The 124,998-nt window shown below is 49.4% G+C and overlaps 4 protein-coding genes across 8 annotated transcripts; 2 read left to right on the top strand and 2 right to left on the bottom strand.

Moving 5' to 3' along the window:
- Positions 1–31,492: 31,492 nt before the first annotated feature.
- ING1 (inhibitor of growth family member 1) lies at positions 31,493–36,919 on the bottom strand. 3 transcript variants are annotated; one of them, XM_081214514.1, is made up of 3 exons: positions 34,954–35,098; positions 34,505–34,664; positions 31,493–32,426 (listed from the first exon to the last, which is right to left on the bottom strand). In XM_081214514.1, exon 3 carries the CDS (start codon positions 32,278–32,280, stop codon positions 31,726–31,728), a length of 555 nt encoding a protein of 184 aa, XP_081070640.1. In that variant the 5' UTR covers positions 32,281–32,426; positions 34,505–34,664; positions 34,954–35,098; the 3' UTR covers positions 31,493–31,725. The 3 variants fall into 3 exon arrangements, with proteins under 3 accessions (XP_081070640.1, XP_081070641.1, XP_081070639.1); XM_081214515.1 differs by lacking the exons at positions 34,505–34,664; positions 34,954–35,098 and adding an exon at positions 36,580–36,919; XM_081214513.1 differs by lacking the exon at positions 34,505–34,664 and having other exon boundaries at positions 34,954–35,184.
- Positions 36,920–38,204: 1,285 nt separating this feature from the next.
- Positions 38,205–74,637, top strand: CARS2 (cysteinyl-tRNA synthetase 2, mitochondrial). Of its 2 annotated transcripts, none has more exons than XM_081214432.1 (15): positions 38,205–38,573; positions 42,134–42,184; positions 45,398–45,515; positions 54,432–54,503; positions 54,602–54,707; positions 58,077–58,160; positions 60,448–60,577; positions 64,135–64,268; positions 66,561–66,628; positions 68,986–69,052; positions 69,810–69,948; positions 71,385–71,508; positions 72,009–72,107; positions 74,207–74,413; positions 74,492–74,637. In XM_081214432.1, exons 3-15 carry the CDS (start codon positions 45,462–45,464, stop codon positions 74,630–74,632), a joined length of 1,425 nt encoding a protein of 474 aa, XP_081070558.1. In that variant the 5' UTR covers positions 38,205–38,573; positions 42,134–42,184; positions 45,398–45,461; the 3' UTR covers positions 74,633–74,637. The 2 variants fall into 2 exon arrangements, with proteins under 2 accessions (XP_081070558.1, XP_081070557.1); XM_081214431.1 differs by lacking the exon at positions 38,205–38,573 and adding an exon at positions 41,528–41,797.
- Positions 74,638–76,018: 1,381 nt separating this feature from the next.
- Positions 76,019–95,628, bottom strand: NAXD (NAD(P)HX dehydratase). 2 transcript variants are annotated; one of them, XM_081214434.1, is made up of 10 exons: positions 95,537–95,628; positions 91,788–91,938; positions 88,679–88,724; positions 87,953–88,041; positions 85,926–86,034; positions 80,474–80,524; positions 80,291–80,395; positions 79,338–79,458; positions 78,205–78,325; positions 76,019–77,476 (listed from the first exon to the last, which is right to left on the bottom strand). In XM_081214434.1, the coding sequence occupies exons 1-10, from the start codon at positions 95,580–95,582 to the stop codon at positions 77,278–77,280; spliced, it is 1,038 nt and encodes a 345-aa protein (XP_081070560.1). In that variant the 5' UTR covers positions 95,583–95,628; the 3' UTR covers positions 76,019–77,277. The 2 variants fall into 2 exon arrangements, with proteins under 2 accessions (XP_081070560.1, XP_081070559.1); XM_081214433.1 differs by having other exon boundaries at positions 95,410–95,571.
- LOC308604867 (V-type proton ATPase subunit G 1-like) lies at positions 90,051–90,614 on the top strand. Its single transcript, XM_081214436.1, has one exon. The coding sequence runs from the start codon at positions 90,133–90,135 to the stop codon at positions 90,487–90,489; it is 357 nt and encodes a 118-aa protein (XP_081070562.1). The 5' UTR covers positions 90,051–90,132; the 3' UTR covers positions 90,490–90,614.
- Positions 95,629–124,998: the final 29,370 nt, after the last annotated feature.

The raw sequence follows: 124,998 nt of genomic DNA, 5'->3' as shown, positions 1-124,998 counted from the left end.
AGTGTCCAGGAAAAGCAAAATTTCACCAAAAATATTTAATACCTGGTGAGCGGTAGGAAAAAAATAAATTCTGCTTGAGACTAGCTTAACTCTAGTAGCAATGCCACCATTGCTTTGGAGTTGTGTACCCAGGTGGTTTTCACTTCAGTGTTACAGGAAAATCCCAGATTCTGCATCAAATGAGCTGTGTGGCTTGTGGGAAAAAGATAACCCTGGGATGGGAAACTCTGGTTGCCTTTGCTTTGATGGTTGACAATGTCCATCTCCACCAGCAGGGGGCAGCGGCACCCTCCATATCACCTTCCTGGCCACCGGGTGATGTCCACTGAACTCCCATCCCCAAGAAGGCAAGGGGAGTTCAGGGTGCGTCTTTGATAACACACATGGTACTTAAAACACAACACCAAACCTCAGTCTGGGCGTGATAATTAGGGGGAGTCACTGATAACTCATGTCAGAGTCAAAACAGAAGCACAGCTGATTCCCAGTTGTGGGAGGGAGGACGGGGTTTCCAGCTGTCCACCTGCTGTGAGCCAGGCGACTGGGCAGATGGATCACGCCCCCCAGGAACTGACCCTAGTGCTAATGCCGGTGGATTGCACCAGCCCATCCACAGTCTACATGGTACATCCCATCATTCTATGGCCAGTTAAGAAGGAAAAAAGTGTTCACAATTCAATGAAAAAGCATGCTGTATCAACATTTAGAAGTTTCATTTTGTACTTGTCAAAAGAGCTATTTTTGTCTTATTTAGACATGGGTTTTGATCAAATATCACTTCTTTGGATACCTAAGTAGGGAAATAAGGCAAAGCCAAGTGGTTAAGATTCCTTTGCCTTTTGTCAAGTTCAGAGTCTGTCTTCCAAACCACATCCCACCCCGGGGTGCACACGTCAGGCTCCTCAGGACACTCCCGCCAGGGCACCAGCGCAGGGAAGCAGCGTCTGTGGAATGACGGGCATTCCAGCCCTGCCTCTGCACTGCTTCTGCCTGCAAGGTCCTGTGCAGGAGAGGCCACGACACAGGGCCAAGGCAGAGCGTCCCGAGTCCAGAGAAGAGAAAAAAGTGGGCATGTGGGGTTGATAGCATGTGGTCTGCTGCATATATAAATATTCTGCATATATAGATATGTGTTATATTTATATATGTTCTGTATATGTATACATGTATTCAATAGGTATTTTGTATATAATAGACTATATATAAAAAGATGATAAAATGACATATTAAAATGGTAGCAGTGCTGGGCTTCCCTGGTGGCGCAGTGGTTGAGAGTCCACCTGCCGATGCAGGGGACACGGGTTCGTGCCCCGGTCCAGGAAGGTCCCACATGCCGCGGAGCGGCTGGGCCCGTGAGCCATGGCCGCTGAGCCTGCGCGTCCGGAGCCTGTGCTCCGCAACGGGAGAGGCCACAACAGTGAGAGGCCCACGTACCGCAAAAAAAAAAAAAAAAACAGTAAAAACAGACTTGTAGATTCAATAGAATTTCACTTAAATCACAACGAGCTTTATTTCTTAGGGAACTTGAAAAGCTGATTCTCAAATTTATATGGAAAAATGAAGGACCCAGTGTAGCTGAGACTGTGTGGAAGAAAAGCAAGGTTGGGGCAGGTACCCTCCCAGGAGGAGGACAACTCAGAGAGCTGACTGGCTAGTACAGCATGGGGTGGGCAAGAGGACACACAGACAGACAGCAGGACAGCACAGGGAGTCAAGAACCAAGCCCCTTTATACCTGAAACAGATCTGTGTTGGAGCAGGCGCGCCCTGTTTGATAAATAGTAAGTACCATTTAATGAGTAGTACCCTGGCAATACATTAAACACAGAGGAAAATGATGTTATATCCCTATTTCACACCATATTAAAAAATCAATTCCACGTGGATTAAAGACTTAAATTCGAAAAAGAACTGTAAAACTTTTACAAGATAATAAAAAGGCTCTCTGTATAACCATGGGGTGCATTTGGATCTGAAGACACACACACACACACACACGCACACACACACACAATCATGAACAAAACTGATAAGTCGGACTATGTTAAAATTAAAAACTTCTACTCATCAAAAGATACCATCAAGAGATTAAAAAACAAGATGATTAAGCGCTAGACATCTGCTCTACAAAATTATGCCCATAGTTGCCAATACTGTATTGCACACTTTAAATTTGTTAAGAGGGTAGTTCTTACCACAATAAAAAAATTTTTTTGTTTGAACAAAAAAAAAAAAAGATAAAAAAACAAGCCAGGATTAGGAAAAGATGCTGGTGACACATGTAACTCACAAACAGTTAATATTCAGAATATGCATAGAATTCACATACACACACAAGAAACACACAAATAACCTCATAGGAAAATATTCAAAAAACACTATCAGACAGTTTGCAGAGATGGGATCACAAATGGCCCATAAACGTATGGGAAGGTCTCAACCTCGTTAGCATCGAGAGAATCTAAACCCAGATGAGCTACCACTTCATACTTAGAAGCCAGGCAATGCCAACTGTGGGTGGGAGGGAAGAGCTGGGCATCGATCCACCAGGAGTAAATGGATCAGTAAGTTGTGGTGCGTTACATACAAAAATACTATGCAGGGCTTCCCTGGTGGCGCAGTGGTTGGGAGTCCGCCTGCCGATGCAGGGGACGCGGGTTCGTGCCCCGGTCCAGGAGGATCCCACATGCCGCGGAGCGGCTGGGCCCGTGAGCCATGGCCGCTGGGCCTGCGTGTCCGGAGCCTGTGCTCCGCAACGGGAGAGGCCACAGCAGTGAGAGGCCCGCGTACCGCAAAAAAAAAAAAAAAAAAAGTTCATTTTAAGAACAGGTTAAAGAGGATCCCTTTGTATATAATTGGCCATTTCCTTTGGGTTTAACTTGAGATGTTTTCTTCTCTCTCCCTCTTTGCCAACATCATGGGTCACGTACTAAATGGGATTTCATGGAAATGCATTCGTCATCTCACATTTGGGCACCATCATGAATATGTGCCTTGCAGAAGGGATGTTCCACACGTCTGCGTAAAGATTCATCTCCTCCTCGCTCACACTGGTGAGCTCTGAATTCCCAGCTTGGGGGAAGGGGGCAGAAACACTTATACAAGATCACGGAGCATTGGGGCATTAGAGGAAGGGTTTCTAAAATTGAAAAAGGCTAAAAAAAACTGGTGAATGATACAAAGTTCAAATTAAGGACGTGGATTAAGAGAGACTTATACCCAGTTGAGGCTTAATTATAATATCAATTCTTTCCCCAAGTGAGAATATGAGAGAGGGAGCCTCGTCTGTCCGAATCTCCTTTTATAAAACCCAGGCGAGGAATTCAGGTATTTTTTTTCACATAGACCGTCTTCTACACATGATCAAATCTTTGCAGCTCCAGGAACTTTAGTCCCTCAGGGGCCCATTTGCGTTTTCAGTCAAGAAAAATATGAATGAGGCTTTCCATAGAGTCAATTTCCTTTACTGCTTGATAATTTCCCACCATGTCAATAGGCATAGGAACTTGGTCATGGTGCTTGAGAACTCGGTGAAGACGGACCTGTCATTAGTGTAGGGGACACTCTCATGCTCACTGTCCAGCCTAGGGTCCTAGACTCCTCCTGTCTTGTCCAGTTCTCACTGTTGGGGTTTAGCTGTCAGGTCCAGTCGCTGGGCCTGAGCCGCCTTCAGAAAAGGAAGAAAACTGGAGCACGATTTTCAGGACCAGCCAGACACAAGAAAATGCAGCTAAGAAGCTCAGAATAGGGAATTCCCTCGCAGTCCAGTGGTTAGGACTTGGCTCTTTCACTGCTGTGTCCCAGGTTCAATCCCTGGTTGGGGAACTAAGATCCCACAAGCCGTGCAGTGCAGCCAAAAAAGAAGAAAAAGGAAGAAGCAGTTCAGAATATTGTTTTCACTCTTACTTGGCCTTCTTCACCCAAAAGGAAGGCCTGGACGATGAACTCATATCATGTGCGCTCATACAAAGGAAGGTGTGAAGAATTTTGATTGACCTCTGTTGCCACTGAGAAGTGTTTTCAACAAATGTACAAATTTTTTACAGTCACAGAATATCGGACAAGGAGACTTCCTGGGGCCGATTTCACGCCTGTACATTTCCTAAATCAGTGGCTGCAAATTTGAAACTGAGCTTATGCCAGTGGTTCCCAGACCGTGTGCCAAGGAACCCTGGGGGGCACCACACTCCCCACTGTGCCACGGGATGCTTTATACTTCCAAGGATACTCAATAATATTCCAGGGAACGACGAGCTTGAAGGAGTCCCCAACTTCACATCAGATAGCAGCTCCATGCCTTTGTGGAGCTGGGTTTCCTTCAGCTGCTGTGCTAAGAAGCAGGATCCAGGCAAAAATCAACGTGGACCAGGAAATGGGGGTGGCAGTGCCCCACGATAATGAGGGTGGTGGTTCCCCAAGTGCCAAGGACAGAGAAGCTGAGGGGTAACAACTAGGTGTGCTCGCCCATTAGCTGGAAATTGTTCTTATGTAAGGATGACTGAAATATTGTTTTTCATTTTGATGCATGTGTATTATTTTTTCAAACAATTACCTGCTTGTGAGGATACAAGGACTTGTTTGGACGCTACCACTTAACAAACAGGATTGCCAGGTATTTCTATGGGCCAAGGGGCACCTTGAAGTGTCACCACTTGACACTGACAGGTGCCCTGAGCTGAGGAATCTGGGAGCAGAAGGCAGACACTGTCCTCAGAGTCTAACAAAGGAGGCGGAAACAAACCCAGAACATGCATGACGGCTGGTTTCTTTCTGAAATTCTCCCCGTTATTTTGCCGGAGCCGAACGGCTCATTAAGCTTTAGCCCTCTGCTGTCCCCAGAGCAAATATGCACTTTAAAGTGTTATTAAAGAAAAACACCTTTTTAAGATAGAGCTCACTCCTCAGTGAATAAAGCATGACACTCAGAATCAGATCCCAGACGTCTATTCCTCAGCCTCTGCTAGGAACTGGCGGCCTTGGGCCAGTCAGTTAACAGAAGATCCCTTTTGCTGCAAACCAGTACATCTTTTTTGTAAAATTAGAGCTGGCGGCAGAAAACGAACACTTCGGAGCAAGGTTTTAAATGAAAAGCAAACAAAAACAAAAGAACATCCCCATTCGGTGACAACTGAATTAACGAATCCCCTAGGGAAAATCTTCAGTGTATAAATGTTGTCTCTGATTCAACCACGAGGACCAGAAAGCACTTCATGGACCACGTCTGACAGGGAGTCAGCATTTCATTACAGGCCAAGGACACACGGCTGGGCCGGCCACAGCTTCTGCTCACGTGCCCACCCGCCAGGCGCTGGCGCACAGCCAGGAGGAAGTGACCCCCCCCCCCACCGCGGTCCCACCCACAGACACGCGACACTGGAGCCTCAGAAGTTTCCCACTTTCACGCTCCGTCATGTCCGGGCACCCTGACCAATTGCTTCGTTCCAGTGCCCCGCTGCTCTGGGCTTCCGTTTCCTCACCAGGAAATGGGGTTAATAAAGATTTCTACCTCATGGTGTTTCTTTTCAATTAAATTAACAAATACACGTAAAGCAGTCACAACAGCGCTCACAGGCCTCCATAAACATTGGCTGTTATTATTATTGAGGTAAATGTCTGATACGGAGCTGCTGAGTCAAGTGATGAGGGTAGTTTTTGGCTTTTGAAATGTATACCTAAGTTTTCCTAGGGAAAATTTTAAACCAACTTACCTTTTTTGGAAAGGGCCTCTTTATCTGAGTGCTGGATATTCTAATCTTTAAAAACTTGCCGGGCTTCCCTGGTGGCACAGTGGTTGGGAGTCCGCCCGCCGATGCAGGGGATACGGGTTCGTGCCCCGGTCTGGGAAGATCCCACGTGCCGCGGAGCGGCTGGGCCCGTGAGCCATGGCTGCTGAGCCTGTGCTCCGCAAGGGGAGAGGCCACAACAGTGAGAGGCCCATGTACCACAAAAACAAACAAAAAAGAAAAGCGAAGAATTTAACAATCAATTCAGAAAGATCCTCAGGGCATATTCTCCTGGGCTCCATGATCTATATCACCGTGTCCATCCTCTGGTGGGCCCTGGAGACCGCACTCTGTGGTTTGAAAGTGCCCAGTGGGCCAGTGTTCATGAGGACCTTCAGGAAAGCAGAACACCCCCGAGGCCTGCGGGCTAAAACCACAGGGGAGGGGCTTGCAGTGCATCCCCACTGTCCTTCCTCAAGCCCCGATTGGTCAAAGATGCAAGATTGCAGGCCTTTAACTACAGACACAGGTTCGAATGTTTGGAAGGACTTCTCTGGCCTCACTCTGGACATCCAGGGTCCACTAGCTGCACTCACTGCTCACCCTGGTGATTAGAGGTGTATCCAAAAGCACAGTGTAAATTGGCAAAGCGCTCTTGTCTGTGAAGTGCGTTCTCGAGGTCAAGGCCGAGAGGCCCATCGCAGGAAGCCCAAGGAGGCACAGTGCACACGCAGAACAAGCCAGGGCCTCACAGGCAGGTGCGTTTGCGGAAACTGGAAAGAAAAAGGACACCAGACGGACTCAGGATTGCCTGGCCTTAAAATGCAAAAGGGAACGAGAGTCTAAAGCCCCTCTCGGGGCTTCCCTGGTGGCGCAATGGTTGAGAATCCGCCTGCCAATGCAGGGGACACGGGTTCGATCCCTGGTCCTGGAAGATCCCACATGCCGCGGAGCAACTAAGCCCGTGCACCACAACTACTGAGCCCGCGAGCCACAACTACTGAAGCCCGCGCACCTAGAGCCTGTGCACTGCAACAAGAGAAACCACCACAATGAGAAGCCTGCGCACTGTAATGAAGAGTAGCCCCTGCTCGCTGCAAGTAGAGAAAATGCAGCAACGAAGACCCAGCACAGCCAAAAATAAATAAAAATAAATTTTTTAAAAAAGTTAAAAAGAGAAAAAAAGTCCCACTCCCCCTGAATCCCCTCCGTGGCTCCTCCCCAAGTGTCTGCAACTAACCCAGTGCCCGGGGCAAAGGACCCACCCCCAGCAGTGGCTGCATGTCCAGGGGCAACGTAGCACCGTCCACACCTCTCGTTTCCCCGCCACACTGGTGTGGGCAGGCCAGGCTCAGGCGGCTTCCACGAGCCGCCTCTCCCCGAGCCTCTCTGTCTCACCAGCACCTCACTTCCTGTGCACCCCGGGGAGTTACCGTCCAAGCAGACGTCAGTGTTCTGTGCTCTGCCGAGGCCCCAGCACCGAAGGCCCCGGCTGGGCCCCCGTACCTTTGTCCTTAGGGCCTCTCACCTTTCCTTGCTCCTGCTCTAAGCCCCTGAACCCCTCTGAGCCCTCAGGTCGACCAAGACTCCTGGTTCCCTCCAGGCAGCTTGCTTCCCTGACACAGGCCAAGCCCGGGAGGCGGACCCGCCCAGAGCAGACGTGGACCCTCCCGTGCGGCCGCCAGCATCACCGCCTGGTTCTCGAAAGCGACAAGCCCCCAAGTTCTGCAGCCTGTAATTCAGGACTCGTCAGCAAGGTGTGGGGGAGAGGGCCCACGCAGGGGAGGGTGAGACCAGATGCTGAGGCGGGGTGAGATGCGCAGGGGGGCGCGGGCCCGTCGGGTGAGGGCACGGCGTGTGGATGGCACAGCAGAGGCAGCTGTGGCTGACGGTGCTGACTCAGGCGGGGTGAGAGCCCTCCTTTCTCCCAGTACATCCTACAGGGAGGCAACTGCAAAGTGGCCGGGGGATGCTGAAACTGGGGTCAGGCAAAAAAAGAGTCAGCCGTGTGTTCCTCTCCAGCAATGGGAGGCCCACCCGGGGTTGGCAGAGCCCCGGCTCAGCGGGCGGGCGCGTGGGGCGGACGAGGCCCCAGCGGTCGGAGGAGGCTGTGCTGTCCCCACGGGGCTCTGGGCTGCTGTCCAGGCGCCCAGGCAGGGAGATGTGAGCAGAAAAGAGCACTTCGGGAAGGAAGGACATTGATGCGGAGGCGTGGAGCCCGGCGGGGCTGAGATGCTGAGTCCAGCGTTTGGCACGTTCTCCTATGGAGCCGACCTTTGGGAAGTCCCCGGATGTGACCGTGTACGAAGTGTCCTCTGGTTTCCAGGGCACACAGCCCTTAATCCCCTGCCCCCCGCCCCTCCCGACCCCGTCGTGCTCAGTATGTTTGCCGGCATCCAGGGACCAACCTGGTGCCCCTGGGGCGCTTTCCCACGTGACAGTTTGGACAGCAACTGACCTGAGACTCCACAGTCTTACGGGAAAAGGCTTTGTTTCAAACTTCAAAGCCACTGAGTTCCAATCCCGTCAAAGTCCAATTTTTCGTTAAAATTTCTATTAACCTTTTCCCATAAGAGTAACTCTCAATTGATTCTTAACCCATTTTGAAAGCCTGGGACAGACCCTATTCGATCACAGAGCTGAGGCCTCCCGCCGGCTCCCAGACTCACCCGACAGCATCCCTCCCGGAGGAGAGCAAGCAACACGTCCTCAGGAACCACGAGGACCACGGCTGCGGGGGAGTCTGGCCTCCAAGGGTCGAAAACACGGCTCCTCCCTCTACCATCGACAAAGAAAACCCTCTCACGCACTGAACTTACTGTTCAAATCATCCCAAGCCCCATCCCCCAAGGTTCCTGCAGACTCACCTTGTAACGGACGAACTTACAGAAGGTTAAGAAAATGACTTAAAAATATAATTATTGTTTCTCATGATAAAAGTAACATATATATTAATCAGTAATATTTTGTAGGCAACTAAAAATAGAAAATGACAAAGTAGACGTTTACCTTTTATAAAAATATTATAAACACCGTACTTTTTAAATGTTAAGAAGAAAGAATCAGCAAATACACTTATAAAACACTCATGACATTCACAAAAGAAACACCAGCACACAAATGAAGATGAAAACTAATGACCCTTCACTTGGCCAGCACAAGGGCATAGAATGTAATGAGGCATTTTCTGCCAGCAATCTGACACTGTGCACCCCTGGACCTCTGAACATCACTTGAAATAAAGTGGCTTTGGGATAAACACAGGGCTGCCCATCTCTGCATTATTTCAGAGACAAAATACTGTAAAGCTAAAAAATGCTTGTAGCCCACCAGCTTAAGGGGCCCAAATTGGTTGATAGAACTGCTATTAAAGCCCATTTACTCAAAACTGCATCTGCTCACAGAAATAAACCATCATCAACTATACTTATTCTACTGGGGTTTTCTTTGTGGACTAATATATAACACAAGCAAATGCTGTGACTCTTCGGTAGACACTAAACAGGAAGGTGTGTTCTGTTTCAAGATGCAAAGTTTGATATACAGCAATTAGACCTACTGCACTAATGCTGCTCTTCAGGATTGCCTGTCCCAATTTGTCTCATTGCTAGTGAAATTAACTTTCCTCCCTTGGTTAAGAGGTTGCCAGGCTGCTCCACTGTGAAGGTAACAGCTTGGCGGTAGATACTCTGAAATGATGCATCGTCTTCCACGTCAGTGATGAATCTTCCTGAAGTATCACCACGATGAAGCCAAATGTTGATTTTCTAATTCCACCACTCATTCTACTTCTACTGGTTGACAGTTATTTATATATTTATTCATTTATTTATTTATGTCAGAAGAGATCCATGGATTCTTACTATTCAACGGGTCATAATCTCTTATGATCCTTATTTATTTTGATGCTCGGACTTGGCCCACAGAAGCTCCTTCAAGATGGCTCCTGTGTTGTTCTGACACGTTCCCAACATCTTTGGTACTTTCTTACTTTCTGACCCACGGCATTCCAGGCTCAACTGTATTTTCCCTGTGCAGGCTGGAATCGGCCATTTTTCTGGAAGCCCCAGTTCCTTTCAGTGGACAATGGTATTAGAAACCAAGATCTGGGTGCTGTGTGTGCTCATTGCCACTGGACTGCCATTGCTTCTAAGCCCTTTAGTGTGCAGAACTAGGAAGCATATATGCATGCACACGCACATCTGTATCGATTTCCCTGTCTATACATATTAAAGGCCATGAGTTCCTATGGACATGACTAACTCTAATTCAATACAACAGAGATCATTTAAGCTTCCCCCTTTCCATATTTGTAATCTTCCAAGTGTTTGGAACATGGCTCTGCTTATCCACATGCATTTACTTATTTCCTCAGTTGCCTATAAGGCAAACCTCCTGGCCATTCAGACCACCTATTTGGCATCAAGACTGCTGGGCCAACCACACAGACGCCCTCCCCAGCCCAGCCCTGACAAACTTGCTGGTTGAGCCACTGAATTCTCAGCCCCCGGTCCCACCAAATGCACTAGTCACACCAGGCGATCCTTGCCACTGACCCAGGAGAAGGGGAAGGGAGATGCTATGTTTTTGCTTTATTGGCAACTGTTATATCTTCATCAGATACTGCTCCCATTATAATTATAAAGCACCACACTTTAACTTGTGTAATTCTTTTTATTCTGAATTCAATGTTTGGGAATGCCCCGGTGGTCCAGAAGTTAGGACTCAGCACTTTCACTGCAGGCGACCCAGGTTCGATCCGTGGTTGGGGAACTAAGATCCCACAAGCTGCGGCTTGGCCAAAAAAAATTAAAAAACAATAAATAAATAAATAAAATGAATTCAATGTTGTCTTAAATTAAGATTTACATTTTTAAGCAATTTATTATTTTGGAATAATTTATTTTTAATTAATTAATTAATTAATTAATTTTGGGGGCTGCATTGGGTCTTCACTGCTGCATGCAGGCTTTCTCTAGTTGTGGAGAGCAGGGGCTACTCTTCATTGTGGTGCGTGGGCTTCTCATTGCGATGGCTTCCTTGTTGTGGAGCACAGGCTCTAGATGCACGGGCTTCAGTAGTTGCAGCACATGGGCTCAGTGGTTGTGGCTCGCAGGCTCTAGAGCGCAGGCTCAGTAGCTGTGGCACACGAGCTTAGTTGCTCCGCGGCATGTGGGATCTTCCCGGACCAGGGCTCGAACCCATGACCCCTGCGTTGGCAGACGGATTCTTAACCACTGCACCACCAGGGGACTCCTGGAATAATTTTAGATTCACAGAAAGAGTTGCAAAGATAGGCGAGTCCTATATACCCCTCCCCCAGTTTCTCTAACGTAACTATGGTACATTTGTCAAAATTAGGAGCTTAACGTTGGTACCTTACTGTTAACTAAGTTCTAGGTTTTATTTGGATCTCACCAGTTTTTCTGTGAACATCCTTTTTCTGTGTCAGGATCCGGTCCAGGACCCCACACTGCGTCTGGTCACCATAGCCCCTCGGTGTCCTCTGGTCTGTGCAGGTCTGCAGTCTTCCTTTGTCCCTTGTGATCTTGACAGTTTGGTGAGCGATGCTCAGGAATTTGTAGAGTGTCCCTTAGCGTGGGTTTCTCTGTTTTCATTGTGTTTAGACAAGGGTTATGGGTTTTCTGGAAGAATATGGAAGGTGCCTTCTTTCTCCCCACGTCATACTGGGGTACAGGACGTCTTCACTGTGAAGTTACCTTTGTCCCGTTTCCAGACTCTGTTGTGTGGAAGCAAGTGGCTAAGTCCTGTCCACCCTCGAGGTGGGAGGGGGGAGGTTAAGCCCTGACACGTTTTTTGCTTTAGGGTCACTTGTACGTACGATAGTTAAAATTTTATTTTCATGTTTCTTTGGTCATTTAAACTGGTCTTCAGGAGAAGGGAGAGATAGACACACACACAGAAAGTTTCATCTTGGAACAAAAATGTTTATATAATGTTTTGTCATTTTTTAAAGTCCCGGAGTACATAGACTTCTTCATCCTTTAAGTGTTCTCCAAACAGAAATTCTCAGTGGCTGCACTGTATTCCCACTATCCAGCCAAGCATACATATTTACTTCATTTTCCTATTACTAAATAATTCGGTTCTTTATAACTTTTCTCTAAAATAATTATAAATAGTAACATAAATTATAAAACTGCCATGTATATCTTCCTATGTCAATTTTTCCAGACATGTCTGATTATTTCCTTGAGACTGTGCTTGGAAGTGATGCTGTGGGACAGTCAGGAAGCACACCCCACAGGTCTCACAAGGCACTTGCCCTGTCTGCCGATTACACCCCCTTACCACCTCCCACCCCCCTCAGAGGAGGGTGCCTTCAGAGAAGTACCTGGGAAGTTTCTCTGAGCTTGTTAAAATAGAATTCTAGCAAAGGATTTAGCTAACTAGGATTTAGCAAACTAAATCCTAAATAGGATTCTGGCTACATAGGATTTTGCTAACTATGGATCCAGGGGACACTGAGCGCTTGAAATCCAAGGGCTAATGCAGCTGATGCCGGGTCATCTGGAGGTCAGTGAACGGTCAGATCCTTTCCCCCAAGTTCAAAGGTGTCTCCTCACTGATCTAGAAATCCATTGCATCTAAATGAGCTCTTTGGATGAAAAATCTGAAAGTAAGACCATAAGGAAAGGATATTGAGAATGATGAGTTTTTTCATGGGGGAGAAAGGGGAGGGCTGGGAGGGTCGAGGGAGCACACTGGTGGGAGGTGTGGGTGGAAGCCACCATGGTGACCAGAAACCTGAAGGTCCCTGCTCGGGGCTCCGGGAAGAGCTAGGAGAGAGTAAGGAGGTGGGAGCCCTGGGTAGGTCGGCTTCATAAACACCCAAGATGAGGCGCCACCCAAGCCAGCCAGCATTGGGTTGACAGAGAAGGGCTGGGAGAGGAGTCCTCCTAGACTCGAGCAATAACTTGAGTGGATAAGCTTTGTAACTTACAAAGTGCAGGTATTCGTCCCCATTTTTGTATTTGGTTTTCACAATAACCCCATTAGATTAAGCGTGGCAGGTGATATTATCCACTGTCCCCACTTCCAGATGAAAACACCAAGTCTTTGGTGAGGAAGCCTGCCGGGCTGTTTCAGACACCATGCTGCGATTCTTTGCAGAAAGGCGACTGCCCGGAAGCCCACGACCTGGTGGATCTGCCGGAGGACTCACAGTCTGGCCAGTTATGCTGCTGCTGAGCCAGCTTTTCCGTGGCTGGAGCCCCACTGTCAGAGAACTCACTCCTACCCAAGGGTTGGGCCCCTATGTCTGGGTCTGATGAGCACCTGTTGGTTGACTGAAAACTGCACCAACTTCACTGAAGAAGGAGCCAGCAAGACGGTAGGAGGAGAGATTCCCAGAGGCGTGCTGGTCCCCCTGGATGTCTGCAAGGCGTTGGGTGGGGACCAGGAGAGGCGGGGCAAGGAGGCAGGGGCCCCGAGGGGTCACACGTGCCTTAGGGTCTACGCCTAGTGCCTTCAGGGCCACACTTGCTTACTTGTCAGATAAAACCTGGCAACATTCAAGCTATGTTTGAAAGACCAAAAAACTTACTTAGGAATGACTTGTGTTAGAAAGGCACCTGGACTAAGGAGCTACATTTTCTTCATTTGATACAAATTTTTTTTTTTTTTTTTTTTTTTTTTTTTTTTTTTTTTTCTTTTTGCGGTATGTGGGCCTCTCACTGCTGTGGCCTCTCCCGTTGCGGAGCACAGGCTCTAGACGCGCAGGCCCAGCGGCCATGGCTCACGGGCCCAGCCGCTCCGCGGCATGTGGGATCCTCCCAGACCGGGGCACGAACCCGTATCCCCTGCATCGGCAGGCGGACTCTCAACCACTGCGCCACCAGGGAGGCCCAGATACAAATTTTAAACCATAAATTATCAAAGGGTCTAGATTCCAAAATGTCTTTCCCATGGAACAGCAGGGAGACGGCCTTAAGCAGACATCTCAGTTTTAAGTACCTTTTAAAATGATGAGGAGAGTTTCATTAACCCTTTCCGGAACTTGAGAAGATACTTTATCGCACCCAGTCACATTACTCTTTAAATAGAATGAAAAACCTAGATTACCAAGCCTAGACTATAATAGCAGGGGCCATGATATTAATTTTGAAGAATGACGCAAGTATGCAAAATAAAGAAATCAAGCTTAAAAGACACAAAACAAAGTTTTTAAACAAGAAAACAATTAATTTAAATTTTAACAAAACAACAAAAGAAGAAATCAAGCTTGAAATCAAACTTGTAAAATGTGGTAGTGTATTTCTCACTGAGCTGGCAAAGAAGAACAGAATTTCTTTTTTCTTTTTTTTTTTTAAGTAGAGGTGGGATTTTAAAACCTCCGAGTCTATGAACCAATAGTATAGGCATTTAAGAGGTTTTCAAATGAGGCAGAACCAAGCAGCAAAACAGAGACTCTTCAGCCCTAAGGTCTGGGAGGCAGGAAGGCCCCTTGGAGCCCACCGCAGTCTGAGCTTCTCTGATGTGATTTCAGGGAGGAGCTGCCAATTCATACTTTTCTTGGGGTACCTCCCTCGCCACCTGCCAGGAACCTCCATCTTTACAAAGCAGCTCAGAAGTTCTTGGCGATGGAAAACAAATTCAGAAAGACAGCAAGACTCTTATCACTGAACAAAACATGAGCAAGATAAGACTGTGTTTATGATTTAGATGTTCCACTCTTTAAACCTTATGTTAGCAGAACTGGCAGTAGATTAGGAAGCCTGGTAGGATATGCTTTAAAACCAGAAGCATTTTGCTTGAGAAAAGCATTAAACGAACCACTGTTCTCCAAACTGTCTTCATTGTTCACCCCATCAACAAATGATGCTGGAGCATGCACCCCAGTCTACGCATATCTATAAGTTACGGGAAACATGCTAATATATATTATAAAACGTAAAAAGAGAATTTTTTTTGTGGTATTTGGGCCTCTCACTGTTGTGGCCTCTCCCGTGGCGGAGCACAGGCTCCGGACGCGCAGGCTCAGCGGCCGTGGCTCACGGGCCCAGTGGCTCTGCGGCATGTGGGATCTTCCCGGACTGGGGCACGAACCCGTGTCCCCTGCATCGGCAAGCGGACTCTCAACCACTGTGCCACCAGGGAAGCCCCAAAAAATAGAATTTTTTTTTTTTTTTTTTTGTGGCTGAGCCATGTAGCTCGCGGGATCTTAGTTCCCCAACCAGGGATTGAATCCAGGCCCTCGGCAGTGAAAGTGCAGAGTCCTGACCACTGGACTGCCAGGGAATTCCCTAAAACTAGAAAATCTTAAAGGATAACATAAAATAAATTGTAAGTATGCTACAATTTTGGGCAGCTCCTGGGGGTCACAATGCACTTTGGAGTTGACTGAACTACTAAAGGAATTAATAAAAAAATATATTCAGCCTGTATTTCAATTCAGAATACAAGAAATGCCAGTTGAAGAAAGAGGATGGATAAATAACCACATGAGAAGCGTGCTCGTGAGGGACAGGGGATATGTTCTAGCTATTTTGTTTGTGTTTTCCCTTGGTTTGTATTAAATGTTACCACTCACGTTTCTAAATAGAGACCATGGCACTTCAAGTTTGCATTTAGTTAAAATGTTAAATTTCAGGGACTTCCCTGGCGGTCCAGTGGTTAGGACTCCATGCTTCCGCTGCAGGGGGCACAGGTTCTATCCCAGGTCAGGGCACTAAGATCCTGCAAGCTACGCAGCACGGCAAAAAAGAAAGTTAAATTTCAATTTAGTTCCTATAGGAAGAGAGCTATAGCAAAGAACAAATGAAAACCCTGCAGAATATTAAGAAAGAAAGAGAGGGAGGGAGGGAGAGGTGAGGCAAGGGCATTGGGGGGCCACAGCACTTGCACACGTGTAAGTCACCTCGGAAGAGTGGGGACAGGGTGCAAGGCCATCTTGTCAGGGGTCACCTTGGAAGGGTCAGTGAGCACAGTGCCGGGAGCAATAAACCTTGAGAGTCTTGGGTGAGGTGGGCGGAGGCATTAAAATCTGAGCCCGCAGGGGCTTTATGAAGCTTTGCCCATAACAGGAGGGCAGCCTGGGACTCGGACCCCGGGCGACAGGGCCACATACTGCTTCCTGCCCCTGACCCACACCCCTTACCTTCTCCTCCATCCTGTTCTCCACCCAGCAGCCTCCTCTCCAGGAAAACCGTCCCAGCTGCTCCAAAACAGTGCCTCACTCTCTGTGCTACTGCCTGCCCGATGCTGCTTCTGTTGTGGTTTATCTCTTACTCCACTGCAGTGATTAGCGTGAGTCTCTGACTGCGAGGACACAGAGGCAGGAACACGCCTTCTTTGCAGCCTGTGTTCACCACCGTGCATGGACCACGCACCCCAAGAAGCTGACTGAGGAGATGCATCCTGAGTGAGGAAGGAGGGGGCAGTGAGATAATCCAGGGATCTTGGCAAACGTCAATCCCAGTGAGGGAATGTGAAACGTCATCGGAAAGCGGCAGAAGCTGCAACAATTTTATGCTGAAAATATTTTCCTAAACCTTTGCAACTTGATCCCTATAATTGTGCAATTTGTCTGCAACACAGACACCTCTGCTGGCCTATTGTATCGAATTCATGTGACTCAAATTAAAATACAATTGGGCAACTTCCCAGTTAATTTGATGAAAAGAGAACATTCATGTGGACAGCCAACTTCCCAAGGAATTCTCTAATCCATATTGTGGTGTTTAGTTACAGCCTTAAGAGTTTTCAGGGGGAGTTCCCTGGCGGCCCAGTGGTTAGGACTCGGCGCTTTCACTGCTAGGGGACCCAGGTTTGATCCCTGGTCGGGGAACTAAGATCCCAAAAGCCACGAGGCATGGCCGAAAAAAAAAAAAAGTTTTCAGGAGAAAAACTGCCTTGATGGTACTTAGAATTTCAAGCCAGTTACTTGAACTTGAAATGACTGGCTTTGGCATCAGTCAAGGTTCCTGGTCTCCTGTAACTCACTGTTTACTGGGCAGAAGGGATTTGATAAAAGACTTCTATCACCAGCAATACGGCAGGCTAGATATCCCGAACACCCTCAGATTGAAGTGATTCATATGTTTTAAAAATATTTTTTAAATGCATTGCTGAGATGGCATGAGATTGAAAAAAAACAAATCCACAGAGGCCAAAACCTAAAGGAAAGCAGAAATCCTTGTGAGTGACAAAAATGTCTTTCTCCTTAGGCCAAACCCTGGAGTCCTGGTTTCTTCCCAGAGGACTGTGTGGGACCCAAGGTGCAGAGTCCAGGGCTGTGTGGGAATCAAGGTGCAGGGGGAACACATTCTGGGGCAGAACTCCCTGACCTTTCTTAGGTCTCGCTCTGGCCCAGAACCCAGCCCAGTGGGAAAGCCAGCGTAGTCCGTTCTCAAAAAGCTAGAATGAGAAATCAATTTGCCCTGCAGAACAGGACAACAGGGAAAGTTGTCTTTCTCCACCTTGGTGCTGTGTGAAGGGGGGAGATTTGAAAACACAAGCCAGCTGTCATGTGTGTTTGTGGTGTGAATTTCTCCTAGTTGTATGGTTTGAAAACCCACAAGCTGGGATTTTAATTTTACTTGGTTTCCGGGTTGTTAATCTGTTGGCAGAAGAAAAAGCAACTCCTCAATTGAGGAACTCACCTTCCACTGAGGCCTCAAGAATTTCTACAGGTAAAATTCCAAAGAGATTAGCTCTTCCACAGTAAAAAGAAGTGAGTAAGGAAGTAAATAAAGAAAGAAAGAAAATGACAAGGAAACAAGGTACCAGAACTGAGAATTACAGACAGCAAAATAAAACCCTCAAAGACTTCAGAAATTAGAAATATCACACAAACATTATAAAATAATCGTTTAAAATAATTTGAAAATAAAAGAATCTCAATAATAGGATCAAAGAACAAGGAAAAAATTTAAATAACCAAGTAGAAGTTTTAGAAATGAAAAATATTATTGAAATTAGAAATTAATGTACAGAATAAATAGATTAGATATTACTGTAGAGAGAATTCATTACTTGGAAGATAGAGCCAAAGAATGTAACGTGTAGAGACAAAGAGGGAAAATATACTTAACAGTGAGATTAAGAGAATGAAGAATAGAATGAGAATTATGATGTGTATATAATTGGAGTTCCAGATGGCTATAACAAGGAGAACGGGGGTGAGATAAATTAGAAAAGATAATGGATATTAACTATTTTAAATTCTGTTCAAAGCTGCCAATCTTCAGATCAATGAAGCTAGGTGGATCCTAAGAAAAATTAGAAAACAAAACTGGACAGACAAAAGTAAAATTGCAGAATTCAAAAGAAAAGAAGACTTAAAAGCTGCCAGAAGGAAAAGCTAGATCACCACAAGGGAAGGGCAGTTAGACGCAGGGTTGATGTCTGTGTAGCAGCAAGAGAAGTCAAAAGTCAGGAAGCCTCTCTCCAAGAGTCGAGAGCAAAACCTGCCACTTGAGAACTCTTTGCCCTGAGTAACTGCCTTATAAAATTGAGAGTCAAATGTACTTTCAGTATTCTTAGACTCAATTGGAAAGAGCAGACCACTTACATATTTTCATTAAAGGAAACCCCTAAAGTCAGAATTTAAGGAAGAAAAAAAAATCCCAAAGAGGACATCTGAGATGCAGGAGTGTGGTAAGCAAAGACAGTAAACAAATACTGGCTCTATAAAACAATAATGGTAATGTCTGACTTGTGAGGAAAAATAATACTGAAATACTGGACAACAATGTATATAAATTGGTCTTTATATTGTTGGGGAGGAGGGCAAAAAAGTTAATTAATTTCAGGACTTGCTACCTACGTAGGTGAAAAGTCTAGAGTAACTACTAAAAGAACACAGAGAGTGTATAACTCCTTGACATTGGTCTTGGTAATAATTTTTTAGATATGACACCAAAATCACAGGAAACAAAAGTAGAAATAAACAAATGGGACTACACCAAACTAAAAAGTTCTTGCACAGCAAAGGAAATAAACAACAAAATGAAAAGGCAATCTAAAGAATGGGAGAAAATATTTGCAAACCATATATATGATAAGGAAATATGTAAGGAAATCCTACAACTCAATAACAAAAGACAAATAACCTAATTTTAAAATGGGCAAAGGACCTCAACTGGGCATTTTCCCAATGAAGACACAGAAATGTCCAACAGGTACATTGACATCATTAATCATCTGGGAAGTCATCCGGGAAAAGGTGCTCGACATCACTAATCATCCAGGAAGTGCAAATTAAAACCACAATGAGATACAACCTCACACCCGTTAGGATGGCTATTCTCAAAAATACAAATGATAAATGGTAGCCTGGGTGTGGAGTAAAGGGAATCCTTGTGTACTGTTGGTGGGAATGTAAATTGGTACAGCCCTTATGGAAAACAATATGGAGTTTCCTCAGAAAATTAAAAAATAGAACTACCACATGATCCAGCAATTCCACTCCTGGGCATATATGTGAAGGAAATGAAGCCAGTATCTCAAAAAGATATCTGCACCTCCATGTTCGTTGCAGCTTTATTCACAGTAGTCAAGATATGGAAACAACCTAAGTGCCTGTCATCATATGAATGGATAAAGAAGATGTCAGATGTAATGTAATGAAATATTATTCAGCCATGACAAAAAAGCAGATCCTGACATTAGCAACAACAGGGATGACCCTCGAGAACATTGTGCTGAGTGAAAGAAGACAGACAGAGAAAGACAAATACTGTATGATCTTACTTACACATGGAATCTAAAACTGAAAAGAAAAGTTGAACTCATAGAAACAGAGAGTAGAATGATGGGTACCAGGGGTTGGGAGTTGGGGAGGTGGGCAGATGCTGGTCAAAGGGCACAAGCCTTCAGTTATAAGATGAATAAGTTCTGGGGGTCTAATGACAACACAGTGATTACAGTTCATACTGTATTGTATCCTTGAAATTGCTTAGCAGATTTTTTAATATTTTATTTTATTTTCTTATTTTAAAATTTTTATTTTATGTTGGAGTATAGTTGATTAACAGTGTTGTGTTAGTTTGCTTAGACAGTAGGTATTAAGCATTCTTACCACACACAAGGGAAACAATGTGAGGTGATGGAGGTGTTAGTTAGCCTGATTGTGGTATGAATATGCCAAACCGTCAGGTTGTACACTTTAAAACACATACAATTTTATTTGTCATTTATAAGCCTCCATAAGGCAGGAGGGAAAATAAATAAATAAATAAATAATGTGAAAAAACCAACACAATGAACTCAAAGAAAGAAGAAAGTTATACTGATAATGGAAGAAATCAATAAAATGAAAATAATAACAGATTTGATCAATAAAACCAGACACATGCATTTTGAAAAGACCAATTAAATAGACTAGTATTTGACAACCCAATTTAAGAAACAAGAGACAATATACAATAAATAACACTAGAAAGGAGAGGGTTCCATACCATAGTCATCAAGGAGATTACAAGTAATATCTTCAACCGTATGTCATAAACTTGAAAACCTAGATGAAATAATTATTTTAATGAAAAATGCAATATAAAATATAGAAAATGTGAAATGGTAAAATGGAGTCAAGAAGAAGCAGAGATCCTGATTAGAAGGGACTGGAAAGGATCGTTAAGATGATGCCCAGTTATTGCCCAGTTATTCCTAGCAAACCTTCAAGGAACAAATAGTTCCTGTGATATAGAAATGCTTCCAGAGCATAAAAAAAGAGGTAAACCTTCTAAACTCATTCTGTAAGGCTAATGCAATCCTAACATCAAAACAAAATGGGACAGCTTAAATAAAAAGCTTCATCTCAGAGACATAAAAATACTAAAATATTATCAAATCAAACACAGAAGTGCATTAAAAGGATCAATCTATCATGTCTATGAAGAGTTTATTCCAACAATGCCAAGATTTTTCAAAATTAGACAATTTACTAAATTTTTTAAAAAGGAGAAGACCCACATGTAGCTGCTCCCACCCCCAACCTCACTGAAAAAAAAAAATCTAACAAAATTCAACACTAATTTCTGGAAATAGAAATCATGGGAGTAACTTGTCAGAATATCTGACAAACGGTGTTCACTAGGAATCTCTGTCAACATCAGAATAATGGTGGAACGCTCTAAGCATTTCCGCGAGAACCAGATCAGGACTCTGGTGAAGGAAAGAAAGGCAGGCTCTGAGCAGGAATGCAGCCACCAGCACGGAGGTGCTCCAGGCACAGCTAGAAAATCTCAGCCAACTGACACCTGAGAAACGAATTTCTCTTTCACTGAAAGAGAAATGTCAGCAGGCGAGGTGGCCAGATGAAGGATCGACATACAAAAACTAACCACAAATAATGGCCAATACAGCAAAGTCATGAAAAATTGGTCCATGTAAGGTAGAAACTAAAATACAAAATACCAATAAGAACTATGAAGAAAATGGGAAAACTTCACAGAAGGCTATGATAGATCTCATGAGTAAATGGAAATATACCATATACCTGCACAAGAAGATTCAAATAGCAAATACATAGGTATTCTCCAAATTAATCTATAACAGTTAATGGAAACAAATAGAACGTTTGTCCTATTAAGTATAAAAAAAAATACCAAAAAGTGAAGTTTTTGTTTGCCTGTTTTTGCAGGAATAAATAAATGAATCAGTGGAAAGTAATGGAGACATCCATGTATATATAAAAAATGAGTATATAATAGAGTTGACATTCCATATGAGTGAGAAGGTAACGGATTATCCAATATTGGGTTGGGACAATTGACCATCCATTTGGGGAAATATTTGGTGAGAGTTAACATACACATTAAGTTTAAGTTCTAGGCACTTTTATATGTCATCTCATTTGAACTTCATATTATCACTTTGAGGGATGCGTATTATTACTCATTTTACAAATGAAAGAAATTGAGCCTCAGAGAGATGAAGAAAGCGCCCGCAGGTCACACAGCTCCTAAGTACCAGAGGCCAAGGTCAGGTCCTTCTGCCTCAGGGCCTGTATTCTCCCACACCATATGGAATTTCAATTAACTCCCTACCCTAAACACCACAATAAATTCCAGATGGATAAAGCAGACATTGTTTTAAATGTAAAGAATATAGGAGAACATTTTATAATCTTAGGGTGGAAAAGACTTTCTTAAGGAAAATGTAACCCTATAAAGACGAAAGTTCAGAGGTGATCTCGAAATGTAAAGGTTCCTACGACAGAAGACGACATAAACAAAGATAAAACAACAATAACAGAATGGGAGAAAATATCTGTACATAACGAAGCAATAGGAAAATGAATAATCTTCAAATAAGTACAAATGGCCAATATACACCTGAAGAGTTGCAGAAAATAACTAGAAACCAAGAAGGTGCAAATTATATTTAAATACATGTATATAAAATGTATGTATTATATAATAGGTATAAAATAAGTAATATTTTAAGTATTTCAGATATAACCATGTATAACTATATTTTTTTTCTCAAAATGGGAAAACCTTTATTTGGTTACTGTCCAACGGCACTAAAGGCAAAAGGAAGTAAGTATTCTCTTACACTGCTGGCGGAGATATAAAAGGGCACAGCTTTTTTTTTTTTTTTTTTTTTTACAATTCAGTAGAAAGATAAAGTGTAAAATCTTCTCTGCTAAAAATCTCATTTCTATGTATCTCTCATAGAGAAATACACATGTACGTGCATGACAAGATCAACACATTCATCTTAGCATGATTTTCAAAAAAAAGAGTTGAAACAATCTAAATGCTGATCTTTAGAGGAATGTTTAAATTATGGCATATCCATAGGACATCATTATTTGCAATAGTTAATTATACTGAATTAATCTCCATGTGTTGACCGGGAAAGATCTCCAGGGCAAAGTGTTACATAGGAAGAAAATTAGCTATTTGAAGATCAATACATACGATATGATCCCATTTATGTAAAAAACAAAGCAAAGCAAAACTGTACCTTTGCCTAGGCGTTGTTCTGCCTACCTACCGTTATGTAACAATCCACCCCTAAATGTATTTGCTCAGGAATCTGTGTCTTGGGCAGGGTTGGTGGGGACAGCTCATCTCTGCTCACTTGGCATGGGGTGGGGGGCTGGGCTGGAATTGTCTGCAGGTTCTCGCTCACACGCCTGGTGGTTGCACTGGCTGCCAGCTGGGGCTCAGCTGAAGATACAGCTGGAACACCTGTCTCAAGGCGAAGCATCCGTGGAGAGGAGGGATTCGTCAGAAGCTGGTCTGCTGGTCCATCCCAGCCTTGAAATTCTCACGGCACCATGTCTGCTTCACTCTCTTCATGAGGGCAGACGGCAAGGCTCATCCCGAGACCAGGGAAGGGAAACCAGACCGCATCTTTGATGGGAGGAGTGTGAAATCTGTGGTGTTAAAACCACTGTGGAGGAGTGTGTATAATTTCTAAGAAAAAGATCTGTAAAGATAGATACACCAACAGTTGACAGCTGTTACCCTGGGGAGGTCAGTAGATTGGGAAGTGGAGGTCGTAGTAGATTTGGTTAGTATAAAACCCATCTTGAACCGGCTTAAGAAGAAAAGGATTTTATTGACTCACGTAACTGGCCGTCCCAGGGGTTTGTGTGGCTTCAGAGGTTGAAATGCTGCCATCAGGGCACTATATTTCTCTCATTTTCCAGGCAGACGTTCTCCATGTGATGGGCAAGGCCACCTTGGAAGCCCCAGACCTAAATCCTCACAGGTTAGCTGCTCCAATGGAAGGAGAACAAGTACTTGTGCTGCTAGCTCCAGAAGAAAGTTCCAGGAAAGATGCGGAGTGATAGGCTCGGGGTACCTGCCCTTTCTTACCTCCATCACTACGGCCAGCAGGTAGGGCATTTCAACTGGCCAGGCCTCTGTCACCTGCCCACCTATTCAGCAGCTGCTTACTGTTCTGACTCTGACTTCCTTTGCTTTGGCACGTGGGGAATTTCCTTTCTTGTGTTTGCTCTTAAGGATGTAATAACCCTTTTTCCCTCCTGCACATTTCCTGCAGTTTTTTTAGTGTTTCATCATATTGACCAGAAGCTCTTCGTGGCTCCCATAGATATCTGATTTTTATCGTCCACATTTTAATTTCTCGGGCTGACCTTCTGCTTTTTCTGCACTTAAGGAATGTTGGCCTGACGCCTTCAATTGTCAAAAATTCCAAGTCGCCCCACCAACGAGGGGAACGTCTGCCCTTGGTGATGCAACAGTCTGCTATCCCATGCACGCTTCAGTGCTGTGACTTTACCAGTAAGGCCAGAAGTATCCTTCACTAGCTTCTTTCCTGTGCCGGATATTAGAAAATATAAATAAAATTGACATTAAGAGTCAGACTACCAAGGAACCTCACAGGAATAAAAGAGGAAATAAGGTGAGTAAATCTGTCTGTATGTTTTGCTTCCTCAAGGCAGTAGCCCCAGGAACTACAACAACGCTGTCACTTTAGGTTTTTGCTAGTATTATCAAGTTTGTTCTTCTGTGGTCTATTCAGTTGTCATATTTTCCAAAAATTAGGTTGCACTGCAAGCTCAGAGGCAGGAATGATAACGTCACCGAAGATTTGCGTCACAGCCATACGTCCTGTCAGGGCTTAAAAAAAGGACAATAGTGTCCTTTCTTTACATTGACCTTAAAGATTTTTTTTTTTTTTTTTTTTTTTTTTTGCGGTACACGGGCCTCTCACTGTTGTGGCCTCTCCCGTGGCGGAGCACAGGCTCCAGACGCGCAGGCTCAGCGGCCATGGCTCACGGGCCCAGCCGCTCCGCGGCATGTGGGATCTTCCCGGACCGGGGCACGAACCCGTGTCCCCTGCATCGGCAGGCGGACTCTCAACCACTGCGCCACCAGGGAAGCCCCAAAGATCGTTTTTGAACGATAGTGTAATATGGAATAACCCCCCAACTATTTCACAGTTGTCCTCACACATTCTTTTCTTATCCTTCCCTTGTGCAGCTCAATCTAGTTTTCACTTTTCTTAATGTTCTTGAGTCTAGAAATAAGGCCTCAAAATTTGCAAAGTGAAATGCTCATTACTAGCCTTTCTCATTGAATGAGGAGCGTTGAAGTTCATCCTGGCGTATCCCTACCTTCAACAGACCGATATTTTAGGGCAGATCTTTGTGCCCTGAAAGTATTTCACTGTTAGTGAGCTTTGGATTTTTCATGTTTATGGAGTAGATCTATGATTCAAGGAACCAAAAATATTTTGAAAATCGTGTATATTGACCATGGAATAATTATAACCCTCACCACCACCTAATTTTTACTTACCTTAAGAATACAAATGATAATTTCCATTCGCTGAGCACGTCCCAACTATCGGGGAAAGAATGAAGCCAGATCCACTCTGGTTGCCATGGTGGCAGTATAATTATCCATTTTAAACATGGCATCCACCAGGGCAAGAAGAATTTTAAAAAGGGAAGGTTTACTCTAAACATAGTACCTGAATGTCAGAGCCAGACTTGCAGTAGCTCCCAGTCTAGCACACCATCTGCCCCGTTGGCCATAGTTGATGCCAAGTGGATCTGTCTCTACCTGGGCCAAACTGTTTCTCAAGTCACATGTGTGTTGCAGAGAGAAAGCCATGCTGCCTGCCCTCATTGCTGCTCTGGCTCCTGGATTTTCTGAGCCGTCCCTCCTCTCGTCCGTCTTTGCTTAAGGCATAGTCACTTACTGCTACTGGCAACCAAAAGATGCTTAAATACAATCACAGAGGAAATTTAAGTATTTATCAAGCAATTTGTTGCTTGATAAATAAAATAAAATTTGGGAGACAGCAAACCATTTCTAAGCATCTTTGTAAATGGATAAATTGCTAATAAACCCTGTGAACAATTATTGACATTTGTTTTTATGAAATTTTATAATAGAAAGTATTCAGTGCATTAAGTTATCAAAATCTAACCAAATTCAATTTCTCAAACATCAATCATTTAGAAACATTGCATTTCTAGTGGCTTATACATTTGTCCTAAAAATCCTTCCTTCACACAAACCACTTGAAATTCCATTTTAGGTGTGATTATAGAACATTTAGAACTTAGAGAAGAAAATGTCTTGTTTTTCTATGTCAGTTCTTAGATTCGTTATTTACTCAACACGTGTTCATTGAAGGCTGATGGCTTCCCTTGAAGAGTGTCTGAGACCAGGCCACACGTGGAACAGCGTGGTTCAGTGGGAGGGGCCGCCCTGGAGTCACAACACTCAGATCTGGTCCAAGAGCCCCACCGCTGACTTGCTGAGTGACTTTATCATTCTGGGCCTCAGTTTCCTCACCTACACACAGAAAGGACTGAACTACTCTTCTCTCTACACTCAAATTCAACCAAGAGGTGAGTCAGCAAGAAGTTTACTGGGCTTTGATAGCTGCTGAAAATACAAACTCTATTTCTCTACTTACTTCTGTGTTCTACAAAGAGAAACAATCATTTATAGAAAAGCAGCTGCAGACTTACTCAGGCAGGAGGAAAGAGGACGTGGACTCCTTATTCTAAGGCTGGACTTGACTGTTTCTCTCCAGCTGTAAGGAATCTCAATTTCATTTTTCAGACAGAATACATCTGTTAACTAGAATAATCAACAATTGACCAGAAGTATTACTCCAGTCATTATTGGCATGGTGTTTAGCATTTGTAAGTTACTTGCACACCTTAGCCTAGGCAGATCCTCCTGCCGTGGGATAGATACGCATTGTCGCTGGCCTTATTTTGTCTATGAGGACACTGGGCTGAGAAAGCAACTTCTCCGAGGTCCGACTGTATGAGGTCAACTAGTCCCGATTCAAACCGTACGACCTCACATCTCATGCTGAGACCTGGGTAGCACTCTGCCTCTGGTAAATTGCTTGAAATGTACTATGGGGCCAGATAGGAAATGCGCTAGGACAGCGCACTGCTTCACGGGAGGAAAGGCAGGTGCAGATGCTACGCTTGGTAACACAGGTCCTTCATTCAGGTAAAAGCCCAGCAGTGCAGACCCCAGGCTGACTACCCTGCACCCTGGGCTCCCATTCCAGCTCTAATACTGGGCCCGGCAAGTTTCTCCTACCTTCTTCAGTTTTCTCAGTCATAAGTGGAAAGTAATTCTCTATAGCCCAGGGCAGCAAAGACAAAAGCAAGGTCACTGCGGCACCAGGTAATATGGGCCAACGGTGCCAGGTCCTGACTGCAGGCGGGCGTCCTGGTGCAGGATGGTGGTAAGAGGACACAGGCTTTGCGGCCCAGTGAGGGCCGAGAGGCCGGTGAGAATCAGGTCCCCTCACCCGAGTCTTAGCATCCTTACCAGAAGCACTAACACCTTCGAGGCAGGGTGTTATAAAGGTTTAACGTAAGTATACACATACCTACCACACTGCTAGCATGTGGCAGGTGGTGACTGGTGGCTGTTAACTTGTCAGCAGTGCTGACTCACTTTATTCAAAGTGGACCTGCTCAAACAAAAGCATTTTCTTGGGTAACAGGAACACTCAGGTTTAATGAAGTATTTTTTTTTTTTTTTTTTTTTTTTTTTTTTTTTTTTTGCTGTACGCGGGCCTCTCACTGCTGCGGCCTCTCCCGCTGCGGAGCACAGGCTCCGGACACACAGGCTCCGCGGCCATGGCTCGCGGGCCCAGCCGCTCCGCGGCATGTGGGATCTTCCGGGATAGGGGCACGAACCCGTGTCCCCTGCATCGGCAGGCGGACTCTCAACCACTGCGCCACCAGGGAAGCCCTAATGAAGTATTAAATGGTTCAAATCAAGATTTAACCTGTTACTCAGTTTGCAGTGACTTCTTCTCAAGTAAGGGTTTTAAATTGAGAAAGTATCAACCCCATTTTCTGGAACAAAATCAGATAATACAAAGAATTTGAGGCAGGGAAAGACAAGTGACCTCATGCTTTGTTTCATTTCAGTCAAAACACGTTGTCATCCTTTTTCGGGGGCCAGGGGACACAGCACGCTCCTGTTTGGTTTGTGAGGAAAACAACTGTATGTTAAATATTCTGAAACAAAACCCCTCATAAAAACCTCCCGAGGCTATTTTGAGTCGCGACACACCATTTACCACTGTTATCTTCCGGAGCCTCCACACTCGTGCAGAATGAGGGTGATGAGGACACAAGTGCGTCAAGAAAAGCTGCAGTTGACCAGCAATTTCTCCTGATTAAACGAATCCAGAAGTCTACCTCCCAGACTGCCTAAAACAACCGGAACGAAGATGAAAGAGGACTGGGTCACAGGCTACAACAGGGAGGGAGACAATTTCCATGAAATCTTGTTCTATACATGCCAGCGATTGCTAAGAGTCATAAATTACTTTAGACAGAATGATGGGGAAGGGCCAGACCTTCCTGCAGAAGCACATTAAGTCTTTAAAAGTGCACAGACAGGAAGTTCATAATTTGCTTAGTGAAAGGTTTAATACCTTAATACACGTGACCTGGAACACTATATGAACATGAGGTACAAAAGGATATTTCAAGTAAATACCTATTCTTTCTAAACAAGTAAAAAGTAAAAAAAAAGAAAAAAAGAAAAGAAGTATATAGTAATAATACAATGGATTTTGCTTTGGTAAATGCTTTATTACTTTAGCAACTGCACCCACAGATGGTCCCAGGTACCGAGACCACACCACAACGTCCAAGTCGCTGGAGGGCACGTCTCTGTGGGCGGCCCGTGGGTCCTGTCACTGTGGTATTCCTTCTCAGGACCCTGAAGGTACCCTCCTCTGAGCACCTTGTGCCCCAGGTACACCATGCCATGGCTGCCCGATATGCAGTGGTTGAGTGAACTGAGTTGCCTTGTCCCAGTTTAAAATAAACTATGCTCTAATGGAAACATTTTAGACCCTTTATCTGGACTGTAATAATTTGGTTATTAAACATAAGCAACTGGTGGTTAGCAGAGGTGGTGGGTGCATGAAATGGGTGAAGAGGGTCAAAAAGTACAAACTTCCAGTTATAAATAACTCATGGGATCTAATGCACAGCATGGTGACTATAGTTAATAACACTGTATTGCATATTTGAAAGTTAAGAAAGTAAATCTTAAAAAGTCCTTATCACAAGATTAAAAAAATTGTAACTGTGTGGTGACAGATGTCAACTAGACTTAGTGGTGATCATTTTGCAATATATACAAATATCCAATCATTATGTGGTATACCTGACACATAATTAACATTTAATGTTATGTCGATTATACCTCCATAAAAATGTTTAAATCAAAAAAACCAAAAAGCAAATAAGCAAAAGCAACTGTTCTACATTAGATAGCTTTTCACTAACCTAAATAAATACAAAAAGAATTCAATCCCATTTTCGGCACTCCCCGAGGGTTACCTGGATCTTTCTGTTTTATCTTATCCCTTACCTGGTGATAAGGTTCTAAGCACTTATCTGTGACTTTTTATCCAGTGTCCACTGGAATTAATCCAAGTGATTTAACAGACAGCTAAATCGAACAAACTCTGCCTCTGTAACACTCCACATTTTAAAAAGAAAACATGGCTAACCATTGTCCTTACTGGAAACCTCATCGAAGGTAGGGAAAAAAGACCCAGCAGTAGATTAACTCTATGCCAGTGTCTTACTTCACCTCATTTAGTTCTCGGAACCACCCTAAGTGAAACATATAGTTGATTCTTGAACACCACGGAGGTGAGGGGCGCTGACCCCAGGGCAGTGGAAAATCCAAGTATAACTTAGAGTCAGCCCTCCGTCCCTGCAGTTCCTCTGTATCTGGGGTTCAGAGTCCACAGATTCAACCAAGTGCAGATCGTGCAGTTCTGTAGTGTTTACTTTTGAAAAGAACCCGCGTGAAAGTGGGCCCATGCACTTCAAACCTATGTTGCTCAAGGGTGAACTGTATTTTACAAGTGAAGAACCACGATCACGAGACAAAGATGGAGTTCGGACATAGCAAGGTTTGGCCCCTGTGCCTGTCTCTCTCCAGTAGAGCTGTCTACACCGAAACTGAATAAACATGAAGAAATCCAGTATTAGCAAATATGTTCTCTTCAATTTTCACTTCCATAACTTAACTTTCATCATTAGCTCTAATTAAAATAGAAGTGGAAAACTAGCAGATAGAGTTGTTTTCAATATAGTCAATTTATACAAGCAAAGATTCGTTTAAACTGCTCTTCTCGGCATTGGACTGTCATTGACTATTTTAGTTAACTTATTTTCATCTAGTAAACTTCCTAATTTTTATTTGTCTAGGTAAAGCTTATCAAATTTAAACACTTAAGATTCTTAAACGTTTGGGAGTTTTGCTGGAAAGCAAACGCCCATTTGTAGGTATTGATTTGCAAACAGTTCACGTTTTCACGTGTGATCAACTACAATGTGCATTTCTCTATCAAACAGCCCTCTGTACTGGAAATTCAATGTAAAAGTTAGGGAGTTATGTTTGGCACAAAACAAGTTCTCATTAATTGCTTACCAAATGAAGTCAACAATCAGAAAACAACTTACGGTTTTACATGTAATAAACACATGCCATACACGTGCTCAGATGCTACAGTGGTTCCTCGATTCTTCCTTGTGGTAGCTTCAGGGACTCAGGAGACTACGGAGAGAAACTGTTCTCTCCAATACAGGGTTAAAGTGAACCATATATCGCTTAGAAAGTAAAATTCCATTGACCCTTTCAATATGTGGGCAGTGGAGGACACCGATTACCATGCAAGAGGTCAGTCTAAATCAGAGGTCAGCACAGTTCTTCGATTGGGCCAGAAAGTAAATAATTTCAGCTTTGTGGGTCGTATGGTCTGTGTCCCAACCACTCAACTCTGACGCTGTACCAAAGCGGCCACACACAATGCGCTAGTGAATGAGCCTGGCTGTGTCAATAAACTTTATTTACGGACACTAAAACTTGAATTTCATATAATTTTCATATGTCACGAAATTGGATTCTCATGTTGATTTTTTTTTAAACATTTAACAATGTTAAGATCATTCTTGGCTCACACACCATACAAAAGCGGGTGGTGGGCTGTATTTGGTCTGTGGGCAGTAGTTTCCCCACCCCTGGTCTAAACATACACTCTGTTTTAACACTTATTTTTTGCTGGCAATTAGATAACTTCTACTTCATTATTAAGTGAAAACAATAATACAAAATTTGCTTAAGGCTTTGTCAAAGCTGCTGGTGTACACACGTTTAAGACAAAAATTTAACACTTACTTATGTCAAGATTAAATATACTGGTAGACGAACAAACTGGCCAAGTTGCATTTATTTCTTGATGTCAAGTCTGTACGGCTCTCATGCACACCATGGCATCTGGCTGCACTTCTGACTATAAATACAGCGAGTGCAAGTTCACTTGAAAATGCACATTTGTACACCTTATGTAAGTTAAAGACAGCTACACTAGTATTTGTTGATAGCAAAAGCGTGATCTGAAGCTCCAGGACTGGACCACTCCTGTTTGGTTTAATAAAAAAAATGTACGCAATCATTAAAAATGGCCATTTGGGGAACGGGCCAGTATATAAAACGTTTGTCAGGTAAAATGTAACCATTTAGCTTTTTTAAAAAATGATTTTCAAACTTTAAACCTTTCTATTGAATTGTTACATGGATATACACTATTATAGCAAGAAACAAATTTGCTATGGGCTATATTTTCAGCAACTTGGCTAACTTTTTAAAAACCTGTGAAGTAATAACATTTTTTAAAAAATAAAATGGTAGCTAAATGAAATCTCTTCTTTCCACGTTTAATGTGTTCGGTTGCTTCCAAGTCATATCCCCGACTGCCAACAAGAACAACAGAAACCAGAGACCCACTCGAGTGTTTAATTCAAACCTATATTTGCAGTTTCTAAAATGCTGATCCACAGACCACTCTCTCGTTACACATGTGCACCAACGGAAAAGCAAAGAGAACCCCGGTCATCCCTACGAGAGGAACAGCTCCTCTTCCAACAGTCTTCAGAAGGCTACACGTGCAGTCCCTGCGCCCATCCAGGTGGCGATGCAATAAATACACGGCTCGCCCTGCTCGCCTCGGTCCAGCCAGGCCCGCCACTACCTGTTGTAGGCCCGCTCCTTTTTGGACTTCTCCAGGGCCTTGTCCATGGTCTTCTCGTTCTCTCCTCGACATTTGGGGCAGTACCACTTGCCCTTGGGTTTATGGTTCAGCCCCACGCAGGAGAAGTGGAACCACTCGATGGGACACTCGTCATTGTCACAGCCGATCATCTCTCCATAGGAGACCTGATTGCACAGACAGTACGTGGGCTCGTTCGGGTCAATGGGAAGGTCTGCAGGGGACGCTTCCCTCTCGGCTTTGGCCTTGGAGCGTTTCTTCTTCTTGGAGGCCTTTGCCTTCTTCTCCTTAGGCGTTCCGGAGGTGATGTCATCATGGTCGTGATTACTGGCTGCGTTTTCCCGATTCTCGTTGTTGCGCTGTCGCCGGGACCGCTTGCTGTTAGGCTTTTCTGCCTGCGTGACTGTCTCAGGTTTTGACTTATCCTGGCCTGCTTTGCTGTGCCCAGTGGTGTCACTGACCTCTTGATGTGCCTCAAAGAGTTCCACGTGACTGTCCACCTGCCTGGCCCGGTTCTCCACCAGCTCCACCATCTGACTCACGATCTGGATCTTCTCGTCGCCCAGCTCCTGGCTCCGAATCAGGGCCCTCTGAATGCAGTGCAGCACTCTCCTCCTCTGGGTGCCGTCCGTCTCCCGCTTGAACTTCTCGTAATACTCATCCAGTTCCTTCAGGATTTCTGCAAAGGAAAAAATAAGCGTTACACCCTCGCTGTAAACCCTACCAAGGCTTTCGGTTCTCTCATCTACAAAAAAAGTAACTGTTAAGGAACAAAAAGGATCAATGCAAGGCTTCCTAGCATGAAACCTTGTAACCTGTAGGCCTCTCTGGCAGGCTTTTTTTTTTTTTTCCTGGTGAAACAATCTCTAGAACTAAATACAAACATCAACACGGTTCCTATTTATCCAAGTGCCCCTCGAAGCTCCCCAAGGGACTCCGTGCATTCAGAGACTGGGTAATGAAAACTCCTTGGACAGGCAGCTACGGGGCAAGTTCAAGTGTAGGTGAAGTGCTGAGGTCCAAACCTTTATTTTCTGTAAAATTAATGATTATGTCCTATATTTCCATTGTTTTTATTTAAATATTTTTGTAATAATTTAAAGGCTGTTATTTTAGCTATTTTAATGCACCGACGTCTAGAATACCGGATTAATTTAGAGAACGTACATAAATACTACATAGTGACCCAGGGCCTCAGTTTATTGGTCACATCATTCCATCTCAGCAGGTACAGGAATACCTCTGTATTACCCTGTATTACTGAAAACAAGAATGGTTTGTCACAATAAGCCAGGCAACCCAGCCTTGCTTTAAAACAAACGTTGCAGATTTTACGTTTCCATTTACGGCTTAAAACAGTAACATCTATATCTATAAAAGGCAACAGATTTTAGATAATCTGATTGAAATAAGGAAAGTAAATATTCTTCCCAAGAATTTACTTAAATACAGATAGAAATTACCAGTTATTTTCCCTAAACAGTAACCATTAAATTAAACAGTATCAGATTTTTCTCCTGAAAACCTTTTATAGTCTCTTAAAATAAGGCAATTCAACTCTCCAACTCAGAAGCTGTGGGAGGATACGGGTGGGGCGAGTATAAAATGTGACATAACCCCTTCCAGATCTTATATCCAATTAGTTATAGGGCATAAACCTCACACTAGAGTAAACATATGAACTTAGGCGAACACTACTTAAGCACATATTATTTTCCAGGCTACATTCTTCAACTGAAGATAGAGCTGAAGACATTTCTTAGAGGAACAATGCAGACTGTCTGCCACCAGAAAGGAGGAATGCCATAGTCTCACGGGCTCTTGGAGTAATTATTCCTTAAAATAAATAGCTCTATTCAACTTATCCAAGTTCTATTTCACAGGTGCTAAAATATGAGTTTCTGCCATTTATTTTTTAAGTGGATTACACATTACAAAACTGTATCACTTGGTTTAATTAGTAACCAAATTTCTAAAGACAATGTAATCATTTCATAGAAAAGAGAACAATTCCATCATATTGCTAGTTTAAAATTTAATAGCATACAGCTTCTTTTACATCACAAGCAAGCTTACAGCCACGTGAAGCCCCGCTGTGGGAAAGAAACAAACACCCCATTACAAAATTACCAAGAAATTCTTTTACCTACACAACAGCATACATTTCTTCGATGCCCCAAGAGAAGTACTCTTATCAACAAAGCCCCTGAAGTACAAACATCTGCAAACAGGAACCCCTGTGCTAACTAGGGTGGCATCCTGTCAGCACACCTGGCTTCTTCAGCTTCATCAGCTCCAACCGCTGCTGACCCTTTTTTCTAAAAAGGCTCCATACCGACACTACAGGAAAGCAATGGTACCATGGAAAGAATCTAAGGATTAAGTGAGACTGCAGCCGGATTTAAACTGATCTGTCCAATTATTAGAAACGTCTTTTTTGTTTTACGCAGGGATTGCGCTGAAGTGCTTTAGGAAGCCTTCTTCCTTGGTGCGTGGGCATTTAAAAAATAATACTTTAAAAATAGCTGGAAAATATTTTAAATTCAAAATAACCTCAAATATCACTGGTAAACTAATTATGATCCATCCTTATGAATTAATGTCCAGTTGATGTTTACTATGCAAACACTGTTAACCAAAGTTTGACTTGCAACCTAGGAGTTCTTTTAAAAATAAAGCCTTAATTCTTAGATTAGACTGTGCTGCGTATCTCAACACTCAGTACTAAGTCCCAACCAAATGAGTTACGACTATTACCATGACGGATGTTAAGGCTCTGCAGCTCACTCAGGGCACTGGCTTCCACGTGAGCCGGGTAGGGTGCGGGTGGGACTGATTTTCTCCGAAGGAGCCAAGTACGCACTGAGCGTGTATTAACTCGACGGAAGACACTCCGGCTCTGAAGCAGTAAAACAGGCTGTCAGACAGTAAGGAAAGCTGTAAGAAAGCAACCTCAACGGTATACTGACGTGGACGCTCGAAAATTTTCAGGATGAACTTCTTGGTCTCCTTGAGATTTCCTAAAAATGCTAAGGAACAGTGCCGGTGACGACGAATTCCTCAAAGACTGGGAAACCCGTTAACTTTCCGCTTTAGTCATTCCACCACCCGAGCCGCCTCCGAGCTCAGAGCACACGGGAACCCCTCGGGGGCCGCCCGGCTCTCCCTGTCCTGGGCCACCGACCCACCAGGCCCGGGTCACTCACGCTTCCCCCGCTCCACGCGGCCGCATCCGCGGGTCCTCGGGGCCCGGGCGGGAGGCCCGACTGCGCCCTCGACAGCCCCGGCAGCAAGAATTGCCGGCCTCGCCCTGTCCCCCGGGCGCCGCCATTGCTCCGCGACTGAATTGACCAGGCTCACGTCCATGGGGGCGGGGCCAAGCCGGTCCCCGCCAATGGGGAGGTGACCAGCCGGCGGCGCGCCCCGCCCCTGGAACCACTGCCTATGGGGGTCGCCGGGCCGGAGGGCGGAGGCCAGGTGGGGCACCAATCACAATGCAGGACCAGAGAACACAGCCCGCCCTAGCTACACCAGTGGCCAATGCGACGGCGGAGGTCGAGAGACCCGAAGACATTCAAATCAACTCGACCTCCTCCCTCCTCCCCGCCCCTCTACCAAAGAGAAAAAAGAAAGCAGCGGAAACAGAGACCCTTGCCAGTCACTGCGCAAGGCCCGCCCTCATCCGGCCCAGCAACCAATGGTTCAGCAGCGGACTGATAAGGACATTCCATGGGAGATGCCACGGCCAATTACAGGAGGCCGAGGCGGAACATTCGCAATATGCTAATAAGGCTCCTATAAAAGTCGCTGCGAAGCCGAGCCTCCGGTAGAGCGCGCAGGGGCGCCTTCCCCTCAGGAGTAGTCGGTTCTCTGTGGGGTGCTTCCTGGCTTTCCACCTCCCCCCACTCTTCCGTTTGCCTGCTGCGCAGTCCTGTAAACATGGGTAAACTCCGAGTGACTATCCACGTTCCAAATACAGACCCCAATGCCGTGCCTGACCAGGCAGGAAAGTTTCCCCAGCAGCCAGCAATTCCCAGCGGACCCGAACCCTCCGTCTCTCTCCGGCAGTCTGGGCAGCCGGGGCTGCAGAGAACGACCCACAGGTCCTCTCCCCTGCCATGTTCCTCTCCAAGCCGACGATACTTGCCTGCGCCCCCCGAGCGCAGCACAGATGGGCGACTTCTTCGCCACATCCTCCCTTCCCTGCCCTCCCCTTCCCCACTGCAAACACGGAATAAAGCCCTGGCCCTCCGTAAACTACACCCGGCCGCGTCGCCTCTCGCAAGTCGGCCCTCACTCCGTGTCCAGGGCCGTGGGCTGGGCGGGGGCGACTGGGGCTACACCACGCGGAGTACGGACCCCGGACTTTATGTAACACTCAGATTCGGGACTGGGTGAAGGTGGTTCCGGGGACAGCGAGCAGGGCCGGGGGACCCCTCGTCCGCAGCGCCCTCCCAGCAGCCCTGCGCGCAGCCCCGTCCCTGCGCCCCTCAGCCTAGCGACCGCGGCACATCCCTCCCTCGGCGCTGTAGCCTGCGCCCCCTGCGCCCCCTCCCCCGCAGCACCCCGCCTCGTCACTTCACTACAAAGAGCGCTTTGCTCGCGCAGCCTGGCGTTGAGACCTCTCGTTCCTCCTTCCTCCTCCGTGTCCGGGCTTCGCGCACAAGGACCTTGGCAAATCAAAGACGCTCCAGACCTTTTGTTTCTGCCGGCAAGGGCCCCGCCGCGGGCTCGCGGCTCTCCAGGAGGGGAGCAGGACGGCCCGCAGCCCCGCGGCGCGCCGCGACCGGTGGGGATGGAGCAGCCGCCCCCGCCCATCCATCCCGCCGTACCTTGGTATTTCGCGTCGATCTCCCGCATCAGAGAGACGTTTCTCTGCAGATCGAAAGGCAGAGACTCGATGGAGTCCAGGTAGTCCTCCACATAGTTCACCAGGTGGATCTGCTCCCCGTTGGCAGGGCTCAACATGGTTCACCGAGGTCCCCGGCGACTCCGCGCGGCTTTCCGCTTCCTCCGGCCCCCGCCCCCTCGGAGCCCAGCGCTGCAAAATGCAAGGCTCCCGCCCGCCGTCGCCCCCCCTCCGGCCGGCCCCGCGCCGCTACATCTGCGAGCCGCGCTGCCTGGGCCCGGGGACCGGCGCCTGGCGGGCCGGACCGGCGCTCGGCGGCCTCAGGCGCGGGGCGGGCGCAGGCGGGCGTGCGGGCGCGCACCCCGGCGCAGGGGCCGGGGCCGGGGCCGAGCGAGCGCGGGAAGGGGCGCGCGCCGCCCGCCGCGCCGCACTTGTCCAACGTGGAAAACCCAAATACCAGTTTCAAACACTTGGGAAACATTCGGCCCCCAGCACCGCGCATGCGCCCCGGCCCCTCCGCCCCCCCCCTTCTCCCGTGGGCCCCGCCCCCACCGCGTTCATGCCCCTCACCAGCCCCGCCGCCCGGGGGTGTGGGTTTGTCTGTCACTTTTGCCCGGGCGGGGGCCGCGGGGGCAAGGGGCGGCGGGTGAGGCGCAAACTTTACTAGGAGTTTCGCACTTGCAGGCGGAGCGCGTCGGGCGGCACTGCACGCCCACAGTGGGACGCGGGGCAGCAGATAGCCCCGCCCAAGACCTGGCCAGAACCGACCCGGCAGTGGCACCATTGCGAACCCAGGTCGCCACCTCCCTCCCCATGCTCAGCCCCTCACTCTCCGAAGCCCGCCTTGCAGTGGGAAATAAGTACGGCTCGGAACAGACTGGCAACCTCAACAGCCAATCGAGTTGCCGCTCTCACATCAGTAGTCCAATCAGGACGAAGAGAAGGCGGGGTGAGCACGGACACCTCCTCCCGGGCTCTTACTACTAGAAACCCGCGTCCTCCAGGGGGCGGAGGGACAGGGCTGGCCGAGCAGGCCGGAAGCGATGGCGCATGCGCACTGGTGCGGCCCTGGCAGCAGCCTGCCCGCGCGGGAGACCTACCATTCGGCAGTCGGACCACCACTCCCAGCAGCCTTGGCGGCTCTCGCGCTTGCGCAGTCCTCACCGCCCTCCCTTTGTGTTGTCGGCCGGAGCCCAGTGTTGAGCGGCTTGGGAACAAAGGGGTTCGAGAGGGGAGCAGTTCCCCACGCCGGGCCCCCGCAGAGGGCGGGCCACCCCGACTCCTTCCCGCCTGTGTCCTGGAATCCGCTCTTTAAGTCCGCGACCCCATTTCGAAAGACCACCCAAAGCGGGGCGGGGCAGGCTTCCACTTGCCGGGGTCCTGGGGGTCTCTCCCTGTGCTGTCTCGGCCCCTCCCCTCCCCCATGGCTCCTCTCCCCGCCCTAAACTCCTTGATTAGGACTTTCGGAAGAGCCCCGTTGCCTAGACGACGGGCCAGCGCTCAGGCCCGCCCCTTCCGTCCGAGGACCCGCCCATGGGCGTGGCCACGCTCTGGCTTTTGTCTTCTGGGCCCAGGCCTGCGCCACGGCTGGTGTTCACGGCTTGGCGCGCTCGGCCGCTTCGGCTGTGCTCTGCTGTTTGGCCGTCTCGTCTTCCGAGGGGTGGGTGTCCTGTCGTGGTCTCTAACCCTGTCAGGTAGCTCGGCCGCAGCCTCCGGACGTCCCTACCAGCTCCGCGCCTGGGCGGCGCCGCGTCCTTCGGCTCGTGGATGGGGCGTTTCGGCCTCGCTCTCGGGTGTCCTGCTGCCCCGCGGACGCTCCACTTGGTCGGGGAAGGATTCTCTGAGGTTCGGCACGTTCTCGTTGGAGCTCCGAGTCTCCGGAGAAGCAGTGTTGTGACAACCACGACCGCCGGGAAGTTTTAAGTTACTCTTTGTAACCCAATAGCATTGCAGACCAATCCAGTGTTTATAAAATAGGTAATTATCTGCAGCGGTGCTCATTCCAGCGATCTGCGGGGCGCAGACGACACTAAATGGAGCTGTTTGTCTTTCGAAATGAGTTGTTCACATTGGATCGTTGATGCGGTGATAAATGACGAATAATACTTACACTTTCAAGTAAACGGGTTTGATCTTTACTCTCAGCCCCCTTAACCCACCCTCACATCAGGAGAACGTTCACTTCGATATTCAGGATAATGGTGGTTATTTTACTTAGCGATTCGCATTTTTCCAGTTTTGGCCCAGCTTAAAGCAAATGATGAGTTAAGTTTCATTTACTGGCCACTAGCCTGCACAAAAGAGTTTAATACTATGACGTTATGTGGAAACGGAGACATTATATGGGATAGAGAGTAAACGTTGAATAAGAAAAAAGCAGATAAGTAATTTTAAAGTACAGTTGCAAGAAAGAGATAGGTTCTTTTAATCCTTGCCTTCATCGGCTCTAAAATGAGTAGTGTTTATCTTGATTTAAGAATAAAGGTGAGAAACAATTTACCCCTTCCAATGATAAGCAAGCTGGAGGTTTTTTTGTTTGTTTGTTTTTTAATCACGATGTCATCCCAATAATGATTATTCATGTTTTCATGGACTTCACAGACACGTGAAACAAAAAAAACTTACTCATTCAACAAGAAATATTTAATGAACACCTAGCATGTGCTAGCTGCTGTTCTATGCAGTAGGGATGCAGTGGTGAAAAATGTCTGTATGACATTTAATTTACCCCTTGGGCTAAAAAGTCAGAAAATATTTGATTAGCTTTACAAAGTTCTTAAAGTGTATGCCAAAGATTTTACCGTTTTCTGGACAAGGTTAGAAGACCAATAGCTAAGGCATAACTGTGACCACGCATTTTAGATATGCCACTAAAGAAAAGTGTTTAATTTTGAGGATAGATTGAAGAATTTTGGTTGTTTCAATTTTGTTCTTTGGAGTGTGTTTCAAAAATAGTTATTAAATTCTCTTTTCTAAGGTTATATTTCTAGTTTAACTGGAGATGCTGAAACCTATGGGAGTAAAAGAGATGAACATACAATTCTTTATGTTTTGAGGTGCTTAAAATATAAATCCTAACACATTCATCGCAAACTTGAATTGCCCTAAACAATATGTGCTACCTTATCTACTCTAGTTTCGATGTACAAATTTTGCTTTGAAAGAAAATGTAATGCTGAGAACTACATTTTTTTTGCTGTTGTCATGAAGGACTAAGAAATGGCATTCGTGATATTTTGGAATCGTTCATTTTAATATACTTTGTTCTGACCTAGACTGGGAGGGGTCACCTCAACGCTCACGCACTCTTTTGGTGTATGTGCTAATACATCTTCCCAGTCACTTTTACTTTAATATTGAACCTGCAAGAGGAGTCATGCTTTTAAGCATCATTAAATAATGGGTATGTTTATCACTGTTTGAAGATTCCCAGAAGACTTAAGGTAGCATTGCTGCCTGCCAAGGGCTAAGCACCTTATGGGACCAATTTTCAGAGGACAAGATACCACTGTTAGTTTAAAAATCATGATGTCCTATGGCCAATTAAAACCTGCCAGCTATCCAGATTCATGTGCGGGGTTTGGTGTTGTCTTACTAAATCTGTTTTCAAAACTTCTAGCTTTTTCCTTGAATTCCGCATATTCTCACAGATTGCAGTCAAGCCTTTTGTTCATTTTCTTATTTTACTGGCATATCTAATATCTGGGTCAGAGCTTTCTCTATCAGATGTTTTACTGCTCAAATGTTCTCCCACCTGCACAACAGGTGGATTTCATCAGAGATTGATTCTGCAGTCCTTTTCTGAATTTGTTTGTGGGTACAGTGAGAGTGTTCAAAAGAACTTGCAATCTAAAGTACTCAGGGATCGGGTAATGCACCAGCAGAACTCTGAGTATTTGGGGAGTGTGTGCTTAGCACTGATGTGGAGGTCTCCTAATTCTGAACGACAGATTCTAACATTTTAGCGTCATGCCTTAGAACACAATTCACGTTAGACTACCGTTTAGCTGCAGAGCTGGACTCCAGGGATCTTGGGGAAAAGTTTAAGTGCTCTAGGAAGATAATTGTTTGTCTCTAGCTAAGCACTTGCCTTTCTATAGAACACCCAAAACAAGCCCAAGAAAGAACTGGGGAACTTATGTGCTGTTCTGAGGACTGCAAAAGCAAAGGGGATTTTTTTTCTTTTTTCCTTTCCTTTCTTTTCCTCTCTTTTTCTTTTTCTTTCCTTTCCTTCTTTTTCTTTCTTCCTTTCTCATTCTTTCATCCTTTCGTTCTTTCTCTTTCTTTTTTTGACACGGTTTTGAAAGATATCAGTAGGGACACATTTGTCGAGATAATTTGAAAGTAACTTCGAGAGAATCCACCTTTAAAAAGTCCCGTTGAAACCGCAATTCAGAATGTTTTTGTTCTCAAGAGACGAGATGACATAACTTTTAATATTAAAATGAATCCCAGGCAGACATTTCCTACTACGCGTACTTGATGAATGGGTGGTGTCCTAGCTTCGTTCTTTCATGCGCAGAGTGTGTGCGCTGGGGTGCAGACGTGCTCTGTGTGCTGCGCTGGGGTGCAGACGTGCTCTGTGTGTGCTGAGTTGGGGTGCAGACGTGCTTCGCCAGTAGGCGAGGAGCCGGCAGCTGGTGCCCGCCCTGTGAACCGGACCCGGCCGCGCGTGGGCCCGTCCCCAGGCCCGGGTCGCATCGGTTCTGCTCAGTCCCGCGCCTAGAAGGGCGGAGCGCCTCGGCCCGCGCGCGGCCCGGGGCTGGGACACTACCCGAGCCTGCCGCTCCCCTCCCCCACGCCGAGGCACTGCCCCTCCCGCCGCAGCGGGCTCCGGACAGCCCGAGGGAGGCGGGGCGGCCTCTTCCCGACCGCCTCTTCCGGGGTAGGCGGGGCGTGACAGGGCCTCTTCCGTGTGGGCGGGGCCTGGTGGCCCTTCCCGGAGTGGGTATGGCTGGCGAGTCTCTGCGCGCGGCTCGCGGAGCGGCCATGCTGCGGACGCGCAGGGTCTCCGTGGGTTCCTCACTTTTCCGGGCCGCGCTGGGCCTGGGGCCGGGGCCGCGGCCGGGGCGGGCGGCGTCGGGGGCGCGCGGGCAGGGCTGGCTGCAGCCTGCGGGCTACGACACGGGCGTCAGGGTGTACAACAGCCTCACTGGGAGGAAAGACCCCTTGATCGTGAGCGGCGCGGACACCGCCTCCTGGTAGCCCCCGGGGATTGGGGGGGCGGGGTGCTGCGGGAGATGGGGCGGGAAGGGCTGTGGACCCAGCGTATTCGGAGGCGGGGCCTCTGCATGGAAAGCGGGATTGGGATCTCAGGTGGAAGCATTTAATAAGTGATAAAAGCATGTTTAAAGTCATAGTGATTCACAGGTTCGGCTGTGCATTTAGCGATTCAAGTGTAATACAGCCCCAGCTATGCATTCCCCCAAAGTGGTTACTTTTCAAAAAAGGCATGATTATATGATGATCATAACTGAGAGTGGGGTGCCGTTTCTTGCAAATATGTTTCACCTGGTGGATTTTAACTCTGTTCCTAGGTATAGCTGTGGACCAACTGTCTACGATCATGCACACCTGGGTCATGCTTGGTGAGTGTCCTGAGGTTGAATTTTCACACTTTAAGGGACCATTTATTTTGGAAAGAAAAAGCCTTTGCATGTTTTTGCCATCCCTCAAGTGGCAACTTGAGAATGCTGAATAATTACTGTATTGCAGGCATCGTGGGAAGCATACATGTCATAGTCTCGCTTGGTCCCATTTCACAGGTGAGGAAGGTCAGGGAGGCAGTGAGGAGCAGTGAAGAAGGAGGACCTGTTTTGGAATCGTTGGGTAGTGAGACGAAGCCTTTCCAAGGGGCCTTGAATCAGCTGGTCAGGAGTTATTTCTGGCCCCCATCGCTTATTTCCCAGCTGTGGACAGGCCACTTTATTACTTTTTTTTTTAATAGTTATTTATTTATTATTTATTTATTTTAGCTGTGGCAGATCTTAGTTGTGGCATGTGAGATCTTTTTTAGTTGCAACATGCTGACTTCTTCGTTGCGGCATGCATGTGGGATCCAGTTCCTGGACCAGGGATTGAACCTGGGCCCCCTGCATTGAGAGTGCAGAGTCTTACCCACTGGACCACCAGGGAAGTCCCCCACTTTATTACTTTGAGTCCTGGTTTCTTCATCTTTGAGGTGGGGATAATAGTATCCATCTTTCTGAATCTTCACAGTTTTATGAAATAACTCCCATAAAGTGCTGCTTAACCCAGTCCCTGAGGTGGGAAGTGTGGTGAAGGCTCACCAGTTCTTTTTTTTTTTTTTTTTTGCGGTACGCGGCCTCTCACTGCTGTGGCCTCTCCTGTTGCAGAGCACAGGCTCCTGACGCGCAGGCTCAGCAGCCATGGCTCACGGGCCCAGCCGCTCCGCGGCATGTGGGATCTTCCCGGACCGGGGCACGAACCCGTGTCCCCTGCATCGGCAGGCGGACTCAACCACTGCGCCACCAGGGAAACCCTGATCTCTTTATTGGAGTATTAAATATGTTGGGGGAAATATTGAAAACAGTAGAGGTTATTGTATCTCCCACCCTGGAAAACCTCTCCACAAAGGCAAAAGAGAAAGAAAACAGTTTTACTATCGAATAAGAATTAAACCTTCGAATGGGACGCACAGGCAGCTCGCTGAAAGGATTGCAGAGACGAAGGGACTTGCAGTCTTGTGTAAGCTGAGTGGGCCCAGCTCTCTGGTTCAGGCAGGTCTGCAGTGTGGATTCGGGCACCGGTTAGGCCCCTCCCATGGGGTGGCGAACATTCTTGGTAACTTCATTTCAAAGTGAAGGCTCCCAGGTCCTTGAAACTCTCCTGAGTTATGAGACTGACGGAGGCTTGTTTAGCCATTAGAAGCATTTAGGTACATTTTAAAAGGGCTGAGGAAGAAATTCTGAAAGCAAGGGGGAGTAGGGCAGAGCCTCTCCCTTATCTCCAACTACAGCAGAATCAGGCCTTTCAGTTGTAATTTGGGTCTGTCCTTACAAATACGGAAAAGAGTACGGATCTTCAGTGTACGGCCAAGACAGTGTTCGTGGTTCTTAGGCTGAGAAACAGAACGTCATCAACACCCCAGAAGCCTCCTGTCCGACTCCCTCGCCCAGGCCCCCCTTGAGGATAACCACTCTGGGCATCTCGGCGGTGCGTCATCAGGGAGAGTCCTCATTTAGGGGTGTCCCTGCGAGGTAGAACCCTAAGTGCTACGAGATTTCTGAAGAGGTTGTTATCTTGGGGGCAGGGATGGTCAGGCACGGTCAGGCACGGTCAGGCACGGTCCACTGCTCTTAAGTAAAGTTTAAAATCCCAAAGCCCAGGACCGTGTCCTTCCGCGGGTCTGTCCCTACTCACTCTCCAGGTTCCTGTCTCCACACTGTCCTCCCGGCTCGCCCCGCCAGCCTCTGTGCTAAAGAGACAGACACTTAACAGACACAGCTCTTGCTACGTGCCATTCTAAATGCTGCGCAAACCCCAGCCAGTGATATCCTCTGACCACACCAGGTGGTGGTGCTCTCATCCCCAGAGTGTAAATGGGGACAGGTCCCCTGGCCGGGAAGTGCTGAGCTGAGGGGGAGGCGGGTGTCTGCCGAGTCCAGGTTCCCCGCTAGGGGTGTGGCCTCAGCCAGGAGAGCTGGTCCTGCACCTGGGCTTTCAAGGTACCCACGGTGCTTGTGGAGGCCCCGGGGAGCAGCCCCATGCAGGTATCAGGGACCCGCAGCCCCCGAGCTCCTCTGGGCTGCGCATGTGATTTGACTCTTCACTCTGTTTTAGGTTCCTGTTAGCTTTTTCTCTTAAATCTCATTTCTTGTAGAGTTTTCCTGACTTGACAAAGAGGGGTACACTGATGATAATTATAGTAAGAATTAGTTGGAATTCCTCCTGCACAGGCACCAAGATTATGTACAGCAACCCTATGACATAGTGGAATTTTGCCCAGTTCATAAATAAGCAGTCTGAGGCTTCAAAAGGATATTTAACCTTTTAGCTCCTTGAGAAGGAGTTTTGGAGATGCTTGTCCCTAGAATTTGGCCTCAACTCTGTTCGGGGCGGGTGGGTGTTGGGAGTTCAAGGGGTACAATAATAAGGCTCATTTTCAAGGGAAAATGATTTTATGAGCTCAAATTTAGGCCGTGTGGATAGCAGAGATGAGCATGAGATTAGCTGACCCTGAGTTTTAAGGTGGTTTTTATGGGAAACTGGTTTCTTGAGATTTTAAATGGATCTTAGATTTTAAACCCTTTTGCTTTCACAAGTCTGAATTACCCCTGTGCAGTCTGTCCATAAGCTGGTTTTTCTATCTTCCACAGTTGTGTGCATGTTTCTTAGGAATGATCTTATCCAGCTTTGATGGGATTGTCCCTGTCTTGATTTGTCATTATTTGCTTCTGTCTCTTGTCACGGTGAAACATTAGTTATTCTAGAACACGAACAAGGATGGTAAAAGCTCTCAGTATCTTGACCACCTCCTGAACTTGCATCACGAGTGAATTTTTTGTACAGTTGAATAGATGTAAGCTCAACGTCTGTAACGTTAAACATGCTGCTGCGGTGTCCTGAAATTGAGGCAGCCCCTTTGTCAGTGTCTCATGCAGACCCACGTGGGCCAGTCAGTAAGAGGCTTTTCCTTTTCTCAGCTGTCCTTGGAGCTGTCCTTGGTATCACACGCTCACAGTCAACGTGCGGCATCACGTTAAATGTACGGCACAGCTTTTGAAGATCGCAGTGATGACTTTAGGTTTTAAAGATGCCCTAACGTTTTTTTCTTTCAGCTCATATGTTAGATTTGATATAATTCGAAGGATCCTTACCAGGGTTTTTGGGTGCAACATCATCATGGTGATGGGAATTACAGACGTGGATGATAAAATAATCAAAAGAGCCAATGAGGTAAGTGTGGATTATATTGATTAGTGCTTTGATTGATTAGTATTCTAACCCCTATTCGACAGTTCTTATTTGCACTTCACAAGACTTTTCAGGCCTTACTGTCCACACGTGGCCCCCACGAGGATACTCTGACAGGTTATCTTCCTGAATCGTCTCATTCCTTGGAGGCCTCCTGGCCTGAATGCAGGCCCTTCCCTGCCCCCTCAGCCTCCAGGGTAAATACCTTACTCCCTGTTTACAGAGGAAAGTCAAAAGGCCATTTTGGGGCTCGGGAAATTTAGCTCATAGGAGGTTTAATTTGCTCATTTGTTAAGTGAACAGGGTGCTTCTCTTATATCTCATTCAGCATTTAGAGGAAGTCTTGGGGGGAAATCCTAACATAGGGATTAACTAAAATAGTTATATTTTTATTTTTTATTTTTAAAAATTTTATTTATTTTTTTGGCCGTGGCACATGGCTTCTGGGATCTTAGTTCCCCGACCAGGGATTGAGCCTGGCCCCTTGGCGGTGAGAACAAAGAGTCCTAACCACTGGACCACCGGGGAAGTCCCTGTAGTTCTATTGTTATTTATTATTTATTTATTTATTTTGGCTGCACTGGGTCTCAGTTGCGGCATGCAGACTCTTAGTTGTGGCATGCATGCGGGATCTAGTTCCCTGACCAGGGATCGAACCTGGGCCCCCGGCATTGGGAGCGCGGAGTCCTAACCATGGGACTGCCAGGGAATTCCCTATAGTTTTATATATATGTGTGTGTATATATATATATATATATATATATATATATATATTTTTTTTTTTTAAATAAATTTATTTCTTGTTTTCTCTTTTTTTTTTTTTGCGGTACGCGGGCCTCTCACTGTTGTGGCCTCTCCCGTTGCGGAGCACAGGCTCCGGACGCGCAGGCTCAGCGGCCATGGCTCACGGGCCCAGCCGCTCCGCGGCATGTGGGATCTTCCCGGACCGGGGCACGAACCCGTGTCCCCTGCATCGGCAGGCGGACTCTCAACCACTGTGCCACCAGGGAAGCCCTATTTTTTTATTTTATTTTATTTATTCTTGGCTGTGTTGGGTCTTCGTTGCTGCACGCGAGCTTTCTTTAGTTGCGACGAGTGGGGGCTACTCTTCGTTGCGGTGCGTGGGTTTCCCATCGCGGTGGATTCTCTTGTTGCGGAGCACGGGGTCTAGACATGCGGGCTCAGTAGTTGTGGCTCACGGGCTTAGTTGCTCTGTGGCATGTGGGATCTTCCTGGACCAGGGCTTGAACCCATGTCCCCTGCATTGGCAGGTGGATTCTTAACCACTGTGCCACCAGGGAAACCCCCTATAGTTATATTTTTAAAAGTCTACTTTCAAAGGTTCACCTCTTCTGCTTTTTATGATTAGCAACTCTCTATAACAATTATGTATATCTATAACAGTTATCTCTAACGATCTGTAAAAAATTGTTAAATTATCTAATTTACAGAAAAACCTACATGGAGTGCCTTACATCCTGTAATTTTAAAAATGTATGAATATATGTATATATATAGTGTTTTTTTTTTAGAAAACGAGTTTATACTTTATATTGTTTCGTAACCTGCTTTTTCCACTTATTGCATTTTGAGTGTTTTTTCATGTTAAGTATTCTTAAACATTTTAAAATCGTCTTACAACCTTCCGTCACACAGACATTGTACTTACTACCATCCTTATATTTGGACTCTTGCATTCCTCCCATATTCTGTTATTTTCTCTCAGATTTATTTCCTAGAAACCCCATCTCCCTATTTCCTACCGATTTGCCTTTTTAATAACTAGACAGCATTCCGCCGTTGGGGGCTACTCAAGAGATTCCTCTGGACCTCCCCATCTTTGACTGTTTTTATTGTTTCTAGATGTTAAAAATAGTGCTGCAGTGAATTTCTTTTTCTCCCCCGCTGTTTTGTTTGCTTAAATATTTTTCCCAAGGTGGAATTACTAGGTCAAATGATGAGCAGTTTATCTGATACGATTTGTCACCCTTCTTGGAGCTGGATCATTTCAGAGAGAGGTTACCAGCAGTGCCGAAAATGGGTTCCAACTTTAAACGTATTGCCTCACGTCCTCAGCACGGCAGGGTTTCCCATTTTTACTTAGTCTGGATAGTTCAGTCAGTGTGTCGTGTCCCCTGACAGTGGACTCGACTTCCCTTTCCAGGACTGTCCCTGAACTTCATTGACCATCCGGGTCCTGGCTCAGGCCTGGGACAGAGGCTTTATGTGGACAGAGGTGAGACCGACAGTTCCTGGCCTCCGGACCTTGTGTCCGGCGAGGCACACGGACCCTCAGACGGATGCTCTGTGTGTGACTTAGTTTATTTTGTAAGCCCAGATTGGGGGTGGGGTGCAAAGAGGGTCACTGCGCCTTTTTGGAATTCAGAGATGACTTACTGGAGGAGTTTCGCCCACGCGGGATGTTAGGAAGGGACTGGCACGTGAAGAGCGAGACATTCTGGGTGGAGGGGAGAGCGTGTCCCGCGTGGAAGCCAATCCTGCAGTATCCTTGGCACATGGGGCGGGCGGTGCCAGCTGGCGAAGCTGGAGAGGGAGGGGCATCCCGGCCTGGACGATGACCTGGGAGTTGGGCTTTGTTCCGTAGACCGTGGGACCTTCCAGCACGGGACCAGCTCAGTGCAGTGGGAATGGCCCGCTCTGGGGCGGAGGGATGCGACCAGGGACAAGGGCCTCAGGGAAGGCTCGGTGGGCACCCTGCACTGAGGGAGGGTGCGCGCTTCGTGAGTGGAGAGAGAGGGAGTTTGAGGTATCGGAGGAAACCCAAACCAGTAGGAAGCTCAGCTCAGGGCTGTGTTGAAATAAAAATACGCATGTGGTCTTTGTCGTGGTTCCTGGTCCACAGCTGGAGTGATAGTGTCTTCTCTGAGCTAATGGGATGACCAGTGGCTGGGCCCTTAGATGGTGTTGGGATGGGGGCTGGTGCCAGAAAGACCAGCCACGAGTCGAGCTGGAACTTTCACTCCCACCTGCATCCCTCCTGGGCAGTGGGGGAGAGGGGCTGGAGGTTGAGCTGATCGCCGATGGCCAGGGATTTAATCAGCCTTCCCAAGGATGGAGCCTCCATAAGACCCCCCGACGACGGGGCTCTGGAGCTTCCCGGTTGCTGGACGTGGAGGTGCTGGGAGGTGGTGCCCGCCGGCCCTCCGAGGGCATGCACGCCCCCCCTCCCCAACCTCGTCCCGCGTGTCTTGTCCATGGGGCGGCTGCTGAGTTGTGTCCTTTATATAAACTGGTAATGGGAAGTGGAGTGCTCTCCTGAGTTCTGTGACTCATTTCATCAAACCCCCAAATTTCTAGTTGGTGGACAAAAGTGCTGGTGGCCTGGGGACCCCACTGCTGCAGGTGTCTGAAGTGGGGCAGTCCTGTGGGACTGAGCCCTTAACTTGCGGGGTCTATGCTGACCCCGGGAGCTGGTGTCAGAATAGAATTGACGGGGCTTCCCTGGTGGCGCGGTGGTTAAGAATCCGCCTGCCAATGCAGGGCACAGGGGTTCAAGCCCTGGTCCAGGAAGATCCCACATGCCACGGAGCAGCTAAGCCCGTGTGCCACAACTACTGAGTCTGCGCTCTAGAGCCCGTGAGCCACAACTACTGAAGCCCACGTGCCACAACTACTGAAGCCCGTGCGCCAGAGCCTGTGCTCCGCAACAAGAGAAGCCACTGTGATGAGAAGCCCGCGCACCGCAACGAAGAGTAGCCTCCGCTCCCCGCAACTAGAGAAAGCCTGTGCGCAGCAAAAAAGACCCAATGCAGCCAAAAATCAATAACAATAAAATAAATAAATTTATTAAAAAAAACAAATAGGATTGACTTCCAGCTGGAGTCAGAGGGTCGGAGAAGTGGTTGGCATTGGAAAAGAGACACCACGTTTGGTACCAGAAAGGAGCCACTGCAGGGCTGGAGGTGAAGATCAGGCGGTGCCAGCGCTGGCGGTTCCTCATCCCATCCCTGGTTCTCTCTGACGGTTTAGTTCGAGCCCTGGCCTGATTCTGTCTCTGCCTGGTCTCCAAATCCCCCGCCTGTGTCCGGTGTCCCTGCGGTCAGGTGTCCACCCTGGTCCACCACCGGAGCCTAGAGGCGAGGTCACGAGGAGCTGCCCCGTCGTGGGGACCTGTGAGGGAGGGGGAGACGGGGGCGGGAAGGGGGCGGGCGGCTTGGGGCCGCAGGGGCGGGGCCTCTGCCCCCGACTGCCAGGGCCCGTGCGCTGCTGTCGCTGTCCCTCTGCCCTGGCGCCGGAGCCGTTTGCCCAGGGCCGTCTGACTTCAGTTTGTGCTCAGCCACTTGCTGGGGTGGTTTTGAGCAAACACGATGCAGGAAGGAGTGTCCTGTCGTCCACGGTGAGGACAGACCAAGGGGAAGGCGGGGGGCAGGCATGCGACGTCCCTCTGGAATCTGCTGGGATGCAGGCGGGAGCGAACAGGGTCCGGGACGCGTGGTGGGAAGGTCCGTCCCGCGGCGCGGAGCAGGGTGGACGCTGGAGCCCCGCCTCGCTGGCCGGGGGTAGGACGGAAAGGACAGAAGCCTGTGACCTGGCGTGGCAGCTGGGCGAGTAGCCCGCAGGAAGCCCGCGGCAGGGCCGGCGTCTGGAAGTGCAGGCTGCTCAGGAAGGAAGGCGCCCCGGTCGGCGTTTCACCTGTCCTCACGCCCAGCTGGGACGAGAGGCCGCGCAGCCGTGTCCCCGCTCTGGGCGCTTTGGGGTTGGCTGTGAGTCTTCGGCGTCGGAGGTGGAGCTGCCCAGCCGTGGCGGGGGCTTGGCGGGGTGGGCGCCGGAGGGGAAAGACGGGGTGCGCGGGGTGGGGGGTTAGGGGAGTGTCAGCCGCGGGGTGAAGGCCGGGAGCCTGGGGAGGGAGGGGCTGGGCGTCCGCAAGCGCAGGAGGAGTGGGGCTTCAGAGGGGCCCCGCGGGAGGCGTCGCTTGCTACTTTATAAAGGACTGGCATGACTTAGGACGTGAGAGTCGGTAGGATTGGTTAAAGATCCTCAGCGTAGAGAGTGTTTTAATTTTTGACACCTGAGCGTTCCAGTACTTATTACAGAGCAGGATGCTAACCTGGCATCAAAGGGTCTCTTCTGTCCTCAAAATAGAGTCTTACTTCAAGATGATAAACCATTCATCTGAAACACAGAGTTACGAAGATACCTGTTTGTTTCTTGGGATCCAGCAGAGAGGCTGTTCTTGTGACTGAAGGCAACGTCTTTGACGGTGGCCTCACCCTTCATGTCATCGCTCCAGCACTTGCTCTTAAAATATTTTAACTTATAATATTTCACTTTTCTGAATCACTTCCTTGACTTTAATTTTTGGCACAGTTTTATAGTTCATCAGGGATAAAAACCGCAGGAGGATTTCTGGGGTAAGGATGAAAAGAAACGAGGTATATTCGCATGGTCGCATTTTGTGTTAAGAAAAACGATGACAGGGCTTCCCTGGTGGCGCAGTGGTTGAGAGTCCGCCTGCCGATGCAGGGGACACGGGTTCGTGCCCCGGTCCGGGAAGATCCCACATGCCGCGGAGCGGCTGGGCCCGTGAGCCATGGCTGCTGAGCCTGCGCGTCCGGAGCCTGTGCTCCGCAACGGGAGAGGCCACAACAGTGAGAGGCCCGCGTACCGCAAAAAACAAAACAAAACAAAACAAAACAAAAAAAAAACGATGATAAATGTCTCAGCGACTCCAGCCGAGTTACCCTCTCTGTGCTTTGGAACCCTGGCCCGCGGGCCCTTCCCTCCGGGAGGAAGGCTGGACGCGCAGCTGAGGGCGAGGGCTCGACCGGCCGCGGGGTCCCCTGCCCGGGAGAGCTCAGCTGAGGTGAGCCGCCCGGGGTCTGAGATAACAGGGACCAGGACCCGGTGTCAGCAGCGCCTCCTGTAGGTTGTTCTGTGGAGAGAGCAGCGCGAGCCCCTTGTGGGTGGGTCCAGCTGCCTAGAGCGAAAATGTTAGTTCTGGAATATGATTCCCTCTCCCCCAGGCCAGCAACGGCTCGTGCCCACTTCCAGTTCACTGTCACCTGTGAGCGCTCGCAGCCGTCCTCACCACATGTGGAGCAGGACGTGCCTGTTTGCGCAGAGGTGTCCCCGACGCGCCGTGTGTCCGTATTATCGGAGCTGGACACGCTGATCCTAGAGCTCCCACGAAAGGGCAGGAAGCAAGAGTAGCCAGGACGAGGGAGGGAGGAGCCCTACAAGATGCTAAAAGTTAAAAACCTATATAGAAAGTGGTTGTTGTGTTTGTTTTTAATATAGTCTTTCCCCTTTTTTAGCACAGCTTTACTGAGGTGGAACAGACCTGGGGGAAGCTGCATGTAGTGCACACAGCGTGTGCAGCCCGATAAACGCCCCACACCTGTGACCATCACCGGTGTCGAGATGGTGACCGTCACCACCCTTCCCCCCAGAAACCCCGTCCTCCAGCCTCCCTGCGCCCTACCCCGAAGCACCCCCGTCCACATTCTGCGTCTCTGGAGGCTGTAGAGATTAAACATTAATTTACAGTTGCACGAAGAGACAGACGATGGAACACACTAGAAAGTCCAGAAATAGACACAGTAAATCATGGAAATTTATTTTATGATAAAGATGGCATTTCAGATCATTGGGGAACAGATGAATTACTCAGTAAAAAGTGTTGACAGTTGGGTAACCATCTGGAGAAGAAAATAAACCAAAGTTGGATATATGCCTCACAACCAAATCTGAAGCAGATCGGATTTCACATAAGAGAAGTGGAACCACAAATTACTGGAATAAACCTTGGGACACTTTTTATAGCCTCGTGTTGGGGAAGGCTTTCCTAAGTTTGTTTCCAAACCCAGAAAAGATGGAGAAATGTAAAAGATTGCTAAATATAAAAATGAAATTTTCTACCTGCCATAAAATAGCCATAAGGTTGAAAGACTGTGAAAAAAGTGGAAATTCACACTGGGGATAAGAGGGTGATTTCTTTAAAAAATACTTCCTACATATCAATAAGAAAAGACCTAAAAGATCTACAACTCTGTAGAAAAAAGGTTACTTTCAGATGGTTTAGTGCAGATGGTCCCTAGCCACGTGAGATGTTCAAGCTCCCTCAAAATATGAGAAATGCAGCTTAAAGATGCAACGAGATCGTGCTTTTCAGTATCGCGTGGACGCGGTCTAGCCGTCCGCCCCCCAGCACTGTGCCCGAGCCTGCCGGGTCACGTTCAAGCTCCTCCGGAGGCGCTGCCAGCAGCCTGCCAAGGGTGCGCGTGTGTCCTCGGCCAGGGCGTCACGTGCGGGTCTGTAGCTTAGGCTGCGCACTCGCGTGGGTGTCACAGCCGGAGACGGCGAGAATGCGGACCGGGTGGTGCGAGGTTCACGCCCGGCTGGGAGACGGACGCGGACGCAGGCCTGCGTGGGAAGGTGGTGCTCGGCGCACCGCGTGCCGGGGTCCCGGATACCGTGGGGCGTCGGCCGAGGAGACCAGGCGCAGGCACGTGTGGGGCTCTTGAGAGGAGGTACACGCATGCAGCTGACCACGCTGTGCTCCGGGGATGACTCTGACGGCGTTTGCCTTGTGGGAGGGGGGCCGGGCTTGGGCACATTGACCTTGCTCGCGTTCTCCGAGAGAGAATTGCCGCGCAGGAGACTGAAACCAGGTAAATACTGATCAGATAGATGCTGATCTTTGGGTCCCACATTGCGTTTTATTTGAAACTTATGAAACGGCACAATGACACCGAGTCTTTAGGCGCTATTGTTCGGTTGGCCTTTTGTCCTCTGGAGAGATGTGCGGTAGCAGATGGCTTGTTTAGGAGGTCTGCGCTGCCACAAGGCCACGCTCAGGAGAAGGCCCAGTGGGTCTGGGTGCCCTGTCTGCGCGGGAGTGATGTGAACAAGGGTCCTTTGTCCTCAGAGCTGTCTCACCCGCGTGCACGGGAATCCCCGGAGCCGTCCACGGGGTGACTCAGTGGGGCTCTCCACCTTGCAAAGAAAGCGGAGGCAGAGAGGTCTGTTGTCTTGCCCCAGACCACGCAGCGAAAAAGACACGTTGTGCACCAGGTTTATTTCTTCAGTAAACGTTCCTGGCCTCGGTTTCCAGGACGATTCCCTTTTCGGGCCCTGGGCTGGGACGAAGGTGGCCTCAGGGTGACGGGGCTCGGGGTGGCCTTCCACTTGAGGAAGTTTCCTTGTCCTCCGGTGTGGGAGTGTCTTCCCCCTGACGCAGTTTCACGGGGTGGGGTGAGGGGAGCGGACGCAGGTGCCCGCGGAGTTGAGAGCTCACGGTCGCGGACCCACGTAGGCTTTCAGGACGTCAGGGTAGTGCCCTGTGCTGGGAGTGTTCCGCTGCTGAAAAGCAAGAAGCGCTCTAGGAAGGACTGTCGTGTGTGCCGGGCCCCCCTCCCCACCGAATCCAGAGCCCCTGCGTTCAGAACTCAGCGTCCTTCTCTGGGGGTCCTGCTTGCCCCCAGACGTCCAGCCCTGGCCCCTCCAGACTGAACGCCCGTCACAGTCCCCATTGACCGGGGCTGTTTCTGAGACATTTCCTCACACATGTACTTGTGACTTGTTTTCTCTTGCCCCCTGAGAGAGAAAGGGATAAAAGTCGGGAACTCAAGTGGTTGTGTGTCGGACGGGGTGGCCTGGCCTTGCCCTGGTCCTAGAAGAGCAGGGGCTACTTTGTAGGTCTTTGGGTTTTGTTTTGAATTATATCACGGAAATCATGGCACTGTTTATTCCCTTTTCTCTGACCAGAAAACAGGTCAGTAAACCTTTTTGACCAGCTAAGGGGCTAGGATGATCAAATGCCCCTTTGTGAGCAGGACCGCGTGGAGGCCGTGCCGTGCGGCCCGGGAGGGGTGGCCGTGCCTCTGGGGTTCCGTCGTGAGCCCCCCAGACTCGCATGCTCTCTTCATCTTCTTACAGATGAACGTGTCGCCCGCTTCCCTGGCCAATCTTTATGAAGAAGACTTTAAACAAGACATGGCAGCCTTGAAGGTAGGTGGGTGATGAGTAGCTTGGACGGTGGAGTCAGTGGGGCCGCCCCCCTCCGCGTGGAGCTGGGGAAACCGCGTCTCTCCTCTGCTTTCTTACAGGTTCTCCCACCCACCGTGTACCTGAGGGTAACTGAAAACATTCCTCAGATAATTGCTTTTATCGAGAGAATAATTGCTAACGGGCACGCTTACTCCACCCCGAAAGGTAGCGGTTATGTTACTAACCTGCTCGCTGGGTGAGACCCCGTGGGATTCTGACGGGCGGGCTGCATGTTTGGGTGGCTCGGATGGGCTGAACGTCTTACTGTCTTTCTTGGTAGGATTCTTACAGCAAAAATGTGAGATTTTCTATGTTTGTGTCTCTTTGTGAAACTGCTGAATCAGTTCTCTTTCAAAATACCTCGCACCGTCAGAGGCGAGATGAGCATCGTAGAGTCCATCTCGACGAGGCAGACGTGGCCGGGTGCTAACGGCCCCGGGGTCCGGGTGGGAGTACAGTCTTCACTGGAACCTTTTTTCAACTTGGTTTATAACTTTTCATAACACAGCGGGGGACAGTGGCGGTCGCTCTGAAGACCCACTCCCTTGTTAAGGGCTCTCCTCCCTCTCTGCGTAGGGGAGGGTTGTTTTCGCTGGGCCAATGGCAGAAACGGCACATCTCCCGACACTGCCACTCGCATCTGTGAATAAAGGGCCTCGTCCTACGTAACCCCAGCGTCATCACCAGCCCCAGGCGCTGGACCGAGCCCTCCCACATCCCGTGGCCTCTGCACGGGACTGTGTCCCCTCTTCCATCTAAGACACACCCACAGTGTTCCCTCCACGAAGCTGAAGACACTGGCTGGGTCCCTTGTACAGAACACCCCGTCTTCGGGTGCTTTGCCTGATCCTCTTGGAGACAAAACCTGAATATAGCAAATACGTGAAGGAAAAACCGCAAGTCCTCATGTGCACAGGCTGCACGCGGTTCCAGGCAGGGTCCCCGCGCCTCTCAAGCTCTCGGGCAGGACCACGAAGGAAAGGTACTCCCTGTCCGGTCATCCCCTTAAACCGCATCTAGGGTCACACTTCTTTATTTGTCTTTTACTTGCTATGAGCATGGCAGCACCTGCAGAGCCCCAACCCGGGCTGGGCACTCTGGGCATTATTCACAGGGTCAGAGGCTTTTCTGGTCCAAGAACCGACAAGTTGTGCAAATAAGGCAGCATGGGATGGGCTGCCCAGTGGGACGCTGCAGATGTCAGAGCTGAGGAAGTTCACCATCAGCCCCGGGGGTGGAGGAAGCTTGCTGGGAGGGAGGAGGCTTTGGCCAGGGCTTTGGGGATGGGCAGGATTTGGAAGGCACGGCTGGGGAGAAGCTGGTGCAGCTGCAGAAAGGCAGGATCCCAGAGGCAGCAAAACGCCAGGGTGCAGCCTTGTCCTGGGGCCCCAGACAAGAGCAGCAGCTCCTAAACCACAAAGCACCCCAAGACGGGCATTCTGTACGACAGGGGACCCGGTCAGTGTCTTTAGCTGTGGAGGGAACACAGTGGGTGTGTCTTAGAAGAGGGGACACAGCCCCGTGCAGAGACCACGGGATGCGGGAGGGCTCGGTGCAGCGCCTGGGGCCGGTGATGACGCTGGGGTTGCGTAGGGTGAGGCTCTTTATGCACAGTTGCACGTCTGCTCCAGAAGATACAGGAGGCGTCTCCCCGCGGTCCTGGAACCAGAGGGGGAGGAGTGACCAGACCTGAGACCTGTGTCCTGAGGCACCAGGGTTTCACCCAGGCGCGGCACAGGATAAATGCTGCGTGTCGTCCTGTTTTGTTTTGGTTTTTTTATTTATTTATTTTTATTTTTGGCCGCGTTGGGTCTTCGTTGCAGTGCATGGGCTTCTCATCGCGGTGGCTTCTCTTGTTGCAGAGCACGGGCTCTAGGTGCACGGGCTTCAGTAGTTGTGGCTCACGGGCTCAGTAGTTGTGGCACACGGGTTCAGTAGTTGTGGCCTGAGGGCTGTAGAGCGCAGGCTCAGTAGTTGTGGTGCATGGGCTTAGTTGCTCCGCGGCATGTGAGATCTTCCTGGACCAGGGCTCGAACCCGTGTTCCCTGCGTTGGCAGGCGGACTCTTAACCACTGCGCCACCAGGGAAGCCCTGGTTGTACATTTTTAATAATGGTGACACAAACATAATTCATGTAAAATAAATGTATTAATTTGAACTCCAGTAATTTGGACTTTGTGGCAGTTCCACAAAAGCTTGACTCTAATTTGAGCTTTGAACTATTTGTGAAGAAAAAATTTGTTCAGCAAATGGGTGAAGTAAGCCCAGGTTCGGGAAAACATATCCTCTATCAAGGGAGCAGTTTCTCCCTCTGTCAAAGCATTTTCAAAGTGCTGTCCGCATTCTGACTTAGTAGAAAGCAGTTCCACAGTATTTGTTTCGCTGCTGTACCCCGGCGCGTAGGTCGGGCTCAGTAATAAACTGCGTGTGGAGGAGGGACCCCGTGGGGGACTGGCAGAGCCCAGTCACCGGGGGCCGTTTCCCCACTGTTCTGCCGATTGCCCCCCTGCGGCGCTGGCGCCTGCCCTGTCCCCGCCAGCTGGGCTGGAGAGTGACCGGGGACATGGGTCTCTGACAGTCAAAGCTCCCTGGATCTTGTGTTTGTTTTGGCCGCTCCGTGAGGCAGGCGGGATCTTAGTTCCCCGACCAGGGATCGAACCTGGGCCCCCTGCAGTGCAAGCGCAGAGTCTTAACCACTGGACCGCCAGGGAAGTCCCATAAAAGCTTCCTGGATCTTAAAGCAACCTGTCTTCAAGGCCACTGTCCTTAAGAAGGATAGTGCAGATACAGATTAGTAACTGTGTCAGTACAAAGAATGTGAAGATTAAAAACCAGAAGTTTGCAAAGGTTAAAAATCGCACCCGACCTTGGGCCCTTGCGCTGATCGCGGTGCGCAGGTGGCCGGTCAGGAGTGCGACCCAGTGGCCGTGGCGTCGGCCTTCCTGAGCGCCGGCTCCTTCGGGGCAGGACTCTCCCCGCCAGGGCTGCGGCCCGGCCCCCGCCCTCCCTGCTCCACCTCTTCCTGAGTGGGGGCGAGCCGGGCTCCCGGGCTCTGCAGGGTCCCCGTGGGAGGGTCGCCTGGCACCCCCAGCACGTGTGCACCTCGGTGAAAGGACCCCACGGCGGGGGGGATGCTTTCGTGTGAGGTGCCTGTTCTGAGTGGCAGGCTGGTCTTAGGGTATCCGGGTTAAAAACGGCTTGCTTTATTGATGGGTCTGTAACCCAGGGTCCAGAGCTGAAGGCAGGCCAGTGATACTTCCCTTTTTTCTTGTTAAAAAGAACTGGCTCAACATTTTACAGAGAACTTACATTTGTGTTTTCCCTTCCACAACCGGATGTTCGTGATGTGTGCAAACATATGTTTTTACAATACAGTGTTGTTGTTAATTCTGGTTTAAACATACGGTGAAAGGTGCCACCTGAAGGCTGATGCCGTATCCTGGGTTCAGGTTCTGATTGTCATTAGCTGTGGGGCGTGTGTAGATGCGGGTGCTGACGACAGAAACGAGCTTCACGGTCACCTTTATGCAACAGGCAATGTCTACTTCGACCTGCAGTCAAGAGGAGACAGATACGGCAAGCTGGTCGGCGTGGCCCCTGCCCCTGTGGGAGAGACAGGTGGGTCCAGCCTCTCCCTCCCGTGGGGTTCTGGGGACAAAGCCCAGACCCTCCCCTGCTCTCTCAGACGTGATGTTGCCGGACATTGATCACGCCCGAGTTTTCAATTTAGTTGGGTTTTTTTGGAACAGAGAGACCACGCGGAGTAGGAAGTTCCCGCAGCACGTGACACGCGGCCTGCACGTGCACATGCCGTCTGTGGTGTCACGTCTTAACGCTCGTGTCCAACTGGCTGCTGTCACGTGTTAAATCCCTGTAGGTATTTCATCGTACATAAATTCCCACGTAAACTTCCCCGTGTAGTTAAGTTCCCATACGTATTTTTTTTTTTTTTTTTTTTTTTCGCGGTACGCGGGCCTCTCACTGTTGTGGCCTCTCCCGTTGCGGAGCACAGGCTCCGGATGCGCAGGCCCAGCGGCCATGGCTCACGGGCCCAGCCGCTCCGCGGCATATGGGATCCTCCCAGACCGGGGCACGAACCCGTATCCCCTGCATCGGCAGGCGGACTCTCAACCACTGCGCCACCAGGGAGGCCCCCCATACGTATTTTAGCGTGTATGACGTTCCCGCTGTATTTGAATCTATTCTGTACCCTCTTCTGCAAAGTCATTTTTGTGGAGAAGAAATAATAAGTATATAGAACTACATGAAAAGTAATTGGGAGATTGGGATTGATGTAAACATAATTTTAAAGAATACTATTGAGGTTTAACAAAACCAAACAAAAAATGAGCAAAAACCCAGAAGACAAGTTGTCTGAGTCGTCTCTGTTTTTAGGCGTAATCCTCCTGCCCTATGAACCGTGTCGTTTCAGTCTAATTACAACAGGTGTGTTGAGTTGACTCCCCAGAACAGTTCTTACTTGTGCTCAGTCGCTGTTGTCCTGCTCCTGTCCTGGACCATCCACGTCTGCGAGGTGTGGCCCCGGCCTTAGGGAAGCTGAGGAGGAACTTCTGATACCTACACATTCTAGCATCAGCAACACTTTAAAAAAAAACTGACTTTACTTTTTCGAGCAGTTTTAGGTTCACAGCAGAATTGCGTGGCAGGTCCAGAGAGTTCCGTACGCCCGCTGCCCCGCTGTACACGGCCCCTTCGTATCAGCATCCCCACCAGAGGGGGACGTGTTAGAACTGGTGGACCTGCACTGACACGCCAGCCTCACCCCGAGTCCATAGTCTACATCAGGGTTACTCTCGGTGTCTCTCTGGGTTTAGACGGATGCGTAATGCCAGGTATCCGTCATTACAGTACCACGCAGAGAGTTTCTCAGCCCTGAAGATCCTCCGTGCTCTGCCTGTTCATCCCCTCCTGCCCCAGCCTCTGTCAACCACTGATCTCTTTACTGTCCCCATTGTTTTGCCTTTTCCAGAATGTCATAGAGTGGGAATCATACAGTCTAGCCTTTTCAGACTGGCTTCTTTCACTTAGTAATACGCATGTAAGATTCCTCCTTTTTTTTTGTTTTTTTTAAAGATTTTTTTTTTTGATGTGGACCACTTTTAAAGTCTTTAATGAATTTCTTACAATATTGCTTCTGTTTTATGTTTTGGTTTTTTGGCTGCGAGGCAGGTGGGATCTTAGCTCCCCAACCAGGGATCGAACCTGCACCCCCTGCACTGGAAGGCGAAGTCTTAACCACTGGACCGCCAGGGAAGTCCCCCTCCATGTTTTCTCATGGCTCGAAAGCTCACTTCTTATCAGCATTGAATAACACTCCATTGTCTGGATGGACCACAGTTTGTTTATCTATCACCCACTGCAGGGCATCTTGGTGGCCTCCCAGTTCTGGAACATAAAGAGCGCCGCGTACCGGCTTGTCCTGTGACCCTGAGCCCTCCTCTTCTGAGTTTTCTTGCTTTCTGAATGTGATTGATACAATACTCCGGTATTTTCCTTTTTGCTCTGTGTGATTATCATCTGTCTTTGAAAACAGTTACTCTGAAACTCAGCCACTGACAGAGACGGAATGAGGGAGAACGAGAGCCCGTGTGGAGCAGGCCCCTCAGAGCAGCTTCACTGCACGTACTTGAAACCCCGCACGCAGTGCTCACATTACTGAAACGGGCCGCACCGCTGGGGGACCGCGTGCTTCTGTCACGTTCTAGATAAAAGTATCTGGTAGCTGTCTAGCTTTCACGTGGCAAAGAGAAAAACACACGCATGAGAAATGTGAGGTTACTCCTCAGAGGAACGGAATCGGGGACGTGCGTCCTGCCTGTGTGGCGGTGACTGTGTTGGTTCGTTGTGGATCCCCTCCCGCTGATTAACCGTCTGTCACTGGCAGGTCACTCTGACAAGCGGCATGCCAGCGACTTTGCACTGTGGAAGGCAGCGAAGCCCCAGGAGCCGTCCTGGGCCTCGCCCTGGGGAGACGGGAGGCCTGGCTGGCATATCGAGTGTTCCACCATCGCCAGGTAAGGTTTTCCCGGAGTCGTCTGCGCTGTGATGTGCACGCTCGGCCAGCAGAGGGTGCAGGTGGGGCGGGCTTGGTCCTAATGCCGGCATCGCAGGCGGTTTGGAAAGGAAGCTTAGCACCCGGGTGGGACCGGCCGTGGGAAGGGAATGAGCAAAGCCAGAGCACGTTTATCTCCCCAGCATCAGCGCTTGTTCTCTTTCGTAGAAGAGCCCGCTTTGCAGTTAGTTCTTGATTGCCCGTCACACACAGGCCAGCTCCGGGGGTGCCTGCATCTCTTCCGCGGTAGGTTCAGGAAGGCGGCCGGGGACCTGGGCGAGGGGCTCCTCGGCCCCAGAGCTGGTCCTGGACCAGGCGCCTCGAGCGTGACCCCCCAGCGTCCCCTTCCGTCTGCCCTTTCTGCTGGCTCAGTCTTGGGCGGCACCATGCCCAGGACGTTTCTGTCTTGGGAACCCCTGTAAACACAGCGCTTCTCTGGTCCCCATTCTCCTCCAGGGACCCTCTTAAAATTTTGTCTCTTCTCTCACTGTCCACGCATCCCTGCTGTTGTCCGACGGGCGTCCCCACCCACTCTGGTCTCTGGAGGTCACGGTGACCATCAGCCCGGTCTGTGACGGGCCACTGACACCCCTGCTCGCTCCCTGGCTTCTGTGGAACAACGTTCTTCTGGTTTTGGCGTCTCTGCTGGGGCCTCATCCACCTTCTTTTTGTGGACCTGCCCTGTGGACCGTCCCTCCGGCATCTGTGCTCCCTTGGCTCTGCCCGTGTGTGTGTGTGTGTGCAGGTGTGTGTGCGTGTGTGCTCGCGGGTACTGAAGGCCGCATCCCGGCTGGGCTCTCCACTTGCGGCCTGTCCCGGGGGTTCCCACCATGGTTCCCTGAGCCCTGCACGTTAACTCATGGATTTTGATACATTTGATGTGTTGCAGATATTTATTATAATCAGTTTTTTTAAATTAATTAATTTATTTTTGGCTGCATTGGGCCTTTCTTGCTGCATGTGGGCTTTCTCTAGTTGCAGCGAGCGGGGGCTACTCAATGCGGTGGCTTCTCTTGTTGCGGAGCACAGGGTCTAGACGTGCGGGCTCAGTAGTTGTGGCTCACGGGCTTAGTTGCTCCGCGGCATGTGGGATCCTCCTGACCAGGGCTCGAACCCGTGTCCCCTGCATTGGCAGGAGGACTCTTAACCACTGCGCCACCAGGGAAGCCCCTGTAATCAGGTTTTAAAATTAGAAACAAAGTATGATTAAGGTGAACATTTCAAGCTACTAGCCACATCCCAGATTTTAAGACCAGCAAACCCAGTCGTCCTCCTCCCGGCTGCTGTATGTGGCAGCTTTCTGGCTGGGCATGAACGCCATCTAAGAGCAGGCTGCCCTGGGCCTCGACCTCACGCTGGTTTCGTCTCTGGTGAAGGCTCAGCTCACCCTACGGGGGGAAGCCTCACCCTCCGCCACCTGCCTGTGCCAGCACGTTTATCGCAGCGAAGACCTAGAAGGGGTCCTACCTCCCCCGCCCCTCGCCGCGTGCTCCTCCCCTGCTGCCCTCGCCCGTGGTGGTGTCTGTATGCCTTACCGGGAAGCACATCTGAAACTCCTGAGATGTCACATCCTGTTGTTAGTATGAAACAGGGTCCAACTTTTCGTTAAAAAACAATCAACTAGGGACTTCCCTGGTGGCACAGTGGTTGAGAGTCCGCCTGCCGATGCAGGGGACACGGGTTCGTGCCCCGGTCTGGGAAGATGCCACAGGCCACGGAGCGGCTGGGCCCGTGAGCCATGGCCGCTGAGCCTGCGCGTCCGGAGCCTGTGCTCCACAACGGGAGAGGCCACAGCAGTGAGAGGCCCGCGTACGGCAAAAAAACCAAAAAACCCCCAAAAGACCCCCCAGTCAACTAGGGACTTCCCTAGTGGTCCAGTGGGTAAGACTTTGCGCTCCCAATGCAGGGGGCACGGGTTCCATCCCTGGTTGGGGAGCTAGATCCCGCATGCATGCCGCAACTAAGAAGTCGGCATGCCACAACGAAGAGTTCATGTGCTGCGACTAAGAGTTCACATGTCACAACTAAGAGTCAGAATGCTGTAACTGAGAAGTCGGTACGCCGCAACGAAGACCCCGCATGCTGCAACTAAGATCCAGCATAACCAAAGTAAATAAATAAATATTAAAAACAAACAGACATGTCCAGCTCTCAGCCCTACTGTAAACACTTAAAAGTATTTACAAATACTAGTTGATTTAACAGTGGTGTGGGATATACGTTGTGTTGTAAAAAGATCTTTATCTTTTAGATTCAAATAATTTCTGTAAAGCAGGAAACATTTAGTAAACTTCAAATGTAAAGTTACCATTATATGTTTTATTTTTGTTGAAATCTAAATAATGAAAATGGACTTCTGTTCCTTTTCAGCTTTCTCTTTACAATAGGTGTGACGTACAGACAAGACTAGAGACTAATATAACGAACACTGCAGACCCTCAGTTTAGCTGTGAAGTCTTAACTTCGTCATATTTGCTTCAGATCTTTGTAAAAACGGGTCACTCGTTACAGACCCAAGTGTGGCCCCTCCCCAGCCCTGGTCCCTCCCATCTCACGCTCGCCCTCATAGTGTTTGAATTTCGAGGACTCTTATTAGAGATTCTCTAGAAACCACTACCAAGGATGTACGGTCCTGGACGACCTGCTCGCCCACTCAGCTCAGGTGTGACCAGTGCATGCGTGGTTTTTCCAGAGCTGGGCCAGTGGGAGGAGAGTCAGCCTTCAGCAGGAAGGACCTCAGTGAGGCTGTGGCATCTTTGAAAACATCTATTTTTAACTATTTTTAGAAAAACTCACTGGTGTCTGCACCCCCGGGGGGCCGACGGCCTCCAGAGCTCCACAGCCGCCCCGCCTTGCGGCCACTTTCCGTTGTGCGAGCTTTTGCATTTTTCATTGATCTCTGCATTTTTTACGTCCTCTGAAGCAGCTGCTGGTCAGCCTGGACCACTGGTGCTGGTACCGGTTGTTTTGCAGGTGCTCTGGTGAGAGAGCTGCACACACTGAGTGTCCCTGGCAGGCCTGAGAGGTGCAGCATGCAGTTCTGTGGACTGAGGTTTTTCGGGACCGAGCGGCCTTATAGCTGAAATGCCGCCAGCTGAAATGTGTCACTTTGAATTCTGTTACTTTGTTATTCATGTATGGCTGCTGAATGGCTCATTTTGCAAAAGCCAAATTAAAAATCTCTTGATTTTATAGTTCTTATAGTTCTTATAGAACTGCCACTAAGGTCTGCCTACTGAAAGTAAGAAAAAGTAATTTTGAAGTTTTTAAAAACCACATATTGTATCCAGAGCAAAGAAAATGAAGTCTCTTTCCCAGGAGGAAAAGCTACGAATTAGAGATTTTATGAAGTAAAAACAAATGTCAGGTTCCGTTTGCATCAGCTGAATTATCATGCATTTGGAATTGGGCTCCATTCGGTGTGTGCGTGGCCCAGGGCTGGAAGGAGAAAATGCGGGATGTGGTTTGGAGACTGTCATTGGATTGAGTTAACTCCCTGCTCTGCCCTTTGTCTTGCAGTTTGGTGTTTGGAAGTCGGCTGGACATCCACTCGGGTGGCATAGATTTAGCGTTTCCTCACCACGAGAACGAAATCGCACAGTGCGAGGTCTTTCACCAGTGCCAGCAGTGGGGGAATTATTTCCTACATTCTGGTGAGCGATGACTTCAGATTAATTTGTTCCATTTCAATTCTCTCGACTCTGTCCGTGAAATAGCTACATTTGGAAACACCTGAATCAGCTAATAGGTCAAGAAACAGAGTTGTCCCTTAAATTGTCTTTGACTTGTTGTTGGTTGGACGTGAACTTCCTTGGACTGGAATACTGAATATGCCTTTTGGAACTGAAATGCGAGCTGAGAGAGTTCGGAAAATGTTATGCAGTGCTGGTCTGTAGAAGTCTGTTTGAAGGAAACTATGGAGAGGGAAGTTCAAATAGTATGATGTCGTGATGATTAGGAATACGCCATTCTTGAGCTGTGACACTGTCACCGTCAATAGCTGTCATTCTTTGAAAGCACTGCCTTCCGTTTCACTGTTCAAAACACCTCATGATTCACACCAGCCGTCTGCTCGCAGAAGTGGATACGAAGTTGTGAGACCAGCGGTGTCTTGAGCGAAGCAATTTTGGAATTTCCTGTGATGCATGGGGAGATTCACGTGTCCAAGATTGTCACAAAGGTCGTGGAGCCACCGTGAGCTGGTTTTGTTACCTTTCTGGAGTGGGCAGTGAAGGTATTTGAGGGGAAGAAAGAGAATAAGGCTTTGGTAGTGATGGGGTTGGGAGATGCAAACGGTCAACATCTAAAGCTCAGGAAACCAACAAGAACCAATTCTTTAAGTCCTCAGATTAAGGAAACCAGGTTTTGCCAGCGAGGTGGTATTAAACGCAGACACACTCCAGTTTTGTAATATGCAGTAGCTGCTTCAAGTCTGCGGCGAGGGTCCACGTGGGTGACAGCGACCAGCGGGGCAGCCTTCCGCGCAGGCCCGCCCTGCAGCGCCTCTGCCACCCCGTGTGCCCCGCCCGGAGCCCGGGGGCCGGCCTCGCGGCTCTCTGTGTGACCCCGCATCTCGGTGCTGCCCTGAGGTCGTCTGAAAGGGACGGGCTGGATCGCCGTTCCCAGCGCGCAGGCCGAGGTCCGGTTTCCACCTCGTGTCCCTGCTCGGAGCCCGACAGGAGCCGGAACCCGCCTCCTTGGTTCCGGACCAGGAGCCCGATGGCCCCGGCTCCGTTCCTCCGGCGCTTCGGCAGGGACCCCTGGACCCGTTTCCGGTCGGGGCTCACTCCTTCTCAGACACCGCGTGGAGCCAGGTCTCCCCCTTCAGCGGGAGGGCTTGTGAGAGCAGAGTGCTCCGAGCCCGTCAGGGGAGGGAATCACAGGCCCCAGGGGTGGAGGTGTTCCCGTGCCCGGTCGCAGGCTCGGGGACAGGTGATCCCGTGTTAGCCATCGGGACGCGAGGGCTGGTCCCCACAGGCCCTTCATCGGTGGCACTCATGAGGAGTTGGGGTTTGCCGTCAGCACCGGCGCCCCTCGGTGACTGCGTCTGCCATCAGACGGGACCCGTGGCAGTGCCAGTGCTCACGGGGCTCTGTGTCCGCACACGGCAGGTCCTGCTGCTTTGGATGCAGCGTGGGGAAGGGTTTTGCTGTTAAGACCCACGATCTGTTAGGACGTTGGAATCTTCTTTGTCCCACTTACACCCAGTCCTGGAGGAACAGCTGTGTCTCCTGACACCCTGGAGAATCGATGCCTTTTCCTGAAGTAAATGGATGGAAGTAGAGTTAGCGTCAGATGTTTTGTTTTCCACATGTTGTCAGTTTTTTAAAACTTCACTTGTACTTGGTGTACATGGCAGGCTGCATAGGTTGACATATTCAAGGTTATGTAGCTTTTTGGAAGCCACATTGTAACCAGTTCTTGGAAAAGTTGGCTTGAAAAAAGGTGGTGCTTGAAGTTGTGTCAGAAAAAGTGGAAGAATCTTCTGTTGGGAAATCACAGCTCCCTTGGAAGTGAACCTCGTACAGATGTGGTCCAGGAGGAGGTCCAGGTCCCCCCCGTCTTTCACACACGGGGGTGAAACGGTGCTGAGGCTGGGCTATGTCTGAAAACGAGCTACAGAAACGCTCGCAGTGTTGCTTGGAGACCCACACGCTTTGTGGAAGCAGAGATGTGTCCTCTCCTCGGGTGCTGAGTCAGGTCTCCTGTGGTGGTGAGTCACAGGAGAGGGAGGGGCCGTCCCTGCAGTGTGATGCCCTGGCCCGGGGTGGATGTGGGCCCCCCTTGCTGGGCTGAGCGCAGGGCTGATCTGGGGGGCCTGTGTGGGCATCCACGCAGGGCTGTCTGACGGGTCAGGGCTCCCGGAGTCCAGGCGCCTTTGGAGACGCGCCCTCCTTCACCCTCCCTCTGGGGGTACAGAATAAGTGACTTTGCTTTTGTTTCAGGGCATTTGCACGTGAAGGGCAAAGAAGAGAAGATGTCCAAATCGCTGAAGAACTACATCACGATTAAGGTAACACACTTGTCGTGTTTCTGTGTGCCCACCAGTTTGCCGACGTGTCACGGAGGCTGATGTGCATCCGGAGACCCCCATCTCCGGTTCCCTGTGTCCCTGGGGCCCCGACGGGCTTCTCCTGCTTCTGGGTTGAACGGCTGTCTCTTGTCTAAAAGCGCGAGGCGGTGTTTCCTGTCCTGTCGCCTCCTGTGTCGGCTCCTGGGGGCCTCGGCCTCTTCCCGCTCCCTGTTCCAGGACTCTGATTTTATTGATTTGGGCCCTTTCTCTCTCTCTCTCTCTCTTTTCTTTTTTTTTTTTTTTTGATGAGTCCAGCTAAAGGTTTATTGATTTTATCTTTTCAAAGAACCAGCTCTTAGATTCATTGATCTCTCGTATTTTTTTTCAGTCTTTATTTCATTTATTTTTGTTCTTACCTTTATGATTTCTTTCCTTCTATTAACTTTGGGTTTTGTTTGTTCTTCTTCTAGTGCCTTAAGGTGTAAAGTTAGGTTGTTTATTTGAGATTTTTCTTAAGTTTTTCTGAGGTTTTTCTTATATTACTAAATACTTCCCTTTTAGGACTGCTTTTGCTGCATCCCACATATATATGAGGTTATTTTAGTGCATGATCTCAGTTTGAACACATGCTAACAAGCTTGCATTTGTACCCACCTCCCATGTTTAATGTTTTTTACATCATGTTTTACATCTTTTTGTTTTGTGTATCACTTAACTACTTATTGTGGATATAGATGATTTATAGTATTTTTGTCTTTTAACCTTCCTACTAGCTTTATAAGTGGTTACTCTATCTTTACTGAATGTTTGCCTTTACCAATGAGATTTTTCCTTTCGTAATATTCATATTTCTAGTTGTGGACTTTTCTTTTCCTCTTAGAGAAATCCCTTTAACATGTCGTGTAATGCTGGCTTAGGGGTTCTGTTGCTTGTCTGAGCAGAAAGTCACGAGTGCAGGAAAGGTACCGACTCGGAAAGAGAAGCACGTGGGGCTGGGGGCGGCGTGTCATGTGTCTGTCAGCAGTCAGGGCCCTGGCGCTGCGGGGAGGGCTTGCTGACGGTGGCCACGCTGTGGAGACGCACAGCTTTGCTTCTACCTAAACAGCTCCACAGCTGTACATACCAAGCGTCTGGCAGCGATTTATAAAAAGCTAAACAGACAACAATTTACAAAAACAAATCCTCACCTAAGGCAAGCGTGTCCACTGGGAACAGGCCTCCTGCTACATTGTCAGAGACAGGAGAGTACTTGTAACAAGTTATGAAGCAGTTGAGTCCATGCTTTGGTGGGGAAGGAAACCTAAAGAAATAATTCAAAAAGGAGAGGGAAAAGTCAGAGGGTGGCTAAAGGCCCTCCAAGTACCCGGCGTTCACTCTCTGTCCCTGGTGTAACCCCACGCCAGCTGAGCTGTGTGTTTACTGGGGTCCCACCGAGCACAGCCGGTTATCACGAGACCCTGGCAGGTCAGGGAAGCGCCGTCAGAGTGGCTGGAGTGCCGGCCGACGGGACACAGGAGGACTTGCAGAGAAGGCACAGGATGTGGGGCTTGGGTGTCTGGCGTTTGGTTCACCAAGCCTCGTCTTTCTGTCACCATTCTAGACACACTGCAGTTATGACACACCCGCATCTTAGCATTCTGTAAGTGATGCTCCGTATGCGACAGCGCTAGTTATTTATCTGCCTGTGCTGTTCGTGGTGTAGTAACTACATCACAGTGCAGGGGCTCGGTCTCCATGCTGCTGCTTGCAGATTTAAAGGGGAAGTGACGGGTGAGTACACGAGGGCACGTGACTGCGCAAATGCGAGAATTAACACGCACACTGTGCGCTGTCCACCAGACGGGGTGTCAAGTTAGTTGGCTAGTTTGGGCAATTAAGGGGATGAAGAAATACTCCTTTTTCACACTCTGGGAAGGAGCACCGGGGGACGGACGCAGACGTTGAAATACCAGCTCTCTTACTGATGAAGGTTGGGTTGGACGGGCCTCTTCACCTTTTTCCCTGTCGATCCTGCTGTTGGCCTGGCGAATCTGTGGCCACTTCCTTAGAACTTAATGTTTTTAAACACACAGAATGCGATCTGTAGGAGTTTGACAGGTGTTCATATCGAGGTACAGGAACCCATGCCCTCCCTCACCTGAGTGGACGCTCTAACAGAATCCAGCCGTGGGTCTGAGCCCCGCGGGCCATGTCAGATGAGTGACGGCACAGGCTGCGTGGGGGTGACACGGCCGCAGGCTCGTGGGGCGGACACCCCGCGGCTGCCCGGGGGGCGGTCCAGGTGTCCACACCGGTGGTCGGAGGAGCGCTGCGCGTGCCTGGGGGTTAGTGGCTCCCGTCTCTCCTGCCCCCTGCAGGACTTCCTCAGCACGGCCTCCCCAGACGTCTTCCGCCTCTTCTGCCTGCGGAGCAGCTACAGGTCAGGTGAGCTGGCAGGGAGGCCTGGGTGCTTCTCACGTGTGGCCTCGGGGAGCCTCTGGGGACCCCGAAATCTGGGTGGGGTGCGCCCCGTCCTGTTGGGGTGTTGCCCTCGTGCCCTGAGGTTGGGTTCTGAATGGAAGCCCGAGGATGCTCCAGGGAGCACGGTCCCAGCGCTCGGCCAGGGGATCCCGGAGCCTGTCCCGAGGCCGCGGCTTTGCAGTGGGACTCGGGTGCCCAGTGCTCCGCGGGGCCCAGAGAGCCTGAGGCCGCGGCACCTGCCCCCCGGGTTCATGAGCCGTCCTGGCACAGGGCCTGAGCCAGGAGCCCTCAGCACGGCACTGCCCTTTCCCCGGGCCAGAGGGCGCGTCCCCTTCCAGCCCCGAAGGCGAGTCTGGGGACCCCGGCACTCTCTGCTGGCTGGACCCCTGTCCAGAGACCTGGGGCCGCCCGGGCATGGCGAGTGTCCCTAATCTGTCCCCACACACTCGCAGGCGGGGTGATGGCCGGGTCTCCCTGCCCCTCCGGGAATACGGAGCCCGAGTCCTCATGGCACCGGTCGGCTGGCCTCCCCAGAGGCGCTTCAGGCACCCGGTGGGGCCCCCGCTTTCCAGAGCCGTCTGTCTGTACATCTGTCAGCGGGAATGAGCCCTCGGCCATGCACGTGGGGAGGGGTGTCCACGTTTCCTGCCCGGGGTCAGGACAGAGCCTGGCGGTCTGCGGGTGCTCGCGGCTCCCAGGTGACCGGGGTCCCTCCCCGCAGCTGTGGACTACAGCGACGGCGCCATGCTCGAGGCCAGGCGTCTGCTCCATGCCGTGGCCGCCTTCGTGGAGGACGCTCGGGCCTACATGAGGGGGCAGCTGGCGGGCGGCCCCGTCCAGGAGGACGTGCTGTGGGAGAGGTGGGTGCTGCTTGGGGCCACCCAAGGGAGCGCTGTGGACACGGGGGCGGGGCTGGTGGGAGCCCCGGGCCTGCCAGGGTAGGGGCAGGGACCCTGCCTTCGGGGAGGCCTGGACGGCCCACGGTTGCGTGGGAGCATCAGGAACCTCGTGGATGGCGTGGTCGACGGGAAGTGGGGCAGGTGGGCGAACGAGCGAGCTGTTGAAGGAAGCAGGGGGGACCCGGGTCATGGTGACAGGGGTTGACGGGCGCGTCCGGAAGCCCAGCGTGTGCCCTCCGCCCCCCCTGGGGGTCGTGACCACAGGACGGCCATGCCTGCAGAGGTGGGAGCGCAGCAAGGGGCCCCGGGAAGTGAAGTGAGGGGTGGCGCGGGCGGGAGGACGGAGCCCACCCCGGACGTGGAGACGGTGTTTCCAGTTCTGTTGCTCAGTAAATGGCTCGACGTGGTCATGTGTTTTACTGCATCCAAAAAAAGGCGAGGAAGGTTTGAGATTGGCTTCAGAGACGGTGAGAAACTGGGAAGATGGACAGAGCCTCGGGGGATACCAGAGGGAGATGAGGAGGGCAGGGTCATCGGGGGTCGCCGGAGGCTGATGGTGGGCTGGGTCTGTGTGCCCGGCCACCCAGGGAGCCCCTGGAGGAGTAGGGGGCCCGGGGCTCCTTCGGGCCGGCCGGCCGGGACGAGGGCATCCACAGGAGAGAGGCAGGAGCTGCCTGCTGGTCACAGCAGTGGCGCCCAGGACGAAGCCCAAGCCCTGGGGCCGGGCAACCGGGCCTTGTGGGGCTCAGTCACTCGGCCACCCTCCCGACGGCGGGTGCCAGGGAAGGACCGGCAGTGCCGCTCACCGGCAGGCGTGCAGGGGAGAGTCCGCGCCTCAGTCAGGAGAGGTCAGGTTCCGCCGGGTGACAGCGCTGGGTCGCAGGAGCCCAGGCAGCAAAGGTCTGTCTTTCCCTGTGGTCACTCGGGCCCAGGCTCGGGGGCTTTGCCCAACCCTTCCCTGTGCCTGGGGAGCAGGGCACCCGGAGGAGGTGGGGAAAGTCTGGGACGGGCAGCGGGGAACCAATACGGTGGCAGAGTCTCGGAGGGGCCGGTGACTGACCGGCAGGCGTGCAGGACAGCGTGTGCGCGAGGGGTGACCCGGAGGGGACCTGACGGTGCTGCTGGGGACGGGTAAGGGGGCAGGCGAGGAGGAGGTGACGGTGACCTCAGTTTCCTTGCCAGGGGCTGAGGGGCTCGAGCGTCACGGCAGCCGGCTCTTGAGGGGGTCTGACAGCAGAAGGAAGGAGCTGGAAGGGCTGCCCCGGGGGCGGGAGCCGAGCGGGGAGCCCGAGGGTGGATCCCCTGGGGGGCGTCCGTCCTGGGGGCCTGGCCAGTGCTGCGGCTCCTGCCATCCAGCCAGGTCCCTGGAGCGGCCCCGTCTGCTCACCTCCCCAAAGGCTGCACCGCACCAAGGGGGCCGTGCAGGCGGCGCTGGCGGACGACTTCAACACGCCGGGGGCAGTGGATGCCGTCACGGACCTGGCTCACCACGGGAACAGACAGCTGAAGGCGGCCACCGAGGTAACTCCTGGGACGTGGCGACAGTTCTGAGGACAGAGCAGATGCCACCTCGCCAGCCCCTGCGGCCACCCAGCTCCCAGAGCCGGTGGCCTCCAGGCCACCCCTGTGTGTGGCCCTGTCCTGAGCCGGGGTCAGTAGAGCTGGGGGCCGTGGGGAGGCCTGGCACGTGGACACAGGAGCTCAGGGGAGTCCGAGTTTGTCACACAGATGTGAGACGGGAAGGAAGCCGGGCGGGGACCCCGACTGCCCCCCAGCCCTGCCTGACCCTGGGCCCTGGTGCCAGGCTCCTCTCAGACGCCCGGGACCCTGGGATGCCCCGAAGGCCACTTGCTGCCGCCACCGCCCGGGGGCTCAGTGCCAGCACAGGTGCTCAGAGCACAGGCCCAGCCGCGGGCGGGAGCGCTGGCTTCGCAGGGCTGCGTCCACGCCCGCCGGGGGCTCATCAGCCCGGGGTTGGTGGTCTTGCCTTTCAAGAACCTTCTCTGGGTGACTTGTCGCAGGCGGCCGGTGGTCCCAGGAGCCCTGCCGTGTTCGGTGCCATCGTGTCCTACGTGGAGCAGTTCTTTGAGACGGTGGGGATTTCTCTGGCTGAGCGACAGGTACGCCTTTCTCTCTTCAGTCCTTGATCCTGGGACTTAATCTACACGCTAACACGGTAACAGCCGCAGAAACGCGGATTTTAACGGTAATTAAAGGCCAGACTTACCACGTGCTTAAGATGTGTTACGTTCCTTAAAAGGGGAACACACGCAGAGCTGGGATTTACTAACCGAAACCAGGCTCTGAGCAGCACGAGCGTGCACCTCAGCTGCACAGTGAGTGGCGAGCCACGGATTCTGTGTGCACTTGTGTCCGGGAAAGAACCTCAAAGTGTACACGCAGTCAGGCTGCAGGGAACACGCTTCTCCGGCGCCGTCTGAGCCGCCGGCCGGGCCCCAGCCATCCGGGATCCTCGGGCCTGGCCCCCCCGGCCGCCCACGTCCCCGTCACACGCTCCTCAGCAGAAGCCCAGTCCAGGCCCGTGGGCCGTTCGGCCGCCGGGTCTCCGGTCCCGTGTGTGGAACGTCCCTTGGCCTTCCGTGGCCTTCCCGCCCTGACACCCCGGCCCCTCAGGGAGTCAGCACACGTGACGCCATCCTCTAGGCCATGATCCCCGTCTGTCCCGGGCCCAGGATGTGCACCGTGACCACGCTGCAGAGACCCTTCCTGGCGCCAGTGTGGACTCGGGTCCTCCTCCGGCTAGCGGCTGGGGGTGCGGAGCGTGGAGCTGGCCGCGGTGCCACACACGGCCCCATCCCGTTGGCACATCCTCGCTTCCTGCACTGACGTTCCCAGCCCATCCGGTACCTTGTGTCGCAGGCAGGAGTCGGCCTTTCTCCCGGGAGCCTGGCTGCTCTCGGCGGGGAGGGTCTGGGCACCGGGTGCTTGCTGCGCTTGGCCACAGCTGCTCTGGCCCGAGGCGGGCAGAGCCAGCCCCCGGGATCCTGGGTCCCCTCTCCGTATCGACTGTTACCCCGACACCTCGACTCTGGCTCCCCGCAGTCCCGGGCCCCCTCCCTCCCCTCGGGGCTCCCACCTCCCAGCAGCTCTCCCCCGCCGCCCTCCCCACGTATACCCGTCTCCCCACGGCCGCCGCCTCTCCCCTCACCCCCCGCAGGCTGTCCTCTGCACAGAAGCGCCCTTGCCTGACGCCCCAGGCCAGGGTCCCTCCTCCCCCAGGGGTCCTGCTTCGCTGTGCCTCACCTAACAAACAGCCTTAGGACTGTTGTTCAGGACCGGAAAGGAACGGGCCATAGCTGCCACTTGCTAAAAAAGTGTGAACAGGCTGTTAACAGGGGAGCCTGGACTGCACACGGGGGGACGCCACGCCGGATCTCCCTGCGGGCCCTGCTGGGCCACCTCCTGCCGTGAGGCCTGGCACAGCCCACTGCCGGGCCGGGGACCTGCTAGCTGAGGCCTGGCGCCGGCTGCCCTGGCCATGAGCGGGGACGTCTCCTAGGACTGTTAGGCTGTGAGCTTCTCTGGCCTCAACACTAAGACTCGCGTATCTTTGCGATGATTTGTTTGGTTTATCGAGAGACACTGATTTCCTAGTGGACTGCGGCCCTCCCCGGGCGGTCCAGGGCCTGTTGGCGGCTCACACTAGGCTGAGGGGGCCAGGTCTCTGCTGGGTCACCAGAAGCCCACCTCCTCCCCGAGCTGGGGCGCCCCCGGAGCCCGCTGGGGGCTCACGCCTCTGTAACGAGCTGTCTTCTCCTGTGGGAGCAGTGGCTGGGGATCCCGTGAGGTTGAAGGAATTGGACCGCCGGCCCCTCCTCCGGGGGGCGGGGGGCGGGGGGAGGACGCCTGGCAACTTGGCAGGGCTCCGGGCCCACGCCAGCCCTGGAGCTCCCCCGGCCGGCACCCACACTGCTGGTCCCCGGCCCCGGGGGAGAGCCCCGTGCGCGCGCCCACCTGGGCGCAGGACGTCCAGGGCCTTGAACGGCGGCTGGAGCAAGTTTGGTTTCCTTGGTCGACGAGGCCCAGGCCTGCCGGCCCTGCCCAATGACCCTCCGATACTGCCCGTCTGCAGTGGCAGCCCCCGCTCACCGGCCTGGGCGACGGGACCTTCGGTCGAGGCGCGGGGAGGGGAGATGGAGCTGCGGCCCCTGCCCCTCCCCGGCCCGGGACCCCGTCCACTCACCCGGCGCCCGGGCAGTGTGTTTCAGGGGCCGGCGGCGCGGCCGCCCTGCACAGCGTGGTCGAGGAGCTGGTCCGCTTCCGGCGGAAGGTCCGGCAGTTCGCTCTGGCCGCCGGGGAGGCCCCTGGGGAGGCGCGGCGGCAGCGGCTCCTGGAGAGGCGGCCCCTGCTGGAGGCGTGCGACGCGCTGCGCAGGGACCTGGCGGCCCACGGCATCGGCATCAAGGTGAGCGCGGCCCCGCCCCCGGCTCTGCCCCCGCCCCCCGTCCCCGCGCCCTCTCACCCGGCCCGTCTCCCTCCCCAGGACAGGGGCGGCGTGTCCACGTGGGAGCTGCTGGACCCGAGGACAGGAGACCCCAAACCAGGGGGAGCTGAGGACACGGGACGCGGAGGCCACGGCTCCCGGCGCGGTTCTGCGCTGCCCCGAGTCACGATAAAAGCTTGATGTGAGTTTGCTGTGGCCGCTCGGCTAACCTTACACCCAGCTGGCACCGCCCCGCGGGTGCCGGTAGATGCGCTGGAGAATGGGTTTCCACGGCCACAGGCGCAGAAGTTCAGGAAAGTCGCATCAGCCCGCACGGTGGTCTCGACTGGCCCCTGAGCCCGGGGCCCGACATCGTGGGGCGGCCCTGAAACCGTGAGATCAGGACGTCAGTCCTACACGGGGTCCCGGAAGACGTCATGGGAGGGCAGGCGGGACCCCTTCCCCGGGGTCACCGGGTCTCCAGCAGGAGAAGCGGCCTGTACCCCACGTGCTGGGCGGTGCTGGACTGGGCGTGGGCATACGGTGTTACATTTATTTTCCTGGTTATAAAGTGACGTTAACCACAGAAAGCGCCAACAGAGGAAACCCCCGCAAGCGTCCAGCCCGTTGCCTCTGATAGGCTTTGTTTCACCTCTATTCTGTCTGACCTCTTATCTTATTAAACAGCTGGTTCTTGGGGTACCATCCTCTTCTGCCTCTGAGCAGACACCACAGGGCCAGGGCTGTGCTTGAGTCTGGGTGACACGGGTGAGGGCACAGGTGTGACAGGCGGGCACGAGGCGGGCGACCTGGGACGGAGCTTGCCGGCGGCCTCGCGTTCCATCTTCCTGTCACAGGCGGGGAGCTACACAGCTGTTCAGCCAGCCAGCGGGAAGCGGGGTGACCCTCTCGCCGCTTCCCCCAGCTCTCAGCCAGGCCACCCCGCGTCCACCGCTGTGGGGCTGGCACCGACTGATCCTGCGGGCGCGGCCCCGGGCAGCAGGTCAGCACCCGTCAGGCGCCGCGCGGACGGCCTGGCTGTCCCGGCAGCCGCCTTAACTTTGTCACTGACCTTCCTGACCCTGAAAGGCAGGGGGTTCCTGTTATACAGATGAGGAAGCCTGTTCAGAAGCTGACCTGCTACAAGGGGCCCAACCCGTGAGCAGTGGAGTCAGGAGCCCAGAGGGCGGGCGGGCCCCTGACACGGGACAGGCAAGCGGGGCCGCTCAGTACTCGGGGCAGCTGTCCGGCCGGAGCCCGACCCGGCCACCAGATGTGCTTCGGAGCTGGTCTCCTGGCAGTGTCCTCAGCTGGAGCTAGAGAGTGCCCGGGTTTGCAAAGGACAACGGGCCCTTAACTGCTTTCTCAAGCAAAGGGACTCAGGGCAGAAACACAACAGTTCCCGTGTCAGCTACGTGCAGGCTTAGTACTTCATTTTAACGGTACTGGTAGGCAGTGGTGAAAACCATACCATTAGACAGACGGGCTTACGTGTTCTTATCTCCCTAATATCTGAGACTGTCCTCACTCAGGAGTAAGTTGAAAGGTGGATTCTGGCTGTTTAAGAAAAAAATACGAAACTCTCCCTTGAAGTAAACCAGATCTGCTTTTTAATAGAGACCGTGATTTAGGCGTAATTTCCCAAAGGAGAAAATGTCCATGACACTTAAACTCTTCTACAGTTAGATATGAAGTAACAATGGTAAACATTTTAAAGGAAATCTTGAAAGTCCACGACTATCTAGAGGAAGTGGGACCTTTCTGTGAGGAGGTTTCTGACCACAGAGCAGGAGTCACTGGGGAAGGACAGACGAGACGGCCAGGCCAGGCCCCGCCCCACAGAAGGCGGCACCGACACCTGAGAGTGCACTCAAGCGCACGTGCTGTACCCAGCCCCGCAGAGAGGTGACGGGAGACGGCCAGCTCTCGGGCCACGAAGAGAACTGCCCACACAGACGGCCGCGCCCAAACTGACCTGATGCGGATGGGACAACTCACTACAGTTTCAGAGAGAAAGTCTTCAGAACGTTCCTGAAGCCACACCCACTCTCGAAGCAGAGGGACCCGCCGTCCTGTTCCGTGAGCAGGCGTGAGGGCAGTGTTGGTGCCCCCCACCTGGGTGCCGCCTCCCGCCCGACCCCGGGACCCCAGGCGTCCCTCCCACTCCCGTGTGCCGCGCTGGGGCCTGTCAGCCAGCACCAGACTGGTGCACAGGCCAGGGGAAGTGGGAGCTTGAGGGACCCCAGAGGCCCTACCTACGCACTCAGGGGTCAGGGTCCCATTCGCTTCCCTTCTGTGATCTGCCCAGCTGCCTCCAAAAGGGTTTCCAAGTTCTAAAAGATTTCTCATTATTCTGAAATACTTCAACCAATTGACCAAAAGAAGCAATGCTTAGTATTTCTGCCCAGATGTGTCCAACCGAATCACAGTTCAAAAAGAAACAAAAATGAGCTGAAGAATGAATGCCACATCCCTTCGAGGACCTCAGTTTAAAAAAGAAAACAACATTCGTGTAGACATTTGAAAATGAGCGATGGGATCCCCCCCGAGAGGACTACAGGAGGAGGGGAACTTCCCGTAAACAGAAGAATCGCACAGCAAAAGCCCACGACCTCAGCTGAGCTGGTGACGGACGGTCTCGTTGTCTTGTGATTCTCTTCATTCTTTTCTGATATTGTCCAGAAGCTGAGAAAAGTTCAGGAATACTCTGTTTCCTACACCTCCAAGCACACAGCAGTTGAGCCACAAAGTGCTACGTTCCAAGCTCTGACACTGTCTACGTCAACCCGCACGGCGCAGACACACACACCTCCCAGCGGACTCGGATGGACCGGAGGCGGGTCCCGTCACAAACGCAGCTCCCCCGTCGGGGCCACCCCTCCGTCTGCACTGGCTGAGGTTTCAAAGAGTCTGCTGAACGCGGGCCCGAGCTCCCTGATCATGTCCGTGGTGGTGGTGGCGCGGCCGTGCTTCTGGAAGGCTTGGTGTGCGCACTGCCTGGTCAGCGCGCAGGCACCAAAGGCAGCCACGAGGAGCGGGCCGAACCTGCGGGGGAGCGGCGTTAGCGGGGCGTCGTGGCCACCGAAGGCCCTCCCCGTCCCTCCTGTGGTCGCCCTGGGACCCACTCTGGGAAGTTCAGTCTAACGTGCCGCTGGGCCTATCAGAAATGCCCGTCCGCCTGGAGAAAGGTTAGGACACAGCCACGTCTCGGCTGCAAGCCAGACGGGTGCTCGGTCACAGGGTAAGTGCTCGGTGCCTGTTCTCGGCCCTGGAAGACACTGGAGCCTGAGGACGAGCTGCTTGCTACATTCCTGGGCCCATCACAGCCCCGCCTGCGCGCACACACCCCGCAGGCCCCCCGGGCCACGTGTGCCGGGACCCTGCAGCCTGGCACCATCAGAGCTGCCAGGATGGGCACAGCGAGGAGGCCGAGGGCCCCGGGGGGTGCTGCCCGGGCTCACCCTCTGCCAGCGCCGGCGGACCCACTGCTCCGGGCGCTGCGCCCCGTGGACAGTCATCTCCCAGCACAGGCTCTGCCCCCGCCTGCGTGTCCCGAGGCACCGGTCTCGCAGAGCATGCGCTGCAGACCCCCCGAGCAGCACCCCGGACACCAGCAGGGACACCAGAGCCCCCGGGCGAGTGTCCTGGGACCAACTCCTGCCCTGGGGGCTCTTCTTCCACGAGACACCAGCGCCTCAGCGGAATGTTCCAAGCAGCCACTTGTTTAACGTGCAACTGCTGAACAGCACGGGGGGAACAACGATGTGACTCACCCGCTGGTCTTCTCGGGGCCGGCCAGGAGGGCCCAGTGCGCCAGGACGCCCAGGGAGCCCAACAGGAGGTCCCCCTGCCCGCCACACCTGCGGCCGCTGCCCTCCTGGCTGCACGTGAGCGCTGCGGGGCGAGGGGACCGTGTGAGAGGGGCCGTGCTCCGTCACCTTGCCCCTCCCCGCCCGTCCTGACACGGCAGGCGGAGGCCCAGCTCCCCCGGCCAGCACCGAGGGGTCTGCGGGGACAGGGTGGGGATGGCGCCCCCGGCCCAGGGCGCCCGCTTCACACGCCAGGAGACGCCCACAGCGCCAGCAGCGGCCCTGCCGGGACTTTGTCTGTGCCGTGCCGAGAAGTTTCTGTCTCTTGGGAAAACGTCTTAACCAGCTGCTACGCTCTCTCTGTTAGAGTCTAGAGCACCTTCCAGCGTCTGACCCACGGGCTTCAGGGCCACGCAGAGGAGACTCTCTGCGTCTCCTGTCCAGCACGTGACAGCGAGCATGTGTGTGTGAGCGTGCACACTCCTTCCTGGGCACCGGTTCCGTGTGTACAGCTCCCTCATCAACGCGTGGCGGGCTCCTGCCTCCGGAGCAGACTTCAGTGACAGGAGGACTCGTCTGCAGGGAGCAGGGGCGTCACGCACCGAGCCCCGGTGCAGACGCGGGCGGGCCTGCTGGGCTCTGCAGCCACGCTCGGGGCCCGGGGGCTCCCGCCCCACCGGCGGCTCCTCGGGTGTCTCTGTTTTCCAGGCGTTTTTATAAAACAACAGGACGCAGTGAAAGACTCGAGCAACTGCATCGGTGCCTCAGGTGAGGTGGCAACGGGCCTGCAGGGTCGCCCGCTGCCCGGAGCCTCCGCTTGGGGCTCTCCTTGCACAGCACAGACAGAAGTGCACCCCGTACCCGGTGTCGACCAGGACCAGCACGCGTCACTGCCGCCTCCCTTTGCAGAACAGCGAGAAACAAGACAAAAACGGCCTTTCCAGAAGCGGTGGTTGACACGCTCACCAGGGAGTCCCTCCCTGGGGGGTAAGTGTGCACGTGTGCCCGTGTGTGACCGTGTGTGAACAGGAGGTCCTCCTGGGGCTGGTGCCCAGCGTGGCTGGCCGGCACGCGGTGTGAAGCCCTCGGCCACTCACCCTGCTCGCCATCAGAGATCACGTCCTGCTCCCCTTTCTGGACCACGGTGATGTTGCCCAGGGCCCGGCTGAGTCTCAGCACAGCTCCGCAGCGGTCCCTGCCGTCCAGGGGGTCTCCCAGCTACGACGGAGGACAACACACAGACACAGTTGTCATCAGACACAGGAAGAGCCCATCCACCCTGATCCCGCCTCATCCGGGGAAGGGCCCTCCGGGCACCTGCCGACGGCCGAGCTCGGGCCCCACGTGCAGAGACGTCTCCGTCCACCAGCGGGAGGGAGGCCCAGAGTTAGGACTACTGGCCCACGGCTGGCTGGGATTGTAAAGGTTTGTGAGAGATGCGACTTGGAGTGATAACGAGCAGACATTCGCGGGCATGAATACGTGAGGACGCTGGGCTGACGTACACAGCTGACCCTCGAACAACGCTGGTGTGAACCGCGAGGTCCCACTTACCTGTGGGTTGTTTCCCACAGTACACACCGCAGCCCTACACAATCCGAGGTCGGCTGAATCCACGGATGCGGGACCAAGGACACGGGGAACCGCGCACCCGGAGGGCCGACTGGGAATCACACTCAGAACTTTGACAGCGTGCAGCCTTCAGCGCCCCTAACCCACGCTGTTCAAGGGTCAGCTGTTATTATTTTATTTCGTCCTCACAAACCCTACGACGCAGATTCCATCATGCGCCACATTTTACAGGGGCAAGGGCAGGGATGGAGTGATCCGCTCAGGGTGCACGGTGGCAGGAGGGCGGGCTGACCCCAGAGGCCACCTTTCATCCACACAAAGACACGCTAACTGGAAGATGCCCCATCATTAGACGCACCCGGAATGCACCTGTCCACCCTCCTCTGCACGTCTGTCCCCGCAGGTGCACCGCAGGACGAGCCGGGGCAGAGCCGCAGGGCGCACCCCTCACCCCTGCCCGGGACGTCAGCTGACTCACCACGGCCTCGGCGAGTCTGCTGAACTCCATGTGGTTGGGGGTGAGAACCGCCTTCTGGTAGCCTTGGATGAGGGCTGGCTGCTGAGCGACCAGCCACAGCCCATCCTGCAGACGACGACTCACGTCACTGCGAGGCCACGGGGGCCCCTGGGAGGAGGGGACAGGAGAGGAGGCCACACTCACCGCGTCGATGACGATGGGGATGCCCCTGGTCTTGGACGCTTCTAAAATGCCCTGCAAGGAAAGGAAGCCAGGCTGAGCAACAAGCCCGTCACCTCTCAGAGAGGGTAAAAGAAACCGAGCAGTTCCTGACGGACTTCAACATCAGCCCATCAACCAACAGACAGGAAATAAGAAAGCAAATGCATAAAATAATGAGAAAAGAGACTTTGTAAGGCAGGGCCCTGGGAACTCTGAAAACAAGAGCCCATGGGACCGTCACGCAGTGCTGGGTCCCAGGCCAGCCCACGAAGGACAACCCTGAGCCGGCACCTCCAAGTTTCCAATAGATACTAGCCCTCAGGATTTGGAGCTGAGAGACCTGAAGTCTCGGGAATCCCCCAACTCCTCAGTTTTTATCTATTTCTCGTAAGTAACACTTCACGTGTTTTCAAATGAATGACCGTAGTAATGAACAGTGAATCACTTCGCTCTGAGAATGCTACACTGAAAGTTTGAGGTTTATATGTGTGTCTGACCAACATGACCGCTGATTATTATGCACCAGTACTTCACGACAAGGGCATTTACGGCAACAGCATGAGAGGAGGACTTCTACCCGACAGACACTGGGTAACAGAAAACGTTAGAAGAGAACGCTGAACGAGATACGTGACGAGCAGGGATGATTTAAAACACTGGGAGCTAAGCCCACGTCCGTAACGTAGTAGCGAGGAGTCAACCTCACCCAGCACGGCTGCCCTGCCCGGCGGCCTCGGTCGCACCCGCCGACGCCGGTCCGAGTGCTGCGAGTGTGCCCAAAAGCCCCTTCGGTGGAGGGTCAGGGTACGGGGCCCGCGGAAGGCTCTCTCCTTCTTAAACAGTGGAAATGCTCTGTCTGCTCGCCCCGAGTCGGGCGTTACCGTGAGAACCAATTCAGGTTTTCTGAGTCTCTGTACTTTCCTACTAGAGTTTTACAAAGACAGTGGCCCAGTGAATGTTCAGACCCGGGAAACATGAGCCGACACCACGGGGAGCACATAAGTAACATCACACAGCGTGACACTCGGCCTCCTGACGCAGAGAACGGAGGGCTGGTCTTGCTTCCACGGCTCAGAGGGCCTGTGCACTTGACGCTGTCACGGTCACGGCATCTGGAGGGTCAGCGCCACCAGCACACGCCGTGACGACGAGCAAGCCCTGCACACACACACACATCCGGACAGCAATCTCACCTGAGGGAAGAACGGGCAAAGGAAGGAGCCGGCCACACACAGGTCAGGAGGGGCTGAAGTGGAACAAGGAGCTTTCTACACACGAGGAGGGGGCGTGAAGGGTGGCAGCCCCCCAGAGCACATCCTGGCAAGGGCAGCCCTCGCTGGAGAGCAAACCGCTACAAGCCTCTGGAGACAGCCGGGAGCATCTCTCAGAAACGCTTCCGTTTCGCGCCGTGCGGCTGGACCCCGCTGACCCCACTCTGGCAGCTCCATCTCAGGCCCGCAGCCCTGCCCTTTCCCCTCCCCGCGTGAGTGACTGAGCTCTAGCCCACTTGCCAGGAATGCGCCCAAGCCGGACAAGTTCCCTATCGGCTTGACCATCTTTCTCTGATATGAAAACTGGAGGAGTGCCTCTGCAGAGACCCCCCCTGGGGGGGTGGAATAAAGTCCAGTTCCCATCAGTGCAGACATGCGTCTCACTTGGGGGTCAGATTCTTTTTTCAGAAATCCCCTTGGACCCTTTCCGTGCAGCCAGGGACACCTGGGTCATCTTCCACCCGATCCTGCCTGTATGTCAGTCCCCACGTAAACTTCAGAACTGCACTTCACTCAGTTGCCTGCTTTGTTTTTTGGTCTCAAAAGTTCCTTCTCAGTTCAGAGGATGTTATTCAGTACCTCCACCTTCCACAGATACTCTTTGATTCAGCAATGGAACTTGTATAAATTTATCCTAAAGAAAACACCCAAAAGAAACAAATAGATATACAGAAATGTTCAAGGCATCACTAATAGAAAAAAATGCTGTAAACAGCCGAAATGAACTAGTTAAATACATTACAGCATATTATGATGAGGCTATTAAAAATAATGAACATCTGCATACTCTGCCAGGAAAAGTCTCCAAGACACATGCATCAAGGAAAACAACAAGCTGCAAAAGAGCACAGATACCAGGCGGGTCGGTCAAGATGCTACGTCCTACCTCCACAAACTCTGGTTCAAAACCAGCTTATGAACTGGAAGACTCAACACCGTTAAGACAGCAGCGACCCCCAAACTGACCTAGAGATTCAAGGTGACCCCTACCCAAATCCCAGCTGTCCATTCTGCAACTGACAAGCTGATCCTAAAACTCATGGAAACTCACGGGACCCAGAATAGCCAAAACAATGCTGGAAAGAAGAAAGTTGGAGGACCCCCACTTTGCGATTTCAGAACTTACTGTGCAGACACAATGATCAAGACAGTGTGGTCACTGGCACGAGGACAGCTGTACAATCGATGGCACAGAAAGGAGAGCCCAGAAGTCAACCCTCACATTGATGTCAACTGACTTCCAACAAGGATGCCCAGAGATTCACTGGCCCGAAGAAGTGCTGGGACAACTGGATATAAAACTGGACTGGACCCCTTCCTTAACACCACATACAAAACTTAACTCAAAAGGGACCACAGAGCTAAAAGAATAAAGCTCTTAAGAGAAAACACAGGAGTAAATCTTGCATCAGGCAAAACCCTTAGATAAGACACCAAACGGAGTTGTCGTATGATCCAGCTGCTCCAGTCTAGGTATATACCCCATAGAAATAAAAACATAAATCCACAAAAAACCTTGTAAATGAGTGCTCACAGCAGCACTATTTGTAATAGCCAGGAAGTGTAAACAACCCAAAGGTCCATCAGTTGACAAATGGATTTTAAAAACGCGGTCCCTCCATACAACGGCCTATCACACAGCAACAGAAGGCATGAAGCGCTGACAACCTGCCACAACAGGGTGAGCCTTGACATTACAAGACACCACACACCGCATGACGCTGCTCCTACGAAGGTCCAGGATTCCAGGAGAGGCCAATCCACCGAGACACAAAGTAGATTCGTGGTCGCCAGGGGTGGGGAGGCTGGGAGCAAGTGCTAACAGGTACGGGGCTTCTTTCTGGGGTGGTGAAAATGTCCTAACACGGACTGTGGCGATGGCTGCAAACTCCACAAACGTCCTAGAAGCCACTGAACTGCACACGTTAAGGAATGCGGCAAAGGTTCCTGCAGCCCCGTTTCCAGAACTGCCACGGCCACCCCAGCCTGCAGCAGCCGGCAGCATGGGGGCCAGACCCTCCACCAGCAGAACAGCGATGTCTCACTGAAGGCTCAGATGGCGATCAGCGCTTTTCAGTCACAAAGTACTGTTAAATTGAAGTACCTACACTGTGTTTTAGACATAATGCTATTGCACACATAATAGACTACAGTATAACACAAACGTTAACTTTATCTCCACTGGGAAACCAAAAAACTCACGTGACTGGCTTTATGACGAGAATTCGCTTTATTGCAGTGGCCCGGAACCGAACTCCGTATCTCCAAGGTGAGCCCGTGCACAAGTACAGTGAAATAATCACCAGTCAAGCTAACCCACACAGCCACCACCTCCCCCGGGGGAGGATGTAACCTCTCCCCACCCCCGACCCCCGCGCCCGGCAGCCGCCCTCCTCCTCTCTGCTTCTACGAGCTCACCTGTTCTGACTCCACCCAGAAGTGAGACCGCGCAGTGTTTGTGCTGCTGCACCTGGCCTACTTCACTTAGCATCACGTCCTACAGAGGGTACATACGTTTTAACCAAACCGTTTGAAACAGGCAATAGTAAACGGACCAGCTCTCGACACTAAAGTTGGAAACACATTTCCTGCTCCATTCCATCCCCAGTCACCTGTCACGGCTACTGTTTCTCCTCAGTGATAATTCATGGGCTTGAAGAAAGTGAAATTTCCAGCCCCAACGTTCACCCTAAAGGCTGGAAAGATTTTCTGTGGAAGGGACCCTTAAGATTCACGTTGTCACTAACTTCTGGTAAAGCAAACACACGTCTGCCTTTTAAAACGTTCTTTACCCACAGACGGCTAGGAAAGTCCAACCAACACTCACAGCACCCTACACCTTTTTTCCCTTGAGCTTTTGTTCAGTTTAACTCAAAAAGCAGAAGCTGAGCCAAGAGCCCCTCCAGCTGCTGAAACGAGGGTGGCAAATCAGGTTCACTGTGACCGCTAGCCCCCTCGAGGCACGTGGCCGACACCTCCCAGGGCTGGAGCTGGGGCAGGCGGTCTGGGGGCACTGAGAAGGGCCCCAAAGAGGGCAGGGAGAGCTCAGCAGGTCCCCGAGATGTGTCCCCTCGGAGAGTGACACCAAGGCAGTGTCGGAGGACCTGGGCAGCGGGCGCACACAGAATGCGGGGTTGGTGTGCCATCCGAGCTATTTTCCCTGATCCAGGATAGTATTTATTTCTATTTCAACTTTTTGAGGCCAAAAAAGTAGTTTCATCTTTTTAGATTAAAGCAGGCATAAAGTTTCGGTAATAAGGAAGAGCATAAATGATCAACGAAAAAGTAAACGAATGCATGTGTACACACGAGGGTGAACTAGGGTCTCCTGCCCACTCCCCCCCCAACCCAGCGCCGGCTACGCTGGCTTTAGCTGAAAAGGACGGCAGGGGACAGAAGAGAGTGCAAAGGCAGCAGAACAACTGGCCCGTGGGGTCCAAGGCCCAGGTATTTCTAGACCAGTGAGGACCTCAGGTGGTCAGAGAAGCACCAGGTTAAGAAATTAAACTAACAAGGGCTTTCAAGAGGACCCGCTGACGACACAAAGCTAGAACCACCAGAACACCTTTCATGTTTCTCTCTAAGCGCACAACTTATAGCAACGGTGAAGTCGCCAGAACAACCCAGAAGCACCCTCTCCCACTGGCTCACTGTGACAGACTCCCACTGGGCCTGCTGTTCCGTGCGCCCAACCGGGCACCATGCAGAACGCTTCACGAAGCGTGGCTCTCGGCCAGCCCCGGGGGGGCCCTGTGCCCTTACAGCGGGCACCAGGAGCAGGCTGCCAGGGGTCCCCAGCAGGAAGGGGTCGCGGGGAGGCGACCGCGAGCCTGAGCGCACGCCCGGCCACTGCTAATCCCGCTCAGCCCGGATGCTGGGACTCTCGTCACGTCGGGCCCCATGGAGACTTCCTTGGCCAGAGCCTGAGACCAGAGCCCCAGGAGCAAGAGAGGGCGCCGTTCAGCGGGGCCCTGCTCTGGTTTAAGCGCATCCCTACCTTTACGCCCAGTGGCTCCTCTATCCCCCAGACCATGTTCTATCCGTCTCAACTCCTCCTCCAAGACGCACACAGAGCAACAACGGAAAATGCAATTCCGTCAGACTCCCTCGATCTAAGGGCCGAGCCTGTGGGAACAGGCGTGGTTAATAATTCTACACGTTACCTTGACGTTTTCGAGAAGAACGTCGTCTCTGCCTAAGCCAGGCCCTACGACCAGGGCGTGCAGTCGGGGCAACCACTTTTCCACATCTTGGACGGCACTGGGGCTGTCACTAAAAAAGCAAAAGAAGGGCAAAGCGGCTTGAAATGTTCATCTTTTGTTTATTAATGAAACTACAGATTTTTCCAGCTTTTCCCCCAGTGTCCTTTTCTTGTTCCAGGACCCCACCATAGTTGTCTAGCTTTCAACATTCAGATGCCCGAGAACATTCTGCTAAGTGAAATGAGCCCAAGAAACACAAATAGCATATGCTCTTATACGGGGGACCTTTAAAGCAAACAAACAAAACAAAAAAACCGCAAAAACACAACACCAAACTCACCCATAGAGAAGAGACTGCCGGTTGCCAGCAGCTGGCGGGGTTGGGGGGGGGACTTCTGGGTTTTGTTTTTGTTTGTTAAAGAGCCACAGAGCACTGACACGGGCTGCAATGTGGACAACTCTCAAAAACAGGATGCTAAGTAAAGAAGGCAGACACAAAAGACCTCACAAATGTCTGATTCCATGCATAAGAAATGTTTAGAAACCAAGCAGGCGAGAGGTCGCCTCAGGCTGGGGTGGCGATGGGGAGGGGCTTCCCTCTGGGAGTGGTGGGAGTGTTCTAAGATTATCTGTGACGTAACAACCTGGTGAGCACACCACAAACCACCGTACAAAGTCAGTGGATTTTATAGTGAATCATATCCCAGTAAAGCAGTTCCCTACACACACATTGGCAACAGTCCCGGGAGCAATGGTGGAGAGAGACATTAACGTCCAAGGACTGATGGGGGGTCTGAGACGGCTGCAGGGAGGAGGGGTACTGGGTCAGTGGGTGTGAGTTTCAAAGGAGCTGGAGGTTTTGGAACGAGAGGTGATGGTCTGGGAGGACGCACATCCCACCTCCAGACCCAGTGGCTGGGGGAACGAAGGAAAAGCCACCTCCACTTAGGAGGCTCGCAGGGGAAGCCATCCCCTCCGGGGACAAGCAGACAAGAGAAGGAGGGAGCAGCAGGGGCAGGAAAGTGCTGTTTTATGGGAAATGACGACGAGCAGCCTGGCTGAACAGAGACCAGGAGCCAGTATGGCATGATGTGGGGGCAGCAGAGGCATATACTCCTGGGGATGAAACTCAAGCACAGAACCTCTCACTTGCTGGGCCCCTTCCCAGGCCCCGGGAGGGACCCTAGCAGTTTACTCGAGTGGTCCACGTGTCTCTGAGTCAAATGGAACTTCCTTCCCATCAGAAATAGTCAATAATGCAGGGTATATAGTCATGATCATACTACACTTTTTCTTATTTTTAAATAAGACTCACGGGGGAAAAATACGTGAAACACGCTAAAGTAGGACACAATGACTCATTTCAAAATGACCTGTGCCAGTCTGGTTCCATCACACAGGCGCACAGATGCAGTGCAGGCTGCACTCCTACCTACGGTGCAGACGTCCCCACCTCAGGCCTGTGGGGAGGCGTGTGCCCGGCGGCGCCCTGACCCCCCGCGACATCAGGAGCCCTCCTTAGGACCAGACCTGACGGCTGTGCGTGACTCTGAGGCCCGGCCGCCACTCCCAGGGCCCACAGGCTACCACATGGCCCGCCCCGGCCCCCAGCAGCCCTGCTCGGGCTGCCGGCGACCCCGCACTGGGAGCCAGCCGTCTCCAGCTCCAAGCAAGGGCTCTTCCAGGACCGTCCGCAAAGCTCTCCACTAGGCCCCAGGACCCGCTTTGGGCCCCTCCCGTCTGCTCCCAGCCACCAGCGCGCCGGGCCCTCCCGACCCACACACAGCTTCACCGCCTGGTTTAAACGCAGCCCACGTGCTGACAACTCCCAGATCTAGGCTCCCCTGCCCACCCCACGGCGACCAGCCACGTCCACCGGCACATCAGCAGGCCATGGAGATGACAACCTGCTCAGCCCACACCCTGGTGGCTTCCCCACACTCCTCTCCTGCCCGGTCTCACATCCCGCCCGCCGGGGCCCCACTCACAGAACCGGGTGAACGATCAGCTCCGGGCTGTACGACTTGATCACAGGCGCAGCATCCTGGGTGGTGAACACGTGGGACAAGTCCGCGCCCTGAGGAGGAGCACAGGAGGCCGGCTTAATGCGGGACTCGCCCGACAGACACTTAAGAGCACTGGTGGCTCTGGTACAACCGTGCAAATTCCGCAGCACTGTCCACAAAAGAAAAGCACCCACTGCCGCAGGTAACCCACAGCCAGGAGGTGGCTGAGAGGCCTCCGGCCAGCGTCAGAGCCTAAGAAAGGCCTGGAAAGAGAGGCGGACTTCTGCTGCCGCCAAAGAGGCAGGTGGCCCCGCCGGCTCAGGTGGCATCACTATGAGGTCCGCAGGGAGTCCCTGTGCCACTGGGCCTTCAGGACTTGATCAAAACGCTGCCGTGACAACTGCCAAGGTTAAAAGAGGTCCACTGCTTATGCTAGGACGGAAAAGGCAGCCTGGATCACTGCGGTGAAGTACAATTCTAAAAAAAGTTTAGTTTAAAAGAAAATGAGTCCCAATCCAAGTTACTTTGTGGCTGCACAAGAAGTTAGGGTAGATTTAAAGGTACGTCTCTTACCATGATTACCCAAAATGTTACGCAGATTTCTCTGAATATTGAGAGAATATTCAGAAAACATTTGCTTCAGTCATATTTAAATAATCCAACTCTTTACTAGAAAAATCCTGAAAAAGAAGCTATGAACAAACATACCACTTTCAGAGCTGAGATTGCTGCAAAATAGGGGGCTCCAGTGTACCTAAAAAGAAGACATTTACAGTCAGAAACTTCTGAGAATGAGGCAAGCACACCAGGCTTATCAGTCAATTACACAGACACGCAGCACCCAGGCATGGCCCAACCCTCAGTAGGAGCTCGGGAAACACGGATCAGTTCCAGGAAAGTCAATCTTTCCTATGAGGCCTCTGAACCGTGTCAGGAGAGGCAGAGCCTGGCCAGGTGCCCCAAGGTCTCTCTGAAATGCGTATGTGCAAACTGAAGCATTGACGGATGGCTTCAGGGGGCCATACAGAGGTCAAACTTATCAAATTGTACATTTATAACATTTGCAGCTTGCCATATACCAACCAGACCTCAATAAAGCTGTTAAAAAGATGGGTCTCCTAGTGTACAGTGGTTCGGCATGATTTATATCAACAGAAAAAAAATGGTTTTTTTCTATACCAGGAATAACTGATTAGAATATATGATAGCATCTACCATATCAGCAAACATCATAAAGCATCTAGGAATTAACCTTATAAAACACATGATAACTCTGTGGGGACATTTTTAAAACCTATTAAAGAATAGATGTACGCTTGATGAGAGGACTTAATATTATAAAGACGACACCTCTCTCTAGACTCATATAGACACAGAAAGCACTTGACTTATCAGAAATGCACACAGACACAAGTAAGAGAAAATGCAACACCAACTGAACAAGACTGGGGTTCTGCTAGCAAGGAGGAGGGTAGGGATGTGTGTTAGGGGAAAAACAAAGCAAAACAAAACAACACCTGGAGGTCTGAGAAAACAGGGAGAGTCTCCCAAAGGCATCTGCAGAGGGAGACAGTGTGCTCGAGGTGACCACAGGCCAGAGCCCCTGGACTGGCTGGTGCCCCAAGGAGCAGGACCCACCCCCGAGAGCGACGGTGAGCAGAGGCAGCGGTCACCTCGGACATGGGGACAAACGAGAAGAGACTCGCACGCCTCCCTCCTGCTTCCACCCACTTGCTCGGAAACGCCTGTACCTATGTTTAAGGGCACTTCAAGCACAGCAAGGAAAATCCGTGAACCTGACGTCAGATGAGTGACTGTAACTGTTAGGTCAATCCCAGGGGTGAAGAAGAGCTTTGCTAACCCGAACAGGGAAACATGCTCAGGGCACGCTGCACGTATGACAGTCTCCCCAGGGCAGAGCCACGAACTCGCCCGAAATGCCAAAGGACAGGACAGCGGACAGACACACTCACCCCACAGTGTGAGTACAAGCCTCGCTAACAAAAGAAATACATCCCCCTCACTTAGAAAGAGCAGTCACTGTCACGGTGGGTAAAGAAGCACAATCTAGGCAGATCTTGGGCGGCTGGGTCAGCTGACCCGAGGGGGCGAACGCGCCCATTTAGGCCTGTCTGTGGCGTCTCGGAGACGCCGCTGCAGCTATGGCCAGTCAGTCGCAGGGCATCCAGCAGCTGCTCCAGGCCGAGAAGCGGGCCGCCGAGAAGGTGTCCGAGGCCCGCAAGCGGAAGAACCGGAGGCTGAAGCAGGCCAAAGAAGCAGCCCAGGCTGAAATTGAACAGTACCGCCTGCAGAGGGAGAAGGAGTTCAAGGCCAAGGAAGCTGCGGCTCTGGGATCCCACGGCAGTTGCAGCACTGAAGTGGAAAAGGACACCCGGGAGAAGATGACCATCCTTCAGACCTACTTCCGGCAGAACAGGGATGAAGTCCTGGATAACCTCTTGGCCTTTGTCTGTGACATCCGGCCAGAAATCCATGAGAATTACCGCATAAACGGATAGGGGAAGAGCAAAAGCGCTGTGCCGTGGATTGGCATTTTAGATGCCTTCATAGAATATGAGGCTTTAACAAGGCTTGGGTTATATTCTTGTGAAAAGGCATTAAATTATTTCTGTATATTATATAATAGGTCCCTTCACTTTTTGCAGAATAGCAGTCGTAGCTTCTTTGTACAAACTTATAGCCTATCCAAAGATTTTATCTTTTTACCTCATATTTCTTAGAAACTTAATGGGTATATGTTGTCTGCTTTCCTATGCCTTTTCGCTCAAGTGGCATATTACGAACACTGACTTTTTCTTTCTTAGATATAGTTTTTTTTTTTAAATTTTAAGTCATAGCTTTATGTTGCAACTCTACTTGTTCAAAAGTTAGATCATGAAGGTTCCTTCCTATGACCTTAGATATAGTTTTAAAAAAATTTTCTTAAGAAAGAAAGGGATTAAATTTTTTTTTCCCCCTAAATCTTTCTTGAAGGTCAGGGGCTTTATCTATGAAAAAGTAGTAAATAGTTACTTGTAACCTATGTAAACAGCCAGCCTTAAAATAGTCCTTTCCGGCTAAGAGAACAGTGGGTACTAGTATTGGGCTGCTTTTGGTTTCTCTTATTTAAAATTACTAGATGATAGAATTCAGGAACTTGTTGCATGTCACTACTTGGTGTACTGATACTGTACTAATAATCATTTAAAAGTCAAAAAAAAAAAAAAAGAAACACAATCTAGCTACATGTTATTTTAATAAATACAGCCAACGACATGCTAAACTGTTGAAAATACAAGGCTAGGCAAAGAGCATGTCAGTGCAAACAGAAAGGAAGCAGAAACTGAATGGTAACCAAGGTCGAATTTAAGTCAAAGGCAGTGGGTATTACAAGCAAGGACAAATTACAAATCTTTATGTGTCGACACAGCAGCATAATATATAAAACCAGAAGAGAAAAGAGGCCCCGGAATAAAGCTAGGATCTGTCAAATTTCATAAGGAACTTCCAGGAATGTCTTTAAATTAAGAAAGGAAAGCGAGCAGATGCTGAGTGTCTTTACCTTGATTACAGAAGTAACACGGGCCCACAGTAACGACCGCCATCAGTACAGAGCGCACCAAGTAAGAAGAAACAGCCTCACCCAACGGCGCCCCATGCTTTCTCTGCTACTCAATCAAACGTTCATCACTGAAAAATACTGCCAGAATATCAGAGGACACTTGGAAATGACCCCTGGGGTCCAACTGGATGGACGGACGGAAGGACGACAGGTAGGCGAGCAGCCAGAGAGGGACGCTGCGTCCGCACAACTTACTCTGGGCAGCCTCCCACCACGCCTATCCTCCCAGCTTGGCCTTTGTGCTTCCAGGCGGCCAGAGGCGGCACCACATTCCTCACCAGCTGCAAAGCAGCCTCCATGTCCGTTACTGAGCGTGCTGTATGCAGCGGAAATGCTCGATTTAAAACTGAAAAACAGGAAAATGTTCAGAAGGGTAAGTGTCTACCAGCATACATCAAAAACAGACTTGAACAAAATACCCCATTAATCAAAACACTTCCCAAAGCTGGCTTAATATGAATGCTGTAGATTTTTATCCAATGGTTTCATCATTTCATTTCTATAAGCAAATGCTGTTCAGAAGTAACAACACAACATTACTAATATTGTTGCATGGACCAGATTTACTTCAAATGTATCAGACGTCTTGGAAGTCTACTTAAGCTTTCAGAAAGTTGTTTTTTTTTTTTTTTTTTTTTTTTGTAGTACGCGGGCCTCTCACTGTTGTGGCCTCTCCCACTGCGGAGCACAGGCTCCGGACGCACAGGCTCAGCCGCCATGGCTCACGGGCCCAGCCGCTCCGCGGCATGTGGGATCTTCCTGGACCGGGGCACGAACCCGTGTCCCCTGCATCGGCAGGCGGACTCTCAACCACTGCGCCACCAGGGAAGCCCCAGAAAGTTTTTTTAACGCACTGTTACTTAATGAACTACACATATTTCATCGTAATCGTCCTTCAAGTTTATTAGGTCTCTTCTCCCCTTTGCTACTTTCCACGGGCTCTTCAAGCCAGACAGGTGGTCACGTTATTCCCAATTCATTTCCAGTCACGGTTCCAGCACTCAATCAGATACTAATCAACTAACCTGGAAATGGCATTCTAAATAAGGAACACATCTTACACTGGGTTCAAAGTGGCATTTTAAAATAGTTTGATCATTGAATTATCTATAAATAGCTAATTTTAATTGGCCTTTCTTGAAAAACTTCCTGTGTTGTATGTTTTGCCATATTATTAAAAATAGCTCAGCTGTGAGAGAAATCCTGGGTTCTGTAGAGCCCAATGTATGAACAGATAACAAAGTGCACATTTTCTCTAGAATTAAAGGATCTTTGCTGATACGAACAGCATTTTCACAAAAGAGGCATCCAATATTTTTATCTTCCCATTATCTCAGCAGCAGAGGAAAACCAGACGTGGGTCACAAGTCCAAGTGAAGAACAGAGACTGACTCAGCTCTGTACATATGGTAAAACAGCTTTATCTTCTATCACTGTTACAATTTTACTTTTCACTCAACAATGTTATTCAAGTAATTTTCTTTAACGAGTAGGTGTAAACGCCTCCTTAGCCGATATATCAGATGGATGCTTAGACCCCAAGATGTAAAAAGGATATTAATTACCATCCATCCAAACACCTTCCTACCTTCTTCCAAATCAACGCAGGATTAAAACTCCAAACAGAATCGCCGTAGCCCTTTGGCCGTGAAAAAGCCCAAGTCTTGCTCAACCGTCAGTCCAGCCCCTGACGCACAGCCGGGCCATAGAGGCGCTGACCTAACAGCGAAATCAGCTCTCACTCCCCGCCCCCGGCCCCAACCTCCCGCAGGCCCGCCTGCACCCCAGACTCGCAGCCACGCACTCTCTTCGCCACCGTGCACAGCGGCTGTGAGACACTCTTGCCTGGGCTCCCCGGCCGGCTGCAGGACAGGAACCGCAGCTGTCACAGGCGGATTTCAGGACGGCCCTGCTGACCGCTGACGAGCCGTCTGTGCGCTTACCGAGGTGCTTTGCCATGCATCTGTGTCAAACTTGAACACCCCTAGCATAACGTGACTGGTCAATGCGAGGATATCGGAGAATGGTCTCTCCTCCAGTGCCCCAGAACAATAAATACAGGTGCTTTTTAAAGTCTGGAAATTGTGAAGACAGAATCCAAGTTTACCAGCCACTCCCGGATCGTTCTGAGTCCCTTACAATGTTCTGGGTTTATTAGCTGCCATCACTTTAAGCAGCTAGCCACACACAGAGCATCCCAAAACCACCCCTGCACCTTCTGCCTCCACAGAATGAGGTACAGCCCCCACCTGTGACTTAAGGGCTGGACTCCCACCCTCAACCACCTGGAGCAGGGTCTGGCACAGAATAAGCCGCTCGATAAATGCCTGACGAAGTAACGGCATCTTGGCTCACTCTCCTCATTGGCAGCCAGTTTATCCTTCTTTTACAGACAAGGAAACTGACGCTCAGAGACAGACCTGTGAAGACGCTATGGTTAGGAACGGATAAGCCAGGGCAGAAGACACCATTTTACCAAAATGCTGCCATTTTCAGGCAGAAGAATTTTTTTTTAAATCAAATAATCACGCCACCAACCAAAAGACAAGTCAAATCCTTCTCAAATGCCTTCTGAAACCAATTTGGGATGGGTAAAAAACAGCACTGTTGAGAAGTACAGCGTTTTCACTTTTTAACTGCAATTGTATGACTGCACAGCACAATCCACCCTGCTCATTAGCGTTTTGTTAACACTCACCTGAGATCAACACCTGTTAGTGAGAGGGCCAAAGGAAGGTCAGTTCAACTTCCCTATACTCCACAGAGAATCAAGTTTCAGCTGGCTTACTGACATGCACCATTTGGACTTATCCACAGAAATATTGAAATATAAACATCAAAGTTCTTAAGGATAAAAAGGCCTTGGCAAGAGGCAACTTGAAATTTATCCTAGTAAGTAATTTGTCTTCATACAATTCTGAATCTAGAAGAACAGGTCATACCTGTCTGGCTTTTGTTTGCTTTAAAGAAGTGTGGCTGAGAAGAGTTAAATAGATTCTTCATTCTGGGCTGTTTTCTAGAATTACCTGCCACTCACAGCTTTGCAATACCAATGTTTCCTGCTTTAATTTAATGTGAACCGTAGCAATCTTTAAATTAACTGAGATGCTCTAAAGCTGGGATGGGAAGCCAGTTTTTGGTAAAAGCTCCGCAGTTCGGTCTAATAATGAAATCTCAAGCCGACTCAAAGAGAAATCTTGCTGACCAATCACGGAGTGTACGAATTTAAGACCAACTGCGACCGATAAAGTATCTCCGAACAAACTGGTGGCCAGAAGCGCCTGGGCTGGTGTGACTGAGTGAAGTGCAGAAGCTGAGGGGCCCCTCAATGCTCCTCAAATCTCCTGGAACTACGGTGCCCAAAACCAAACAGCCAAACCCCCCTAACAGTTACTCTCCGTCCTGCCTGCTGCTAAGGACTACAGCCAAAGCGCGTTTTACCATTTCAGCTACTTTCTGGCTGGGAACCTTGGCTCAGGGCCTCCTTCTTTACAAAACAGCAGCCTCTCCACGTTGTTGGGAGAAGTGAGATAATACAACACACTATCCAGCGGTTTGAAAAATCTTAGGTACAATAATATCCGCAGGGCAAAAGAGGAAAACCATACAGGAGGAGATGGTGCTCCAAGTCGGACGCACTTGTCCCGTTTACGCCTGATTCTACACAGTCCGCTCTATTCAGCAGCCAAGGCCTGGCCGGGGTCCTCGGGGTCCCTCGGTTGACCCCTCCCCAGGTGGACCCAGGACCCGCGGCTCCGCGCGACCCCGGCCCCACGGCGGCGCCTCCCGCCCGGACCAGTAGCCCGCGGCCGAGTACCTGCGTCCAGCGGCGGCCCGTACAGCACAAGCGCGGCCGAGAGCACCACGACAACGGCGGCGCCGGCAACCGCAGCCCCGGCCCCCGCCCGGGTGGCCATGGCCGGGAAAGCCATTATCGCGCTTACCTCCCAGGCAGCTCCTGACCGCCCCGCAGCCGGAACCCACAGCCATCCGCGGACTTCCGGTCTCCCGGCCGCCCCCGCGCGGCCGCGAGACTCACCGCCCTCGGCGAACTTCCGGTCTCCCGGCCGCCCCCGCGCGGCCGCGGGACTCACCGCTCTCGACTGACTTCCGGTCTCCCCGTCGCCCCAGCGCCGCCGCCGGAAGCGGGCGGCCGACTCCCAGTGGTCCGAGGTCCGGACTCGCTCCGCCCCCGGACTGGCCTCTGCAGGTCAAAGACGGCGGGCGACGGTCGGTTTCATCTAATTTAGGTCTCGGCTCAACTGTCGTCTTATCCGTGCGAATCCCTTCCTGCCCATTCTGTATAAGAGGATTCACACCCCCTCTCCCGCCATCCTGCACCCTTGCCCTGCTTTATTTTAATTCATAGCACTTTTCACTACTTATCATGTGCATTCATTCATTCATTCATTCATTCATTTTCAAAGGTCTAACCCTGACTAGACAGTTAGCTCCAATGGAAAAGCTTTATTTGTTCTGTGCTGTGTGCTCAGCACCTGGAACTGGGCACACAGTAGGTGCTTTTTCTCTCTCCATTGAGGTATAATTTACGACAATGAGATTCACTAATTTTAAGTGTACAGTTTTATGAGTTTTAACAAATGTATATAATCAGGTAATCACCACCGCATGATTTAGAACATTTCTATCAACACACCCAAATCATGCTTTTGATGCTATTATTATTTTTTAATTTTCAATTTTCATTTGTTCATTGCTTATATGTGGAAATACAGTTGATTTTTATATACTGTCATTGTATCCTTTGACCATGCTAAATTTTCCTATTAGTTCCAGCAGATAGTTCTGAGATTATTTGGGATCTTCTACACAAGCAATGTCAGTGTGCCCCATTTTGAGGTGACATTAACTTCGTTAATTTTGATCGCTTGGTTAAGGTGGTGTTCGCCAGATTATTTATTATCAGTATGAACTACTGAATTTTTATTTTATTTTATTCAGAATTTTTATTTTATTTTTTATTAACCAGTAGGTTATTTATTACCAGTGTGAATTCATGAATTTTTATTCATTTATTTTATTTATATTTTATTTTATGTAATAATTTTATTACATTACCCTTTTTTCTATTTCAAATGTAAACATATAAACATACATTTATAAATGTAAATGTACATTTCAATGGGTCACCTAGGAGCCACCTCTAACCTTGTGATGTAGCGATTCTTGCTTCTCACAGAACGTGAGTTCCTTCTCATGGGCACCTCCCCTTAGATTTGGGGGGAAAAGATCTGTGTAAAGTTAGGAAATGTGTACAAATCAGTTACACTCTGCATCTCCCTTGCTTCTCTAGGAGGTTATGAAGTCTGAGAGGTGGTGCTGCCCCCTGGTGGATTTGCGGGGATTAGAAACAAGAGGGTGGGTGGGGCTCGTCTCACCCGGTGTCCAGGTTCACCGATGCCCTCATGATTTGTCTTATAAAGCCTGAAGGACCGGGAGTGAAAGGTGACCAGCCCGCAACGTGGGCGCCCACCGCGTGTCGCTCACCCTTCCCAGCATCACCTCCGAATAACATACAGTCGTCCCCCCTCATTCGAGGTTTTGCATGCCTTGCTTTCAGTTACCCTCAGTCAACAAAGGTCCGAAAATATTAAAATGGAAAACTCCAGAAATGAACAATTCGTAGGGTTTTTTTGGGCTTGCATCAGGTCTTCGTTGCTGCACTCGGGCGAGCGGGGGCTACTCCTTGTTGCGGTGCGCGGGCTTCTCACTGCGGTGGCTTCTCTTGTTGCGGAGCACGGGCTCTAGGCACGTGGGCTTCAGTAGTTGTGGCTCGCGGGCTCAGTAGTTGTGGCTCTCGCGCTCTAGAGCGCAGTCTCAGTAGTTGTGGCTCACAGGCTTAGTTGCTCTGCGGCATGTGGGATCTTCCTGGACCAGGGCTCGAACCCGTGTCCCCTGCGTTGGCAGGCGGATTCTTAACCACCGGGACACCAGGGAAGCCCCCCCTGTATCTTTTGAGTCCATGAATGTGGCCAGTGCAACAGAGGAACTGAATTTTACATTTTAATTAACTTACATTTAAATAGGCACATGCGGTCTCCCATGTGGGACAGTACAGCCCTAGGACATTAAGAGCTAAACAAATGGAAAATATTAGGTTAGCTTTGAGGGGGAGAAATTTCAGCGTGTGCTGTATCGTGCACTACACCCAACACGCCAGGTCACATTTCCTCCTGGGATGTTTGCTTTCCAGTTACTTAATATTCACCTGGAGTGTCCTCTGCTGTCTCTAGGATGACTGTGTTCTGAAATGTGGTCAATGTGAGCAATTTCGGACGAACATCAGTTCTATAAACCCTGAAAACTAGCCCAGACCTAACCATCGTTATCAGACAGTTCTGTATTTATGTCTGATCCTTCAAAGGTTATTCAAGCAGAAATTCTGCTGGAGGTAAGTTAGAAATTAACTCAGGAGACAATTATGAAATTTTATCATGGTAGTGAAAGGAACACAGACCTTTCTGGACTCTTGATTCGCCATTGTTTCTGCTAAACCTTCTCTTCTTGGTAGAGATTATGCCTTTAGGCCTTGCTAAGAGCTGGTGTCTGACATTAACACTTATATTCTGTCTTAGAGGGAAAATAGCCGGGAAAACCAGGACTAGATTTGCATGGGTCTGAGGCAGATGTGGGCAAAAAGGCAGGTGGCCTTTAACATGGGTTCCAGGAATTCAAGTCCAATCCAGGAAGCATGGAAACCTAATGAAGAATCTTAAGAAGAGGATTAGAACCTCTGTTTGGTTGGTGAGCATAACGATTTTATGGGTCAGAATCATTTCTCCTAGTTGATTCAGGGGCAAGTTAACAAAAAGTGAGAGAGAGAAGCCAGGCTGTATTTATCATCCTTAGGGAATACGGTAGTATTAAATTTAAAAAACATTTGGCATAGTTAACAAATTTATTGGGTAGAAAAAAACAATGATGCAGTCCAACTTTGTGGAGGAAAATCATTTGCTTATTCTGGAGGCCACATGAGTCACTAAGTAAAAATCTGAGCATCAAAGTTTTATTACCCTCCATCTAGGAGACGTGGGGAACAATTAGAAAATGTGAATAATAAGGATGAAGCAATTCATGTGGGCTTAGATCACCCATAAATACTTTAGAGAAAAGCACAGATCACACTGTTTGCCTTCAACTCAAAAGGCCAGAGGAATGAATTCAATGTAGGCGTGCTTTATTAGAGCAAGAGAGATTTGCAGCTTTGCTTCTGTGGAAATTAAGAGACATTCCAGGTCACAGGCGTGGTGCCTGATCAAGTTTCTAACCTGGGCCATCATGATATGATTATGGTGTTGTTTTAATTAGAGGTTTGTAAGGCAGAACAAATATGTCGAAGGCTACTTAATTCACTTCAACAAACAGGTACTAATTCTTTACATGCACAGGGCACCTGCAAGGTGCTGGGGCTAGTGTAGAGCAGGTGGACCCACAAAATACAAACAGGGTGCCCAGTGCCACGGCTGGGAGGCTGGGCACTGCTGGGAAACGAGGAAGAAGAGCCAGTGGTGGGGACCTGCCCAAGAGCCATCTCCTTCCTGCTTGGCATAGGTGTGATGTTATCACTTTACTCGGAATGGCAGCTCTCTCCCCAGGTCTGGAGGTTGATCCGGACTGATCTAACCTGGCACTGTGACCCCACTTCCCTTGGTAGGGTTTATGCATGAGCAATGCCATCCTGGCTACTAGGCTGTGAGGCAGGTTTCGAGGAGCGGGTTCTATGCTCTTCAAGAGGCAAAGCGGGTAGTCCAGTCTGTACACGTACCTGGACCTGGGGAAGCCGTCTCGGGGCCCTGAGGTCATCTTGCCTGAACCTGAGCCAATATTCGGCAGAGGCGGGGAGAGTGATGGAGAGGGCCTGGGTCCCAGCGATGCTGGGTTGGGCAACACTGGGCTCCCCACCATCTGAGGTACTAGGGGTTTTATCTGTTTTTTTTTTTTTTGAGGGGGTAGGGAACATAACACCATGTTACTGCTGAAGAAAATGAGACCCAGACACTAAAAAGCAGCAGAGCTGGCGTCTGGGTGTGATCTACCTGCCCCACACTGGTTAATTTATACCTCTAGCCTTTCTGAGGCTCACCTTTCTCAGCCAAATAATAAAATATATATTAATTCGTGAGAAAAAGTAGGTCTTAGATGCTGCACCAGTGGGTCAATATTACAGGTGCATTTTTCTTTCTTTTGGTTGACTTCACTTTTGTACTGTGTCAAAGAGCCAACAGACAAGATTCAAAGGGCAAGTATTTTGTTTGATCTCTAAGCAGCCTGTTCTCCAGCGTTGGAGGGACACTGAGAAGAGGCCTGGAGATAATCAGGCTGGCAGAGGTGAGAGGCAGAGTGTTGCCATCAACCACAGGCCTGCTGGTGTCGACGCAAATAACCAATAAACAATCTACAAGAAGAATAGAAGAGTTTTATTTGAGCCAAACTGAGAACTAGCCCAGACGCCCTCTTCCCAGAGAACTCTGAGAAACTGCTCCAGAGAAGCACGGTTTCCAGCACAGTTTTCTATCTTGTCAGAGCAAAGCACCTTAAACAAGTCCAGGATACATTCAAGGAAAAGCACACACAGATCAGCACGTACACAGCGAGTCAGCGTGGCCCTACACCTGGGAAGGGAGTCTTATCATCAGAGGAGAACCAGCAATGGCATCTCAGGATGGGAGGCAGTTAAGCTTTATGTGTAACATGGACAGTTTTTACTTCTGGTCAATGTGCCCTTTTCTTTAACAGTTAAAGCAGATGTACCATGTGTGTTTGATAGGCCACAGTCAGGCTGGTTTAGTTAGCATAAAATTCAAGTTAACTCGTGCATAAGCCAGAATGACTTCCCTACATCTCAATATGTGAGCTTTTTTTTTTTACCACTGGTCTTAAGGACAGTGTGATCAATGCTGCCCAACTACTAATAACGCTGGTATTTGCAAACGGGCTTCTGCTCCTACTCAGCAGAGGGGGAGATGGGTCTGACACATCCATATAAAGACAGCTCTGCCCTGATACAGTAAGTCCCCTACATACGAACCCTCAAGGTGCGAACTGTCAATGATGCTACCGTGTGTTCCAGCAGCCTCAGGTGTGAGTGAAACTGCAGCTTGCCCTCTGTCTCCTGTTGCTGACGACCCTTCAGCTGTACCATCTCCCACCTCTTTTTCCTCCTCCAGTCAGTGACTGTTCCTGCCTGTTCACTCGATGCCAGCCCCAGTATGCCAGCTGTTGTAATTTTCAAGGTACTGTAAGATTAAAAATGTTTTATTTTTTGTGTTTGTTTTTTATGTATTATTTGTATGAAAAGACTTACAAACCTATTACAGTACAGTACTATATAGCAGATTGTGTTAGTTGGGTACCTAGGCTAACTGTGTTGGACTTAGGAAGAAATTGGACTTACGAACGTGCTCTCAGAAGGGAACTCGTTCGTATGTAGGGGACTTACTGTGCTTTTTCCCGGACCTCAGGCCCCTGGGACAGCACACACTCCTCTGATTTTAGCTCAGTGTCCATCCTCAGGCTTCCAGAACACCACCGAGTACCTATTGTAGTTTCCCTTTGCTGCTCCTCCCGTTATACGCTTGGATCTTTGAGAAGAACTCTGTCCAAGCCTGTTGGCTTCTTGTCCTGTTGCTGTCTTTCCTGTTCTGGCCAACCTGTCTTGGATTTTCTACAAAATACTGCTTTCTGCGGTCTGTGACGCATCTCCCTGCAGTTAAAAGCTCTATTAACAGGTTCAACTGGGACTCCTTGGAAGAATGCTCTCTTTTCCCAATGTTGAGGTTTTCTTCCTTTAAATCTCATTTCTAGTAATATTCAGAAGCAACAATCTTTTTGGGTGAGAAGGCTGAACTTGTTGCTTAAATGCAGAATCACATCCATTGAGTGTTTATAACTTAGTACACAGGTAAGGATGAGTCTAGCCTCCAAAAGAAGCGTTAGGAGCCAGATTCTCTGTCCAGGTGCTAGAAACTAAACAGTGATGTTTCCAGAGATGAATTGTTCTTCTCTGGGGCCTCGTGGGACTGATGTTAGAAGGAATACCCTGCCCAGTGAAAGCACAGGGTAGAGTCAGCGTGGGGCTTACAAGGGTGTGTTTGCCCTTGGGACCATTTTACCAACAGCCCAGGTGTGGCGGGCAGATTGACTTGGGCCCATGATCCCAACACTGGGGTCACCCCCTGTGGGATCCCGACCCCTTGAGTGTGGGCGGAACTGTGACTTGCTTCTAACCAGTAGAATGTGGCAGAGGGATGGGAGCCCTCTTCCGTGACCACGTAACATAGATGTGTCTTCATCCCCTAGCAGACCCCAATGTCCCTCTCCCTTACCAACTGATGAGAGAGCTGCATTATGGATAGTTCCACATGGCAAGGAGCTGATGATGGTCTCTGGTAACAGACAGAAAGAAACTGAGGCCCTCGGTCTAACGGGCCACAAGGAACCAAATCCTGCAACAACCACCTGAGCTGGGATGTTGGCCCCTCCCTGTCCAGCTCAGATGGGACCCCAGTCCTGGCCTGATTACAGCCTGTGACAGACCCTGAAACATAATGTCCTTGGTTCATCCATGCTGTGGCATAGGGCAGAGTCTCCTTCCTTTGAAGGCTGAGCAGTATTCCCTTGTATGGTTATGCACTCTCTTTTTTCCTCTACTGATGGGCATTTGTGTGCTTAGCACCCGGGCAATAATGACACATGGTCTCCATTGCGAACAATCTTAGCAGGGAGTAACCTATAATGTTTTCCGAATTTTAAAATGTTTCTGTTACTCCAAAAAGGAATCCATGCCCATCAGCAGTCACTCCATGTTCCACTACCCCTCCCCGAGCCCCTGGCCACCACTAATGGACTGTCTGTCTCTATAGATTTGCCTGTTCTGTATATTTCATAAAAATGGAATGAATATGTGGCTTGATTTCTTTCATGCAGCTGAACGTTTTCAAGGTTCATCCAGGGTGTAGCATGTGTCAGTGCTTCATTCCTTTTTATGACTGAAAAGTACTCCATCTTGTGGATAGACCATGTTTTATTTATCCATTCATCCATTGGTGGACATGTGGTTTGTTTCATTTTTTGGCTACTATAATAATGCTGTGTGAATATTCATGTACAAGATTTTGTGCTTGTACATTTGTCTTCAGTTCTCTCAGAGAAGTAACTTGGAGTAGAATTGCTGAGTCAAATGGTGGTTCTGTGCCCTTTTAGGTGAATTTTGGGTATGCTTGTCAACTTCCATAAAATATATGTTGCTATTTTGATTAGAATTGCATTGACTTTATAAATTAATTTGAGGAGACCAGAGGGTAGACAGCAGAAGCAAGAAGAACTACAATTCTGCAGCCTGTGGAAGGAAAACCACATTCACAAAAAGACAGAAAAAATGAAAAGGCAGAGGACTTTGCACCAGATGAAGGAACAAGATAAAACCCCAGAAAAACAACTGAATGAAGCAGAGATAGGCAACCTCCCAGAAAAAGAATTCAGAATAATGATAGTGAAGATGATCCAGGATCTTGGAAAAAGAATGGAGACAAAGATTGAGAAGATGCAAGAAATGTTTAACAAAGACCTAGAAGAATTAAACAACAAACACCTAGAAGAATTAAACAACAACCAAACAGAGATACAATAACTGAAAAGAAAACACACTAGAAGGAATCAATAGCAGAATAACTGAGGCAGAAGAACGGATAAGTGACCTGGAAGACAGAATGGTGGAATTCACTGCCGCAGAACAGAATAAAGAAAGAAGAATGAAGAGTAATGAAGACAGCTTAAGACACCTCTGGGACAACATTAAACACAGGAACATTCACATTATACGAGTCCCAGAAGGAGAAGAGAGAGAGAAAGGACCCGAGAAAATATTTGAAGAGATTATAGTCGAAAACTTACCTAACATGGGAAAGGAAATAGCCACCCAAGTCCAGGAAGTGCAGAGAGTCCCAGGCAGGATAAACCCAAGAAGAAACACACCGCAACACATAGTAATCAAATTGACAAAAATTAAAGACAAAGAAAAATTATTGAAAGCAACAAGGGAAAAATGACAAATAACAGTTGAGGGAACTCCCATAAGGTTAACAGCTGATTTCTCAGCAGAAACTCTACAGCCAGAAGGGAGTGGCATGATATATTTAAGGTGATGAAAGGGAAGAACCTACAACCAAGATTACTCTACCCAGCAAGGATCCCATTCAGATTCGATAAAGAAATCAAAAGCTTTACAGACAAGCAAAAGCTAAGAGAATTCAGCACCACCAAAACAGCTCTACAATAAATGCTAAAGGAACTTCTCTAAGTGGGAAACACAAGAGAAGAAAAGGACCTACAAAAACAAAACCATGACAATTAAGAAAATGGCAATAGGAACATACATATTGATAATTACCTTAAACATGAATGGGTTAAATGCTCCAAACAAAAGACATAGACTGGCTGCATGGATACAAAAACAAAACCCATATATATGCTGTCTACAAGACACCCACTTCAGACCTAGGGACACATACAGACTGAAAGTCAGGGGATGGAAAAAGATTTTCCATGCAAATGGAAATCAAAAGAAAGCTGGAGTAGCAATACTCATATCAGATAAAATAGACTTTAAAATAAAGAATGTTACAAGAGACTAGGAAGGACACTACATAATGATCAAGGGATCAATCCAAGAAGAAGATATAACAATTATAAATATATATGCACCCAACATAGGAGTACCTCAATACATAAGGCAAATGCTAACAGCTATAAAAGAGGAAATTGACAGTAACACAATAATAGTGAGGGACTTTAACACCTCATGTACACCAATGGACAGATCATCCAGACAGAAAATTAATAAGGAAACACAAGCTTTAAATGACACAATAGACCAGACAGATTTAATTGATATTTACAGGACATTCCATCCAAAAACAGCAGATTACATTTTCTTCTCAAGTGCACATGGAACTTTCTCCAGGAGAGATCACATCTTGGGTCACAAATCAAGCCTCGGTAAATTTAAGAAAATTGAAAAATCATATCAAGCATCCTTTCCAACCACAACGTTATGAGATTAGAAATCAATTACAGGGGAAAAAATGTAAAAACCACAAACACATGGAGGCTAAACAATACGTTACTAAATAACCAAGAGATCACTGAAGAAACCAAAGAGGAAATCAAAAAATATCTAGGGCTTCCCTGGTGGCGCAGTGGTTGAGAGTCCGCCTGCCGATGCAGGGGACTCTCACAGGTTTGTGCCCCGGTCCAGGAAGATCCCACATGCCACAAAGCGGCTGGGCCCATGAGCCATGGCCGCTGAGCCTGTGCGTCCGGAGCCTGTGCTCCACAATGGGAGAGGCCACAACAGTGAGAGGCCCATGTACCACACACACACAAAAAATCTAGAGACAAATTACACGAAAACATGATCCAAAACCTATGGGATGCAGCAAAAGCAGTTCTAAGAGGGAAGTTTATAGCAATACAAGCTTACCTAAAGAAACAAGAAAAACCTCAAATGAACAATCTAACCTTACACCTAAAGGAGCTAGAGAAGGAAAAACAAACAAAACCCAAAGTTAGTAGAAGGAAAGAAATCATAAAGATCAGAGCAGAAATAAATGAAATGGAAACAAAGAAAACGATAGTAAAGATCGATAAAACTAAAATCTGGTTCTTTGAGAAGATAAACAAAACTGATAAAACTTTAGCCAGACTCATCAAGAAAAAGACAGAGAGGACTCAAATCAATAGATATAGAAATGAAAAAGAAGTTACAACGGACACCGCAGAAATACAAAGCATGCTAAGAGACTACTACAAGCAACTCTATGCCAATAAAATGGACAACCTGGAAGAAATAGACAAATTCTTAGAAAGGTATAACCTTCCAAGACTGAGCCAGGAAGAAATAGAAAATATGAACAGACCAATCACAAGTAATGAAATTGAAACTGTGATTAAAAATCTTCCAAGAAACAAAAGTCCAGGACCAGAAGGCTTCACAGGTGAATTCTAGCAAACATTGAGAGAAGAGCTAACACCCATCCTTTTTAAGCTCTTCCCAAAAATTCCAGAGGAATTAACACTCCCAACCTCATTCTATGAGGCCACCATCACCCTGATACCAAAACCAGACAAAGATACTACAAAAAAAGAAAATTACAGACCAATATCACTGATGAATATGATGCAAAAATCCTCAACAAAATACTAGCAAACAGAATCCAACAACACATTAAAAGGATCGTACACCATGATCAATTGGGATTTATCCCAGGGATGTAAGGATTCTTCAATATATGCAAATAAATGTGATACACCATATTAACAAATTGAAGAAGAAAAACCATACGATCATCTCAGTAGGTGCAGAAAAAGCTTTTGACAAAATTCAACACCCATTTATGATAAAAACTCTCCAGAAAGTGGGCATAGAGTGAACCTACCTCAACATAATAAAGGCCATATATGACAAACCCACAGCAAACATTATTCTCAATGGTGAAAAACTGAAAGCATTTCCTCTAAGATTGGGAACAAGACAAGGATGTCCACTCTCGCCACTATTATTCAACATAGTTTTGGAAGTCGTAGCCACAGCAGTAGAGAAGAAAAAAAATAAAAGGAATACAAATTGGAAAAGAAGAAGTAAAACTGTCACTGTTTGCAGATGACATGATACTATACACAGAGAATCCTAAAGATGCCACCAGAAAACTACTAGAGCTAATCAATGAATTTGGTAAAGTTGCAGGATACAGAATTAATGCACAGAAATCTCTTGCATTCCTATACACTAACAATGAAAGATCAGAAAGAGAAATTAAGGGAACAACCCCATTCACCATTGCAACAAAAAGAATAAAATACTTAGGAATAAACCTACCTAAGAAGGTAAAAGACCTGTACTCAGAAAACTATAAGACACTGATGAAAAATCAAAGATGACACAAACAGATGGAGGGATATACCATGTTCTTGGATTGGAAGAATCAATATTGTGAAAATGACTATACTACCCAAAGCAATCTACAGATTCAGTGCAATCCCTATAAAATTACCAGTGGCATATTTTACAGAGCTAGAACAAAAAATCTTAAACAGTCTTGAGGGAAAAAAATGGAGCTGGAAGAATCAGACTCCCTGACCTAAGACTATACTACAAAGCTACAGTAATCAAGACAGTATGGTACTGGCACAAAAACAGAAATATAGATCAGTGGAACAGAATAGAAAGCTGAGAGATAAACCCATGCACCTATGGTCAACTGATCTATGACAGAGGAGGCAATGATATACAATGGAGAAAAAAGTCTCTTCAATAAGTGTTGCTGGGACAACTGGACAGCTATGTGTAAAAGAATGAAATTAGAACACTCCCTAACACCATACACAAAAATAAATTCACAATGGATTAGAGACCTAAATGTAAGACCGTACACTATAAAACTCTTAGAGGAAAACATAGGAAGAACACTCTTTGATATAAATCACAGAAAGACCTTTTTTGATCCACCTCCTAGAGTAATGGAAATAAAAACAAAAATAAACAAATGGGACCTAATGAAACTTAAAAGCTTTTGCAAATCAAAGGAAACTACAAACGATGAAAAGACAACCCTCAGAATGGGAGAAAATATTTGCAAACGAATCAATGGACAAAGGATTAATCTCCAAAATATAGAAACTGCTCATGCAGCTTAATATTAAAAAAACAAACAACGCAATCAAAAAATGGACAGAAGACCTAAATACACATTTCTCCAAAGAAGACATGCAGATGGCCAAGAAACACATGAAAAGCCGCTCAACGTCACTAATTATTAGAGAAATGCAAATCAAAACTACAATGAGGTATCACCTCACACCAGTTAGAATGGGCATTATCAGAAAATCTACAAACAGCAAACGCTGGAGAGGGTGTGGAGAAAAGGGGATCCTCTTGCACTGTTGGTGGGAATGTAAATTGATACAGCCACAATGGAGAACAGTATGGAGGTTCCTTAAAAAACTAAAAATAGAATTACCATATGACCCAGCAATCTCACTACCGGGCATATACCCAGAGAAAACCATAATTGAAAAAGACACATGAACCCCAATATTCAATGCAACACTGTTTACAATAACCAGGTCATGGAAGCAACCTAAATGCCCATCGACAGACGAAAGAATAAAGAAGATGTGGTACATGTGTACAATGGAATATTACTCAGCCATAAAAAGGAATGAAATTGGATTATTTGTAGAGACGTGGATGGATCTAGAGACTGTCCTACAGAGTGAAGTAAGTCAGAAAGAGAAAAACAAATATTGTATATTAATGCATATACGTGGAACCTAGAAAAATGGTATAGATGAACCAGTGCAGGGCAGAAATAGAGACACAGATGGAGAGAACAAACGTATGGACACCAAGGGGCAAAAGTGGTGGTGGTGGGATGAATTGGGAGATTGGGATTGACATGTATACACTAATATGTATGAAATAGATAACTAATAAGAACCTGCTGCATAAAAAATAAAATTCAAAAATTCAAAAAGAAATTAATTTGAGGAGAGTAGACAGCTTCATAATTTTCAGCTTTATTTCATACATAAGTCATAACTTGACTCTCCATTTATTTGTATCTTTGAAAATGTCTTTCAACAATGATTATACTTTTCTCCATAAAAGTCTCATATATCCTGTATTATATTTATTTTTGGTAACTTTTGATGTATGAATAATGGCATCTTTTTCTATTCCATTTTATAATTATTTATGGTTGATGATAACATGCTATTGACTTTTTTGTAGCATAGATATTACTTCCAACAAAACAATTATTTCTCTGTCAATTATCTCAGATTTTCTACATATGCAATTATATCATCTCCAGATAATAACAAGATATGCATCTTCCTTTCCAGTTTTTGTTAACTCTTAGTTTTCTTTTTTCTTGCTGTATTAGCCAGGATGCCCTTGAAGAATCATAGGGGTTATAACAAATGACCTTGCCTTTCTTTTGCTTGAATGGAAATGCTTTTAAAGTTAAAATAGGAAGTGTGATGCTTGCTTGTGAAAAATACCTTTTTCTTCAGGGTAAGGAAAATCCCTTTGATTCCATGTTTGTTAAGACTTAAAAAAATCACACATAATTATTGACTTTTATCAGACATTATTTCTGTAACTGTTAAAGTGATCATGTTTTTTTGTCCTTTATTCTATTATTGCAGTGGATTACAACAATACATCTTCTGATTCACAACATATTGTAATCCTGGGCTAAACTACCTTGTCATGGTGCATTAGTGTTTTTATACATTGCTGAATTTCCTTTGCTGATACTTTATTTATGAGTTTACATCTATAGTCACAAGTGATATTGGTCGATAGTTCACATTCCTTGTACTCTGTATTCAAGCCTACTTTTTCATATAGTCTATAGGAAATAGGAGTTATCTGTCTTTCTGAGGCCAAGCCTGGTATCTTTTGATTGAGGGAGACTTTTGACTACTGGTTTAATTTTTTAAATTATTAGTTTACTTATAGTTTCCATTTTTTATTCAGTCAACTTTAGCAGTTTTTACAGAAAATCATTTATTCATCCAAGCTTTCAAAATATTAGTATAAAACATGTATAGTATTCTTATTATTTTAAATTTAGTCTGTAGCCATATCACCCTTTCATCCTATATCTAGTTTATTTGTGATTCTTTCTTCTTTTTCAGTCTTACTAGAGTTTGAAGTATTAATAATCTTTTTTTTAAACTGGGTTTCAATTTTATTCACCCTTTCTATTGCTTCTTTGATTATACTTTTATTAATTTTTGCTATTTTTAATTATCTTGTGATTAAAAAAATACTTTCTGTTCCTTTTTCAACTTTTAAAAAGAAACTCTTTTTTTTTTTTTTTTCTCCCCTCTTTGGCCATGCCATGAAGCATGTGGGATCTTAGTTCCCTGGGATTGAACCTGCGCCCCCTGCATTAAAAGCCCAGAGTCTTAACCACTGGACCAGCAGGGAAGTCCCAAAATAAACTCTTAAGTTAGTTCTTTTAAATGTTTCTTCTTTTTAATAAATGCGTTGAAGGATATAAATTTGCCTCTAAGTATGGCCTTTGCTGCATCACACAATAAACTTTAATAAACTGCTCATTGACGTTCAGATCTAAATATTTTGTGATTCCCCACTATACTTTCCTCCATAATTCATAAGTGTTTCATTCTAAGCTACAAACATTTAGGTTTTCAAACTCTCTTTTTATTGTTTGTTTTCAACTTAATTGTGTTTTATTTGAAGGCTGTGGTAAGAATAATTTAAATTCTTTGACAATTGTTGATATTTCCATCATGACTTAGTACAGATACATTTTTGTATTTTTTGTTTTTTTTTGCGGTACGCGGGCCTCGGACGCGCAGGCTCAGCAGCCGTGGCTCACAGGCCCAGCCGCTCCGCGGCATGTGGGATCCTCCCAGACCGGGGCACGAACCCGTGTCCCCTGCATCGGCAGGCGGACTCTCAACCACTGCGCCACCAGGGAAGCCCCGATACATTTTTGTAAATGATCCATTTCACACACGTCATTTAATTGTCATAAAACCCCATGAGAAAAGGAGAGTAGGCAATAACTTCATTTCCAGATGAGGAAATTATGCATTAAGTATACCCAGAGCCTTCCCCATGGTCACATATTAATTGAAAGAGAGAACAAAGATGGGAGTCCATACTTCATTAAAATTTCTCTCAACTGATTTTCTTTTAATTAAAAAAAAATTTTCCCTCAACTGTTTACAGCAATCCCCCTTCTGGATGAGCATGGACAGGGCAAGTATCAAGATACTGTTACATTTACACTTTGCATTTGATGTAAAAAACAAAACAAAACAAAACACAACACTACATCTAGGGACCTCCCTGATGGTCCAGTGGTTAAGACTCCAAGCTTCAGCTGCAGGGGGCACGGGTTCGATCCCTGGTGGGGGAACTAAGATCCCACATGCCACAGGGTGTGGCCAAAACCCCAAACCAACCAAACAAAAAACTACATGTATCACTTTTGTAACTTTATCGTGTGAGACAACAAAAATTGAATGAGTAATTTAAAAGATCAAACTGGCTTTATTGAACAATTCATGAATCCAGCAGCAGCCCATCTAGCAAATAGAAAGTAGCTTCATTGAGCTGCAGGAAAGGAAAGGGTTTTAAAGGTGGCAGGGAGTGGGGGAGGGAGGATAATTGACAAAGAATGCATTGTTGGAGGTGAGGTCACCCTTCTGGGGCGGTGGGTGTGTGGATTGGAGTGGGTCTATCCGTCAGATTACCCCCTAGTGCTGACCAGGAAATGCCAGGTTGGTCGGTTAAATATCACATTCCAGGAAAAGCTGAAACTGTATTTGGGTTAGGTATTAAGTCTTGATCTGCTGCCTTGGGGCCTAACACGATTGATTCCTTTTTAGGCCTATAGTTTCCTTCTAACAGTAGGAAAAACAACGACCAAGGGGCCGAGGTGAAGCAATCCCACTTCTGGGAATTTTCCTTAAGGACTTATTCCCACAGATTCAAAAAGAAATATGCATGGTTGATGTTCATCCAACAACGTCGGCAAGCGTGGAGATTCAGAAACAAGCTGACTGCGAAGTGGGAGGGTCCCGTTCTGCCTGGTTCACACCGTTGCTGCCCCAGAACCTCCTGTCAGTACATGCGTGCGTAGCCGGGCCACATGTGGAGAGAGCTTTCCAACATCTTCTCCTACTTCAGCTAATGGTTATTTCTGGATAATGCAATCCAAAAGTATTTTTTTTCTTTTTTCTTTGTAGTGTTTTAAATAATGGTTCGTGTTTTAAACCATAACCATCTACTAAAGAGTTTTAAAAACAATGAGCTATATTATAAACAGACGAGGAATGAACGAGTCACACCCGAAAAGAGCCTCTTTGCCCCAAGCCCGCGGTGGCCGCGCGCTCCGGGGCCGTCCCTCCCCCGCGTGGACCAGGGAGGCTCTCTAACGGGAAGCCTGGGCCCAGCCTGGAGGAGACGGTCATCGGGTGAGGGCCGAGTCTGTGTGTCCTCCTTCTGGTTTCCTGGGGCTGCTGTAACAAAGTATCACAAACCAGAGACTTGAAACAACAGAAATCTATTCTCTCCCTTCCCAGAGGCGGGACATCTGACGCAGGGGTCTGCAGGGCCCGTTCCCTCTGCAATCTGTGGAGAGGGTCCTCCCCGAGCCTCTGGCTTTGGGTGTCGCCAGCACCCCTGACCTGAGACTGTGCCTCTGTCATCACATGGCCTTCTCCTCTCTGTGTGTCTCGGCGGGCAGATTCTCCCCTTTTATAATATGAGGACACCGGTCATCCTGGATCAGGCCCCCCCCCCCGCCCCACCTTCTCCAGTATGACCTCATCTTAACTAGTTACATCTAGTTACATCCTGTTTCCAAGTAGGGTCACAGTCTGAGGTCCGGGGGGCTAGGACTTCCGTGTATCTTTCTGAGGGACCCAATTCAACCGAAAACAGGCCGCTTAGCTACATGCCCGGGTCCTCGCTTCGGGTGGGGCAGGGACGGGAGGCTGACCCTGCAGTCCCTCCTCCCTCCCGCCCACTGACCCTCCAGCGTACTCTGAATGAACACCCAGTGCCTATTACCGTGGCAGGTCCACGGGTCGTCGTGAACTCGAGCCCAGAGGTGGCCCCAGGACACACCCTCCAAGCACCCATCTCGGGGAAAGGGGTTGTGGAGTTGGGATCCTCACCCCTGAGTTGCCTGAAAGAATCTTGGTGGCATCACCTCGGTAAACTTCAGAATCTCCACTGACTCCCAGGGAGCAGAAAACCGATGGGGGCGTGTGTGAGGAAGAGAGGAGGCGGCCATCCCTCTCCACTTCTACATCTCCTAAAAGATTCGTGCTGAGGTTGGCTCCAGAAGGGTCCTCGGGGCCCCGGAAGGATTCACCCTCTCCTTGAACCTGGATAAGGGAGGGTACTACCCTCCATCGCCAGTAGGGGGCGCAAGAAGCTGCCACGGGGATTAGTGTTTGTGGAGCTTGGGCTGGTCTCGGTGACTCTCGACCATCGCCCCACGTTACAATCATCTGCGGGGCTTTTGAAAAATAGTACTACCTGTGCAAAGATCTGAATAGTCATTTCTTTTTTTTAAAATGCATTTATTTATTTATTTTTGGCTGCGCTGGGTCTTCATTGCTGTGCGTGTGGGCTTTCTCTAGTTGTGGCGAGCAGGGGCTACTCTTCGTTGTGATGCGCGGGCTTCTCACTGCAGTGGCTTCTCTTGTTGCGGAGCACGGGCTCTAGGCACACAGGCTTTAGTAGTTGTGGCACGCAGGCTCAGTAGTTGTGGCTCGCGGACTGAGTTGCTCCGCGGCATGTGGGTTCTTCCTGGGCCAGGTATCGAACCCATGTCCCCTGCATTGGCAGACGAACTCTCAACCACTGAGCCACCAGGGAAGTCCTGAATAGTCATTTCATCAAGGAAGATCTACAGATAGCAATAACACCCACGAAAAGATGCTCAACATCAGCAGGGAAATACGAACCAAAACCAGAGTGCAGTTCCCCTGTGTACCCACGGAATGAGCGCAATTTAAAAGACGGACACACCAAATGTTAGAAGGACGTGGAGAAATTAGAGCTATCAACCACTGCCAGTGGGAACATAAATTGCAAGAAGCACTTGGGAAAGCAGTTTGGCATTTTTTTAGAAAGTTAAACATGTACCTACGATATGATCCATTCAATTTCCAGGCTTCTTTTACCCAAGAGAAATGAAAGCACATGTCCACACCAAGACGTGTATGGACGGTCACGGCAGCTCTATTGTAGTAGCAGAGTGGAAACTACCCAAATACCCGACAGGTGAATGGAGAACAAATGGTGGGCTATCTATGCAGTGGAGGGCGGGGCAGGAGGGTGACAAGGACACAAGGAGGGTTTGGGGTGACAGACATGTTCATTATCTGGATTGTGGTGATGGCCCCACCACTGAACACATTTGTCAAACTTCTCCAATTGTGCACTCAAGAAATGTACAGTGAATTTACCAAAATAGCTCACAAAAGCTCAAACACCAGCAATTTCATACGCTTCAACCTACATTTTTAATATTTTCACCCTCATCAAGCAGTAGTTGTTAAGAATTGTCGTATAAGTGCTGAGCAAAGTCCTAAGAACATTGACACTTCAGAGTATTAGCACCGTAATATGGCAGTTTAAACACACTTCAGTAACCATACTTTTCCTCCACCCCCGCTCCCAAAGCCAGTAAATACTCTGAATGGTGCAAGGAAATATAACTGCAATTAAAAGTAAACAATGAATTTTAAGTTGTTCGTTTGGTCCTTCCCATAAACGTCCATCCCATTTTCCCAGGTTCAAATTTAAGTTCAAGTTTAGATCTGCTTTTTCTCTTCTCAAAAGTAATGCGTATTATCGAAAATGTGAAAAATACAGGAAAACACAAACAAGACAATAAAAATTAAGTAGAACCCCACTATGTTTGCCCACTTCTCAAAACCTAAGACTCAGTCCAGTGGTAAGTAATTTTTAAAAATTAGCTTCAGGTTATAAATAGTTCTTTACAGTTCCCCTAAATTATTTGAGACCCATGTTAATATTTATTCAAGTAGCTTGAAGTTAGAATTAGTTCCTTAATCATTATAACTGGATCTCTTTCGGAAATGTTTGTCCAGTGGTGCACTAAAAAGAACTTGCTCATGGAAAGAATAAAAAGCAATTGGAATGCAGATCTGAGCAGCTCTCCTCGCTGACTCTCAGATATGGTTCTAAAAGATTAGTGCCTGGAAAAAGATTTTCTTGTTCTGTCTTCTAATATACAGTTATCAATGGTCAGTTAGAGCCAGACAAATAGAGAATTAAATCAGATAAGGGAGGTAGAAGACAAGGTAAATACGGCAGCCCGGGGATGGACCGAAAATCTGATACGCTAACATCTGAAAATACTTGAGAGCCACACTGTGGATGAATTACTGAATATAAATGATGAGAGTCTCAAACCAGAGTTTTAGTGGCACGGTGCCTTTCTTTAAAGATGGGTGACAGCCAGTGGGGTAGGGGCAGCCCTCCTACCTCTGGTGGGTTCACAGGAGGAGAGCCCTGTTTTCAGATTCCCATCTGTTCCAATCACAGTCCAAAACTCTAGTAAGCCTTTGGGAAATGAAAACACATTTATTTCCCATGGGTCGTCTAAAAAACGTATTATCTTAGTCCGTTCAGGGAGCTGTAACAGAATGCTACAGGCTGGATGGCTTATAAACAACAGAAATGTATGTCTCACAGTTCTGGAGGCTGGGGTCCAAGTTCAAGGTGCTGGCAGATTCAGTGTCTGGTGAGGCCCACTTCTTCATTTGCCAGACTGTGTCCTCACATGGGGAAGAGGGACAGGAGTTCTCTGGGGTCCCTTTTATAAGGGCACTAATCTCATTCATGAGGGCCCCACACTCACAACCCAATCTTCCCCCCAATGTCCCAACTCCTAACAGCAACACCGTGCATGGGGTTAGGATTTCACCGTATGAATTTGGGGGTGGGGACACAAATAGTCAGTCCACAGCAAGTATGTATCGTTAAGCCTTGGAAACGAAAAGTAAATTACTAGAAGATAGCACAGGAATCTTTGCCTGTTTCTGCAGGGAAACGCTGAAACTCTGGCCTTCTGGAGGCATTGAGATCTTATTTAGACAACTCATTGAGCCTGAAGCAGACGCCCCTGAGGAGTGGTCCTTCTGGTCAAACCCTAAGCAAGGTCTCTGTTGGTCCTGGAGGGACTCACTCAGCCCCACGGAGTGGGTATGAAGAGTATTTTAACCTGAGACAGCCGATGCAGAAAGAAGCCTTTTTGGAGCTTCCTTTATCTGGCTTAAGGCAGCACTTTATTCCCTCTTGGGGGAAGGAGACTGACCCTTCACACAGGGATGAGAAATTGCACAAAGAAACATTATCACAGTTGCCACAGCTCCCAGGTGTCCCCCTAAAAGCTCATTTGTCTCCCCATAGCAGCCCTTTCTTCCCCTCCCTTTCCCCTATTAAGTTGGTATATAAACCCCCATAGCCAGCTGCTCAGGGGGCCCCTTCATCTGAACACACTCACATGCGTGTGAATAAAACTTGCTTTCTTTCCTCCTGTTAATCTGCCTCTTGGTAACTTTTCAGGCCCCCACCGCTGACTCAGCGGTCCAGATTTCAAGGGGGTGTCCCAGGGTTGGCAACATGCCCCACGTTGGACCCTGAGGACGGCTGTGTGCTGTGCCATCTCTGTCCACGTGTGGGACCGTCTGATTGTCTCTTCCCTGTCAGGCCTCCAAATCTCATGGTGATGCAATCTAAGAAATTTACGGGAACTACGAAATCTTGAGATTAGACTGAATGGTTGCTTAAGGGTTCCAGCTACAGCAGTGGCTTAAAATCCTGAGATGGGCGTCGCCATCTTCTTGTAGCCCCAATTCAGTCATTGTTTCTTCTTTACTTTTCAGACCATCAGAAATTCTAGAGTCTTTAAGAAGGTCTGTTTTTACATGCCTACTTTTGTCAGGATTTAGGTTTGATTCCAGTGTGGCCCAAGTTCTATTCCAAGGAAAGCTAAGTAACTTTATATGCAACAGAAGTTTCAGGGCACGAAGACTTACAGGATACCTAAACGTATGGCCAATTTATTTAAAAAGCAAACCCCCGTACAATGGCATATTACTCAGCCATAAAAAGGAACAAAATAGTGCCATTTGCAGAGGTGTAGATAGACCTAGACTGTCATACAGAGTGAAGTAAGTCAGAAAGAGAAAAACAAGTATTGTATAATATCACTTATATGTGGAATCTATAAAAATGGTACAGATGAACTTATTTGCAAAGCAGAAATAGAGACACAGATGTAAAGAACAAACTTATGGACACCAAGTGGGGAAAGGGGGGTGTGGGATGATTGCGAGATTGGGATGGACACATATACACTATTGACACTATGTATAAAGTATAACTAATGAGAACCGACTGTACGGCACAGGGAACTGTGCTCAATGCTCTGTGGTGACCTAAATGGGAAGGAAACCTACAAAAGAGTGGATATACGTACCCGTATAACTGAGTCACTTTGCTGTACGGCAGAAACTAACACAACATTGTAAAGCAACTATACTCCAATCAAAAATTTAAAAAAAAAGCAAACCCCCATGATCAAGGGTAGGTCCTGGGGAGGCCGTGTAGGCAGGAAGGTGGGAAGGCCACGGGATGGATTTCCACAAAGAAGGAAGCGGGAAACAGGGTCAAAGGCCAAAGATGCGCTGGAAGACTGTGTGACAGTTAGATGGGTCACTCACTGGTGATGAGGCGCAGGGGGAGCCGGCTCCTTGAAGGAGTCAGCACGACGCAGACTCAGCGCTAAGGAGCTCTGCGGCCGTGGGGAGGACGGAGCGGGAGGGAAGCAGCCCGCACGGCACCCCCCCGAAGATGGAGCTGAGCGTCCAGCCGGGATGAGAAAATGAGTCACGTCCACGGTGGGAAGTGAAATATCCCCAGGTGGGCGTATCCACACGAGACCAGGAAAAGCGATGCTTTCCCAGAGGATGAAAAGCCCTCTCCTCCGGGATGCCGACAGACGGTGAGCTTGAAGAGGTCACAGTGGACGGATGAGCACACTTTGGAAGACTTTCACGTACAAAGTTTAAAAAAGTTCAAAAGGCCGAGCAGTTACTGAAAAATCGAAAGCAACCAATTTCAGTTCCTGTTCTGTCTGGTTGGGGAAATTCACGTTGTTTCACAAGAGGAAGTTGAGCTGTTAAACCCAAATATTAGATGACAGGGAAGGACCGAGGAATGTCTGAACGCAGATGATCGCCAGGCCTGGGGCAACGTCAGAGGGGATGTTGACCTGCTGAGCAAACGCTGCCCTGCCTGTGAACAGAGCAGGAGTGGCCCGTCTGCTGATGAGAGACCAAGACCGGAGTCGCTGGGGAGATCAGCCCAGGTGTTAGCAGGAGTGTCAGGCTTGAGCTGCCCAGACGCACCTGGGGGGCTTGAGAAAACCCCACACCTGGGCCCACCCAGAGTTTCTGAGTCAGTGGGTGTGCAGTGGGGTCAGAGAGTTCCTGTGTCTAGATGCCTGGTGCTTTGAGACCTGGGAACGGGCCCAAGGGATACCCTCCCTGTGACCAGGTTCTAAGACCCAGCTAGGACCTCAGGGAACAGCCAGACACTAAGGACCCCAGGCTTAGAGGAAAGCAGAAGAGGCGTCCTATGTCCAGGAGCGCCCAGGTGAAACCATCCATTCGGAGAGAAAAGGGGCTTCTCCACCTGTGAGCAAAGATGGAGGTGTGGTGGAAACCAGAGGGGTTGCTCAGCTCACACCCGCACCCATACCTGCACCCACACCTGCACCCACACCTGCACCACACCTGCACCACACCTGCACACCTGCAGCTGCACCCACACCTGCACCCACACCTGCACCACACCTGCACCTACACCCACACCTTCAGCCACACGTGCACCCACACCCACACCTACACCCACACCCACAGCTGAATTCACACTAATACACCCACATCCACACTTGCACCCCACCTGCACTTACACCTGCACCCACACCTGCACTCACACCTGCACCACACCTGCACCCACACCTGCACACCTGCACTCACATCTGCACCCACACCTGCAGCTACACCCACACCTGCACCACACCTGCACCCACACCCACACCTACACCCACACCCACAGCTGAATTCACACTAATACACCCACATCCACACCTGCACCCCACCTGCACTTACACCCGCACTCATACCCACACCTGCAGCCAGGCCCATGGCCCCAGGGAAGCAGAGGCTGAGGCCTGACGGAGGAAGACGGAGCCCGGCAGCAGTGCTGCCCTCCCACCCTTCTTTCTTTGTCCTGAGTCCCTTCAAAGTCCTTCTGGGGGCACACGTCCTCTACGACCAGGTCCCGACTTGAAGATCAGTCAGAAGGCAAGCACAGACCAAGCCGATCTGTTACAGAAACGAGGGAGAAAGACGCACAGCCCTGTGTCCAGACTTCGGCCCACAAGGAACGCTGTGGCAGTGACAGGGCAGCGGGCACAGGGCTTCTGCCAGCAGCACCAGGATGCCCCACAGAGCCAGGCCGACCTTGGTCTCCCACGTCCAGCCTCCAGAATCGCGAGAGGAACGTCTGCCGTTTAAGCCGCCCAGCCTGTGGTACTTGTTACAGCAGCCCGGGCAAACATATACACCAGGGAAAAGAAATCAGCCACTTGTCCCCAAAGAAATTGCGGTCTGTTTGGGAAAAGAAACATAAAGACCAGCATCCCAGACTGAGAGATCCTGCAATCAGTGTTGGGATAGAACAGATAAGCCACAGTTTGGGGGTCTACCTATGGGATCACCCAGATTTGGATCAAGCAGACTAGAGGTAGAAAGAATGGAATGACTTGGAAGAAACCATGAAGGAAGATGCTGTAGTGCTGATCCTGGACCAGTCATGTGATTTGTGGGCAGGAATAATCCTGACATTTCCCTGAAGTGTGTGTGACTGAGGGCAGGGATAGCAGTGTCTATGCAGAGGGCGGAAGACAGGCAGATGGTGCAGAAGACAGAATCTGTGATCCCCCCTCTGTGCTGACGGCCCCCACGTTTTATAGTTTAGAAGATTCTCTTTTTGTCAGAAATCTACCATTTGGGGAGTTTGTCTTGATTTTACTTCCATTTCTATAAAATTCCATTCAATTTGCTTTGGAGTTTTAGGATAATCTTTACGATAAGTAGAAAATGAGCTGTTAGAAGGCAACAGTGTTGAATTAGATGAAAATATTTTCTGAAATCTAAGAAGTGGTCTCGGCAGATTATTGATATAAACTACCAGCCGGTATAGCAGTTATTTGATCATGACAGCTTCGGATATTTTGTTTTACTCTTTTCAAGCATTTGAAGGAATTTTTCAATGTTCTCAATTAGGTACCCCTCTCCCCCCAATCTGTGTGTAGATGTTTCAGCCTAACAGTCTTTCTGTAACTTTGGTTCCCCCAGCAGCCCTGCCAAGGGTCCAGAGGCACTGATTCCGAAGCCTGGAATGTTGGGGTGTGAGCCTTCCAGCAGGTGCAGCCCTGGGAGCACAGCTGGGGATCCGGCCCTCAGGTCATCAACTTGACTTCTGGGAAGGGAAGAGGATGAAGGGAATTCTAAGAGGAAGAAGAGCAGAAACTCTGGAGTGGGGCGGGTGTTGGGAAACGAAAAGTGAAACAGACTCGACAAATACCCACTATTTCCCGCCCAAGCTGGGGTAAGGTTGGAGTCCCCAAGGGCCTGATTCATCCTGTTGACTGTGGGTGGTGCTGCCCAAGGGGGTGCTGGTTGAATTGAGGGGGTTCCCACAGAGGAAGGGTTGAGGGACCTGACATTTACTGTGCACCCTGTGTAGAGGATCACATGTCACAACAACACTGAGAGGGACAGTATCGTCCACATTTGATAGACGAGGAAACCAAAGTGCATGAAGATTAGGAATATTTGCCCAGAGTCGCTTACTTAAAAAGTGGCCATTCTGGATTTCAGATCGAGTTCTTCTCATGCTCTTTCCTTTCACTCAGCTGACACCAGGCCTTTAGCAGGAAATCTAGTGGATCAGATGGTTATTGAAATGGCCAGACACTATGCAAGAGAAGTTGGTAGATTTGCTTACTTACAAATAAAAAATACTTGCACATTAAAAAAAAATCACCATAAGCCAGGTTGACATAGTTATGTAAACAAATGTATACATATAAGCTTTGTATATGTATATATCATAGAAATTTATTTACATGTTTATAATTTAGGTATGTTTTGTATTTATGTATATTTGAAATTTATTTACATATAATACACATATGACCCCCAATTTTTAATTTTGAAGACTGTCTAAACTATAGTAGTACCGTAACTGAAAAATGTGCATGAGTTATAAATAGGCAACTAACCGAAGAAAAACCACTAATGACCAGTTGATTTTTTTTGCCTAATTTCTCTCTCTTTTTTTAAATTAAAGTATATAGTTGATTTACAATATTGTGTTAGATTCAGGTGTACAGCAAAGTGTTTCAGTTATACATATAAACAAAATATAATTTTTTTAATTTATTGAAGCACAGGGAACTATATTCAATATCTTTATTTTTTTTTCTGGCCTCGCCTCTAGGCTTGCGGGATCTTAGTTCCCCAACTAGAGATTGAACCTGGGCCACGGCAGTGAAAGCACCAAGTCCTAACCACTGGACCGCCAGGGAATTCCTCTTTTTTTTTTTTTTTTTTTCAGTATCTTGAAATAACCTATAATGGAAAAAAATCTGAAAAAGAGTGTATATATATATGTATATTGGGATACATACTGTTAGGACATAACAGCCCAACCTGCTCTATCCACCCTGAGGGGGGCATCTTCAGCCGCTGTGGACCATTTTGAGGACAACAGCTTCTATATGAATCACTTTTGTTCTTAAGTAGATGTGGGTTCTGTAGATGTGAACTAAAGGGAGGGGAATCAGTATTTTATGGACGTAAATGTTGGGGACATGGCCCAGATGGCACGGCACAGGGTAAGACCTCAAGATTAGACACATGCCCTTTGCCATGAGCCAGCTGCTTGACTCTGAGAAAGTTCCTAACACTCTGAGAGATTTATAGGTAATGAACCCAATACATACTCGGTGACTAATAAATAGTAGTCACTATTTTATGTGGGACAAATAGGAGATTTCCATAATATTTATAAATATCTCAATAGATATGTTTCAAAATAATTAATGAGTGATGCTCACTTCTAAGACATCTATTTTATTTATTTTTAAATTTTTATTTTTATTTATTTAATTAATTTATTACTTTTGGCTGTATTGGGTCTTCGTTGCTGCACGCAGGTTTTCTCTAGCTGTGGCGAGCGGGGGCTACTCTTCGTTGTAATGTGCGGGCTTCTCACTGCAGTGGCTTCTCTTGTGGAGCACGGGCTCTAGGCGCATGGGCTTCAGTAGTTGTGGCACGCAGGCTTCAGTAGCTGTGGCTCACGGGCTCTAGAGTGCAGCCTCAGTAGTTGCGGTGCACGGGCTTAGCTGCTCCGCGGCACGTGGGATCTTTCAGGGCCAGGGCTCGAACCCGTGTCCCCTACATTGGCAGGCGGATTCTTAACCACGGCGCCACCAGGGAAGCCCTCTAAGACATTTAATGATGAATCCTAAAGTGCATCGGTATTATTCTAGAGCAGCAGTTCTAAACTGAAGGCAAGTTTGGCCCAGGGAACACTCGGCAATGCCTGGAGACATTGACTGGTTGTCACAATGGGGGACATGATGGTGTCACTCCTCCTGTCTAGTAGGTAGAGGCCAAGGGGCAATGCTGAACATCCATAGGACACTTGCCACAACTGAATTATCAGGTCCAACACGTCAGTGTGCTGAGGTCAGGAAGCCTTGCTCTAGTGATGGACGGCTGCTCCTCTAGACCTGAGCAAGATGTATGTGGTACCCACCTGTCCAGATGCTAGCTCCTGGCTCCTCTCTCTTTCCCTCCCTCCCTCTCCTCCTTCTTTTCCCTCTCCCTTCCCACCCCCTCCTACCCTTTGTATTCCACGTCTAATCCACACCAAATACTGTACGTTCCACCTGCAAAATACATCCAGAATGTAAGCAATGCTGATCATTCCTCTGCCACCACGCTGATCCCAGCCACCATTGTCTCTCCCTCATGTCCCTGCACCTGCCATGGCCACCTCAACACAGCAGGAAGGTGTTAGGACACATCATGTCTCTTCTCTGCTCAGAGGCCTCGGGCACCCTTCCACCTGGTTCAGAGTACAAGCCACAGCCCTCATCATGACCACAGGTCCTAATGACCTTCTCTGGCCACTCGCCCCCCTTCCTCATGGGCCTGGTGTCCAGCTCACCTGCTCTGTTTCCTGCTCTGTACTCCCATGGAGCCCACCTCAGGGCCTTTGCACTCACTGCTCTCTGTACCTGAACCCTTCCTTTTCCAGATAACTGCATGTTTAACTCCTAACCTCATTCTAATGCTCCAGAAACTTCATCTTTGCAGACATCCTGTTCAAAACTGAACCCCTGTATCCATCCCCAGGCCTCTATCCACCTTCCCTGCTCAGTTTTTCTCCATCAAACATTTAATAACTGTCTAGGACACTATATATTTTGCTTGTTTATTTTGTTGGCTGTCTTTCTTACTGCTCTAGCCCTAGGTCAGGGCTTAGAGCTTAGCTTCTCAACTCCTATCTGCTGAACAAAGACATGTACATAGCCAGGGTTTGTTTGTTTGTTTAAGAGGAAAGTACTTTAAAAGATAGAATTGTTCCACAACAAAGTACCTATAAACTTCCAAGCCACTTTGCAAAATCCAACAGAAGCAACCACATTTGCTTATTTCCTTTATTGTAACTGTAGACAGTCCCAGAATTGTTCAGTTTGCATCTATTTAAAAAGGAACTACAGAGACTTCCCTGGTGGTGCAGTGGTTAAGAATCTGCCCAATTCAGGGGGCATGGGTTCGAGCCCTGGTCCGGGAAAATCCCGTATACTGTGGAGTAACTAAGCCCGCGTGGCACAACTACTGAGCCCACGAGCCACAACTGCTGAAGCCCATGTGCCTTGGAGCCCGTGTCCCGCAACATGAGAAGCCACTGCAATGAGAAGCCTGCGCACCGCACCGCAACGAAGAGTAGGCCCTGCTTGCCACAGCTAGAGATATGAAGCAGTGAAGACCCAAAGCAACCAAAAATAAATAAATAAATAAATAAATATTTTTAAAAAGGAACTACATAATTTTCTTGGCCTTGGGCACCTTTCATCTAAGCAGTCAGTAAAAGGATTACGCTGTTAGGTCAGTGGTTTAAATGCAGGCAGAAAAAAACACTGCACTCGGGATGAGAATGGCTAGTTTAAACAGACTTTTAACCTTTTAACTTCTTCCTCAGTCCTGCTTCTTGAAAAGGAATCAGTCTTCAAGGCATTTTTTAGGAGTGGTTGAAATATGATATGGAGACATTCTCCTGGTTAAATTTAGTATTTCAAAGTGCTGGACAATTAAAAAAAATTTTTTTTAAAACAAACTTGCTGAGTGAATTCTGTCATGTGCCAGGCAGCGGCCTAGGTGCTGGGATCAGCACTGCCTCTCAAATCCTGCTCAGAAAACATCAGTGTTTCAAGTGGGGACAGCTTTCAGCAAACCAACACGTTTATTCAAACACACACTGATCCGAGCGGGGACTGCGTTCCAGTTCTAGGCACTTGGGAGACACCAGAGAAAAGGAACAAAAAGCCCCGCCCTCGTGGGCTTACATCCACAGGTTTACTGAATGAGGGAGCCGCCCAGAAAGGTCTAGTGAGCTGGGGGATACAGAATTAGCTTAAAAGACGCTCCCTCTCCCTAGGGAAATTTAAACCACCAGAGGAGCGAGGTGTGGAGCAGGGCTGGTGGTGACGTTTGCCCGAAATCCCTTCTGGCCTCACCAGGATGGTGAATTCATCCACTGCGTCCTGACTCAAAGCTTTCTTGAGCAACTATTATGTGCTGGAGACTCTTCACCAGGCCGAGTGAGGAGCAAAACAGAAACAGTCCCTTCCTCACGCAGCTTACTTTCCAGAGAGGGATACTGCACGGAGAATAAGCAGCGCAACTCTATTACAGAGTGGTGAGAAAATAAAGCAGGGTAAGGACTTGGAGGGAAAGCGGGTGGGAGAGGTCCTGTAAAAAGGTTGGGAGCGGGTGGGCAGAGCTCCGATTTGCGGGGCAGGAAACACGGAGCAAGGCAGGAGTTGCGCAAGGCCGGTCCTCCCCGGCTGAGACGCCCTCACCCCACCCGCGCGCGTCTGAGTCTCAGCGCTCCGCCCCCGACTTCTGCAGGGAACCCGAGGACTCGGCGCGGCCTCGGCAAACAGCGCCCCCCGGTGTTCACACTAGAGCATCACCATTGTCTCAAATAAGTACCGAGTCCCACAGGCCGAGTGTGTTAGAAGCATTTCGAGGTTCACTCCATGAAAGAAGATGGAAAGATTTCGTTAGTCGTCATCGCAACTGCCAAAGTCAAATTCTCACTCCAAAGTTTTAAGTGGCGTTGGCTGTCCACTTCTCAAATAGAAAACAGCATAATCGTCTTCTTGCCAAAGTGAACCAAACCAAACAAAAACGACACTAGCAAGCGCCCCTCCGTCCTAATCACTAACAGTCGGAGGACGGGTCCTCGCAGACGCTCACTCCAGAAAAACTCCGTGCGCCCGGCCCCGGGGCCACACTTGAAACCACGGAAGAGGAGAGCCTGGGGGGGGCGGGCTAGAGCGTAACCCCCGCGGGGCTCTGAGGTCAGCAGGCCCGGGCCGTGTCCCTGCGCTGCGCCCACCCCGGACCCTCCTCCTGGGACGCC

The sequence above is a fragment of the Mesoplodon bidens genome (assembly GCF_964165515.1).
Source record: "Mesoplodon bidens genome assembly, chromosome: 17".
Classification (NCBI taxonomy): Eukaryota; Metazoa; Chordata; class Mammalia; order Artiodactyla; family Ziphiidae; genus Mesoplodon; species Mesoplodon bidens.
The sequence above is the reverse complement of the archived record's forward strand: the minus strand, read 5'-3'. Positions and strand labels throughout refer to the sequence as shown.

Excerpts from the sequence above, each read along its gene's own strand:
- ING1 (XM_081214513.1), bottom strand. The coding sequence starts at position 35,113 with ATGGACGTGAGCCTGGTCAATTCAGTCGCGGAGCAATGGCGGCGCCCG. Across the intron at positions 32,427-34,953 it reads CCGCGTGGAGCGGGGGAAGC|AAATCCTGAAGGAACTGGAT; the intron begins GTGAGTGACCCG and ends TTTCCTTTGCAG.
- CARS2 (XM_081214431.1), top strand. The coding sequence starts at position 41,547 with ATGGCTGGCGAGTCTCTGCGCGCGGCTCGCGGAGCGGCCATGCTGCGG. Across the intron at positions 60,578-64,134 it reads GAGTGTTCCACCATCGCCAG|TTTGGTGTTTGGAAGTCGGC; the intron begins GTAAGGTTTTCC and ends TTTGTCTTGCAG. Across the intron at positions 72,108-74,206 it reads TTTCTCTGGCTGAGCGACAG|TGTGTTTCAGGGGCCGGCGG; the intron begins GTACGCCTTTCT and ends GCGCCCGGGCAG.
- LOC308604867 (XM_081214436.1), top strand. The coding sequence starts at position 90,133 with ATGGCCAGTCAGTCGCAGGGCATCCAGCAGCTGCTCCAGGCCGAGAAG.
- NAXD (XM_081214433.1), bottom strand. The coding sequence starts at position 95,524 with ATGGCTTTCCCGGCCATGGCCACCCGGGCGGGGGCCGGGGCTGCGGTT. Across the intron at positions 79,459-80,290 it reads GCAGACTCGCCGAGGCCGTG|CTGGGAGACCCCCTGGACGG; the intron begins GTGAGTCAGCTG and ends CCTCCGTCGTAG. Across the intron at positions 78,326-79,337 it reads GATCTCTGATGGCGAGCAGG|CGCTCACGTGCAGCCAGGAG; the intron begins GTGAGTGGCCGA and ends CTCGCCCCGCAG.